Raw genomic sequence first — 121896 nt, 5'->3', positions numbered from 1 at the left:
AAATACCCTAATCCCACTACATAAAGGCAACGTTACATTTTGGTGAATTCCTTAGAAGTTTTTTTTCCTATGCATGTATGTGACATATTTAACATAGTTGTGATCAAGTTGACTATAAGTTCCATGCTTTACTTTTTCACTTGGCAGTACTTTATAAGCTCTTACTCATTACAATTTGCTGTAATCCTCATTAATATTCCATTGTATCCATCTATCATTTAGTTAACCATGTCTCTGTAGTGCTGACAGATTTATATCACACTTCAACTGGGATTGTGCAGAAAATCTGTGATTTCTATGTTCTTTAGTTGACCTAGCTTTCTGTATAACTTCTCACCCACTTAATAAGGAAAATTAACCACAGGTCTAACTAAAGAATATTCTAAGATATATATTATATATGTATATATTAGAGAAAGTGGGAGATGGGGAAGAGGGAGAGAGCGAGACAGAGAGGTAGAGACATAAACAGAGGGAGAAGCAGGCTCCTCTCAGGGACCCTGATTTGGGACCCAATCCCCAGACCTGGGATCACATCCTGAGCCCAAGGCAGATGCTCAACTGCTGAGCCACCCAAGTGTCCCGAGAGGAAGAGAGAGAGAGAGAGAGAGAGAACCTTAAGTAGACTTATGACCCTGAGATCATGACCTGAGCTGAAATCAAGAGTTGGATGCTTAACCCACTGGTCCACCCAGGCGCTCCTAAGAAATAATTTAAATAGCCTGCCTTTTAAGGCTCTTATCTTACTACATGATCCTATTCTGCATGGCAGAAACTCCAGTCTTTCTCTTTGCAAGGCTTCTGTAATAACTTCTAATCCCTAGTCTCCCCTCCTCATGGATGCTGAATCCCCCAAGGTTTCAGCAGAAAACAGATGATTTACTTGATGTGTCACTGAAGAGTTTAATGAAGGGACTCTTTACAAAAGTGACAGCAAAGCTAAGGTAACAAATAAGAAATGACAAAGCACTCAGGACTAGAGATGTAGGAGGACATTACCACCCCTAGTTCTGAAGGAGAGACAGTAAAAGCTACACTTGTGGGAGAGAGGAGGCATGCAGCTATTGGCTCCCTGTGATCTGGCTGAAAGGGAGCCAGGGGAGTGATCACTCTGACACCTCTCCACCTGCCCTCAGATCTCTTCCCAGTGCCACCCATTAGCTGAACTGAAGTGGAAGGCAGAGGAATAAGTATTCCACAGAGGTTAATCTCCCAGCACAGAGAACAGGTAGGAAACAGTAGATAGTAGATTTGAAGGGGTAGATGGAGATAACCACTCCATGTGATTTGTGCAGAAGAGGGAAAAGGTGAAAGAAAAAAAGCACATTAATAATTTTCCAAATATATCTGTTATTGGGCTTTCAAGTTGTTTCTCGTTTTTGCTTTTATAAATAATCTTATTTCAAAAGGGGATATCTCCCAAACTCTAAATGTTCTAATGAAATTAATATATCATGAGAGGAGGTGCAATGTTTCTCAGAGTCAGATTACCTTAGTTAAGTCTCTTTGGAGCTGAGATGGAGCATCCAGGGCAGGACTTCCTACTGCCACTCCCAGGGCTGAGATCTGGACCTTTTTGGAAAGGGTGTGGCTGTAGTTCATTGGACAGTAGAGACACCACTATGGGGCTGCACTAGCAGAATGTGTTTGGGAGGTGTTCACTGGAGTCACTCTTCTACAAAAGGGAGTAGAGTGGAGTGCCGGGGGACGTTGCTGGCCTGTGGAGGATGCTGGCCCCCCATGCACGGCAGGAGCTGACGCTAAAGAAACCATCTGTCGTTCAGGAACTTGATACTAGATAAGTCACTTGCATTGCAAGAGCTGGATACTGGAGAAGTTTCCCATGCTGTAGGAGTCAGGTGCCACACGGGGGGGCTTGTTGAACCAAGCACACTTGAATCAGGAAAGAAAATTCCTCGTACAATGTCTCTCCAGTGCCCTCTACTGACAAAATTTTACATTGGTCAGCTAGCAAAAAAATTTGAGATGAACTGCTATATTTTTGTAGAGGAGACAATGAAGGCTGAATTTGGAGCCAAGAGGCAATAAATTAATCATGAGCACAATCCCAAGGCATATGTCCAGAGAAGGGATGATGATTGGTCCAGCTGGTTGCCAGCCTGGATTGGTCAGTCACTTGTGTTGAGAATGGAACTGCATTAATAAAAAGAGAAGCAGTGAGCATGGGAAGGAAGGTGCAAGAAAACAAAGCGGTCATAGGCAGCCTCTGCTCTCTAAGGAAGAGAAACTAGCATTTCAGTCACTAGAGAAATCGTCTGTCCTATAAGTCTTGGACACTTCATCAAGCCTTACCGCGGCTTGAAAAATACTCCTCAAGAGTAGCCATTCCCTTTTATTTATTTTTAAAGATTTTATTTATTTATTTGAGAGAAAGAGGGAGGGAGCATGAGTAGAGAAGAAAGGAAGAAGCAGGCTCTCCACTGAGCAGAGAGTTCAAGGCAGGGCTCGATCCCAGGACCCTGGGGGCACATGACCTGAGCTTAAAGGAAGACACTTAACCAACTGAGCCACTCAGGTGCCCCCCATTTCTTTTTATTCAGACATGCAGCTCACCAAGAAATCTTCTGATTTTTCTTACCACCTACCCCAATATCAGCTGAGGGACTGATCTTGGGCAGTGAGTACACATATTCTGCTATCTAGGAGGGGATATCATCCACTGTGATCTAATAGATTGGCCTTTGATGGCTGTATAAGCCTTGAGTGGTATTTTTTAAAGATTTTATTTATTTAAAAAAAAGATTTTATTTATTTATTCGAGAGAGAGAGAGAGGCAGAGACACAGGCAGAGGGAGAAGCAGGCTCCATGCAGGGAGCCCAACGTAGGACTTCATCCTGGGTCTCCAGGGTCATGCCCTGGGCTGAAGGCAGCACTAAACCGCTGAGCCACCTGGGCTACCCAAAATTTTGCTTTCTTTACATCTCTTTTTTTTTTTTTTAAGGATTTTTTAAAAATTTTAATTTATTTATTCATGAGAGAGAGAGAGAAAGAGAGGCAGAGACACACACAGGCCCCATGCAGGGAGCCTAACGTGGAACTTACTCCCGGGTCTCCAGGATCAGGTCCTGTGCTGAAGGCAGCACTAAACCACTGAGCCACCCGGGCTGCCCTCTTTACATCTCTTTAGTTAGTATTAATGTTAGATATTCATGCTCACAAGAGGCATTCAATCCTCTTGCCCTCTTCTGAGAGTCATCTCTTCAAGTCCTTCACAATTGAGATGAATTTTATTTCAATCTCTGGAGAATTTCATGTCCCAGATTCTTCATTCTGTCCTCTTTTAGATGGAAGGGAGCTCTTCTCCCACTTCTAACTCCTTTGGAAATTCCCTTCTGAATTCAAGTGTCTTTGGTGTAGGAGGACTGGGCTTGGGTGGCTGTGAGCTTTGAGCTTCGATGAGAATGGAAACAAGTGTATGAAGCCTGCAACGCAGGTTGAGTTTCATCCCTGGGTGAAGAGTCTTTAGAGGGAAGGAATTGGTCTGTATATAGTTTTCTTTTCACTCTCCATTTTTAAATACCCCAGAGAGACCCTGGGTGTTTTTCTTTTCCTTATTTGACTCAAATTGAGTCTTTAAATAAACTATGCTCCTCTTAGGAGCCTAAGACACATATTTAGAGGAAATGTGTCATTGAAAGTGCTATTTTGAAGTCATGCAGTAAATTATCAGAGCAGGAATCTCCTCACCCCCCTCTGAGCTCTGTGCCTTCTTTGCCTCTGGGGTAAGAGAAAAACTTTCTTTTCTTTCCTCTCCTCCTCCTTTTGCCTTCTAAAACTGACACAGAGAATATGGCTTGCCCCGAGAAACTTGCAGGTGGTGAGCAGATGGCAAGTATGAGGCAGTTGTGTGTGTTGAAGTAAGTGTGGGATGTGTGGGGATGCAAGAGGTAATAGTAACTCATTCATGTGGGGAGTGGGGCTCAGCAATGGTAATCAAGGGAGCTTTAGGGAAGAGGGGCCATTGGTGGTCACCTTAAATGATAGACAGGGTTTGGAAATATAGCAAAGGAGTCAGCTAGGTTTCTATTGGTTTCCACTCCTGTCTCACTGATATCACCAGGAATCCTAGTTCCCCGTGTTGCTGCCAGAGACAGTCATCCATCCATCCACCCATCCATTCCTCCATCCATGCATATATACATTCATACAACTGACATTCGATCCTCCTTCCAATGATCCTTCCATCTTTCCATCCATTTTTACACTATCTACAAAAGCCCTACTCTCTGTAGCATGCTAAAGGCACAAATATTAATAAAACAAGATTCTAGCTTTCAAGGTGCACATAGTCTAATGGTTAGCTGAACAACCTAAAAATAGATAACAATACAGTGCAGTAAGTGTATCCTATAGGAGTTTGTTTAAAGCATGCCTGTATAATTGTCTCTTGCCCAAAAGGCCTTATCTGATCACCCAGTCTGAAAAAGGTTCTAATTACTCTTGCTTTTCATAATATTTTTTAAATTTTCCTTTAGGGCATTTATCACAATTTGTTACTATATATGTACTTAATAGTATGTTTATTTGCTTAATATCTGTCTTCCCCTGTTGACTGGAAGCTCCACGGGGGTAAGTTCTATGCTTGCTTTGCTCATTATTGAGTATTTAACATGTGGTCTATGCATGGCATACTGCAAGCCTGTAGGAGATATGAGCAAATGAATTAATAAATAAGCACTGATCATACCCAGGAATGATCGTTTCTTGCACAAACCAACCAAAGTGTGATCCTGGGACACACAGCAGCATTACTTACTAGAAACGAAAATTCCTTTATTTTATTTTATTTTATTTTATTTTATTTTATTTTATTTTATTTTATTTTATTTTATTTATTTATCCATCAGGGACAGAGAGAGAGAGAGAGAGAGAGAGAGAGAGAGAGGCATAGACACAGGCAGAGGGAGAAGCAGGCTCCATGTAGGGAGCCTGACATGGGACTGGATCCCTGGTCTCCAGGATCACACCCTGGGCTGAAGGCAGCGCTAAACCGCTGGAGCCACCCAGGCTGCCCTAAAAATGAAAATTCTTAACTCCACCTGTTGGTTCACAGACTAGCCTCGTACACAGAAGGCAGAGACCTAAAAAAGAGGCCGATCACTCCAGATTGGCAGGTGGCCGGTTTAATAAGCAAGGGAACTTACTCACAAGGCTTGGCTTTTTTGGCCACAGAAGAGGTACATTTTTGTACCTACCTGCCTAATCTTAAAAGTTTATATAGTAGTCTTAACTGGGTTCAGCCATGTCTTCAGTCCAGTTGGTCTCAACAGCATCATATTCTCTCAAAGCTATGTCCATGGAACGGCTCCCATGGTGGGAAAGTAGGCAGAGTGTACATTCCAAAGACAGGGAAGGGGGTGAGGAGCCTCCCATTGCCCAGGGCCTGCTTGAGGGTCAACCAGTAGTCATGTCTTCTCAGTTACCTCTTCCTACAGCACCCAAGACCAGAATTAGAACCAGAAACTTTGGAATGAGCAATCTACTTAAAAGCCTTGTGGGTGATTTTGATGCCCGCTAAAGTTTGTGAACACTATACTAAATTAATAAATGGTAATTCTAGGGGCACCTGGGTGGCTTAGTGGTTGAGCCTCTGCCTTCAGCTCAGATCATGATCCCAGGGTCCTGGGATCGAGTCCTGCATCAGGCTCCCCACAGGGAACCTGCTTCTCCCTCTGCCTATGTCTCTGCCTCTCTCTGTGCGTCTCTCATGAGTAAATAAAATCTTAAAAAAAATAAATGGTAATTCTAGTGTACTTTTGACATCTATAGATTTCAGCGCAAAGACAAGCAATTGTGTCTGGATTGGGGAATACTTCATGGAGAAAGTGATATTTTCAAGGAAGCCTTGGGCTAGAAAAGCCAGAGAAAGGCAATTCAGGCAGAGAACTGTATAACCAAAGGCATGGATTAGCCTGGCCTTTGAAGGGATCTATAAGTAGTTCTGCATGGCAGGGAAGGGCATGAGATAAGGATGGAGATGTAAGCAGGGGTCCTGAATGCTAAGTTTCAAATGAGGAGTTAACGTGTACTCCGTTTCCCCTCCCTACAGCTGTCCTGACAGGTCTGAGTCAGACTTCCCTGGACTCACTTCCCACCCCTTCCTCTCCTCCCTTCCCCTGGGAGTGAGACAGCTTGGCTCCCAGACCAATCCCACCCCACCCTCCCCGACCAGCCCACTGATGTCAGCTTGGTGGAGTGTGTCTGGTTTGAGCTTTGGAACCAGGCCTAGTCACCTCCCTCACAGCTCCTGGCTTTATGGGAAAGCCCAGGATGCTGGTATGCTCAAGTAGCTCTTTGAGGGCTTCCAGAGCTCAAGAGAAAGAATCTCTTCCTCTGGAGACATTTTGCTCGGGGAGGGGAAGAATAGTATCAGAGCCAGGGTTTCTCAGGACCCAGGATTACATCATACCACCTTCTGGGGACTGGCTCCCGGCCCTCTCCTTGCCTGGTGATTCACAGCAGGCCTGGTCTCTAGGGTTCTCAATCCAATTGTGCTTAGAGGTGATGGAGCGGATAACAGCCTTAATGACAATAGGTACTGTGTATCCAGCACTTAGTGTGTTGGTGCTATGAGTCACCTACACCTTGTAGCAATTTTATGCAACCCGATAATATTTTTCAAAGCCATTTTTAGAATTCATAGGTAATATAACCAATCTGCATCATGGTTTCATAATATTAAACCAAAAAAATGCCGTAACCAATTTAAAGGAGGAAATAAAAGGTATCTAAAATACAAGAATATATATTCTGTGCTTGCTTGGGCAGCACAGAAACTAAAACTGGAGCGATACAGAGATGATTAGCATGCCCCCTGTGCAAGGACAACATGTAAATCTGTGAAGCATTCAATATGGAAATGCTATTTCCCCAACTGACCCCAACTGACAGGTATGATGAAGCAGCCCTTCCCTGTGAATGGGTAACAACTCTGAATGCATACTGATGCAGATATGTTACACCATTGGCTCCAGTACCACCAGCACCGTTGCCACTCACTTATGCCTTCTGCAGTGGTTAACTCTCCTGCTAAAGTTCTAAAGAAAACAGTCCAGTCTTCCCTTGACTGACATGGTACCCTGCTGTCTTTCGCTTCCCCCTCCAGATCCATTCTCCCCCACTTCTCTACCCTGCTCTTGGCCCTGGGAGCCTGACATACCAACCACACTCATGCCCTCTGATTTCCTGTTGGGTCTGGCCACTGAAAGCCCTGACAGGAGATGGAGTGAGGGAGGAAAGGGAGCTTGGGGTTTTTATCCTTCTGCCTACCTTCCTGTCTATATCCCTCATCCTAAGATCACTGCTGTTGTCAAGGTGGCTATAGTGGGTTGAATGAGGGCCCCCAAAAGCTATGTCTGTGGGACAACTTGATACGGTAGAGGCTGGTGGTCCTGGCAGTGAAAGAATTCACTCAAGGCAGAACAAAGGAGATAGAAGTTCATTGAATACACTGCAAGGGAACAGTGGGCAGGACAGCAGAGGAGACTGTCTGCCAGGGGGCAGTGTTTGGGGGGCTGTAGTTAAGAGGCGATTAAGGGAGGAAGGTGAGGGGGGTATGGGAATGTATGGGATTTTCCTTTTCTGGAACCTGTGCTCGGGTGTAAGTAGAGCATCAGCTAGGGCTATGGATATTTTGATGTATGTCACCTGATTGGCCTGTTTGCATTCAGCCCAGTGGTCACTATGGGCCCTTTTACCTTACTCAGGTTTCCATTGCTCAAGTGTGTTGCCTAGAAGTGACCTCTACAATGCTGATATCCTAACTTCTGGAACCTGTGGATGTAACCTTATTTGGAGAGAGGATCTTTGTGGATGTAATTAAGGCTCTCCAGATGTGATCACCCTAGATGATTAGGGTCGACTCTAAATCCAAAGACAAGGGCAGCCCGGGTGGCTCAGCGGTTTGGCGCCGCCTTCAGCCCAGGGCCTGATCTTGGAGACCTGGGATCGAGTCCCACGTCGGGCTTCCTGCGTGGAGCCTGCTTCTCCCTCTGCCTGTGTCTCTGCCTCTCTCTCTCTCTCTCTCATGAATAAATAAATAAAATCTTTAAAAAAATAAATCCAATGACGAGTGTCTTTGTACAAGACAGAAGGGAAGACACAGAGAAGAGGAAATGGCCACGTATAGACGGAAGCAGAGACTGGAGTGATACAGCCAACCAAGGAACACCGAGAGCCACCCAAAGCTGGAAGAGGTCATGAAGGATTCTCCCCCAGGGCCTTTGAAGATACTGTGACCCTGCCATGGCCTTGATTTCAGACTTTGGGCCTTGAGAATTGTGAGAATAGTTTTCTGTTTTTTTAAACCACCAAGGTTGTGGTAATCTGTTGTGGCAGCCCAGGGGATCTAATCATCTCAGCAACACTTCTTCCCTCTCAGGTTCTGGGCATCTCGCCTCCCCTCACGCCTTGGTTATAGTGGTGGTGACAGCTGCACCGCTGCTGGACCTGGGTATCTGCCCTATCTTGTCTGGCTCCCCCACACCTGTCCACACCTTTGTAACTAGTCATTTTGCAAATTAACCCCTCCCTGAATTATCTTAACTTGAGTGTGCTGATTTCCTGTCAGGGCCCTGACAGCTACACTGGCAAATACATTCCTGGAACATTCCATAGATACTAAAACCATGCGAAAATACTTTGTGATTCTTTGTAAAACAGAGTTTAGTTTCTAGGCTCACATAATTGTAATGTTGGATAGATAAATGTCCAGTGGACCATGTAAAAGCTGAGGGGGGGGGGGACGCAAGTGACAGCTTGTCATTGTGTAGGAGTGTCCTAAGCATCACAAGGCACATAGTATCTCTAGTTAGAAGAGTTCTACAATCACTGTTACAACCAAACCTGACCTTATAATTTCTGTGACATCATTCTGTTGAGAACCACTGATTATGTAATATCTTATTTAAACCCTATAACCACATTTTGACTGGGTGCCATCTCTATTTTACATATGTGGAAATAGGCTCAAAGAGACAAAGAAACGCTTTTTGGTCTGTCTTGGTGTGTGTGTGTGGGGGAGTCTGTGTTCAGACTCAGATATGACTCGATTTAAGGCATGTGTTCCTAATTGCAAAGCTCTATTGCCCCTTTGTAGTTTGGGTGTTTGTCAGGGTCAAAGGGCAGAGACAGTGCTGGAGGAGATCAAGTCTAACTCTTCATAGGGGCACCTGGGTGGCACAGTCAGTTAAGTGTTCAGCTCTTGGTTTCAGCTCAGGCCCTGATCTCAGGATCATGAGATCAAGCCTCAAGTGGAGTCTGCTTAAGACTCTCTCTCCCTCTCCCTTGCCCCTCCCACCCCATTCTTTCTCTCTTTCTCAAATAAATAAATAAATCTTAAAAAAAAAAAAAAGTCTTGGGACGTCTGGGTGGCTCAGTGGTTGGGCGTCTGTCTTTGGCTCAGGGCGTGATCCTGGTCCCAGGATCAAGTCCCTCGTCAGGCTCCCTGCAAGGAGAATGCTTCTCCCTCTTCTGTGTCTCTGCCCCTCTCTGTGTGTCTCTCATGAATAAATAAATAAAATATTTTAAAAAGAGTCTAACTCATCATAGAGAAGAGGGGCTCAGTCAATGGTGTGCCAGTCTGTGAATGCTATGCTATATGTAGTAATATATAACCTCAAAATCTCAGTGGCTTCACACAGTAAAGAGTTATTTCTTGCATTAGTAAAGTCCAATGAAGATCTTGATGACTCCTGGGCAGCTCTCCTCCAAGCAGTGAAATCAGAGATTTGGCTTTCCTCTATTAGGAGGTTTTGCCATCTTAGAACCTTTTGTTTCCGGCCTCACAGGTGCAGGACAGAAGGTGTGGAAGATAACCTGGAATATTTTATGGGCAAATGTGAAAATGGCATGCTTTTCTTCTACTTTTCCCCTATTGCCTGAACTCAGTCATATAGTCCATGTCTAGATGCAAGGGGCCTAGGAAATGTAGTTTACATCTAGCGAACACAGCATTGTCTCTGCAAAAGAGTTGTCAAGCTCTTCCAGTCCCTATATCAAGCATAAGGAAGAGAAACTTAAGTTCAAGTGTTGTCTTTGCTATTGATGTGCTAAATGACTACCATCATATCCTGTCCCTTTTTAGGGCATCAATTTCCTTATTTGTCAGATGATTTTGGAAGATCATCCCTCATTGCTACATGATGGACAGATAGATGTAAAAGGAGAAGTAGAGCACTGGTTGGAAGAAATCCTGGAGAGAGCTTCTCCCACCTGAGGTCTGACTTTGCGCAACAGCCCTTCCAACTCCACCTACCACCTTCTGCAGCCTGGAAAGCCCAGCAGATTCACCTGGTTGTTGAGAAGGCCCTCCCTGCGAAGCTTAAGTGCCTGTGCTATCTCTGAATGCTGGTATTGTTGGGGAAGAAGGGTTTTGGGGAATGAATAAAGAGTTGGAAGCTATATAGTAGAATCTACCAGAGAACTCTGGCAATGGCCTTGAAGGCATCTGCAGTGGCCTCAGAGATCCAGGCATTAATCCAACGAGATGCTGGAGTTGTGGCTGAGGAGCAGGGGCTATGTGTGTTGGGGAACTGATGCTCACTCCAATGGACATCACTGTTTGGTCTGCCCCAAACCTCTCTTCCAGGAATCAACTTTCCCATACTCAAACTACAAGGTTGCAATGGGAACTGCTATGTTTTATAATATGACCCTGGTCCCTGGTCACTTGCCTGGTCCAGGTCAGGCAATTGACCCATACTGGAACAATATTTTTTCTGCTTGGATTTTTTTTCCCTTGGGATTTTGAAGAGCTAGAGATAAGAGGGGAAGAGCTATCTTAATTTCTCCCCTGCTGATTGGTCCAATAACATATAACTCTGAGGTTCTCTTGACAACCATATTTTCCTCACTGTGTAAAAGTAGCAAGCAGGAAAAACTTTTCTGATGAGAGAACAAAAGTTGAGGAGACTTCCAGGGGCATCTGAGTTTCTGGTTCTGCTCCATTCCTGAGGCCAGGCTGTAATCTAGTCCCTTGTCTCTAGTTCCATATCATTATAATTCACTTTCTTCTTGATAGTGCAGGTGGATTTTTGTTATTTACAATTCAAAAGGCTAAAGAATCATGTGAACTTTCTTACCAGATACATTTATTCATTCAAATACATCCTTCTGGCTCAACTACTATGTTCAGGTACCATGCAAGGTGCTGAAAATCCAATGATGAATAGGATAGACATAGTATTTACCCTAAGGGACCTTTTACTTGGAGGTGGGATAAAAGGCTGGGGGGGGGGTGGGTAGCCCTGGAACAAGTACTATACAGGTAAAATCCAGGTTTATAAGAACATGTAACAAGATTGTGAGGACATATAAGCTGAAAACTGAAGGAATGAGCAGGAGTGGAGTGGAATGGGTTGGGAATTAGGACATAAAGGAGGGAGAGCATCCCAGTCCTGAAGAAGAGCATGAATGAATGATTACTCTATCATGAAGTCAGCATCTTCTGGAGAGAAAGAAACACTGGATTAAGGGTCCTGATTTCTCACCTGCCCCTACTTTGGGCCCTCAGCTAATATGCAGGTAAGAAGACTCTTTCCTTTTGCCAGGAAAGCAGCCCAGCAGGGATCACGCCTTCTTGTCCAGACTCTTCTGTTCCTTGTTGAGATATTGCAAGGGGAGAAACACAAAATGCTCCCTTTCATTCATTCCCCTTTTTAGTAGAGAATTGCTAGATTTCATCCTAATAGCCATCATCCTCACCTTCCTTACTCCTATGTTGGGGGCAGCAGTGTGACTGGCTAATAACACCACATTTCCCAATGTGGAGGGATGGCTAATGAGAAGTCAGTGGAAGTGATTGAGTAGGTTTTTGTGTTTTTTAAAAGATTTTATTCATTTATTCATGAGAGACACAAAGAGAGAGGCAGAGACACAGGCAGAGAGAGAAGCAGATTCCCCACAGGGAGCCTGATGCGGAATTTGATGGGATCACAACCTGAGCTGAAGGTAGATGCTCAACCACTGAGCCACCTAGGCATTTAGGTAGGGTTTTCAGAAAGTTGTTTAAAGGGTTCACTTAGCTAGCAAGCACTCCTTTGTCCTTTCCCCCCTGTTTTTGCTTCTTTGTCCCTGGGACATGAACTCGATGGGTGGAGCTCCAGCCATCATTTTCTTTTTTAAAGATTTTAATCCATTTTTGAGAGAGAGAGAGAGAGAGAGAGCATGAGTGCATGAACAGGGGGAGAGGCAAAGGGAGAAGCCAACTCCCTGTTGAGCAGGGAGCCCAATGCAAGACTTGATCCCAGGACCCTGGGATCATGACCTGAGTTGAAGGCATATGCTAGGCTGACTGGGCCACGCTGGCGCCCCTTGTATTACTATTATTTTATTGATATTATGATTTCTTGTTATTTAAGTGGCTTATTAAGAAATTTCAGTATGTAGTATGTAATTTGTTGGGGGGAAACTCCTGTTAAGTGGTGTGAATTACTGAAATCCAGGGCTATTTGGTGTTATAAAGAAAAGATGTGGGGTGCCTGGATGGCTTAGTTGGTTAGGGATCTGACTTCAATTCAGGTCACAATATTGGGGTCCTGGGATGAAGCCCCACATCAGGCTCCCTGCTCAGCAGGCAGTCTGTTTGTCCCTCTCCCTATGCCCCTACCCCCATTTGTGTTCTCGCTCTCTCAAATGAATAAATAAAATCTTAAAAAAAAAAAAAAAAAAAAGCTGCAAGGGATGACCCAGTGCAAGTACTTTTAAACTGTAATATTCACAGAGAAAAATTTAGGTATCTTATTCAAATGTAAATTCAGACTCCGAGGGTCTGGTGCAGGCGTGAGATTCTGCATTTCTAACAAGCTCTTAGGTGAGGCTGCTTGCTCCAGACCTTTGAATAATAAAGACCTAGGAGATCTTTCCAGGTGCTGGGGAGAGAAATGATGAGAGAAGGGTAAACTGAGAGCAGAGAGAAAAGAATTTCTGAAAATGGGAAACAAGTTATGTAGAGGCTCTATCTCCAAGCAGATTATTAACAATTAAAAAAAAGGCCAGGAACTATGCATACATTGTTTCATTTAATTCTTACAACCAAAGGGGAATTCTTTTTACAATTTTTTTTAATTCAATTTGCCAGCATATAGTATAACACCCAGTGCTCATCTCATCACGTGCCTTCCTTAATGCCCATCACCCAGTTACCCCATCCCCGCCCACCCACCCCCCACTGCCACCACCTCCCCTTCTACAACACTTTGTTTCCCAGAGTTAGGAGTCTCATCGTTTATCTTCCTTTCTAATTTTTTGCCACTCAGTTCCCCCCCTCCCCTTATGGTCCCTTTCACTATTTCTGTAAGGGGAATTCTAAGCCTTATTTTACAGTTCAGAAAAGTGGAAGCTCAGAAAAGTTCAGGGAAAGTCACACAGTAAGTAAGTGGCAGGGATTGGATTGGGACTGAGGCTTTTCAGAGGCCAGAAGCCCTTATTTCTAAGCTCCTTGCTAAAATTCTGGGGAAGCTTATTCCTTTTGTGAGTTCTTTCTTCTCACCCAGGAAATGCTGGTCAGGGGAGGAGGAAGAGGCTGCCCCAAGGAACCAGCCCCACCTGTTTGGCTCAGCTCTTATTTATGGTAAAGGCTTTTGGTGGCCGCTAAGATTTGTTTTCAAACACTGGGGCCCCAGGGGGTGGGAAGTGGGAGTGGTACAGATGGGATGTGTATAAGTTTTGTTGGACAATTTCCACTTTGTAAACCTAGTCTCCTCTCTGGAGGTAGCCACGTTACGGAGCAGCAAGAACATGTCTTGGGAAGTGGGAGCCACAGAGGTGAGAGCAAACCCTGCTCTGGCTCTGAGCTGGGACCCTTGCTTTCTCCCTGGATGCCTGAGGCCTTTGAGGGATGACTAAACACAACAGTTTGGCTCAGCAGTTGGCTCACTGGCAAGTGCAAGTCCCCAGTGAGGACCCTCATTTCCTCCCAAGATGGGAGATAAATGAGCACTTTGTATCTCCACAAAAGGTAGGCTGCTCAGAGCAGAGCCTCTTTGAAAGGCTCCCTCTGCCAGTGCTGTTTCCTAGGGCTCTAATGTAAATCAGAGCCACTTCTGTCTCCAGTTTCCCACGTGTGATTAGACTTTGTCTAATTTCACCACCGTGGGAAGCTGGGGAGGGTGTTTGCACAGTAAATCTCTGGTTGGGAAGGTGGTTATAACATTCAAAAGGATGATGTAAAGAAGAGACAGGACTAAGTGACTAATGTGTTCAGGGGGTGATGCAGAGGAACAGCTCAGGGTGCAGGAACAGGATCAGCCTGGGATCCCAGAGCAGGGTTGATGTACTGGGGAAGAAAATCATGGAGGCACATCAGGAATGCCAATCTGAGACCTGATTGCAGAAAAACAAGATAGAGCTTCCCAGTAAGAAGAGAAACCAGGACCCATGATGTGGTTGCCTTTCCTCTCCAGAGGACAAGCTGTGTTCTGCTTTGATGTTAGCTCCATGGGTATGTCAAGGCTATTAGACACACTGGTTTCACGTCTGGGATCAGCTACAGCAGCAACACCAGAGGTGGGAAGAGAGGAGGCATCCTAGTGCAGAGTATTTGAAGAGGAAGGATTTAATAGCATCTACTCTGGCTGAGCCAAAATCATCTTCTAGGCTTCATTCCCTCAGGAACATTTTCTGTTCCTACGATTCCACTTTCCCTTCTTTCCTGCCACAGGACCATCATTTCCAAGGCATTGAAGGACAAATGGGCTACCAGATGGCCTGAAACATGGAATGGTGTTGGATATTCCAAATCACCCTTACTGGCTGGTCCGGTCCTAGAAGCAGAGCAAGGCCAGGAAAACCCTCTCTGGAACCCATGGCCTCCACCATCTCCCAGCCAGCACCATCTTTGAGGCCAGGCTATGCCAAATAGTTGGCAATACTTGCTGCCTCCACTTTCTGGATTATAATCCTAGAACTCTATAGTCTAATTTCTGCCCCACTCTATCCTACCGCACTGAAACTGCTCCGACCAATGGCATCAACAGTCTGGACCGGAGACTAGGGACCAGGACCACTTCTCAGTTCTTACTTTTACCTCTGAGCCATATGCCTATTGATTATAATCCTTTCTTCTTGAAAATCTCAACTCTAGGGACACCTGGGTGGCTCAGCAGTTGAGCATCTGCCTTTGGCTCAGCGCCTGATCCCGGATTCCTGGGATCGAGTCCCATATAGGGCTCCATTCATGGAGCCTGCTTCTCTTCCCTCTGCCTGTGTCTCTGCCTCTCCTGTGTCTCTCATGAATAAATAAATAAAATCTTTATAAAAAAAGAGAAAGAAAATCTCAACTCTGGGGGTTGTTAACAAGGGTTCCATGAGTTTTTAGACTGTCAGGAAAAAAACAACATGCAATCCTTGAAATCATTAAACAAAGAATTGTACAAGCATGCATTTTTTTAAAGGAGGATGGTCCAGGACATTCATTGCTTTCTCAAAGGAATCAATGAATTACCACTGTTAAGAACCAGTGCCTTTGACATCTGTATTGGCTTCTTCCAGGGAAAATCCAAAATAACAATGATTGATGAGTCTTTCGTTGTATACAGAGGTAAGTCATCAGAGCAGGAATGGTGCCTCTGACATAGGAGGTACTCAGGGGCTCAGCTTCTTTCTAGCTCTGCTCTGCCAACCCCAGGATATAGCCTTCAACCTCATAGTTCAAGATGATGTCATCTCATGCTCCAAGCAGCATGTTAGAGGGAGGGACAAAAAAGAAAGAGTATAAAGGATATGCTGCTCCTGTCTCTCAAAGATTCCTGGGGGCTGGTTTGTGACACTGCCATTACATTATTGGCTCAAACTTAGTCATGTGGTCATATCTACCTACAAAGAGGCTGGGAGATGTGCTTATTCTGAGCAATCATGTGCCAAGCTGAAGGGTAGAATAGATTTTGGGGGATAGCTATCAGCAACTGTCATACCCTCCTGGATACCTCCAAGGATGGATACTGTTGACTGGTTCACACAACATTCCTTTCCATTTTCTTCTAGTACATTATAGCTGGGAATCTACATTTCCCAGAGTTCTTTGCAGATGGAGTTGGCCTTCCACATGTGATTTAGGAACTACTAATTAAATGAAATTATGTGAGATTTGATCCTGGAACTAAGAGGAGAGAAGCAGCAGGCAAGGCATCAATTTTGCTGGTGTGGACAGAGGCCGGCTAGTTTCATGATCACCAGCTTCCTAGTTCAGCAGCTTCTTGTAGCACAAGTGTTTTTGTGGCTTCTTTCCTGATTATAATAGCAGAGGCATGGTGATTTTGAGGGTCTACAGGTATCTCTGGAAGCTTCATTTTAGTCTGCTTCCCCACCCCTTGCAGCAATGCTGTAAACCAGAGCTTCTCAAACTTTAAAGTTCATGTGAATTACCTAAGGATACAGGTAAAGGGTAGATATGGAGTGAGATCTCAGATTTTGCATTTCTAACAAGCTCCTGGGTAGTATCTGATGGTTAGGATAGATTTTTGAGTTGCTCCGTCCTAGGGTGTCCTAGGTGCTTACCTATACCTGTTCATAAATTCCTTTATGCTTTAACTACCTAATGATGGTTTCTGATTATCCAAATTCTCTGGTTGTTTCTTCCTTCCCTCTTAAGGGATCTTTTTCCTGTTCTTGTCCCTTAATATTGGTGTACGCCATGACTCTGGCTTAGGATCATTCTACAGACTCTTCCTGGATAATATCCTCCATCCTCTGGTCTTCAAACACTGCCTATACGCTTCTCAAATCCCATTCTCCAATCTATACTTTCTTCTTTGCTCCAGATTCCAGGATCCACAGCTGACTAGAACTGAGTTCTACAGTTGAGCAGGGCAGGAAAGAAAGCTTCCATGGTCAGATAAGTTTGGGAAATACTGTGTTAAATAAAGTGAAATTTATTTCCTTGCTGAGTTACTTCTAAAACTGTTAATGTGCTAAAATGCATTGCAGATTTCCAAGAGGGTGCCTGTAATACCCAATACTTAAACTTATTTGACATCTGGGCAGCCCGGGTGGCTCAGCGGTTTAGCGCCACCTTCAGCCCGGGGCATGATCCTGGAGACCCGGGACGAGTCCCACGTCGGGCTCCCTGCATGGAGCCTGCTTCTCCCTCTGCCTGTGTCCTGCCTCTCTCTCTCTCTCTCTGTGGGTCTCTCATGAATAAATAAATAAAAATCTTTAAAACAAAAAGCACTTATTTGACATCTGTATTGGATACAATCTGTTTTCTCAGTTTCTGTTACCACTGCCTGAGTCCTGACCTTTCAGCCTTTTGCTTTTCTTGAACCGTAGCCAACAGTGTAGATCTGTTGCCCATCAGCTGTCCTTCCTGAATCTTGCACTGTTCCAGCCCCTCCCTGCCTCACTTCTTTTATATCATTCTTGAGGCTTTGGGTTTGCATCTTCATATAAGGCATCGGCGTATAATTCTTGCCTTTGGCTCTGTTTTCCAGGGAATCTGGGCTAATACAACTTTCCACAGACTCCCCCATCCCCTTTTTCCTAGAATATTACTATCTCCTGGAAGTCAGTTTCCTAGAACATACTCTGGAAGTGCTGTGTTGGTCATCTTTCCCTGAATATCTACAAGAACCTGAGACTGAGCATGTCCAAGATCTAATCAATCCCTTTTCTTTTATATCTGTCCCTTTTCTGGTCTTATCTGTCTTAGCAACTGGCCCCATATTTGCCCATCATTCAAGCTACTTGGGTGTCATTCTTTGTTTAGTTTTGAAGATCTAATTGGCTTTATTAAGCAATCTCTTTCATCCATCCTTCTCCTTCCTCTTTTCTTCTCATCTGACTAACAATTATTCATTCTTTTTTTAAAAGATTTTATTTATTTATTCATGATAGACATAGAGAGAGAGAGGCAGAGACACAGGCAGAGGGAGAAGCAGGCTCCATGCCGGGAGCCCGATGTGGGACTCGATCCCGGGACTCCAGGATTGCGCCCTGGGCCAAAGGCAGGCGCCAAACCACTGAGCCAACCAGGGATCCCCTTATTCATTCTTTTTAAAAAAAATTTTAAAGATGTATGTATTTATTTATCTAGGGGGAGGGGCAGAGGGAGAGGAAGAGAGTCTTCTTCTTTTTTTTTTTTTTTAAGATTTTATTTGTTTGAGAGAGAGAAAGAGAGAGCATGTGCATGAGCAGGGGGAGTGGTAGAGGGACAGGAAGAGGGAGAAGTATACTCTCCACTAAACGGAGCCTGTCTCAAGGCTTGATCCCAGGACCTCAAGATCAGACCTTGAGATCATGACCTGAGCCGTGAGTCAGATACCTAACCAACTGCGCCACTCAGGCACCCCAACAATTATTCATTCTTAAAGAGGCAGTATGGATACCATCTTTTTATGACGTCTCCTTGGTAATCTGAGTGACGAACCACTCTGCTGAGTTCTCATAGGCCCCTAAATCTGTCTCTCTTAATACGATTTGTCATACTTTATGGTAATTCCTTCTTTCCATCCTCCCTTCCTTTCTTCCTTTCTTTCTTTCTTTCTTTAAAAACATTTTTAGTGTATCTGTCTATCCCTGGCCCCACATTCGGTGTCTCATTCTATTTTTAATCCCTAGCACCCAGGATTGAGAACTAACTGATTAATTGATAGATAGGAGTAAATGAGGTAGGTGAGAGAAAGAGAATTAAAATTTGTAAACTTTCCAGGGAGGAAAAACAATTTCCCCTCTACCTTTCTGCATTCTTAGCTGAGACTCCTATAATAAAAGATAGGTTAGGTCTGCCTGGCTGGCTCAGTCAGTAGAGCATGTGACTCTTGGTCTCAGAGTCATGAGTTTGAGCCCCATGTTGGGTGTAGAACCTACTTAAGAAAAAAAAAAAGATTAACAAAAGAAAAACAAATAGAACTATATTAACATGTATACATGGGAGATATCGTGGGAAAATGAATAAGCTCCTGAGGTAGAATCAGGTTTAAATGCCATCTTTTTTTAAAAAAGATTTTATTTATTTATTCATTAGAGACACAGAGAGAGAGACAGAGACAGAGACAGAGACAGAAGCAGGCTCCATGTAGGGAGCCCAACGTGGGACTCGATCCCAGGTCTCCAGGATCAGGCCCTGGGCTGATGGCAGGTGCTAAACTGCTGAGCCACCTGGGCTGCCCTTAAATGCCATCTTAACTGGGACAAGGGGGTGATGTAGGCCTTGTAGTGTAGAGGACATGATTTTTTTAGGAAAAGTGAATGGATCTTTAGAAGAATAGATGGGAGATGTGATGTTTTGTGACAAAGTCTGCCTGAGTGTGGTATTAACTTCTAGTCTTTTTCCTAAGACAAGAGTCAGTCTTCCCTGGTTTATGAAATTCCTGGGGTGGGGATTCATGACAGTTAAGTTCTTTTTTGGGGAGACCTGTATTTAGAGAAGGAAATTAAGAGAACAGTCTCCCTGCATTTCTATCTTTCAAGTGTCTACAGCTCAAAACAATCATTACACCAAACCAGCATATTTTGGGGTAGCATCTCCTGAACTCCTGTAATCATATTTTGGCATGGCACATTCTGCTACCCTTCATTTCCCACCTTTGAAAATTCTTCAAGAAGTTCCACAATCTAGAAGCTGAGTCGATAGATCTCACTGAATCAATCTCTTAGTCTGAGAATAGGTCAGTTCAGTTAAACAACTGTGTTTCATTTCAGGAAGTAGTATTTTTTTTAAATTTTTATTTATTTATGATAGTCACAGAGAGAGAGAGAGGCAGAGACACAGGCAGAGGGAGAAGCAGGCTCCATGCACCGGGAGCCCGACGTGGGATTCGATCCCGGGTCTCCAGGATCGCGCCCCGGGCCAAAGGCAGGCGCCAAACCGCTGCGCCACCCAGGGATCCCCAGGAAGTAGTAATGTAGGTGGGTCCCACCCAAAGTTACAAGTAAGCAGATATTTGAGAGGTGGCAATTCTTTGGAAACAAAACAAATACAAAAGTTAATGATTGGAACAGACTATAAATCTATTTCTGAGTCCAGAGGACAGCCAATGGAGATTTCTAGGTATCAGGCTAGAAGCATCTTTCACAGTTTGAACGTCTCTGATTATGTTTTTGGGTGTTCCATTGTGCTGAGTGGCCCACACAGCAACAGACACGAAGGCTGCCCATGTTAAGCTGTGGTAATTTCTGTGAAGTTGATATCAAGTGGTCCAGCTTCAACTTCCAGGGCTTTGGGAAAACAGAAGTTTTTGTTCTTACTGATTCCAAGTCAGAAGGATGAAAGAATCAGAAGTATTAGTTTGGAGAGTTTAGCCAGATATTTGAGGAAATTAGAAGAATTCAAGATCCAATCCAGCTTGCAAGTAGGTAACAAAACCTCAAAGACAATGAATAGGACTAAAATCTGATATCGACAAGTGTGTGTTTTAGTTTTCAATAGTTTCTAGTAAAATAATTTTCTTCTCTACAATCATGCCTATTTCTAGCAAGATAATCACAGTAAGACTAATTTGTTAGCAAAATAAATCTAGTCTCATTAAATTTGGCCAGACTATTTATGTAAGTGCAGCAAAACAGCAATTGACCATATAGGCTTGTTTAAAATTTGCTTTGATGGAACTTTCATAAGGAATCTCAGAATGGACTTTTAAAAAAGTCTCTCAAGGCTATGAAGCCACACCAATGACTCTTTGTCAGACTTCAAATAAATATCTACATATTTGGATGAATTCTTCTCTGTTTGAGGTCCCAAAAATATCCTGAGGAGACTGAGTCTGCCAGGACTCACCTGGTAAGATAGGAAACCCTGAAAGCAAGGTATCAGGTGTTTTCTCAAAAGGGGGCTTGATAACCATTGGCCCCTTAAAATCAACCTTATTTCCTTGAAGCTGTCTAGTTATATCTTATTCTGTGCCCATCGCTCAAATATGACATTCCAGTCAAAGTCTTGGTAAAATAACCAGTATTTCCAATTGTGTCTTGTTACAAAATTCTTATTGAACTTATGCAAATAGGTATATTGTCATGAAAATAAGAATACTCAAGAGTTTCTGAATTCTGGCAGGATCAGGTAGGGAAAAAAGATGCCTGCTTCAATTCTTTTTATATAGGTATATTTTGCCAACTTGCAGCCAGTCACAATCACTTAAGAAAAAGGAGGAAAGGTCTCCTTAAATCTGGAAAACAAAACATTAAAGAACCAGTGATGTTTCAAACAAAAAGTCATAAAAATTATAATCATCTTCATCAGTTTATTCACCCCCATGTAGTTAATTCTTGTTTTGCTTGATTCTAAGTTAGCAGTTTTATGAATTGTTTTGTTTTTTAATTAGAGTTCTGGAAATTCTTACCCAGGTCAATGGTATGACCTTAAAATTATGAGAAGCCTGCAATCTAGAGAACCTGTCAGAGTCCTTTGCATGAATTGGTCTGAAGATAAAGCACTTTTGGATTATAACTGCTTGCAAAAGCTTTTGGAAAAATATCAGAGTAAAAGAATAACCGACTGACAAAGAGCTTAAAAATGGTCATGATTAAAGATCTCATGATAGTTCATTTAAACACAGTTGACAAGGAAATATGATGATCTCTATAGCATACAATGTTTTAAGATGATAACTGGAGTTGTGACTGATGACAATAAACTAGGATGTATCAGATTCTAGGAATTTCATACAATTTCTAGAACACACATATTAATAACATATGCCCATACGCATATAACCTAAGAAGGTTACACATGACTTATTTGACAATGTTCCCATGTAATTTAACATGTCAGATAAACTTAGTCTCTCTTTTTTTTTTTTTTTAATTTTTATTTATTTATGATAGTCACAGAGAGAGAGAGAGAGGCAGAGACACAGGCAGAGGGAGAAGCAGGCTCCATGCACCGGGAGCCCGACCTGGGACTCGATCCCGGGTCTCCAGGATCGCGCCCTGGGCCAAAGGCAGGCGCCAAACCGCTGCGCCACCCAGGGATCCCTCTCTTTTTAAAAGGAGAGAGAACAAATCTTTCGAGATGTTCCAGAAATCTTGCAGAATAATTAAATGATAATTAAAGTGATAATTAGAGATTTAGACAAAATGACTATTAAGGATTTCAAAGGCAAATATAGAAAATAATATAGTTTTAAGAATCTTAGCTTTTTTAATAGAGAACTATTAAAAACTTTTTTTTATTATTAAAAACTTTTAATAGAGTTTTCTTAAGTAATCAAAGACCTCATAAAGATAACATGAAGCATGGGAAATTATTTTGATTAAACACAGAATCTTTGTTTTCTAGACAGATTATTTAAGAGGTAAAGAAAACCTTTCACAATCTCTTATCAAGAGCAGACCAATAAAACACGACCACTCTCTTACATCATGTACAAAATGTAATTAAGGGGCGCCTAGGTGGCTCAGTCGGTTAAGTGTCTGCCTTTAGCTCAGGTCATGATCCCAGAGTCCTGGGAGTATCAGGCTCCCTGTTCAGCAGGGAGTCGCTTTTCCCCTCTCCCTCTGCCCCTTTCTCTGTCTTGCGTGCTCTCTCTCTAATAAATAAATAAAATCTTTAAAAATTAAAAAAATTCTTAAAATGAGATAAAAATGGATTAAAGACTTGAATGCAAGATCTGAAGACCTGAAGCCATAAAACTCCTAGAAGAAAACATAAGCAGGTAAAAAAAAATTAAAAAAAGGAAAATATAAGCAGTAAGTTCCCTGACATTGGTCTTTGTGATGATTTTTTTTTTTAATTTGACCCCAGAAGCAGAGGAAACAAAAGCATGAATAAACAAATGGGACTAGAGTAAACTAAAAAGCCTCTGCACAGCAAAGGGAACCACCAACAAATTGAAAATGCAACCTACTGAATGGGAGAAATATTTGCAAATCATATATCTGATAAGGGGTAAATATCCAAAATATACAAAGAACTCCTACAACTCAACACTAAAAATACCCAAACGATCCAATAAAAAATAGGCAGAGATTCTGAATAGACATTTTTCCAAAGAAGAAATACAGATGGCCAACAGGTACATGAAAAGGTGTTCAATATCACTAATTAGGGAAATTTAAATCAAAACCACAAGATAATATATAATATATATATTATATATTATGTATAATATAATAGCTCTTAACCAAAAACCAAAGAAACAGCAAGTGTCGGCAAGGATGTGAGGAAAGCTAGCCCTCGTGCACATTGGTGGGAATATACACTAGTACAGCCACTATGGAAGAGAGTATGGAGGTTCTTCAAAAAATTAAAAATAGAACTACTATATGATCTAGCAATTCCACTTCTGGGTATTTATCCAAAGGAAACAGAAACACCAATTCAAAAAGTTATACACACCTCCACATTCACTGAAATATTTACAATAGCCAAGACATAAAAGCAACCTAAGTGTCCCCTGATGGATGAATGCATAAAGAATATGTGGTATATATATATTCAATGGAATATAATTTGCCCATAAAAAGAAAGAGATCTTGCTATTTGCAACATCATGGATGGACCTTGAGGGCATTATTGAATGAAACAAGTCAGACAGAGAAAGACAAATGCCATATGATCTCACTTACATGTGGAATCTAAAAAATGAAAAACAACCCCCCCGCCAAGCTCATTCATACAGAGAACATAGTTTAGTGGTTGCCAGAGGAGGTGGAAGGTGAGTGAAATAAATCTTACAAATTCTCATTACAAAAGGAAAAAAAAATGTAACTGTGGTTATGGATGTTAGCCAGACTTACTGTGGTAATAATTTCTCAATACAGACATATATCAAATCACTATGTTGCATATCTGAAACTAACATCATGTTATATGTCAATTACACCTCAATTTTTAAAAAAGAGTACACCAATAAGCTGAGAACTTTTTCCTTTTAACAGATGAAAGAAAATTAAATTTTAGTTTTGCATAGGCACACTCTTGATACTAAAGCTTATTTCTAAAACTGTTTAAACAAATTTATTCCATTTTGGCCAGTTTGACCACATGAAATGAGACTCTGTCTCACTCTCACTCTTTCTCTCTCCAACTTTCTTTCTTTTTTTTTTTTTTTTTAAAGATTATTTATTTATTTATTCATGAAAGACACAAAAAGAAGCAGAGACATAAGCAGAGGGAGGAGAATAGAAGCAGACTTCATGCAGGAGCCCAATGTGGGACTCGATCCGGGAACTCAGGGAACACATCCTGAGCGGAAGGAAAATGCTCATCTCCTGAACCACCCAGGTGTCCCTCTTTCCAACTTTCTATATCCATCTAGTTTTTGTCCTTTCTTCTCTCGCTCTCTTTTTTTTTTTAATTCTCTCTTTCGTTCTGGAATAACCAGTTAGTCTATGTTAGGACAAAATTACTATTTTTCCCTTAACAAAAATATATCTCTATAACTCACACTTTTTTTTTAAACCAAAAACACACTCTACTTTCCTTATATATTTTGCAGGTAGAGCTTTTTTCTACTAGTTTTAATTAAACATTAATTAGAATTCTGAACTCTTAGAAACCTTAGTTTCTAGTGTACACAGAAGTAAGCCATGTGAACTGTCACACCTATATTCTGTAGATGTCAAAATAGCTTTTGTTCCTCTGTAATGAGAGGGTAAAATTAGGTAAACTTAGATTTATATTTAGCAATTAATGTTTCAGTACATTATCTTATTTGGAAATGATCTAGGTATTCAGTGACTATCTGCCATTTAATTTAACTTAATATAACTTTAAGGTTTCAAGTTACCGAAATGATTTTGGAAATGTTTTTAAGCAGACATATTTTATAGAACATAATCACTGTGGAAAAAATCATTTACAAACTTCTTTCCCACCTATGTTTAGTTGATTCATGTTTTTTTAACAATTATGTTTAGATCAGTCATGAAAATTTCATAAGACATTAGACAAAGTTAGGCATCATTTTTTTAAAAAGATTTTATCTATTTACTTGACAGAGAGAGAGCACAAGCATGGGGAGCAGCAGGCAGAGGGAGGGAGAAGCAGGCTCCCCACTGAACAGGGAGCTCAAGGCAGGGCTCCATCCCAGGCCCCTGGGATCATGATGGAGCCCAAGAGAGACACTTAACCGACTAAGTCACCTAGGTGTCCCAAAATTAGGCATCATTTTAAGTTACTATTCTTCTTGGCAGATGTTTGACTAGTAGATCCAGCTAGAATAAATGTTGTGTGTCTGCATTATTTATAATGCTGACAGTATTTTTTTTTTTTTAGAGTTTATTTACTTATTCATGAGAGACACACAGAGAGAGGCAAAGACATAGGCAGAGGGAGAAGCAGGCTCCCTGGGGGAGCCCAATGTGAGACTCCATCCCTGGACTCAGGATTATGCCCTGGGCTGAAGGCAGATGCTCAACTGCTGAGCTACCCAGGTGCCCAATGCTGACATGCTGATTATTTTTCTTTTAATTTTTTTTTTTTTTTTTTTTTTTTTACTAAACCAATGATATTCTTTCTTACCAAAGACTACTCAAGGGGTGCCTGGGTGGCTCTGTCGGTTAAGCGTCTGACTTAGGTTCAGGTCATGATCTCAGGGTCCTGGAATGGAACCTCACCTTGGGCTCCCTGCTCAGTGGAGAGCCTGCTTCTCCCTCTCCCTCTGCCCCTCCCCCCTCACTTGTGCTCTATCTCCCTTCTCCCCCCATCTCAAATAAATAAATAAATAAATAAATAAAATCTTTAAAAAAAGGAAGACTACTCAAGTCACATGAACTTGAAAAATATTTGCGTTAGTTTCTATATTGCTCTGAAAGAATATTTAATTTATATAAGCACTTACCTTTAAGCCAATTAAACAGAGCTCTTTCACAATTTTGACAATATCACCCAGAGGTAGAAAAATACTATGTGTGTGTGTGTGTGTGTGTGTGTGTGTATATATATATGTATATATATATATATATATATATATATATATATATATATATATATATAGGAATCATATATATATATATATATATATGATTGGCCGAAGAAGCCCATCAAGTTCCAAATTATCCTAGTAAAATTGTGCCAACATGAAAGAAGTAGATAGAGTTGGTGGAGCATGTACTTGGCAGGGGTTTGAGAAGAGGGTTTCAGTGGACTGAGAAGTCCCTATAGGAGGAACAGGATCAAGGAAAAACAGAACACAGAGACTTTAAAAACAAAACAAAACCAAATAAAACCCTCTCAGGCTCTGAATATCAGCTTCTAATTAGGCCAATTTTCCTACCGAACAGCTCTTTTAAAAATCCTTTTTGATATCTTATTATCAGCTGGAACAAACAGTAACTATTTCTGGCAGTATTAAACTTCTTTTTTAAATTACTTTTTTCCTGAGGTGCCTGACTGGCTCAGTTGGTTGAGCATCTGACTTTTGGTTTTAGCTCGGCTCTGTGGTCTCAGGGTTGTGGAATCAAGCCCAGTGTTAGGCTCCCCACTCAGCGGGGGAGTCTGCTTGGGATTCTCTCTCTCCCTCTCCCTCAGCCCCTTCCCCTCTTCTCTCTAAAATAAATGAATAAATCTTTTAAAAAGAAACAAGTAAATTATTTCCCCCTTTTTCTTTTAAACTCAAGGTATACTTGTAAGTGGCTCAAACCCAAAACTAATAAACCTTTTGTGACTTAACGTGAGTGCAAGTTGGGTATCTCTAAAGAGGGTGCAAAAGATGCAATCCTGCCAAGAGCTGGAACTACTTACTTGCACACACAAGCACCAAAAACCTGTGTGCCAAGCCAAGTTCTCAGGACGTAAAACAAGACAAACAGGAAAGAAATAGCTAGCTGTTCCTGGGAGGGAAAGGATAAATAACCCAGGGGTATTCCCAAAAACCAAATTCCTAAAAGTTACAGTTCAAATAATTCATTCTTATAGATATTTCTCTCCTGCTAATCTGAATTTGAAGATGAAAGGACAACATGAAATTTTAGCCTCCTCTTAATTAGTCGCTACAAACAGAGATCCAGGAGAGCTGATTTTAATAACTCTTACCCGTCTGCCAGGTTTCACAGGATTCCATATGGGTAGGGTTTCAGTGATCCTGTCCTCATAATTTTCTCTCTGTCCTTCTGAGTCGGCTGAGACTCCTGCAATAAAGCACAGGTTAATAAGAGAAAAGCAAACAGAAGTTTACTAACATATATATCCCATACATACAGGGGAGATACCCTGGAAAAATTAATGATCCCCCCAAAGTGAGAATTAAATATGATCTTAATAGGAAAATGGGAGGGGAAGATGTAGGGCTTGGAGAATAAATGATTTGGGGGAAAGTTGAATTGGCCCCTGGAAAGATAGGAGATATAATAGTTTGTAATAAAGTTTGTCTGGGTGTGGTGTGGATTTCCAGGCTGCTGCCTTGTGAGGACAGTCAATCCTCCCTGGTTGATGAAACTCCCTGGGAGGGGATTTATGACAGCTGAGATCCTCTTGGAGGATGTAGGCAGATAAGAGTAATTCAGGGACACCTGGGTGGCTCAGCAGTTGGGCGCCTGCCTTCAGTTCCGGTTGTGATCCTGGGATCCGGTATCGAGTCCAGCATCTGGCTCCCTGCATGGAGCCTGCTTCTCCCTCTGCCTGTGTCTCTGCCTCTCTCTCTCTCAGTCTGTGTCTCTTATGAATAAGTAAATAAATCTTTAAAAAAAGGAGTAATTCAGAAAAAGCTATTCCCTGCATTTGCTGCTTTTCAAGTGCTTACAGCTTAAAATAATCAATATACCAAAGCAGCCTAATTTGGGGTGTCATGTCTTGAACTCCTACAGTCATATTTTGAGGTGGCATATTCTGCTACCCTTCAGTCTCCACTTTTTAAAAAAATATTATGTATTTATTTATTCATGAGAGACACAGATTGAGAAGCAGAGAGAGACCCAGGCAGAGGGAGAAGCAGGCTCCCCGAGGGGGAGCCCGACGTGGGACTCGACCCCAGGACCCCAGGATCATGCATCTGCCCAACCACTGAGCCACACAGGCGTCCCTCCACTTTTTTTTTTTAATATTTTATTTATTTATTTTACAGGGAGAGAGCAAGCGAGTACAAGCAGGGGGAACAGCAAATGGAGAGTGAAAATCAGGCTCCCCACTGAGCAGGGAGCCCAATGTGGAGCTTAGTCCCAGGACCCTGGGACCATGACCTGAGCCAAAGGCAGACGCTTAACCAACTGAGCCACGCAGGTGCCCCAGCTTCTACCTTAAGTGAAGAGGAAGGATTCTGAGATTGTGAGAAATACATATTGCTCTGCCCTAGGTTAAAGTGGCTGGAAAGTACATTTTATAATCGGCTCCAAAGCACCATCAAAAGATTCTAGATAACGGGTTCAGGCAGGACTACTGCCACACGCTCCAGCATGGCCACAGACAGGTTCCTGGCTCCCAAGGAGGTGCTCTCTCTGAAGATCAGCACTTGCAGAAGCCAAAGAGGAACTGAACTGCCTCCTGAAATTTTGGACTCTAGGTGCCTCATCCTAGTCCTGGCCCCCCCGAGACTTAAGCTGGGGGTCCCACTGACTCATGTGGAGAAGCAGAAATTCATACCTGATATAAAATAAAGTTTCCTTTAGGGGAGTGTGTTTGTTTCCCTCAGGGTTGCCATAACAGTGTATCACAAAGTGGGTGGCTTAAAACAACAGAAATTTATTCTCTCATAGTTCTGGAGGCTAGAAGTTTGAAATCAAGATGACAGCAGGGTTGTTTCCCTCTGAGGACTCTGAGAGAAAATCTGTTCCATGGCCCTCTCCTAGTTTCCCATGAGAGCTAGCAATCCTGCCATTCCTTGGCTTATAGATGCATCACTGGTCTCTGTCTTCACAGGGCATTCTCTCTGAGTCTTTCTAAATTTTTTTTTTTTTTTTTTTTTTGTGATAGTCACAGAGAGAGAGAGAGAGAGGCAGAGACACAGGCAGAGGGAGAAGCAGGCTCCATGCACCGGGAGTGCGACGTGGGACTCGATCCCGGGTCTCCAGGATCGCGCCCAGGGCCAAAGGCAGGCGCCAAACCGCTGAGCCACCCAGGGATCCCTCTCTGTGTCTTTCTATCTTCACATGGCTGTCTTCTTCTTCTTCTTTTTTTAAAGATTTTATTTATTTACTCATGAGAGACAGAGAGAGAGGGAGAAACACAGGCAGAGGGAGAAGCAGGCTCCATGCAGGGAGCCCAATGTGGGACTTGATCCCGAGACTCTGGGATCACGCCCTGGGCTGAAGGCAGGCATTCAACTGCTGAGCCAGCCATCCAGGCGACCTGGCTGTCTTCTTTATACGGAATCAGATTAGAAGTCAGTCCTACCTCAGTATGACCTTATGTTGGCCAGTGACATCTGCGGTGACCCTATTTCCTAATAAGCTCACATTCTGAGATACTTGGGGTTAGGACTAACTTTCAGGGGAAGGGGAGACATAATTCAACCCATAACAGGGTAGAGAAAAATTGTATTTTCTATCAATTTTGAGAGCTGCTTTGCTGTAATTACCCTCATTTTTGTTTAAAGCGGGGTAACAAGTTGGTGACACAGGGCTAAATTTGGCTCCTAAACTTGTTTGTTAGGTCAGGATCCACATCATTCCCTAATGTCGTGCCCTGGCCACTTCACAAGTAGCCCTTATAGACATTTGCATAAGTGACTCTTAGTTTAGAACTTGCTTTCTGGGGATCCCTGGGTGGCTCAGCAGTTTGGCGCCTGCCTTTGGCCCAGGGCGAGATCCTGGAGTCCCGAAATCCAGTCCTGCATGGCGCTCCCTGCAGGGAGCCTCCTTCCCTTCTGCCTGTCTCTCTCTCTCTCTCTGTGTGTGTGTACTCATGAATAAATAAATAAAATCTTAAAAAAAAAACCAAACAAACAAAACTTGCTTTCTCAGAGAGTCTCACTGGTAAAAAAAATCTTAGCCACAAGAATTACCCTAAGAAGCAATGTGTTCCCATTTCACTGACCAGGAAACAGAGGCTCAGAAAGTAAAGGTGCTCTGTCTGGATCACACAGAAAAGAGTGGATGCATGTCTCCATCCGCTAACCTGGGCTTGCATACCCTCAGGCCCACATCTCCATGACCCGACTGCTGCACAGCTTCAGTGAGCTCACAGCACTCTCCTTCCTCCCATTTCCCCAGCGAGATTTTCACAGTAGTAAATGGCTACTAGCATGTTGAGTCTCAGCGACTTTTTAAAACCAGACACATTCCCAAGGGAAAACCTTTGTGGCTGTTTCTCCCAGAGAGAAGAAAGTATAATGTGCTGGGTTAAGGGCAGTCTGGTTTTGAGCTTGGGAATCTTTCCTTCTGCGAGTGTGTAAGAAAAGAGAATGAAAAGCACAAGATGTAGAACCACCTTGATTAAGGGTTGAGCCCCTTCTCACCTGGCCTCCTTGTTTGGAGAAGTTCCCTTCCTAGAGGACAAGCAATTCTTAGACTTCCTTTCTGGTCTTTTAAGAACTGGATACAAAAAAAAAAAAAAAAGAAGAAGAAGAAGAAGAACTGGATACATGTTTCAGATCCTGTTCCTGGAAAAGTGCACTTACAAATTTTAGAGAATGGAACAGAATTGCTTGACATTTCCTTTATACCTGGTATCCTGATATTTCATCATAATTAATCCAGTGTTCTCTTTGACAGCCATGTAATTAATCCAGGCATAGGCTTTTTTTTTGGTGGGGGGCAGGGGGCAGTTATTCTTCTTGGTACTCAGCGGGCCATTTCTGTGTGAAAGTTAATGACTTTCTTCTTTACTCCTAAGAAATAGGCCATAATTTATTTTTTTTCCCCTCCATTCCCTCTGTTCTTTTATTCTGGAATGCCTATTAAATAGGATGACAGAACTTTTGGATCCTTTGTTTATGCTTCCTAACTTCTTTTTCCCCTATGCCAACATGAAGTATTTTTTATTAAGTGACAAATAAAAATAATAAAATGAAGTCCTTTAAGTCCCTTTAAGACTTGGGTCTGCTGTGTGCACAGCAGGTGCTAAATAAATGTGCCTCCTTTTCTTCACTCTCAGCACCCAAACAACTAGATCAACAATGATAACTAGCATTTATTGGCTGCTTATTATGTACAAGACAATGGGCAAAGTACTTGCCACATGGCTCCATTGAATTCCCACAACAGCCCTATGAAGTTGGTACAATTACTGCCTTCATGAGGCAGGGAAGTGAGAGCCATAGGGCAGAGGTTGGCAAACTCTAGTCAATGGGCCAAACCTGTCACTGCCTCAAATTTCTCTGTTACATCTCCTATCTGTCTTTCTCTGAACTGCGTTTCAGGAGAATTTCTCCACTTGACCTTTCAACTCTGTTTTGACTCTTCATTGATATTTATTTTGTGATTTGGCCCGTTGAATTTTTATTTGGAAAAACATATTCCCTTTTTTTAAAAAAATATTTTATTTATTTATTTATGAGAGACACAGAGTGAGGCAGAGACACAGGCAGAGGGTGAAGCAGACTCCATGCAGGGAGCCTGATGTGGAACTCGATCCCAGGACTCCAGGATCATGCTTGGGTCAAAGGCAGGCACTAAACCGCTGAGCCATCCAGGCATCCCTGGAAAAACATATTCCTAAAGTTCCAAAATCACCAGTTAATTCTTTTTTTTTTTTTTTTTTATTTATTATTTATGATAGTCACAGAGAGAGAGAGGCAGAGACACAGGCAGAGGGAGAAGCAGGCTCCACGCACCGGGAGCCCGACGTGGGACTCGATCCCGGATCTCCAGGATCGTGCCCTGGGCCAAAGGCAGGCGCCAAACCACTGCGCCACCCAGGGATCCCTAGTTAATTCTTTTTAATCGATGAAATATCCTTTCACATTTCTTGTGAAGACATTATTTACACTTAATCTGAAGCCTTTGTTCTTCACTAGTTATTAATTCTGCTTCTTGGATGTTAGTTTTTCTGATGATAGATTTTGATGGCCCTGTTTCACTGTTCTGACTTTTCTCAAATGCTTAGTAATTCTAGATACATGTTCATTTTTAAAGTGTGCATTCTTGTGCTTGTCTGTCCTGTTTACAGAGCCTGCACGTAGTAACTTCATGGAGGAGTGGAATGTGCTGGTTGGTTGGAGATGTGGGGGTGTATGAAAGGAAGAAGAGGACCAGTTTTCTCTTTTGAGTGCAGCAATTTTCTTCCCCTTTTGGGCATTAGTTGTTGTCTGGGGCAAAGCTTTGCCTCTGGCCCAAGAGCCCACAATTACTAGTTTGGTCTGGGGAGAAACCGTCTTGCAGCTGCCTGAGTAGTACAAATGTGAGGAGAAGGGATTAACCGCATCAGATACTTCAAATGCATTTTCCCAATTAACCACTCCAAGGAATTTCCCGGGGCCTCTTTCCTTGTACCTATTAAGTCTGAAATTGCAGTTCTTTGTTAACATTTCTACTTTCATGCCAGTCTTCTTGTGCATGAATATATATTTTATATATATATATATATATATATAATATATATGTAATTTTTTAAACCAATCTTTTATTATCTGCCCTTGGTGTTAAACTTAGAATGGTCTTCCGTATTTCCTCTCCCTTCCAAAATTATAAATATTCATCTATTTTCTTCTTTTACTATTTTTGTGATTTCATGTTTTACATTCAAATCTTTCAGCCATCTGGAATTTATTCTAATGTCAGCCATGACTTGGAACTCTAAACTTAAATTTTTTCCTAATGGTGAGCCAGTTGTACCCACCATGCTTTCCATGTGTGGGCTTTTAAAAGGCAGCTCAGCCCCCAGAGCTCCATAAAAGCCTAGGAGTTAAGAATAGAAAAGCTAGGACTATAACTCACTCAGATCCTAATCTCTGTTCCATTACTGCTCACGATGGGACTCTGGCAGAGCTGGGTTCTCCCTAGGGGAAAGCTCTGACCAATGATGTAAGGCTGGGAGGGTTGAGGCAGTAAGGGGACTTATGGAGAGTCCTCTGGTGTTTAATACTTGCTGTGCTCCTGCCACTGGGCATGGCTTCATGGGAAACAGCTGCTCAGCCTTGCAAGAAACTCCAAGGGTTCCAAGTTCTACTCTTTAACTGCCTATTCTTTCTTTAACACCCATGTCCTCTTCCTATAGATCACTCCAAGTCCAGCTCATGCTACTCCTCTGTGAAGCCTGCCCTGCTATGCCCACTAAGGCTTAGCTGCTCTCCTAGTTCCCACTGCATTTCACGTGGCTTTCTAGTGTAATTTTTGTTGTTGACATATCTGTTGTGGATGAATAAATTAGTTAACAAACGAACTGAATCACTAAGCATGAAGGATGATATCTGCCAGGTGTAGGGAGAAAAGGAAAACCCCCAAAGGATATGGACTTGCTGCTGACCGTGTAGACATGTTCATCTGCAACGTCTCTTGAGGCCCAGGTGTTCAGTGTTCATGGCACAGTGGTTGGCGCCCCAGAGCAGCTGTGACTTTGATGTGGTGCCTGAAGCTAGAGTCTTTTTCTTTTCTTTTCTTTTCTTTTCTTTTCTTTTCTTTTCTTTTCTTTTCTTTTCTTTTCTTTTCTTTTCTTTTCTTTTCTTTCTTTTTCTTTTCTTTTCTTTCTTTTCTTTTGTTTTCTTTCTTTTGTTTTCTTTCTTTTCTTTTCTTTTTTTCTTTTTTCTCTTCCCTTTCCTTTCCTTTCCTTTCCTTTTCTTTCTTTCTTTCTTTTTTTTTTTTTCCAAGTGTTAGGACCTAAAGATACCAGGGAGAGTCAACTTTGTCTCTTTCCTCAGGGAGCTGATAACTTGATGAAGTATAAGTGCATAGTCAGAATCTTGGGAGAAACTTTAGGAAGGGAAGAATCAGACATATCAAAACCCTCAAAGAGAACAAGTAATGTAGATGAGTTGGAGAACACTTGCTTGTCTATAAAATATGCGCACCAGCTTGAACCAGCATTTCCTGTGTGCTGAATATGTGTCAGGCTCTAAACTCTTTTTTTCCCTAAACTCTTAATACACATATCTCATTTGTTCCTCATGAAAACCAGGTGGCACTATCAGTTCCATTTTGTAGATGAGCAAAGTGCTCTCAGAGAGGTAAAATGATTTACCAACTGTCACAATGAGGAAGCCACAATCTGAAGCCCAGGTGAGGGAGGGCTCAGCTTCAGAGAAGAGAACTTAGTCTTTGGTCATCTGAACTACTTCTCCCTCTCCTTTTACTTGGAACTACCCTGTGGGGTTGAATAGAATTTTCTTTTGTTTTTCTGGGCCTTTGCTTCTGTGGTAGAGATAAGTAAGTAGAGATAAACTCCACCCTTTCTGGTTTCTTTAGGCCTGGCACACAAGGCCTGGCTAAATAATGCAGGAAGAAGACCAACATTTTCAAACACGATATGTCCATCTCAGAGCTTGCACTGTTCAAAATTTATCCCTCTGACTTCTCACCTGAAGATTATGTGAGACATAGCCAAGAACCATGAAAACACTCATTCCTTTGACTTATCTTTTGCACTGTCGCCTTGGGAATTATCTTTTTTTTTTTTTTTTTCAAAAGATAGTTTACAGTCTGAGAATTGTTTAAGAGAATTTCTTAAAATACATGTAACGTGGGCAGCCCGGGTGGCTCAGCGGGTGAGCCAAGGTGAGGGTGGGTCACCTTCAGCCCAGGGCCTGATCCTGGAGACCTGGGAATCAAGTCCCATGTTGGGCTCCCTGCCTGCATCTCCCTCTGCCTGTGTCTCTGCCCCCCGCCCCCCCGTGTCTCTCATGAATAAATAAATAAATAACCTTAAAAAAAATACATGTAACATGAAATTTATCATCTCAACTACTTTTTTTTTTTTTTTTTTTTAAATTTTTTTTTTTATTTATTATTTATGATAGTCACAGAGAGAGAGAGAGAGGCAGAGACACAGGCAGAGGGAGAAGCAGGCTCCATGCACCGGGAGCCCGACGTGGGACTCGATCCCGGGTCTCCAGGATCACACCCTGGGCCAAAGGCAGGCGCCAAACCGCTGCGCCACCCAGGGATCCCCATCTCAACTACTTTCAAGTGTTTAGGTCAGTATTGTTTAGTACATTCACGGTGTTGTGCAATATACAAAATAAACTTTTTCATCTTGCAAAACTGAAACTCTATTCCCATTAGACAACTCCCCATTCCCCACTCATCCTCTTTCCCCTGGAAGTGACAATTCCACTTTTTGTTTCTATTAATTTGACTACTCTGGACACCTCATGCAAGCGAATCATACAGTATTTGTCTTTTTAAGACTGGCTTATTTCACTTAGTGTAATATTCTCAATGTTAATTGGTTTGTAGCATGTGTCAGAATTTCCTTCCTTTTTAACATGGAAAAATATTCCATCCAGATATTGTTTTTTGGCTTTTTTGTTTAATTTTCAACTTTTCTATTGCTTTACAGTTTCTGTTTTTGCTATTACTTCCTAGTTTTAGTGCATTGTGAACAGACTGTTATCTGTATTCATTCTACTTTTTGGAATGTATTGAGGTTTTTTTATTTTTTTATTTTTTTATTTTTTTTTATGGCCTTACATGTGGTTATTTGTTAATGACCCATGGATACTTAACAAAGTACAAATTCTAGGTTTTCAAGGTATGGAGTTTGATAGTCTTTAATTCAATGTATTACTAATTTAACAAATCAAGTCCTCTATACCCTTACTTTTTGTATAGCTTATTGATCAGTCATGGGCTAAGAGAGGTGAATTAAATTTTCTACTGTTACTGTATTTATGCCCACTTCTCCATGCATTTCCAGTTGTTTTTGTTTTATGAACTCTGATGTTATTTTGTGCATAAATATTTATGACATATCTTCATTGTTGCTCTCTGCCTTTATCATTTTAATATTTTTGCCTCTATTTTTTGATTTTCTGTGAATTCAACTGTGTCTAATATTAATACCAAAACCCTTGTTTTTTGTTCTTGTATTTGCATGTATGGTATTTGTTCTTGTGTTCTATTTTTTCCCACTCTTTTACTTTCAGTATTTCTGAGGAACACTATTTTAGATGTATCTCTTGCACGTAGCACTGGTTGGGTTTTATTTTGTGACTCCATGAGCCAAAGAGTGAGGTAATCAGGTCAAAGTTAAAGAAAGCTTCTATAGCTCTTGACCCCCATGGCGAAATAAATTGTTTTTCACTGGATAGACCACTTTATGCTGTCACCAGTCATTTAGAAGCAAACCATCTCCCCACCATTGCCAGCATGGCTATTATACTGCTGCTTAAATTTTTAATAGGTGAAAATGGGACCTCATTGTTCTCTCTTTTGTTTTTCTTGGCTTTATCTAATTCTACTTTAAGTAAATAAAGATGGAAGGAAAAAGAAGTCAAAATGAGAGGTGCCTAGTTGGCTCAGTCAGTGGAATGTGTGGCTCTCGATCTTGGGGTTGTGAGTTCAAGCCCCAAATTGGGTGTAGTGATTGCTTAAAAAAAATTTTTTTTAAGTGAAAATGAAACATTCCTTTTTCAGATATCTCCAGTGAGATTAAAATGGGTGATGGTGTTTGTTATTCTAGATTCCCATGTCATTGGACCAATCACTCCTCACAGGCTCCTCAGCTCAGGCCTTAATTTTTCCCAGGAGAAATTGTCAAGGTTCCTTCCTCACAGCCCAGTACCTTGCTTTCTTTCCTTCTGTAGTAATAGGCAGCATAATATGATAGGAAGATACAGGGTCTGGAGCTAGGTGAAATGGATTTAAATCCCAGCTCCATCCCTATTTACTAACTGTGTGATCTATGACAGTTACTTACCCTCTCCGTGCCTTGGTTCCCTGAGGTAATAATTCTCAAGGGTAATAATGTCTACCACAGTGACACCTATTGGGGTTGTTGTGCAGAAGAGTTAACTTATGCAGACTCAGACAGGATTTTTTTTTTTTTAAGTAATCTCTACACCTAATGTGAGGCTCGAAATCACAACCCTGAGATGGAGTCACATGTTCTACCAACTGATCCAGCCAGGTGCCCAGGGTTGTTGTTGTTATTATTATTATTATTATTATTATTATTATTAGTTCCACCTCTGTGAAATATTTCTTTTCCATTTCAACGATGAGGTTTTGGTGGAAGATTTTTCCTTTTAGGATGACCCTGCTTCCTTAGTTGCTGCATTAGGTCTTAGGCCAGGAGCAGGTTCCTGACATAAACCTATCAGAGTCCTTTCCTGGGATCTCGGAAATTGGGACACAAGAAAGAAAGCTTTTAGCGATTCTCTGGTGGGGAGCTCTCAGATGTGAGACCCAGGTTGCTGGCAGGCTGATAGCCATGGTTCCAGCCTGTGGAGGAAGCCAGGTTAAAAATAAGGCTGACTGACATGTGGAGAGAAGTAGACATTAGAGATGGAAAGAGTCTGGCATCGTTGGAATCCTTCACTCTAGTGCTCCCCAGATGCACCTTACAAGCTTCCTGTTCTCCCCAGGCTTGCTTGCATTAAACTTCTGCCACTTGCAACAAAAAAAAGCTAATTTAATACACTTCCTACGGCACCTTAGGACAGTATAGATTGTGTGGTCTTCCATTTGTCTGTCCACCTCTCTTTAAAAAGCCAAAACCTCTTGTAAGCCTGAGACACACACACACACACACACACACACACACACACACACACACACACAGCAATTCCCAGCTTCTTGGAGTCAGCTGTGACTCCTTCCTTGCCCGTGCTGCCTGCACATGCTTCTCCTCCACACATCAAAAGACAGCTGTACTGATGTCTAGGCCGAAGGAACTGTTGCTAAACAGGATGTGATCCTGGAAATTCGTGCCCTTCTCTGTATGCCCCTTGTCCTGTTTTTTTTTTTTTTTCACTGCCCTAGTAATTCACAAATATATAATGAACACCTGCCAAGAACCATGTCAGGCCTGGGGTCCCAGAGAGGCAGCAAATGGTTCCTGATGTCAAGGATCCTGCATCTTGTAGGGCTGTCAGGCTGTCAAAAGACGGCTCTGAGAGAGACAGTAGGGTGAGTGTTAAACAGATGCTTTTGCCAAGTGCTGCAAGAGCTCACAGGAGGCTCCAGTACTGGTTGCCTAGGACAGTTGTCTGGCTGGTCTACACCCGCCCCTAGCTCCTCCCCATCCCAGTCCACCCTGTCCTCTGCTGCCAGACTGTCTTTCTGAACACAGCTCAGTTGTGTAAGCCTCTGCCTCTGCCCCCTGCAGGCCTAAACCCACGTTCCTAAACTTGGCAAGATCCTAAACCAGATATTCTGCAACCTACTTTCTCAGGCACATTGTCCACTGTTCCCTATTCACAAACCTTACCCATAAGCCTTGCAGCCCATTCAGCTTCATTGTACACATTCAGTGTCTCTCCACCACCATGTGTCTCCTCACTCTGTTCCTTCTGTTTCTATCCCTGGAGGTCTCAATTGTATATACCTTCCAAGGGGTGATGGCAAATGCCTTTCTTCTCTCATGTGCCTCTTCTGATCATCTCGCTGTGTTGCTGCGTTGAGAAGGATTCTGTGGATATGCCTGGGCTTAGTGAAAGAATAAAGGAATTAGTAAGCAAAATCTTCGACAGTCACCACATTGAGTGAATGTTGCCAGGAGGGACAGGGAATGGGGATAAACAGCACACTAGGGGTGCGTTTGCAGACTTCATTCCAGGTCAAGGTCTAATGCATCTCCCCCATCCCCATGAAGACTTCCTTGCTCCTCCTTTAATTTTCCAAGTAAAATTTACCTCTTTTTTTCCCTGAATATTTATAACCTTCTCTCTACACTTCTGTGATAGTATAGATTGCTCCCTACCTTTTATGGGTACATCTGTTCTGTTGTCCTATTTTGTTTATTTTCTATTTGAAGAGACAGATGGTGTCCTACAGATTATGATACAGGTAGGGATTCAAAACACATTAACAGAATGAATGAAATCACGTGGAACACCAAGATGAGTGTACACCTACAGAACAGTCTCAAGGGGCCTTTTCTGATAAGCTGACTTAGCAGACTCTTAGGATGGGTGTTATTGTGGCCAAGTTCCCTGCGGGAACTTATTTCCCGCATTGTTACTTCTGTCTGACCTGTCATTTGCTATCATTTTGTGAGTCTGTGACCACTGAAGTCAGACCTCCCAGCCTCGCTTTTTCAGTAAACCATTTTGTAGACAGAGGGGAAGGGCAGAGGGAGGGTGGAGAGAGAATCTTAAGCAGGCTCCATGCCCAAGGCAGAGCCTCAGGTGGGGCTCCGTCTCACCACCCTGAGATCATGAGCTGAAATCAAGAGTTGGATGCTTAACTGATTGAGCCACCCAGATGCCCCCTCAATAAACCATTTTGATACCTCCTTGGTGGCCAGTTTGGTGCTCACTGTTAGAGGCCCATGGATAGTGTCTTGCCTCCTGTCTGATCACTGCCTTGGGGAGAGGGAGGTGGAGGCAAAGACTGAGAGCCAAGTCATAGGATAGGACAGAGCAGTGAGAGCAGTGGTGTGCACCCTGAGAGAAGAGCAGGAGACTGTTGAGGGAGAACAGCAGAAGGTTGCTGGAGGAGTGGAGAGGGTGGTGGTAGAGGTTGTTGACACACCCACTCACACCTTCCAAATTCCCTTTGTCTACACTCCTCAGCAGCTTATAACTATGTCACCTGATTGCTGCAAGCTGTCCTCCCAGTTCCAGGACCCAAAAGGATGACGTTAGTAAATATTTAAACAGCCTTAGTATATCCTAACAACCCCTCTATATGGCCCCATCGCCCACAAACCTCAAGAGCACAGCACTAATTACCCTTCTAGACCTGGGATCCTCATGCTACCCACCGGACTTCCTTCAGTCTCTTCTGCAGTTCACTTCAGTGCACTGCACTTCAGTGCAGTCTCAGCTGCAGTTCACTTCTGGGACTCTGGGCCAGGCTCCTGAGCTGCACAGGGGGCCCTGGTTTTCTTGTCCCCAGTCACACAGGTGACTACCATGGGCATCTGTGATGACCCCAAATTATTACAGGGGCTCCAGAACAATTGGCAGATTTGCTGAAGTTGCTCTACTCTTCTGTCCCTCTGGGTGTCTGGTCCCACCAGGGGCACCTCCCTCCCCCTCCTACCAATTCCTCCTCTCCCCACCGGCAAACATGTTTAGGCTGCAGACGAGCTGCAGAGCTGTCGAACCCTCTTGGCAGGAGAACGGCTGGCTCCAGAATGCTGGCTGGAGGGGACTGCAGAGGCTCACATTTCTTCAGCTCGTGCCAAACATTATTCAGACGTAGCTTTTCAGACAGACACAAATTGCTCATCCAATAAACACAGAAGGGCTAATCCCAGGACATTTATCACAGTGAGGAAAGATGAGAGAAAGGACAGTCACAAGAGGCCTTTGAGAGCTGGCCTGGCGTGGCTGGCCTGAGGGGAGGTAGTGAGACCTCCATGCACTCCTGGGGTTTTCTCCTTTTTTTTTTTTTAAGACTTTATTTATTTATTCATGAGACACACACACACAGAGGGGGAGAGAGAGAGAGAGAGAGAGAGAGAGAGAGAGGCAGAGACACGGGCAGAGGGAGAAGCAGGCTCCATGCAGGGAGCCCAACGTGGGACTTGATTCTGGGTCTCCTGGATCACACCCTGGGCTGAAGGCGGCGCTAAACCACTGAGCCACGTGGGCTGCCCCGGGGGTTTTCTCCTTAAAGGGCCTGAAACCCAGCACCAGGGCTTTGGGATTTGCTTTCATTATGACATACAAAGCCTGTATTGGGGCGTACACTTCCCGTGGTGAACAGGGGGAGGAAATCAACATGGGTCAGGTGCCTTTGTGGGCAGACAGACCTTACCTCCAGTTGTCAATGATCATGTGGGATAGCTAGCTGTGGGAACTTCCTATACTTTCCCCAACTTGCGTACACAAAATGTCCTCAAGGCATGTCTAGCTGTTTGCAGAGTTCTTGCTCCTGGCCTGGAATCTCTCATTTCTGACAGGTGTGAGAGCATGGCTTCTGAGAAAGCAGGTTGAGGGATTAGGCTGATCACAATGGCAGGAGACTCGAGATGTGGGGATCCTCTGTCCACACCAGAGGGCTGGCCAGGCCACTGAAGTCCTTTGCTGGTCCCTTCCTACTAGGTCCTTCTAAAGAGCCCCATGAGTGTTCCCCTTCAGGGACTCTGCCCAGAAATGGGAGAAACTAGACCCTCCTCTGAGGACTAACATCTGAGCCCAGGGAAAGGAGGACCAGGTGAAGCCTCTGTAGACAGCCTGGGTCCCCCACTGCCCTCTGCCTGGGTCTGGGCCATGCCACTAAGACTACAGAGTGTGCCCAGAGGTGAAGGTCTCCTTAGTGAGAGGAGACAATGATTAGACTGGGGAAAGAGCATGACAATAATTGCCAACTTTTATACAGTCAGGCACTATTCTCACTTTTCTTATAACACGATGAAGTAGGTATAGTATTCTCAGTGAGGCAATGAGATTTTAGATACCTAAGGTCACCAAATTAGTGAATAGGAGGCTTCAGAGTCTGGGCTCTTAATTTGCCACACAGTCTACAGGTGTAAGTAGAGATGCAGTGGTTTCAGAAAGCAGTTCAGAAACCCCAGTTGTGTGGGAATCCTCAGGATGGTGGGGTATGGAGGTTTGGAGTCACCAAAACCTGGGATGATGCCTTCAAGGCACTATGCTAAGGCAGGTTTCCATTTAGGACCTGGAGGCTTTAAAATTAGAGTGACTAATACTCCCGGTTTTTCCAGAACTAGGTCCTGGGACGTGGGATAGTCCTGGGCAAACAGAAGTAAGTTTACCATCCTATCTGTAACAAACTCCCTGGGGTTTGGGCTGAGCTTGAATCATTGCCATAGACTTCAGGACCTGCCTGTGGGCTAAACTCCTTCTTATATCTCCAGGCTAGAGATTCACAGAGTGGCATGCTGATTAGGAAGGTGGTCAGGGTAACAACCAGACTCTTGGGAAGAGCCGATTATACCATCAGGTGGCTCTACATTAGGGACATCACAGCCCTCAGAGGTTCGGGGAAACAAGGTGCCCTGTGGTATGGCCAGTCCTAACACAATCAGGAAGGCTGGAGCAAATTCTCAGGTGAGGAGTGGCAGCGAGGTTGGCAGCCACCAACTTGGTAGTCTCAAAGGAAGCCACAGCCCAGCCTGCTGCTTGCAGGGAGGAAGTTTCTTTTCTGATTCCTGAGACTTCATTTCTGCTATGGATGACCTCTTGTCTACATACCTGCCTGGTAAACCCACAGTGACCTGCATTCTAGGCCCAGCAGCTCTTACCCTTCTTCCTCTCTGGCTTAGTTCCCACTTGCCATATATGAACGTGTCTATCTGTCAGTCTCTTTGGTTGTGAAGATCTGAAACTCACTAATGCAACATCTAGAAGATTTCAACATAAGGAGATTGGGTTCTGAGGCACAGAAATGGTATCAGGCCTCAGGAGGGATGCGAATGGGGCAAGAAGCCTAAGGAATGTAAGTGGTGCTTTTTTCATTTCTAGGTCCTCTCTATGGTCTGTTTCTTTCAATCAGCTTTCTTTGCTTCTCTGTGTATTGACAGAAGGTAGAATAGTTATATAACTTCAATTCCAGCCATTCTTAGGGTGGGACTGACTGTTCTGAATCTCAAAACCAAATTCTCAGGAGAGACCCTCTGACTGGCCCAGCTTGGGTCAGATTCTCACATTTGGTCCAATCAGCTGTGGCTGGAGGGTGGGTGGAAGCAGTACAAGAGTGGATATGGAGAACTAGGTCCAGCAGGGTCAAGTTTTTTGGAAAAATTCACCATGAGCTGGCTAGACACTTTTACTCTCTATCATACAGATTTTCTAGAACTGACAAGTAACTGTGTCTTCCCTTTGCAGAGTTTATAAAATTTCTTTTGTGGGTTCCTCAGTGCTTGCTTGGTTCAGGGTTATTCTCACTTTAGAATATTGTCAAAATAAATTTGGGTAACTGTGGTAAACTATCAAAGTCTAGTTCTCAAGCCTGGTGACCCATCACCTCTACCTTATATGGCACCCTGCTTTTTTCTCCTTTCCTTTCTGGTTTAGGATCTGGCTACTCAAAGTGAGATCGACAGACCAGCAGCATTTACAGTTTTTATTAGAACTGCAGAATTCCCCCACCCCTGCCCACATATTCTGCATTTTAACATCTCCCCAGGTGATTTACATTAAAGCTTAGTAAGCACTGGAGGGGCTTCCTTGTCTTCTAATAGACTGGAAATTCTAATGGCAGGTCTCCATTCAGCAGATGTCTGTTGTACCCTTTCTATGTTCAAAGTGCCTTGCATTGCCTTGCAAGGGACAAAACTTCTCAAATGCAGTAATGAGGGGATTAAAACTTAAAATAGTGGTTGAAGAGGATAAATTCATTATATGGCATCAGAATTTTCTTTTGAAATAATCCTGCTGGAGGTGGAGGGAAGTTGGAGGTATAGATGGAGCAAACATGGGATGATGGAAGCTGAGGTTCATTATACTATTCTTCCCACTTGTGTGTAATTTTGTAATTTTCCATAATAAAAATTAAGAGAAAGGAATAATGGTGGACTACATTGTAAGAAATCATCTAGCTGCTCAAAATAAATTTTTGTTTCCTGGCCAAATGAAGTACATGAAGTAAATCCATTCCACTTCCAGTGGGATTGCACAATCCCTGTCAGAGACTTTTGGAGGACACAGGCAGTAGGAAGAAGTTTGGAACATTGGTCATGTGCTAATGATTTTCTAATTTTGTAAAAGTAGGGGTGGTAGGTTCTTTCTGTCATTTCAAGCTGACTTAAGGAAAAGGAGGAAATTTGCCAATTCATGTAACTGATTAGTCCAGGGGCAGTCAAATATGGCCATACTAAGGCACATACCCCTGTTTCTGTGTTGGCTTAACTCTCAGGGAAGCTCTTTCCATATATATGATAGCTTGTAGGGGGTAAATAGTGTACCTCCAAAATTCATGTCTACCCAAAACCTCAGAATAGATTTTGTTTGAAAATAGGGTCTTTGCAAATGTAATTGGTTAAGTCGAGATGAGGTCATACTGGATTAGGTGGGCCCTTTTTCCAGTGATTGGTGTCCTAGCACGAAGGGGAGAGGACCCATTGCCAAAAACACCCATAGACACAGAGAAGGCTATGTGAAGACAGGGACAGATTGGAGTGATGCAGTTAAAAGCCAATGAATGCTGGGTTGTTGGGAGCCACTGGGAGTAAGAAGAGGCAAGGAAAGTGTGGAAAGTATTTATGGTGCCAGTAGCAGCAGCTTGAACAGTCTTGAAGTGGTGGTGTTGAGTATTCACCAGCAGTGGTGATCATGGCAGAGCAGGGGTGAGATTGATTATTTTGCAGCCAAAAACCTTGATTGGCACAATGACTGTATTTAAAGGATCCAAGTCAACTTGTAGAGTGTTTGCATTGTTCCAGGGCTCTATCTTCGGCCCACTCTATCGTTTAACATGAATATCAAAAAGTGAATGTTGTGTCAGAAGGCATTGATGAAAGTATGATCTTTGGAATTATGAAGGCGATTGATGATCCTGCTCTCTACTGTTGCTTGCACTCCAGCTGGAATGCTGCATCCAGTCCTGGGCACTGGTCTTTTATGAAGGAAATAGGCAGACTGGAACCTAGTCAAAGAAGAATGACCAGAACAGGGCAGAAAATCAACCAAAAAGCATGAAGAATAGTAGAAATGGGAGGTATCACATTCCCTGCCTCTGGAGAAGGGGAATTTGGTGATCTGCATGCTTGGGTCTCAGATTTTCTAAGGACCAATGCCTATTTTTACGTCCTTTCTAAGTGGGATTGCCTACTGTGATTTCTGTCCCTGTTTTCTATTGTATATTGGATGTATAGGGGGAAAGATAACTTACAGAAAACTTGCCAGTTCAGTACAAGCACTTTTTTGGATTATTTGAGTAAACTTCTGACATGATATCAATTACCCTCCAATTCTTATATGTATATTTCTAACATAACCACAATACAACCATCAAAATCAGGAAATTGGGCAGTCTGGGTGGCTCAGTGGTTTAGTGCCACCTTCAGCCCAGGGTGTGATCCTGGAGACCCAGGATCGAGTCCCACGTTGGGCTCCCTGAATGGAGCCTGCTTCTCCCTCTGCCTGTGTCTTTGCCTCTCTCTCTCTGTGTCTCGAATGAATGAATGAATGAACGAATGAATGAATGAATGAATAAATAAATAAAATCAGGAAATTAATGTTGATACAATACTATCACTGTATCCTTAGTCCCCATTCAATTTCACTGGTCATCCCCGAAATATTTTACAGCAGAAGGATCCACTTCAGAATCATGGTATTGCATTTAGGTGTCATTTCTCTTTGGTCGCCTCCAATGGGGAACAGATCCCCAGTCTTTCCTTGACTCTCATGAACTTAACATTTTTAAAGATTTCAGGATGGTTATTTTCTAGAATGTTTCAATATTTGGGTTTTTCTAATGTTCCCCATTGAAACTGTAAGTATTTTGTGGAGTTACTTTGAAATTATGTAAATATCTTGTTACTCATCAAATGTTCATTCTTTTATTTATATCAGTATGAATTCATGGTTTCTTATTTTGTTCAATTGGCTGTAAACTGTTCCTATCAATATTTATTTTCATGCTCAAATTGTTCCAGATTTGGCCAATATTTATTTTCATGCTCAAATTGTTCCAGATTTGGCTCCTTCAAACTGATTTCTGTGTTCTTTTGACATATTCTCATTATTCTTTGACCCCTTTTTAAAGACTTTTTGGTACATGATTTTCTTCTTTTTTTAAAAGATTTTATTTACCTATTCATGAGAGACAGAAAGAGAGAGAGGCAGAAACACAACACAGGCAGAGGGAGAAGCAGGCTCCATGCAGGGAGCCCAACGTGGGACTCGATCCCGGTTCCCCAGGATCATGACCTGAGCTGAAGGCAGTGCTAAACCACTGAGCCACCCAGGGTGCCCGGTACATGATTTTCTAGGCTCATCTTGTAATATCCCTGGTCCATCCCTGAAATCAGCCTTTTCTCCAAGAATACCTAGTTCCTTTTATTAGATAATGATAGTGTTAGATATGCTCATTGCTATTGGGAAGTTTCTGCTCCCAGCACTTCTCCCAGGAATTTACTCGTATTTACATGTAAATATATACACACACCCCTATATTTATTTCATTATCTATCTATATTTTTATCTATCTATATATTGAAAATCATGAATTCACACCAATTTCTCATATATATATATCAGTATATATACTGATATATACTGATATACTCAGATATATATGTATATGTATATGTATATGTATATGTATATGTATATGTATATATAGTTACTTTTAACCAGTCTCCCTGGGTTTAACAATCCTTTCATCCCACTTGGGCTCTAACACCCTGTACTAGGCTGCCCTAATTCACAGAAACCCCTAATACCGTAATACTCCATGTAGGTCCTCGTTACTCTGCTTGGGCTTTGACACCCTGCACTGGGCTTTCATCCTCCCCACTCATCACTCCACCCTTTCTCTTTATTGGTTGGGCTTTGACACACTGTATGGTGTTTAAACTCCTACCTTGCTTATCCCTACCTAATGGTTTTTGGACTGATTTGCTCAGGGAGAGGAAGAGGAAGGGGAAGAAGGGAATTTGCTTTTTTTGATTTTGAGGAACATATCTGGACCTGATTGAGATGATGAAATTCTATACCTGGAGCCTGACCTGAAGTCTTAACAGGCTGAGCCTTTGGGGGATCTAGGAGGAGATTAATGTATTCTACATGTGGAAAGAATGTAAATAATGTGTGACCACTGGGCAAACTACAGTGGATTAAAAAAGATGGCTGCAGATTCTTTACTCCTCCACCCAAGAAGAGGAGGACACATCTACTCCCTTAGAATCTAGCCTGCTCAATGAATTGTTTTAACTAAAATACCCAAATAAGTGATGCTTAAGGCTGGGCCTTATGGGATCCACATCTTCTTACCTTGTCTTGAAATGCCCTTTTCAGAATGTACCCTACAGTTTGGGAGGAAACCCAAGTAGCTGTGTGAAAGGCCTTTATAGAGAGGTCCAAACGGAGGAGAACCAAGACCCCTGACCCATGATCATTCTAAGCCAACCTCTAGCCCGCACAAACTGCCCGTCATGTGAGTGAAGCCATTTTGGAATTTCCAACTGTGCCAGTGCCTCAGATGACACCATGTGAAGCAGAACTGCCAGTCACCCCACACAATTGTGAGAAAGAAATTGTTGAAGATATGAATTTCTGGGGTGCTATCTTAGGCAGAAATAGATAACTGAAATAACAGTCTACCATGTGCCAGGCACTATTCTGTGTCCTTCTAATTTACTAAGGTGAAAGAGAAATGTAAACTGACAGGTGCAGATAAGGGTGCTGTGAAAGGGCAGAGCAAATACCACTAACCAGTTGAAGGCAGCCTGCAGGGAGAACCAGAGACCTGGGTGACTCTGCTTTGAACAGGCAAACTACAAAACCCAGATCCCAGTTTTTGGCCAGTCAGCACTTCAACTTCCTCTCCCAGTTATCTTCTCTGATGGGATTAGTTTCTACCTGACAAAGTGGGATGTGGAAAGAGGTAGAGAAGGTTGCCTTGGGTCTGTTTCTCATACCAGTTCATGTTTGGACAGCTGGACAATATTGCTTTGATGGCTTCTGACCTTCTGAATCTTTCTGAAGCAAAAAATTTACACATTGTAGGTACCTCTAGATGGGGGTGGAGGTACTGATAACGTGGGTGAGTGGGTCATTGGCTCTGCATGTTCCCAAGGAATAGACAGCAAGTGCTTCTTTTCCTTGCTTCCTGGCCACAAAGAGGGTCATGGAATAAGTCTGTGACCCCTAACCTCCCTCCCCTCCACCCTGTCTCCTGGTAACTACCTGGACACATACAGGATATATCTTCATCTTCCCCGCCTCTCAGTTTTCAGATGGGGGATTATTTAGACCCATCCTCCCTCACTGGCCAGGTATTTTCCTCTAGGCATAGGCTGTTTGGGGTCAGCTTCACACTTCACCAATTCCCTGGTGAACAACTCTTAACTTATGTGCTTAAAATAACTTAGTGGGATGGGGTGCTGGGTGGCTCATTCCGTTGAGCATCCAACTCTTGATCTTGGCTCAGGTCATGAGATTGAGCCCCATGTCAGGCTCAGTGTTGGGCATGGAGCTTGCTTAAGATTCTCTTTCTCAAAAAAAAAAAAAAAAGATTCTCTTTCTCCCTCTGGTCCACCCGCCGCCCCCCCATGCACCCTCTGAATAAATATAAATAAATAAATAAATAAATAAATAAATAAATAAATAAATAAATAAATAAAATTAAGGATGCATGGGTAGCTCAGTCAGTTAAGCATCTGACTCTTGATTTGGCTCAGGTCATGATCTCAGGGTAGTGAGATTGACCCCTGTGTCAAGCTCTGTGCTGGCTGTGGAGCCTATTTAAGATTTTCTCTCCCTCCCCCTCTACTTCCCACCCACTCCGATCGTGTGTGTGCACACTCACATGTGCTCTCTCTCTCTCAAAATAAAATAACTTAGCAATAGTTCTTCCTTTGTCCCCTTCCCACATAATCAAGATGATCATAAGCATTCATTAAACAGGCAGTTTAACAAATATTTATTTACTCAGTGCCAGCTATGTACTAGTTTAGTTTGAGGAGCTGAGGATACAGTAGTGAAGAACAGAGAAAGTTTCCAGACTCATGGAGCTGATTTTCTTTTTTTTTTTTTTTTATTTATTTTCTAATAAAAGAGACAGACAACAAATAAATATGTTGTGTTGGGTAGTGATGCATGCTCTGAAAAAATCAAACAGGTTAAATAGATTTGGGTGGGAGATTATTCTACATAGGGGTAGTCTGAGAAGACCACTCTCTTAAGGTGACATTTGAGAGATCTGAATTAAATACGAGGGGTGAGCATTTCAAACTAAGTGAATAGCAAGTACAAAGCCTTGTGGCAGGAAGAAATAAGAAAATTCAGAAAATAGCAATCAGGTTAGTGTGGCTAAAGCAGGTAGAGAGCATGGTAGAGAATGATAGATGTGGGTGGGGAAGAAAGACAGGAACCAATTAGATAGGGCTTCTACACATTTGGATTTTTGTTCTGAATAAAATGGCATGCTCTGATTTATGCTTTCGAAGATCTTCCTAGATGCTGTTTGGAGATGAGACGAGGGAGGGGCCATGGAGGAGGTGAAAGCAGGGTGACCAGTTAGAAAGCTACCATTATAACTCAGGACAAGATGATGGTAGCTTGGTCCAAGATAGTTATGAGAGGATTAGTAAGTGGTTAATTCTCATGATTTAAGTGTAGCACTGACAAGACTTGCTGAGGGACTGGAAATGGCATTTGAGCATTAGAGAAGCACATCAAGGACAGACACCTTTTAGGTTTGGGGCTCGAGGAACTGGATGAACAATGGTGCCATTCTCTGAGGTTGGTTAAGAGTGAGAGTGGAGTATAGGGAGCAGGTTGTCAGGGGCAGGATGTATTGACTTTGAGATACTGCTAAGATAGGCACTTGAGAATAAGTCTGGAGATGTAGGCCGGAGATAGAAATTCTACAGTCATCAGTGAACAGATGATTATAAATTACTCTTAGGGAATGTGTAGATAGAAAAGAGCCTCATGTGCTATGTTCCGAGGCCTTCCACAACAGGGGAAGACAGACATTTTGTATCATTAATATACAGACACCATAAGTCACTCCTAGGGAGTCCATACAGACAGAAAAGAGCATCGTGGACTATGGCCTGGGGCCTTCAACAACTGGGGAAGAGGAGAAGACTACAAGGAAGACAGGAGTGACCAGTGAAGCGAGGAAGATCAGGAAAGCCTGGTATCCTAGGAAGCCAAGTGAGGAAAGTATTCTCTATGATCAGGAGTCAACTCCTGAGTCTCAGTTTTCTCACCTGTGAAATGGGGATAGTAAAAGTGCCTACTTCAAAGTGTTGTTAGGATTGAGACAATGCATTATAAAGCAGTTAAGCTTGTGCTTGACTGGCATACAGTTAACTCTCAAGCTATGTGAGCTATCGCTTATTCCCTCCACTTCAGAATTGGCTGCCGAAAGCCTCAGCTTCTCCATCCTCATAAGTAACAACACTTCCACGAGTCCTTCCCAGGGGTGAGGTGTCCCCTGCTCACACATCAAGTGTGCCTGAGGAGCGGCCTCTGGGTCAAATTCGAACCAAGCAACTTCAGTGCCTAAGTCTCTCACCCCGGCAGCCTCCAGCTCTCACGCGCAAATCAACAAGGGGCAAATATGTGGTAAATGACGGTTTTGGAGTTAGAATTCTGCCTTTCAGCAGCTGTGGGATCTTAGGATCTTAACCTTCCCGAGCCGTGAACTCTATCTGTAAAATAGGGGCCATTCCTGCTTCCTGGGATTGCGTCGGAGCTCACGCAAATTGTAAACAAAGCCGGCTGCTCTCCTGCAGGCCCGCCTGGGAGTTACTGAGGCGGGCCACCCTCGGCCACCCTCGGCCGCCCTCGGCCGCCCTCCCACTCGAAGCACGGGTCCTCGAGGGGCGGGCGGGACGCACCTCAGACCGAGCTGGGTGGGCCCCCGCGATGCCCTGGGCCGGGCCGTCCCACGCTGAGCCGGACGCGCGGAGACTCGCGCCCTCGGCGCCCCGCGGGGTGCGGGGGAGCCGCGCCTCCTGCTGGGCCCCCACCGTGGTGGAGGGGCCTGGCGCCGCCGGGGCCGGGGCACAGAACGCCCCAGAGAATCCCTCCGCGGCGGCCCCACCTCCTGGGCGTCGGAGCCCGTTTCCTGGACAACCTTGTCCCCCATCCCGCTTCCGGACCCAACCGGGCCTGCCCAGGCGGCCGGGCCGCAACGCCGCCGCGGCCCCCAACCCGTCCAGTCAACGACCGGCCGGCTTCCTGCGCCGCCGCGCCGCGGGCCCAGGCCCACTGCCCAAGCCCGTCAGCACAGCAGGAAGTGGCGGCGCCTCTCGAGGGCAGCCAGGAGGCGGAGGAGGGCGTGGCGGCGGAGGCGCGGCTCGGCGGCGGCCGAGGGCACACGCCGGGGGCTGGGGAGCCGGAGCGCGCAGCGCCGAGCCGGGCCGGGGGGCGCCCGCCGGCCCGGGAGCCGACTCCGCCCCCCGCAGCCCCCCCGCGGCCCCGCGCGCGCCTCGCGGCTCCGCCCCCGGAGGCCCCGCCCCCCGCCCGGGCCCCGAGAGCCCGGCTCCGACCGGCGGCCCCGCCCCCGCCCCGCCCCGCCCGCGCCCCCGCCCCCGCCCCCGCCCGCGCCTCGGGCGCACTTCTAGTCGCTGGGCGGCCGCGCGGGCCGGAGTCTCGGCGTTCCGCCGCCTGCCAGCGGGCGCTGCGCTCCCCCGCGCCCCGCGGCCCCTCCCCCCAGAGCCGCGGTCGGGCAGCCTGGCCGGCGGCCCGCGGGCGGGCCGCCCCTCCCCGCCGTAGCCCACCCGCCTCTTAAAGCGGCGGCGGGAAGATGAGGTTTCGGGAGCCGCTCCTGGGCGGCAGCGCCGCGATGCCGGGCGCGTCCCTGCAGCGGGCCTGCCGCCTGCTCGTGGCCGTCTGCGCGCTGCATCTTGGCGCCACCCTCGTCTACTACTTGGCCGGCCGCGACTTGAGCCGCCTGCCTCAGCTGGTCGGGGTCCCCACGCCGCTGCAGGGCGGCTCCAACGGCGCCGCCGCCATCGAGCAGCCCTCCGGGGAGCTCCGGCCCCGAGGGGCCCCGCCGCTGCCGCCTCTGGACGCTTCCTCCGAGCTGCGCTCGGGTCGCGACTCCAGCCCAGGCGAGGACTCCGGCCCCCGCCCCGGCTCGGCGAGCAACTTGACGTCGGCCCCGGTGCCGGCCACCACGGCGCCGCCGCTGCCCGCGTGCCCTGAGGAGTCCCCACTGCTCGGTGAGTCCTCGGGGACTTTCCCGAATTTCCTCGGCAGGGTCCCCTGGACGTCCGCCCGTGCGCTTTCCCGGGCTCTCCAGCCTCCCAGCTCCGGATCGCGGCGCCTCATCCCAGCCGAGGTTCCGGGCTGGATGAGGTGAGAGGGTGGGAGCCGAGTCCTTTTGGATTCACGTTGAAGCCTGGGGTGGGGGTGGTACGAGGAAGCCGCAGGCCCCTCTGGCCCCAGAACCGGGGAAGGCCTTGGAGACTTCCGTGCCCCGGCCCACGCCTCAAGGAGTTTTGCAATTTGGGTTTGCTTAGGGCTGGGGGCTGCCCTCGCCCCGCCGCTCTGGGAGGGACCGGGAGGCAGCGCAGGGTGACCCACTCCAGTTTGGGAAACTGATGATGAGGCCTCCAGCGCGGAAGGAAGTTGCCTTCCAGTTCGCATCTAGTTCACGTATCTGGTCTTCCCGTACAGCCACTCTCTCCTGAGCGTGGGTGAACTTTTCCTGAGCTTTTGGGCAAATGTGGTGTTTGTTAACGTCTGGTGTCTCCTCAGTTAAATGCGGGTGTGGGGCGGGGGGGGGGGGGTTGGTGGGAATAAATGGTACCTCTGTCAGGATTGTTTTGGAAGATTAGATGCAGCAATATAAACGGGCATTTACATTAATGAAGGTAAGCCCTTGGTAAACTCTGTGCAGATCCCTGCCCCTAAGTGAGCCTAAGCGAGCTGAACCCTCCCAAGGACTGAGGGAGTTTAGTTTGTAGGAGCAGAGCGTGTGTAGTAGGGGCTTGGAGGGCTAAACTGTAACCAGTTCACACCGACTTGTCCCTTCCAGGGAGAAGCGTGGAGTCTCAGGTATCTTGCCCAGATAATCGGAAGGGTGGCCACCAGCCTCTGTGTCAGCATATGCTGGGAGCTTGAGGTGGTGGGTTTTGCATTCCTCCTGTTTGGAGGAGGCTGAGCCCATCCCCTCCGGCAGGATGTTTCCTTGACCTGTGTAATCCACAGGCAGTCAGGCTCAAGGCAGCCACAGGTTGTTCTCCAGATTATCATACAGGTGGCTGCTCATTTTAAATGCCAGTTTGTAGAGGTTCTGGTACTGAGTAAGGGGCCCTGGCAGGAGGGCAGGCATCCTGCCAATAGGAACTCAGTCACCTTCCCGTAAAGCCCTGGCAGAGCAGGCCTTCTACGTGTCTTGCTCAATTTGTCCAATAATTGCTTCAATATTTTCATATCAAGTTTGGGAAGAAGAACATGGAATTGGTCAGACATGAATTGTGGAAATAAGGGGACTTTTTTTTTTTTTATAAAGCAGAAAATTGAATCCCTTTGGACTTGATCTAGGAAGCAGACTAGTCCTATAAAATAAAGTTTAAACTATTTGCTAAGTGTCTGGTCTCAGGCATCTTACAGAGTGTGTCAGAGTCTTTTTCTCGTATGTAAAATGGGGTTGTTGGTGCTTAACTCCCAGGGTTATTTTTAGGACTAAATGAGATTATGTACTTTAAGAACATGGCAAATGGGACTTGGGACTCAAAGTTCCATTTTCTCAGACTCCCAAAGAGATGGCTCTGAACACCAGAGAGAGAAAGAGGGAAGAGAGAGGTAAGTCCCCAGAACCTGGAGAGGCCAGTTTTTTTTCTCTTTAATTGTTCCCTTTATGTTTATGCAGAAAAAAATAAATAACCAAATTAAAGTGCCCCGAAGTTCATTAGATAGATATTTGAGGTATATATATATATAAGGTCTTCTCAACGAAGCGTGAGAACCCGTGGTGCTTTGTTTTTGTTTTGTAATGGCGTTCCTCATGATTGGTGACCGGTTACTGGTATTTCTGAGTTGAATTTTGAATTGGCAGCAAGAAGGGACTTCCTGAGAGATAATATTTGGAGGGCGAGGAGAGAGACCCTGGGCCTGCTCTAGCTTGGCCACTAGGTGTGACATGCATGGGATTGTGATGTTTGGGCTGCTGCTGCTGTGGAGGTACCATAAAGTGAAAGCTTTTTTTTTTTTTTTTTTTTTTTCATTTTAATCAAGCCCTTCAGTTTTGAGTGCTTGTGCAGCCCACTGAATGGGGGCTCCTGGCTGAGAGGGGTCCTCGAAGCTGAAAGTCTCTTTAGGAGTGTGTGGGTTGAGGGGAGTTGAACTCATCTGTTCATCTGGGCAGGTGTCAACCAAAGCCCTTGCGGGGTGGTTTTGAGGTTGATGGGAGAAAGCATTGGTGGGGTTTAGAACTGTGGCCTTTTCACTACTTGCGGTTCCTTTCCACGACTTGGCTCTACTTTCTGGTGTCCAGGGGTCTGGGCCAGATACTGTGATAAGCTCCTATGTGGTACGTGGAGGGTAATGAGCATGCCCTTCCCTTAAGGAGCCAGGCACCAGACTAGGCTGTTGATGGGCCACTGTTGGATCCCTCGTGGGTTGTCAGAGCCTTGGGATAGACTTCAGATATACTTGGGTTTGAATCCTGCCTCTGTTTACTCTGTCTGTGTGATGTAAGGCAGGTTGCAGTGTTTAGAGTCATTGTAGGCCTTGCCTCAGGATCCCCCATGGGGTAGTGTGAGGCCTTCAGGACTAGGGACTGCAGGGGGGAGGGACATAGGCCTTTCCTGAGAATTCCTACAAGTTCTCAGGGGAGTTCTCTCAGAAAGCTCAGGCCTGCAGGCACTGTCCTCTTGGCCCTCAGGCTGTGGCATCTAGTTCACCGAACATGATCATGAGGCTCCCTTTCCCGGCTATCTGGGTATGTCTGAGGCGTAGTCAGCCTGGGAGGAGCAGTGGTCTTACATTTTCTTTTCTTTTCCTGGAATGTTCGCCTCTGCTCAGATTTGGTGGCAGCTTAATGTGACTTAACTGGTACTGGTAGTAGAACTGCCAGCCCAGAGAGGGTCTAGGTGGGGGGCGGGCAGTATCTCAGGTTGGACTGGTTAAGGTGGACAAGACTGACCTAGGGGCTCAAATGGGGCCTGGTACAGCTGACACAGTCCCCTCAAGGGTGCATAGGATGTGTGTGTGGGGGTGGGGTGAGTAGTCCTATACTGCTTAAACCCAGAGTCTTCCCTTGCCCACCTCTGCTTTAAAGAGATCCTCTTCATTTGTTCAAACGAGGACTATGATCTATAGATGGGCACCAGAGAGTCATGGGCTCCTGGGCCAGCAGACAGCCACCATAGGTAGCCAGGGTCCTGGGAAAGCATTTGTCCATGAGTCAACTTGCCCAGCTTTCGTGGGAGCTGTCAACCAAGCCTCTGTTGTGGTTTGTGCCCTTGGGAAAACAAAGCACTTTCTGCGTCTCTCCTGGGCTCTCAGCTCTCAGGTGTTTTTCCACCAGCATGCTGTCTGTCCCCTTTTACTCCCTTCTCCCATATGCACACATGTGGATGTGAGCAGGCTGCCCAGGACAGAATGTACTTTGAGGACATCTGTCCTAGCCTCAGCTCGGGGAAGAGCTCTCTCTCTCCCTTTTGGGGATGAGTTTTGGAGCCTCATCACTTCCTGGCTTGGAGTAGAGCCTCATCCTCAGGGTGGTGTGAGGCATGGGGAGCCTCCCCTTGTCCAGATCTTTAAGCTTTGGGAAATTAGATAGCTAGTATTTTAAACCAGTTTGTCCTGTTGTTTTACCCTGGGAAAATAGTTTGTTGGCAAATAGAAAGATATGCCTTCTTGTCTAACAGTCTTGAGATTGAGAAATACCCTCTAAGACTGTTGGATTTGCTTTCTTCCACTCAGCCTGATGGTGGCAGGAGTGATTCCTGCCTGTTGCCATCTATCCCAGACTCTAAGCAAGCATGGAAGCATCCACCTCCTTGGAGCATGGGGAGCAGGAGTCAAATGTGGGATTGTATTCAAACTGCAGCCTCTTGGACCCATAGCATCCCAGGATGGGACTTTCTAGTTCCCTGTCCCCATCTCTCATTGTGCTGGGGCTGGAATTTGGATCCTGATTCCAGCCCAGTGCTCTTCCTTGAGGCTATTGCCCAGTAGACACCTAGGGTAGAGGCTCAGAGCAGGCTACTATGACCTAGAATTTGGGAGGATCCTTGCTAGGTATGTCTGTGTGTCCACCTGAAAGGTCTTATGTGGCACCTGGCCTGGCTGGACATCCTTGCTGGCTAAGGCATCTGGTAGCTTCATTCATTTATTTCCAACAGTGTGCCTGTGTTGTGCTTGGTACTAGACCTGCAAAGAGGAAGATGACAAAATGCCTCCTTTCGGAACTCACAGCCCAGGCAGTGGAGGCATATTGAACTGTACTGATGTCATTTAGGAAACTAAAATATGTATGTTTAGTCTCTCCTGTCCATCCTACCTTTTCTTTCTTTTTTCGGAAACCCAGAGTTGGTATCAAAGTTCTTCAGTCCTGGTTTTGGTTGTTCCTCTAATTTCTGAAGCCTTAAATTAGCTCTGCTGAGTAATCCGTACCTTGCTGCTTTATAATGACTGTAATAAGACATCAGCAGTCATATGATATGGTCTTTGTGTAGCAACAGGGTCCAGGCTGAGACTAGACTAATTTATGGGTTGGGAACGATGGGACAGTTAATGTTCAGGCAGTCCCTGCCTTTCTGTGGGTTTCACCCTGGGGACCTTCTGGGCTTTGGGGGCAGGTCTGGGAGCTCATCCTCTTTGGGCTGAGCTGGGCTCTGGGTGTGTAAGAAAGGGGCCCAGTTGTCCTGTGGTCAAGTTGAACCTAGTGATTTCTCCCCTGCTTGCATACCAAGTGCCCCTCCTATGCCATCTTCACTATTCAGTGTTCCCTGCCGGCTCCTGACGACAAGAAGCAGAGATTGGAATTCTGCTTGTAATTGTATCCACCTGGAAATTCCAGTTGTTCTTATCCAGTTTAGTAGCAATCCATTTGTTTTAGGACAAGTGGTCTGCCCTTGTGGCTTAAATCCCCTGAGTACTGGCACTGTGGCCATTTTCCACTTGGCCCTGGCACTGCCCAGGGTAGTCTAGGCAATGAGATCATTGTAAAGGCCAGCCAGCCAGACCCTAACTCCTGAGGAAGTTAATAAAGCCTGGGATTGTAAGGGTTCCTGGGCACCGGACTGTGGCTGTGATTGTAAAGGCCCCAGTTATGGAGGTCTATGTTTACCTGGGCCCACGCAGGTCACATGCTTGGGGAGAGATTGCAGATCCTCTCGTAAAGGTCAGAACTTCCAGGTTCAAAGGTCATGGTGGCTTAAAGTTGGATAGAGTCTGTTTGGGAGCTGGTTCTGAGTGGACGTGGCCTAAAGGGATTCGTCCTTAGAAGGCAGAAGGGCTGAGTCACACGCTCAGTGTTTCAGGTTCCACTTTCCAGCCTGGCCCCAGCCCGCCCCTTCCCTACACAAATGAAGGCCAGGAGATATATAATTGGCTGTTGCTGAATTCTTTGGCAGTGATTTTAATGTCTGGTCTGGGTGTGTTATGTAGCTGCTTCCCTTTCCCCTCTGCCACCTCTCCAAAGCCCCTCACAAAGCCCAGAGAGAGAACGATTTGCTTCCCTGGAATGCTACAGGCTAGGGCTCTGGGTCTTTGCTTTTCCCTGTATTTTTTTTTTTTTTTTTTTTTTTGAGAAGTGGGTAATCTCCCTCCTTTTTTTTTTTTTTTGTAAAAGGTAATGCAGGCTTATTGAAAATAAGTTAAAAGAGGTAGGAAAGCACACCTATATTCCTTTCACCTAGAGGAAACATGTTGGTGAATCTCCTGCTAGATCTCCTGCTAGTCTTTTTCATGTATGTACTTAAGAATATAGATGAACAGATAGATTGGTATAAATATAGATAGCCTGGTATCCAGCATTTGTCACTTAAGATTCTTTCTCATGAGCTTGGTCCTACACCTTTAAAAACCACAAAAGCTGTGTCGTGTCATTCTGTCAACTGAATATGCTGTAACTTTGTTTTATCATTCAGTTGTTGAGCACATACATGTAGTTTTTGTTTTTTCTTAGTGGCTCTCTGAGGCTTCTGCATAGAACATTGCACTTTCTGGATTGTTTGGCTAGTAGAGCTTTCTAAAAAGGGGGAATAAAGGGTGAACGCTTTTTTGGGAAGAGCTAGGTTTTAAAACCAGCCTTACTAAAAGATAGACCCATTCAAAATTACAGGTTTACTTAGTGCTGGCAGAGGAGTAACATTTATTGCTGAATGAAGTATATGTCTAGAATTCTGATTAAAAAGGAAACTAGGTACAGGAAGTGCCTAGGGCAGGGGCAGTGGGCCAAAGCTGTAGGACAGACACTTGAGCAGAAATCTGTTGTCAACAGAAGCAATGGGGATGATGCCCCAGGAGTCAGCTTTTTCAGTAACTTCTCCATTTGTCTCCTTAGCAGCCAAGTCCCTAGGCCTGGCTTATGTGGACTGTGGTGCTAGGGAAACACCAGCCTGCTAGCTCAGTGCAGTTGACATGAAGAACTATTTCCACAAGCTGGCAACTCAGACTGTGAAACAGACAGCATAGCATTCCCACCTCCAGGGAGTTCTGAGATCTGGGGAGGGGCTGTGAAGTGAGAACCTATATGCTTCTAGGACTTGCTTTTGAGAGAGCCTCAGAGACCATTAGAGCCCAGCGTGCTCAGTCGGGGACTCTTTCAGGTGGTTTGAGCAATCTGGACTCAGGCCAGTAGGCCAGGCTCTTCCCAAGGTGTCATTCTGCTTTGAAGTTATCCCACTTTGATTGGCCTCACCGGATCTCCATTCTCCTCTTTTGAGGGACACTTTGGCTTTGAGAATCTGCCAGGGGTCATTTGGCACAGAGCCTGGGGTTCTGGGGGGAGGCTATGCTGAGGAAAGGGGCAGGGTCATGTCAGACTGGCATGACCAGTAAGGTAGGAGGTCAGGTTCCTTCCTGCCCCACCACATGGGTCAGGAGGTCATGGGGAGGGGCCCTGATAAGGGGGTTCAATAATTGGCTGGCCCCGGTGACAGGGTACATTTTCAAAATGCCTTTCAAAGTTTCTTCCTGTTTTGCATAATGTCCTTTAGCCTTTTGAAATCCTGAAAGTGCAGAGCTGTCATTAGTGTTTCAGGACACCACCACCGCCAGCTTGAAAAAAACAGGATAGGACTCTACGTTAAGGGTGGGCTTCAGGGAAACTGGGATTTGCATTATAGGAGCTTGGTGACTTGGCATTGAGGTGTTAGGTAGCTCCTGGCATTCAGATGAATATGAAGGCAGCCTGGGCAGGGTCCCTGCCTGACTGAAAACGGGTGGACCTGAGTCTTCACACGCCAAGTCAGGAAGAGCCTTAAGGAAGAAGGTGAATGAAGACTGATTTGCTCACTCAGCAAGCTTTTGTTAGTAACCACACTCCCTGAGCATGGGAGATAGACATGGACAAGGGCTGGTTCCCACTCAGCAGTGGACAGACCCTGACAATAGCGTGTAGTCAGAGAGAGGAAATATGGGTGCCCCCAAGGCACTGCTGAGGAGGTGCAGAGAGCCAGATGGGTGATCTGGGCCAGGTCCAGAACCAAAATGAAGGGCCTCTCTTCCAACACTGATTTTAGCATCCTTGTCTCCCTCAGTGTGTTTGCAGTCTCCCTGGTTGGGAAGAGCAGGGGTCTACTGCTAAGTGTAGCCCGTCATTTCCTCTGGTTGCTGTGACATGGGAAGAAGGCCGTGGCTGAAGTCCCAGCTCCTGCACACAGTCACCAGCAGGGCAGGAGAGGACAGGAAGTGGGAGGCAGAGTGAAAGGAAGATAATGAGAGAGAGAGAAGCTGGTGTAGTGGGGACCATGCTGCATAGAGGAGAGCTGAAGATAGCTAAACCGAGGGCCCGAAAGAAAGAAGGTGAAGGGAGAGAAAGCTACAGAACGAGGGGGTTCTTGGTCTCAGGCGGTTAGGGGCAAGCCTCAAAGGCCACCAGTGTGAGAATTCTGAGATCTGGTCCTCCTAATTCATTACATCATTTTGGGCAAGTCCCAACTCTGGGGGCCCCTCTTTCCCTCTGTGAAGTTTGAGTGGGCTGAACCTGTTGGCTTTGAGCGTCTTCCTTCTCTTCCTCCTAAAGTCTAGGTTGGTATGGGGGGAAATCCTGGTCACATCTGCAACACAAAAGACCTCTGAAATTCCCTGTGAAGCTCACTACCCACTGCCCATTTCAGGGATCTCCTGGTGAAACTTCTGTTGAGAATTTTGTCTTCTCTAAGGAGGCACAAATGTTTTAGCGGATGAATGGCCTTTGAAATGGCATAGGGGATGTTTCTTTTCATCACTGTAGCTGTTTCGTATGGGAGAGATATTTTTCTTTCTGTGCCTCAGTGCTCTCCCCTGTGAAATAGGGTAACAATAGTGTCTGCCTCATTGTGAGGTGGGTTGGTAGGCATAAAAGGGCCTAAATTAATGCCTAATACTGAATAAGCTCTGAATTTATGTTATCTATTATTGGTAGCACTAATAGTTATTATTTGTGATGATTTTGGTTTTTGCTTTGTAGGATTTCTTCATGTTTTTAATTGAAAATACATCACCACGTTAAATGTTTAAAAAAATATGATTCTGTTTACTATGTAAACAAACATGTGCCTACCACTATAACAAAACTTGACTATACTTTCGAAGTGCATACATACTCTGCTCTGTTGTAATCGTAGTTTGAAACTATTTTAGCATTCTGCTAGTTTCATTCAACTCTTACCTTAAACTGTTATGTTATTCACAATTATCCTAATTATCTTTTCCGAGCTGCTATCTAAAATTCTTATGGAGGGGCGCCTGGGTGACTCAGTGGGTTAAGCATCCGACTCTTGATTTCAGTTCAGGTCATGATCTCAGGGTCATAAGATGGAGCCCTGTTGGGGCTCCCTGCATACTGGCGAGTCTGCTTGAGATTCTTTCTTTCCTTCTACCCCTCTCCTCTCAAGTAAATAAATAAATAAATCTTTAAAAAATATCAAATCCCTGTGGCTGTTCCCTTAGCATTCAACATTCCAGGTTTCTCTGTCATAGTCTTTTTTAAAAAAATATATATCATAGATCATGTTGAACATTTTTGCTTATGTTTAGCTCTTTGCTTCAGTTGAATTATTTCCTTGGAATAAATTTGGAATAAATTTCTAGAGAGGAATTCTTAGGCCAGAGGAGATTGTCACCTTTATGACATTGGTTCACATTGCTACTTTGCTTTCCAGAAAGGTTGGAATAATCCACAGGCCCTAAACTTTAAATTTCTGGACTAGGGGTATTAGCTTTTAAAGAATATAGATACCTAGGGAAGGTCAGATCTATCTGGAGTCTCATATTTACACTCCCGGCTTTTGTGTGTGTGTGTGTGTGTGTGTGTGTGTGTGTGTGTGAAGCTCCTTGTGTAGGGCACTACTGCCATGTTTGATATGGGCTCTTCCTGTAGGCAGGCTATGGCATCTGGGCTGTTCCTGCTGAGGTGTATCCACAAAGGAGCCTTACCTGGTGGCTCTTTGAACACCTACCTCATGTGCCTTTGCCAAAGAATTAGCTTACACAGGATAAGAAATTGTCCTTCTTCCTTTATTTGTGAAGCCAAACCCGTAGAATAGAGGCAGACCCTCGCTTTAAAAGGCTGCCTTAAAAATGGTGTTGATCTAAAACTTTGCCTGGAAGTACCACATGCACCTATCCAGAAAAGCCATGTTGAGGTTCTGACGGGTTAACCCATGTGGATCTCCTCCAGTCTGATTGAGGGGATTCAGAAATGAGGCCCAAAGGAAGAAAGACTTACATTATATCGGGCAAAAATAAGTTGATCAGTAGCTATGAATTGCCAGTTCTGCCTTTATGGCCACCCCCTTCACATACCTTTTTTGTAGATGAACAGGTGCCTGCTGACGTCCATAAGTAGTAGAATGACTTTAGAACCAGTGATTTCAGTGACCAGAGGTTTACAAATTAAGCAGATGGGGTGCATTCAACTTGTGACAGCTGCTCCTTTCATCTTGTAGCCACTCTTGTCCTCTTCTGCTGCATTCCACAGCAGTCAGCTGCGATTTAACACTTTAACACCATACTCCCTGGAGCCATGTGTAGTCAGGCTAGAGCTCTTATCTAGCATATTGTTCCTGGGGTGTCCAGGGCAATACTTTCTTCCTTTGTAAAATGGGGAGATAGTTCTTACTTCAAGGGGCTGGTAAGAAAATTGAATGAGATGAGGTATGTGTTGATATCAGTGCTCTGTCTTTTGTTCAATGTCTAACCCTATTCCCTTGGGTGCAGAAGACCTATAATCAATATAGTAGGGTGCAGAGTAAAATTTCATCCAAATGCAGGTTTGTTTGTTTTTTCATCTGCCCTGAGGCAATTAAGTGGCTCAGGGAGAGAGGTGTGAGTATGTAACCACAACTGGAGGACAAGGTTTAGCCTGCTTAGAGACCAGAGTCACTAAAGAGACCTACCCCAGGCCACAAGGAGGCCTCCATCTTTTTGCATCTACAACACTGGGAGCTTGGAGTGTGTGTTGCCATGTGTCAGATGTGCCAGGATTCAGTGGTGTTCCACAGCCTGCCCTTCTCCAGGTGGACATTTTTCATCAGTGTCCTGGGGAGAGGCCATCATAGGATATAAATAGGTGAATGGAGGGAGCATTGGATGATTCGTGGAGTCTCAAGGGGTGAGAAGAGATGTGTTAAGAAGAGTGGGAGTTGGGGGAGGGGGCAGCCTGGGGTGCCGAGTGACTTGGGGTTGGTGTGTTATTAGAAAGACTTAGGCAGAAGTCTGTAGATAGCCTGTCTTGTAAAAGAAAGTAAGAAATATTGATCTGTAGTTCTTTTTTTTTTTTTTTTCAGTTTTTAAAAGTATATTAAAGATTTATTGAAAAGAGAGAGAGTGCACACACGTGCACCAGCTAGGGGCTAGGGGAGGGGTAAAGGGAGGGAGGGAGGAAGGGGGGGGAGAGAGAGAGAGAGAGAGAGAGAGAAAGTGAGTGTTGAGAGAGAGAGAAAGAGAAAATCCCAAAGCAGACTCCCCACTGAGCTTGGAGTCTGACCCTGGGCTTGATCCCTATGATCTTGACCTGAGCCGAAATCAAGAGTCAGGATGCTTAACTCACTGAGCCACCCAGGTACCTCACAGCTTTATTTTATATAATTGATAAATATCAATGATTTGTAGTTTTCTTATTGTGATATCTTTGTCCAGTGTTGGTATCGAGGTGGTACTGCCTCAAGAATGAGCAGGGGAGTGTGCCCTCCTCTTCCAGTTTTAGGGAGAGCTTATCAAGGATTCGTATTCTTCAGATGTCTATAGAATTCACCATGAGCCATCTGAGCCTGGGCATTTCTTTGTGGGATGTTATTTGATTACTAATTCAATTTCTTGTTGCATGTCTATTTAGATTTTCTGTTTATTCTTGAGTCAGTTTTGGTAATTTGTGTCTTTCTAGAGATTTGTCTCCTTTATCTAAGCCACCTAATTCATTGGCATACAGTTGTTCACAGTATTCCCTTGGGATCCCTTTTATTTCTCTGAGGTTGGTAGGGGTGTTTCCTCTTTTATTCTGATTTTGGTAATCTGAGTCTTCGCTCCTTTTTTCTAGCCAGAAGTATGTTGTTTTTGTTGATCTTTTCAAGGAACCAACTTTTGGTTCACTGATCTTCTCTATTGTTTTTCTGTTCTCTATTTCATTAATTTCTGCTCTAATCTTTATTATTTTGTTCCTTCTGCTTGCTTTTGTTTGCTCCTCTTTTTCCAGTGTCTTTTTTTTTTTTTTTTTTTTTTTAAAGATTTTATTTATTCATTTATGGTAGACACACAGAGGGAGAGAGGCAGAGACACAGGCAGAGGGAGAAGCAGGCTCCATGCACCGGGAGCCCGACGTGGGATTCGATCCGGGGTCTCCAGGATCACGCCCTGGGCCAAAGGCAGGCGCCAAACCGCTGCGCCACCCAGGGATCCCTTTTTCCAGTGTCTTAAGGTGGAAAGTTAGGTTGTTGATTTGAGATGTAAAGGTCATGTAATTTTAATATTTTATTAGATGCTATCAAATTGCCCTCCAATTCATGCTCATAACAGTGTTTGAGAAGTGCCTGTTTCCCACATCTGTGCCAGTTATCAATCTTTTCTATTTGCCATCGATGATCAAACATATCTTGTTTTAATTAGTTTCTTTGATTACGGATGATGTTGAACAAACTTTCATGTGTTTGTTCATTAGCCATTTATCTTCTCTAAATTACTTGTTAATACTTTTACCTGTTTTTTTTTTTTTTTTTAAGATTTATTTGTGAGAGAGAGAGCACGTACATGTGTGTGAGTGAGCAGGGGAAGGGGCAGAGGGAGAGGGAGAGAGTCTCCAACTGACTCTGTGCTGAGTGTGGAGCCCAACGTGGGGCTTGATCTCATGACCCTGAGATCATGACCTGAGCTGAAACCAAGAGTCGGACAGGACACTTAACCTACTGAGCCACCCATTTTTCTATTAGTTTTTAATTATTATTTGTAAATATGGTCTGTTACCTATATTTTAACTTTTTTTCTGGTATCTGGTATCTTTGACCATACAGAAATTTCAAATTTTTTTGTATTTAAATCTGTCTTTTTCTTTTTGGCTTCAAGGTGTTTTTACACTCAGGAAGGTCTTCATCCCAAGATTATAAATTTTTTCTATTAGTTGGTTCTTTAATATTTTAGTTCTTGTCTGTGGTTCTAAGCTGGTTCTTTAACATTTTAGTTCTTGTCTGTGACCATAAAAGATGAACAGAATCACTGTTTAACCTTCATGTGTTGCAAGAAACCTTATATTGTACCTAAAAGGCCCTTTGAGGTCTCAGCCTCTTCCAAATCTGGTAGATTCAGGGGAAAAGGCAAAGTAATATTTAATATCTGTTTTATTGCTAAGCATTGTGATGAGTATATACAGGTGACTCTTGAACAACATGGAGGTTAGTAGGGGTGCTGACCCCCCACCCCCTGTGCTATTGAAAATCCACGAATAACTTCTAATTCTCCAAAATTTAACTACTTTTAGCCTCTTGTTCACTGGAAGCCTTACCGATAACATATATGATGAACATGTATTTCATATGTTATATGTATTATATACTATATTCTTACCATAAAATAAGCTAGAGAAAAAAGATCATTTGTTAAGAAAATCATAAGGAAAATACATTTATGGTATGGTACTGCAAAAAACCTCTGTATAAGTGGACCCATGCTGTTCAAACCCGTGTTTAAGGGTCAACTGTATATGTGTTATCTCATTTACTGCCTGAAAAGAACACATTATTATTCTTGTTCCTTAGAGGGGGAAATTGGAACTGATTGCATCCAAAGTCATCCTGGTACCAGAAAGGTATTATCAGCAATGTGTGGCTAGGTGACTGCCCAGATGGCCTATAGGGCAGCAGCCTCTCCATAGTTGAAGGTCTGGTTTTATTTATTTATTTATTTACCTACTTACGAGAGACACAGAGAGAGAGGCAGAGAGAGAAGCAGGCTCCATGCAGGATGCCCGATGTGGGACTCGATCCTGGGACCCCAGGATCATGCCCTGGGCCAAAGGGAGGTGCTCAACTGTTGAGCCACCCAGGCGACCCAAGGTCTGGTTTTAGATGGAGAGAGGATGTATTTGTAACCAGCACTGAAGTTCCAGAAATTGAGTTAGGGCTCCAGAAGTGATCAGAGGGGCAGCTGACACATGAATAAAGCTCCCATGAGACTTATTTACATGCTGGAATACTACATTGCTGCTTTATTGGGAAGATTAGAATTGTTGTCAGGTGGTTTAGAGTTCTCTGGCTGCTGGCAGTAGTACAAGACAAGCCATAGTATAATCAAATCAGGCAGCTGGTAAGTCAGAAGTCAGAGCAGAAAAATGAGTTATACTCTAATGTTGGATGGTGTCTGGCTCTTATGGCTCATGAATCCATCCCCACAGCATAGCAGACCTTTTTTCAGGAACCAGAGTTTAGTCTATTGTCAGGGCTTTTTCTCCCTTGTACAGCCCTGGAAGGACACATCCAGTTCCATTTTCACACTCCCTTTTTTGTTTCCTTCTTTCCTGTCTTTCCATCTAGCCATCAGACTTTATTTCATGGCCTGTTATCATCACCGACTCTTCTGCCTTATTTTCTTTGTTCTATTTTATTCTCATTCCTATCTCCATTTCCTAGCCCCACCATGAGCAACCATTGTAATATGTTTAATGTATATCTGGTTTTCTCTTGCCAAATTGGATCTGCTGCTTTATATATCTATATATTCACACTTTTAATTAAAAATAATTTTTTAGATTAATGTACAGTAAAATTGGCCTTTTTTGGCATGTAGTTCTATGAACTGTAACACCGTGTATATTGTATAACCACCACCATGATAAGGATTCAGAATAGTTTCATCACCCAAAAAATCCCCCTTGAAATCACATTTTCCTCCCACCCTTAGCCCCTGGTAACCACTGATCTATTCTCCATTACCAGTGTTGTATCTCTTTGAGAGTGTTATAAATATGTATCATACAATATATGTTCATGGATTTTTATTTTATTTTTTTAAGTTTATTTAAATTCCAGTTGGTTAACATACAGTGTTATGTTAGTTCTAGGTGTGCAATATTGTGATTAAACACTTTCATACATTGCCCCGTGCTCATCATGACAAGTTCACTCTTTAATCCCCATCCCCTATTTATTTAACCCATCCTCCACCCTCTTTCCCTCTGGTAACCATCACTTCTCTATAGTTAAGAGTCTGTTTCTTGGTTTGCCACCCCCACCCGCCTCTTTTTTCCCCCTTTGCTCATTTGTTTCTTAAATTCCATATATGAGTAAAATCATATGGTATTTGTCTTTCTCTGACTTATTTCACTTAGCATAGTACTCTCTAGTTCCACCCACATTGTTGCAAATGGCAAGATTTCATGCTTTTTGATGGCTAGTATTCCATTATATATATATGGAATAATTTATTCATCAATCGATGGATACTTTGGCAGTTTCCATAATTTGGCTATTGTATCTAATGCAGCTATAAACATTGAGGTGCATGTATCTCTTTGAATTAGTATTTTTCTACTCTTTAGGTAAATACCTAGTAGTACAATTGCTGGATTGATGGGTAGTCTATTTTTAACTTTTCGAGGAACCTCCTTACTGTTTTCCAGAGTGGCTGTACCAGTTTGCATTCCCACCAACAGGGCAAGAGGGTTCTCCTTTCTCTACATCCTTGACAACACCTGTTGTTTCTTGTGTTGTTGATTTTAGCCATTCTGATAGGTCTGAGGTGATATCTCATTGTCATTTTGATTTGTATTTCCCTGATGATGAGTGATTTTGAGGATCTTTTCATGTGTCTGTTGGCTGTACCTGTATTTTTAACTTATGTAAGGTGTATTATTTTATTGTTTATTCTGATTCTAATTTTTTTTTTTAATTTATGATAGTCACACACAGAGAGAGAGAGAGAGAGAGAGAGGCAGAGACATAGGCAGAGGAAGAAGCAGGCTCCATGCACCAGGAGCCCGACGTGGGATTCAATCCTGGGTCTCCAGGATCGCGCCCTGGGCCAAAGGCAGGCGCCAAACCGCTGCGCCACCCAGGGATCCCTGATTCTAATTTTTTTTACCCAGTTCCGTTTTTAATTTTTTAAAAGCTTGACATAATTTCAAACTTAAAGAAAAGTTGCTAGAATTATACAGAAAATTTCTGGATATTCTCTTGGTTCCCCTAAGTTCATTCCCCAAATATCCTTTCACTATAGTTGCAGTTGCTTTTATTTCTCCTCTTTCTCTCTCTTCATGTATATATGTGTGTCATAGGTTGTGAACTGTGCCCCTTTACCACTAAATATTCAGCATGTATTTTCTAAAAAACAATAATTTTTTGTATAACCATAGTATAATAATCAAAATCAGGAAATCAACATAGAAAAATTCCTGTTATCTCATTGCAGACTTTATGAAGATTTTTGTCAGTTGTCCCAAGAATGTCCTTATTGAAGCCCATGCATTGTATTCAGTTGTCATGTCTCTTTAGGCTCTTAATCTGGAACAATGCCCAGGTTTTCTATTATATGATACTGACATTGTTGAAGAGTATAGGCCAGTTATTTTGTAGAAGGACCCTCAATTTGGATCTGATTTTTCTTTGTGATGAGGTTCAGGTTATGTGTTTCTTTTTTTTTTTTATGATAGTCACACAGAGAGAGAGAGAGAGGCAGAGACATAGGCAGAGGGAGAAGCAGGCTCCATGCACCGGGAGCCTGACGTGGGATTCGATCCCGGGTCTCCAGGATCGCGCCCTGGGCCAAAGGCAGGCGCCAAACTGCTGCGCCACCCAGGGATCCCAGGTTATGTGTTTCTGACGAGAATAACATTCAAGTGATTCTAAGTTCTAATTTTTAGTGTGTCATGCCTGGATGGAAACCTGTTATCAGTTTCCTTCTTACTAGCAGTGTGAACTTTGGTCATTTCATTATGGTGGTGTTTGCTGTTTCTCCATTATTAAGTTTACTATTTTGCCGCCTTTAATTAAGAAGTATCTTAAAGGCATTTGCTTGAAATTATATAAATATCTGGTTATTCTTCAAGCATGCATCCACTAGTTTTTAGCATCTATTGATGATTCTTATCTGAATCCGTTCTTATTATGGTGGTTGGTGATCCCATTCTATCATTCCTTCTGTATTTATTACTTGGTATTTTCCTGAAAGGAAGAGCTTTCCCTTCTACCCTATTCATATATGAGTTCAGACTTAGGGATTCTTACTTTATTCAATAGCTCATAATCCTTTACTAACATTATTTATTTAAAAAAATTTTTTTAAAGATTCTATTTATTCATGAGACACAGAGAGAGAGAGAGAGAAAGAAAGGCAGAGACAGGCAGAGGGAGAAGCAGGCTCCATGCAGGGAGCCTGACATGGGAATCAATCCCGGATCTCCAGGATCAGGCCCTGGGCTGAAGATGGCACTAAACCGTTGAGCCACCGGGGCTGCCCCTCATTATTTATATTGATGCTCAGATTATCCCAGATTGGCCAGTGAGATCCTCTTCAGGCTGGCTCCTGTCTTTTTGACATATCCCGTCATTCTTTGAGCACTTTCTTTTAGGCACAGCAAGATGATCCAAGCTACTTTTGTTCATTCCCTGACTCAGCCCTGGAATCAGCAATTTCTCCAACAAGCCCTAGTTCTTTTTAGTAAAGAATGGTATTTAGAAACCAAGAACTAGGCCCCAGGCATTCGCCCTTTTATTTATTTATTTACTTACTTATTTATTTATTTATTTATTTAAAGATTTATTTATTTGAGAGAGAGAATGCGTGCATGAGAGAGAGTAGGGGGAGGGGCAGAGGGAAAGAGAGAATCCCAAGCAGACTCCCCACTTAGCATGGAGCCCTATGTGGTGCCTCAGTCTTATGACCCATGATGACATGACCTGAGCTGAAACCAAGAGTTGGTATGCTTAACTGACTGAACCACCCAGGTGCCCCTCACCCTTGTTTTTAAGGTCCATCCATGTTGCTATGTGTATATATGTCTAGTGTCCATGGTGTTCATCTCAATTTTCTTTCTCCTGTAAGGATAGTTTCCCACACTGCCTCCAACACTATCTTCACAAATACTTTTGTAAGGAACAGCCTTTTCTACATGTCCTTGATGGACCTGTGGGTATGTATTGATGCAGGAGTGCCAGATACTACTCCAGAATGGCCACTCATCATATACATTTCCACTGGTCTCTACTTCCAACAAATACTCGGCATTAACTAGCTTCCTAATTTTTGGCCAAGTGTATTAATATCCTGGGATAGGTCTCATTTTAACTTGCCTTTCTCTGATGACAAATGCTCCTATGCTTGATGGCCTGTTGAGTTTCTTCTTTGGTAAATTGCTTGTTCATGATAATCATTAACCAGTTTTTTCTGTGGGGTTCTTACATTTTTCTTGATGATATGCAGGAGTTCCTTATACATCCTAGGTAATAATCCCTTGCTGGTCCCAGACATTGCAGATTCTGGATTGAATCTGCCCTCTATCTGTTCACTTTGCCTGTGCTATCCTATTTTGAATACAAACCCTTTGTTTCCTGTTTGTGAGGTCTCTCAGCAGCACTTCATTTTCTAGAACTATGTTCATACCCTTTGTTCCTCCACAGTGTAAGTGTGCTAGCATAGCTGATCTCAGCCAATTCTCTTCAACAAAGTCTATCTTTATGATGACTTAGAGTCTTACTGAGTTGTATCAAGAATGACTTTACCTTTAGAGTGTGAGGACTGTATGTAATTATTAGTCCTATATTTATTCAGCAATTATATGCTGTAGGCCTACTCTGTGTTAGGCAGTCTGCTATTACTGAAAAGGTTCAGAGGTTGTGAACCTAGCCTGCCCGTGGCTTTTCAGAGGTAGAGTAGGGATTTGAGCCTCTTCTTACCATACTGCTTCCCTTGGAAACTGAATTTGATTCCTGTCCCACTGTGTGTCAGATTTTTATATCTAACAAATGGCCTAGGAAGGTGGAGAGCAAAGTGTTCTCCCCCAGCATCCTGAGGAGGGTAAACTAATAAGGAGAAGAATGGAGGCAAATGTGTCTCTTGCCATCCTAGGCCCAGAGTCCTCAAGTGGTAGGCTCTGAGCCACCTGTTGGTGACTGGTGAGTGGCTCCAGACTGAGAGTGGAGGTCCCAATGGAAGCAGGAAGATGGCCTCGGTCTGGAGAGGGAGGACATAAAATAAAACCCCAGGCCTAAATCATTCTAATCCTTTTTGAGACACTCATATCTTCTCTTGCAGAAGTGCTGTAGTTCTAAGATGAGAGAGAGATGCTCTAAGATCTTCCTGGAGCTAACAGAATTTCCAGGCAAATTGGCTTCCCAAGCCTTTCCTGGTAGTGGTAACTGTGGGCAGGAACAGTTTCCAGAATTTCCACAAATTCCAGAGGAGGGAGGGAGAGAAGCCAAAGGGAGAAGAGCTGAGTGAGGAGGAAATCTGCCTTTGGGCCAGGACCAAACAAAGCAGAAAATCCTCCTAGGACAGATTTTCCCTGGAGGTCAACACTGGGAAGCCTGTTTACTGACTGGGCTTTAAAAGCCTGTGGTCCCCAGCACAGTTTCTTGACCTCAGTATCTCTGTAGTTTCACCATGGATGGAAACTTTCTCTTGGGTCACCCCAGGACAGAAGTGTACTGTTACACCCCCCAGTTCCAGGGCCTTCCCGAGATGTCCTTGCTTCTCCTCCCCCACTAAGTTCTGGAGCCATGACCATGTATGATATAGAAATGTGCTTTTGAAGGATTTAGATCAGTCAGGTCAAATAAGATTCACTTTTATGCCACCTTGGATCAGTTAGTGGCTCCCTGGAACCCTAGATTAAGAGGGATTCTGAAGCAGTCTCGGTGGGCGTAGCATAGAGAGTGAGTGGAGGGACATGTGTGTTTTGCAATTTGCTGTCTGCTGCCTAGGCACATTCATGAACATCAGAAGCCTAAAGGATTAATGAGGGCAAGATAAGGATGAATTTTTTTTTTAATAAAAAGCACTTTTATTATTATTTGGTAAGGACAAGCCTTCCCTTTATGCAAGATAAAATCCTGGATGGACCCCTGATGTTAAAATTACCCCCTATCAGGTTATACCCTGATACCTAAGTGATGGTGACTTTTTTAAAATAACCAGTTGAGGTATCATTTGCATTATCATACATAAAATCCACCTATTTTAAGTGTGTAATTCAGTTATATTTACTAACTTGACAGAGCTATGAATCCGTCACCATAATTTAGTTTTAGAAATTTCCATCACCCAATAAGACCCCTTAACCCATTTACACTTAATCTCCTTTCTAAACCCTGGCAAATTCAGAAAATAGCAATTAGGTTAGTGTGGCTAAAGCCGGCAGAGAACACGGTAGAGAATGATAGATGTGGGTGGGGAAAAAAGACAGGAACCAATTAGATAGGGCTTCTACGCATTTGGATTTTTGTTCTGAATAAAATGGCATGCTCTGATTTATGCTTACAAAGATCTTCCTAGATGCTGTTTTGTCCTATAGATTGCCTTTTATGGATATTTACCTTCCAAACTAGGGTCTTTCCCTGGAATTTTTGACAGTCTCTTAAGGATGGCTTTTTTTTTTTTTTTTTTTTTTTTGGCCATTCCGGAGTATCCTTGAGAAAGTGCCAATCCCTCTGTCCTTCATTTTACCTCATGCACAGCCTTGGGGTTGAAATGTAATCCTTAAACAAATTTTTTTTCTACCTTTATTATTCATTTTTTCCTCTCGTTTATTTTTTTAAAGCTCTATGTGGGGCATTAACTCATGGCTCTGAAATCAGGACTTGTGTGCTATACCAACTGAGCCAGCCAGGTGCCCTGAAACTTAATTCTTAAGGTCCCTGTAGCTCTGATCTGCCAGGACTCTCTGGGGTTCTGGTGTGAGGTAGATCCTGACCCTTCAGGGTGGTGGAATCTGACTCAGGCTTTGTTTCCTTAGGGTTAGGTCTTGATACTTCTGGTGACAGAATCCTGGACTGAGTGACCACTCAAGGCTTTTCTGGTGATCTCATGACCCACGTCAGACTGAGTTTTGGGGTTATTCTCTCAAGGAACAAATGGTATTTGGAGAAGAGCCTGTTTTCATGTGGCTGTGTGAGGTTTAGATGAGGAAATGCAATGTTTTCATTAGGTTAGGCTGTCCACTGCCACAAAGTCTGAAATTATAGGCCTAGAACCTGGAGGAAACTCATTTTAAAATTGAAGGTGAGGGCTGTGCCTCAAGATCATGAACCAGTTGCTATAGCTGGACACAAAAAGGCATATTTAGAGCCCAGGAAAGCGAGTGTTTGGGGGTGTGGTTGCCTTGGTCATAGATGCACAATTAGGACCACAATCTAGATTCTCGAACATCAAAAGCCAGATGGTTCCCTGCCCTGTTAGTTCTGCTTCTTTGAACTCATAGTTGAACAAGTGCTGTGTGGGTCAACATACATTTGTGACTCCTACTCCACCAGAAACTGTCCCAAGTACAGAAAAGAATGGGACACAACCCTTGCCCTCAAGGAGAGGAGGGTCTAATGAAGGGAGCGGGTAGATAGACTGGCACCCTAACCCCACAGGTCTCCACTGTAGGCTTATAAAGTTTGTAATGTTGGTGTTAAAGGGTGTTGTGGGAGGGTAGAGTGGAGACTGACTGGTCCAAGGGGAAAACTTGGAAGAGGAGATGACATTTGGCTTGAACTTTGAATTGTTCCCTTACCTCTTTCACAAGGGTTTTTGGCGTAGCTTATAAGGGTACATACTGTAAAAAGGACAGATATAAATAAAATCAAAAGAAGAGAAAATGTGACTTACAAAGATAAAGCCTGGGGAAGAGTTAAAATGTAGATATTCACACCTTCTGGCCCAACATAATTATTACATCTGTCCCTTTGCAAAAGCCAAAAGTAAAACATGTTCTGTTATATGATAAGTATTGTCAGAGAGCAGAAATATATGGTAGTTCCTGAGTATAGATTGTTTTTCTTGGTACCCACTCTTTTTTTTAACCTAAAAAAAAAAAGTGTTTTTTTTTTTTTTTTTTTTAAGAGAGTGTGAGAGACAGGGCACATATGTACCCAGGTGGGGATGTGGATGTTGGGCAGAGGCAGAGGGAGAATCCCAAGCAGGCTCTGTGCCCAGCTCTTCAGAGCCCAACTCAGGGTGATCTCACGACCCTGAGATCATGACCTGAGCTGAAATCAGGAGTCAGACATCCAACCAACTGAGCCCCCCAGGCATCCCTCTTGGTACCTACTCTTAAAGAGCTTCGTGGGGTGGGAGGGTGGTGGTGGCTAATGAGTCAGCCTGTAAAACCACCATTTCTCAAAAAGTATAGGTTCAAGGACCTGCATTAAAGTTATCCGAAGTGCTTGTTAAAATGGCAGAGTCCTGGTCCCCAGTCCCAGACTTACCAAATCGTGAGCTCTGAGGAGTAGGATCCAGGAATCTGCAGTTTTACGTGCTTTCCCAAATGATTCCTCTTGCACTCCACAGTTTGAACCTCTGCAATAGAAGGAAACCTCACCAGCATTTTGAAAGCCAGTACAATTGCAAGTAAGAGTACTTGACCTCGGGGTGCCTGGGTGACTCAGCTGGAAGATCACACAATTGTTAATCTCGGGGTTGTCACACTGGGTGTAGAGATTACTAAAAATAATAATAATAAAAATAACTTTAAACATTAAAAAAAAAAGAGTACTTGGTCTTTGTTTGAACATTGGGTAGGAATTTAATGAGGGAAGAGAGCAGAGTGCAAAGAAAGGGCAGTTTCACTGATATGGATGGTTCGTTGATGGCCACGTTACTTTCAGGTGATATTTTGGCAAACCTACAAAGTGTGACAGTTCAGGGACATGGGAGGACCACTTCTAAGCACAAATAGAGGAGTATCAAATGGATGCCACTATTCTCGATTAGTCCAGCTTCCTCTTGGCCCACCTGGGCTCTGCTCTGCAAACCTCCTCTGGCAGGCTCCTTTATTCTTTGAGCAATACTTTTGTTTTTTTCTGTACCCCCAAGTGCAGGGTTCTGAGACCACAAATGTGTTCTGCTTCCTGCTGAGAAAGCGTTTCCTTCTCTGGGGTCTAATGGTGGCTTGGATGGTGAGTTGGCAGAAAGAGCAGTGGGTGTTGAAATTGTATTGAGTGTATGTTATGCTGGAGACACAATCAAGTCAGCATTAGTACTAAATTATTCCTCTTTTCTGGTCACTAAGTTGTATGTTTTAAAATCTTAATTTTTCTATTTTTTATTTCTTTTAAAGATTTTTTTATTTATTCATGAAAGACACACACACAGAGACACACACACACAGAGAGAGAGAGAGAGAGGCAGAGACACAGGCAGAGGGAGAAACAGGCTCCATGCAGGGAGCCTGACGCGGGACTCGATCCCTGGACTCTAGGATCACGCCCTAGGCCAAAGGCAGGTGCTAAACCACTGAGCCACCCAGGGATCCCCTGAAATCTTTATTTTGGAAGATACTTGGTTTTGGGGGAGGGGATGTCACACTTCCTGTCTTTGGGTTATATTTTGAAATATTTATTATTTAATTTTAAAGATAGACCAAAGGTATAAAGAAAAAAAAAACACCATGAAATAAATCATTTCCAGTACTTTTGAAGCCTTTGTGAGCTAGATTTTAAAATTAAATGAGTAATGGTTACCATGGGACTTGAGAAGTCTCTTCTGGTGGCTCTCTGTTGCCACGTTTCCTTGAAGTGTATTGAAAGTCTCTTGGCTGCTTGTATCAGCAGCAGGTAAGCAGGGAGAAGAGCTGTATGCTGTCCACTCAGGTAAGATTTGTCGGCATACTCTGTGTCCATAACAACCAAGTGGGCACAACTTTTGCATGATGAGTCTTCTCTGAGAGGGGAGATGCTTTTGTGCAAAGCTTTCTTAGACTCTCTTCCCTGGTATACCAGATACCCTTTCCTCTGTGCCATTTCAGTTGTTCTTCCCACTGTCATCCTCACCAGTTTGCTGGTCTCCCTCCCGTCTGAGAGCAAAGAGCTCTGTATGCCTGGCGCCAGCCTGGCCTTGTGCAGAGGATGGTGCTTTTAATTTCTAGTCTGAGGAGCCATAGGGAGGCCCAGGAGTTCATGAGACCACTGTAGACAGCTGTTACCCCAAGCCTGGGGATTTGGTAGGACCCAGTTTCCAGTGTGTTATCTGACCTTCAGAAGATCAGTACAGAGGGGATCCCTGGGTGGCGCAGCAGTTTGGCGCCTGCCTTTGGCCCAGGGCGCGATCCTGGAGACCCGGGATCGAATCCCACGTCGGGCTCCCGGTGCATGGAGCTTGCTGTCTCTGCCTCTCTCTCTTTCTCTCTCTCTCTCTCTGTGACTATCATAAATAAATTTAAAAAACAAAAAAAAACAAAAAAAACAAAAAAAAAAAGAAGATCAGTACAGAGAAAAACAGCCTACCCACATGATCCTGTGAACCGCACTGGCGTTGACGGGGAGATGGTTTGAAGAGGCACTATGTCATGCTGTCAGGGCTGAGGCCTCTCCGAGGAAGACATGCCAGTATCCCAACTTGAGAGCTGCAGAACTTTGGGCACTGCCTGGTCTCACAGTTTCTAAATATTTGAATTTCATTACCCAGGAAAGTTTCAAAAGAAACTTAGGAACCTTGATCTTGGGCTGTTGAGCATGGATTTTTTAAAAATTAAAATAAGTCGACTTAGTTTAATAATCCACCATGATTTCATAAAAGGACATTTTAACATTTAAAGAGCCAGAAGCACCTGACGGGAACCAAGGGCATTCCCACTGATTACATTTAGCTTTATGAAGAACACATTGTCTTTACTTTTACCATTTTGTGGCAGGCTGGTGAACATTGTCATGACCTAGCACCACGTCAAAGATTGTATCCTGAGCCACTGGCCAGTCAGCTGGGAAGTGGTGACTAGATGTTCAAGGCTGTTTTGCTGAGGATAGAGGAATGAACTAGTGGCTCAGCCAGCGTGAAAGTGAGACAGGGAATCCGTGCTGGGTTGGCTCTAGATTAGCAGGGCTTTGATGGAGGGGCACGCGTGTGTTTGGGTTTGCCGTGCCGGGCAAGGGAGCAGTGGAATTTGTCTGAGTTGAGCTCACACATTGAAGTTATTGAGCGCCTTACACGCAAGGCCGTGACCTGGACTCCCAGCCGAGAGGCCCACGTGGCGGGGCTTTAGCCGGGGGAGCCGAGGACAGGCTCACATCTGCTCAGCTGCTTACGTAACCCTGCTTCCAGCTCCCAGAGCCAAGAAAACACACAAGCCAGCCCAGCAGGGCCTAGGGCCTGTGGTAGCACACACCATGCGCTGCACAGCAAGGGAGCCTTGGCTCAGCATGAGGACTGTCATGAAGCCCTCAGCCCTCTGCTTCCTCCCCTCGCCCCTCTCTGAGGCCCCTGGCAGTGGCTCTGAGCTCTGATAGCGGCTCGTTGTGGTTCTGGGCATAGCTGGTCACTGCCCTCCTGGAGTCTGAACTCTGGATTTTCTCACTGGGACAGAGCCAGGCATGCCGTGGAGGACTGCCCCTGCAGCATGGCAGGGGGTGTGCAGGGCACTCAGGGAGGTCTCCTGACTGGCACTGGACCCAGGAGGCATTTGGCTCCAGGTCTGCAGCCGCTGTTGACCAATCTCAGGAATGAGACACGGGGCCCTTAGGGCTGTGGAGGCTTCAGAGAAAGCAGGTGGGAAAGAATTGCTACAGAGAGCAGGATTGGGGATCAGGGTGCTCTGGATGTGTTGCAGACACGATGGGTGTTGTGAGAAGTGCCCAGAGAGGAGCCGGAGAGTGAGAAGAGGCTGTTCAGTAATAAAGCTCTGCATGAAGCCATTGGAAGTCCCTTAGACAGCTTTGAACCAGGGTAGTTTTCATTTAGGTCAGCAGGGAGCTTCTTGAAGTGAGGATGGGTCTTGACTCTCCCATCACCCGCCTCCCCCACTGGGCACACAATCTGGCACACAATAGGTGTCCAGAAAGTGCTGATTAAAACAAATTGGAAGTGACTTTGACATACCATAGGAAAAGTTGGCATTAAACACTTCAAAAAAGAGTCTGGTTTGGCACTTGAGTAGGCTCCCATGGATTGTCACATGCTGTTGACGCCTCCTGTGTATGTAAGTGAGTGAGTGTGCTGGGTTTGGGGAAGGGGAGAGGGGATAGAAGATGGATCATCTAGGTTATCAGCTCCCAGAGTCTGGTGGACAGTGGTGTCAGTTGCCAAGGAAACCCTGGAGCAGTGCCAGGTTTGACTACAGGTGGTGAAGGTGGTGGCGATGCATTAGTCTGTGTGTGTGTGTGTGTGTGTGTGTGTGTGTGTGTGTGTAGGAGTGTTGAATAAAAGTTCTTTTGGTGCTAGTTGGGTTCCAATCCCTGCAATCTACAGATAGGAAACTGGTATCCTGAGAATGGGTAGTACTTGCCTAAAGATTATCCAGCAAGTCACTGGTGGAGCTGAATCAGGGCCCAGGCAGCCTTTCTCCTGTCAAGGAAACTACCTCAGGACTACCTTTTAGGAATCCTCAAGTGGCCAAAACTAAGATGCTTTCCAACCCACAGATGTCTGCTCTAGGGAGGTTGGGGAGACCATATGTGAATTCCTGTCTTCTGAGTTGGTTTCAGAAAGTGTGTGGTAGGGTGACAGTCCAGATGCCTCTTAGGTTCCTGAAAATGGAGTTATGTTTAGCAGCATCTTCAGTAGGTAGGGTGGGGCTGTATGTGTATGTGTGTGTGAGGGGGTGTTGCAGATGTTGTGGGGCCCTCTGAAGTGAGGAGAGCCCAGTAATCTTCTTTTCATGTTTTTCACAAGTGCACTGTGCTGCAGGGCCTCCCAGAAGCTTTGCTGGGGCGAAGCAGCCCAGGCCTAGTGGCCTTCGTGGGGAAGGGCTACCTCTACGAAAGCCACAAAGCTTGTGAAGATGAGAGGTCCAGCTCCCTGTTGCCCTAGCACCCCGGTTCCTTGGGATTTACCTAGGTCCTTCCCCAAATCAGCCAAGTCATCCCCCAGGGGAGTGGCCTGAGATTCCATATTTTTATGAATTACCTCACATGATTCTGATGATGGTTTGAGGAAAACTGGTTCAGGTGACCCCTTACTTAGTCCTGGAGCGTAGTACCTACTCACTCGAGGGCACCCCAGGAAGCTGGAACTGGGTCAGTTGTGTGAAGGACTGATCTGAGAGGCCCCTGTGTCCCTGCGCCAGGGCGTCTGCTGTCTGAGCTCTGGTAATGAAGAGAGCAAAAGGATGAAGCCAGATTGGGGCTTTATTAATTTTAAGATTCCGGCCTGTCCTTTCATGCAGAAGTCTGTTGCTAAAGGAAAGAAGGAAGGGCATTTTTGGCAAAGAGAAAAGTGTGGACACAGGCATGGTTTATTGGAATGGGGAGGGAGGTAGAACTGACTAAAGGGCCTTGTTGCCGCGCTCAGAGGTTTGGCCTTACTTGTCAAAAACTATACAGCCTTTGACCATCACAGGTGTTTGTTTTGTTTTGTTTTGTTTTGTTTTGTTTTTGTAGGAAAATGGTCTGATTAGATCTGTGTCTCAGAAGAAAATAAATGGATGGGAATGGGTTCAATGATTATGGAACTGAGTCAGCATTGGAGGAAGGGAAGGTGTGAGAAGTAGCAGGGGATGCTGAGGAGGAGGAAATGGGGAGTCTGCACCTGCTGAGAAGCAGGAGGAACAAGAGTCATAGCTTACTTCTCTGGGGCTTGTTTCAGGAGGGCGAGTGATCTGTGGCAGACACGGGGTGTTTGGAGCACCACATTCTTGATGAACAAATAGGGCAATGGAGTGATGCATGCCTGGCCTTGGGTGGGTCTCACCAGCATGTTTCAGGTGGATTTGCTTGCAATCTGTGGTCAGCAGTCTCACTTCTATTCTGTAGTTTCCTTTGTTTTTTTTTTTTGTTTGTTTGTTTTTTTTTTAAATTTTTTATTTATTTATGATAGTCACACAGAGAGAGAGAGAGAGGCAGAGACACAGGCAGAGGGAGAAGCAGGCTCCATGCACCGGGAGCCCGACGTGGGATTCGATCCCGGGTCTCCAGGATCGTGCCCTGGGCCAAAGGCAGGCGCCAAACCGCTGCGCCACCCAGGGATCCCTGTAGTTTCCTTTGTCTTTGTGGCCAGTTGGCTTCACCAGGTGAAGCTGGTTACACTAGAGTAACAGTTCTCAAAATATGTTCCATGGTAGAATGATTCAGTGGGCAAATAAGTTTGGGAAATGGTGAGTTATATAAAGTGAAGGGAGTTTCTTGACTGCACAACTTCTCAGAGCCTTCGGTGTGCCTCATACTTTTCAGAAGCAAGATTAAGTATGCTTATTTGACCAGGGGACGTGTTCTTCCATTGAGCGTCTTACTGGAATTATTGTTTCCTGCAACCTACTTTGAAAAAGTCTGGCCCACAGGGAATACTGGAGTTCTGGGTTTGAGTATTGGCTCTGTCCCCAATTCCCTCTGCAACCCCAGGCCATCTTTTCCCTGTCCTCACCTTGCATACCACATGAGGGGCGTTCCCCAGTGGAGTGGTGCAGTCCTCTCCTAGTTCCACCTTAGGAAACAGGGACTTCCATGTCTGTATCTGGATCTTAACATTGGCCTTTCCTTCTACTCCTAACCTGTCACTGCCTCACAATCCACCATCCATGTCTCATTGATTTTTCTTCTAAGCCAAGAGCTGTCTTATTAACATATTTCTCTCATCTGGAGCCATATTTTTCCAGGCCAGAAGCTTGGGGTAGGGGACCTCTTTGATTTTTCCTCCTTTCTTCATCCCCTTTGTTACTCTGCCTCCTATATTTACTCAGCATTCTTTTTCAGTGTTCTTTTTAGCTGTTTCTCCTCTTTTTTTTCCCTCAGTCTGCTCTGGGATCTCAGTTCCTTCAGTCCCTATCCTTGAAGTTTTTTTTGTTTTTTGTTTTTGTTTTTTAAATCAGTGCATCAAGTGCCTTCCTGAGATATAGGTTATTCATGCCACTTCTTGCTACCTTCCAATTTGAGGCTGATTCCCATAACACTGTCCTCCCCAACACACACACATACACTCTTTCTCTCTCTCTCTCTCTCTCTCTCTCTCTCTCTCTCTCTCTCCCCCCTTTCTCCAACTAGGCTAATTTCAGAGAGTCGATGGAAGTCATTTGTGTAAGGCCACACAGCTGAGCTGGGAGGTGGCAAAGTTAGGTCTCAACCTCAGGATTTCTGAGAAAGTGCTTTCTCATCCATTTTCTCTGATCCTTACAACAACCTTTCAGGACGTCTGAGCAGCAATCACTCTATTTCCATTTAGAGCTGAGAAACATAGAATCTGAGGGGGTGGGTCCTGGGCAGATGAGTGCTTCATAGGGTGGCCAGCTGTCCAGCTTTGCCTGGTACTGAGGGGTTTCTTGGGATGGTTGATCATGCTAGTGCTGGACATGAGTGCCTTTTCCACAGCCACACTGCCTCCCAGAGGATATGTCTCCCGAGGCTGTGGCCTGGGTGAACCCTGTAGCCTGCTAACTTCTCCTTCCTTCCACCTCTCTAGTCGGCCCTATGGTGATCGAGTTTAACATGCCTGTGGACCTGAAGCTTGTGGAGAAACAGAATCCAGAGGTGAAGGTGGGCGGCCGCTATACCCCCAAGAACTGCATCTCTCCCCACAAGGTGGCCATCATTATACCATTCCGTAACCGGCAGGAACATCTCAAGTACTGGCTGTATTACTTGCACCCAATCCTACAGCGTCAGCAGTTAGACTACGGCATCTATGTTATCAACCAGGTGAGGTCTGGGAAGATGGAGTGAGGGAGGGAGCATGTGTGTGTGTTTGCACACATGTGAGCACATACATGTACGCAAATATGTGAGTAATGAGGGGTGAGAGAAAGAACATGATACGTGGCATTTTATAACCCCACCGCCATCACCCTCCTTAAATGATGCAGATAAGCTAAATACCATACAACTTGCTTGCTTGTTGCTTTTAGCTCATTAGGCAAGGGTAATTGCCAGGGTATTTTGTTTTCTTTTTGCTGTTAAGTACCCTTCCAGCAAAACTGAGAGAAAAATGACAATCCTAAGTCTCCCAAAGTAAAGCACTGACTATTTCCTGTCTTTGGGTGTCTGTGTATTTTCCTTTAAAAAGGAAAAACAAAACACCCATTTAAATGTCAGAGTTTTAGGCAGCTTCGAAATGATCTGGTCTGATTGTATCTCCTAGGACATGTGCAGGAGATGACACCCTTAGATCAGGCCTGAATACCAGCTCCCAGCAAAATGGCTGGCAAAGTCTGATTCGTAGGCCACTGAGTGTCATGTACACCGGGCTGAGTCTGAGAAAGATACTGCATGTCTGACTCGTGTATGTTGAGCTTAGCTATGCTAAGGAAACTAATTTTGAAGACGTGTCAGCCTTTATCAGCATGTCCTGGAGAATCAGATTGATCTAAAATGCAGTTTTTAAAAAATAACTTTGTGAATTCTAGTTTGTTGAGAAGCATTATTTTTCTAAGATTGTAACTCTGGTGTTTTGAGTTAATTCTGAATATCTAAATTTATATTTTTATAGACTATCACCTGCTAGGTGGAATAACACATTTATGCTGTCTGCTTACTAAGGTTCATTGAAATTCATCCAAAGAGATAATACAGTATGCCCAATTCTAAAAGGCCCACTCACTGTCCATTTCATTTCAAGATAAGCTGTGGATCTGCTTGAGGTAGTAAAGTTGTTGGTAGTTGACAGCTTCTATCAGAGTTAGAAGGACTTTGTATGCCCTTCCTGGGACCAGAGGAAAGATGGAAATAGCAGTGTGTCCATCAGCCATTTCTGAGCACTGTCATGACATAGTGCTGCAAAGAGATTCTAAAGAAGTAAAGTCCCAGTTCTATCTGTCCTGAGGCTTCCTTCCCCACAGTGGCAAATAGGACCCTTCCAGGGAATAATCTGTTAAAAATCCCAAATAGCACATGATTGGATGGTGGCTGCCATATGCTTTGGAAGCTCAAAGGAAGGAGAGAGCAATGAGTAACCTTAAAGAACCGGGATATAAACTATGTTCCTAAGGGCTAGAGGGACACCTGGGCATCCCAACTGGAGCCAGTGAACAGGGACTTTAATGCAGAAAGGAGCTTGGCATGTTCCTGGAGATATAGTTGAGCATAGGGGTAGGAAAGCAGCAGAGGTGGTAGGGCCAGGTGCTAGAGCTGAATCTGTCAGGGAGGGAAGAGCAGAACAGCCCTGTTAAAAGGAAACTGAAGTTCAAGGTGGGGGAGTAGGTGGCAGGCAATCCCCTTGAGGCTGTTGAGTCCCCTGGCCAAGTGAGGCACAGACCAAGGTCCTGAGAAAATCTGCAGGCAAGGCAGCCAGACAATTGTAGATCATCTTGGAAGAATATTTGACAATGTAAGAGAGAATAGGTAAATGCCCTATACAATCCAAGCCACTTCAATTATTTGTTTAAGAAAACCCGTGTCATCAAGGAACATTTGATGCCAATGAACACATGTTGATCATGGCAAGATCCAGGAGCATTACTAAAGCAGTGGCAGTGATTTGCCTAGAAGAGGAAGCCACCATCACTAGGAGCTAGTAAGGATCACTAAAAACAAGCTATACCAGCTATATATCTCCTTCTCTCTTTGACAGTTATACCAGTAGATGAGTGATCACTGTATTGTCAGATCTTATTACGCAGAGCATCTGATGGCTTCCCACAAATCTGTCTGACCACAGGGGAAACAACTATGGGCTAGATAGCATATAAATTAGATTAAAATATACCTTTGAGTAAAGAGGATAAAGGAATTAGCGGTGATGCAGAGTTTTTGAATTTAGGTGACTGAGGTCAAGGAAGACTGGAGGGAAGGATGGTGATGTAGAGATATGTTATATTTTAGGGGAATGAGAGACTTCCCCATTCAAGTATAAAGTCAAAACAAACACTGGAGCGGTGAAATTTAGCCACGATCTTAAATTCCTCACGATTTTAAATTCCTATGGTGTACTATATATAACTGTTTCCCAGGTGTCACACAACAGATTTCTGAATGTTTTATACCAGCTGTATGCCCCTACCTGCCCTAGTCTAAGCGGGGGGGACCAACTAAACAAGCCAGCTTGGACAGTGACACCACTGTGCTGGCTCACGCTGGACCCTGCATAAGACAGGGCTTCTTCCAAAGTGTGCTTTCTGAAAAGGAGCTCTGAAGCCAAATGCATTTGAAAAGTGCTGGATTGAACAACGGGAAGCAGGCTTCATTCCTGCAGAGCATTTAGTGTGCTGGTGTACATTACAGCCTCCAGAGCTGCTCAGCACACGGTGTTTTCTGAACTTGGCTGACTGGAGATCTGTTTTCCAAGAACGTCTCAAGCAATGAATGTTCTATGAATGACACTTTGGGGAAAGCAGGCCTAAACGAATACCTCCCCGCTACAACCTCTCTAACTTCCCTAGGATACTGAGACCCTTCTCGCCCCATCTCATCCCACTTGCAACTTAACACTGGAAATATTTTATTTTTAGCTTTCCAAACATAATGATACATTTTTTGCCTCCAGTCTTGTTAGTATCATCTCACCACCCTCCCTCCATGTCTTTTTGTTTCTCCATCTTTTCTTTCTTTTCTAAGGGTTAACTTTCCACCTTAGGAAAATCTTTTCCTCCTTATCTCTCTCTTCCCCAGCTAATCTTATTTATTATGCTCCACCCCTATCCTGATTATTTGGGAAAATGTGATCTGACTTCCAGATAACTGAATCATGAAGAAACTTGAAGTTTGCTCTAGCTTTCCAGTAAAGAATATCATTTGTATGTATCCATAAAGAGCACATAATAGTAAGGTGGTGATAGGAAACCTAATCCTTGAAAGAGGCAGAAGAAGAAATATTTGGAACATGGCCCACCTACAAATTAGGAATTTCCTTTGTTCTCTTTTGTTATATAAAAAAGAGGAAGAAAGAGAGTTGGTCGCATCTGGCTTTGACCTTTGTGTAAATAGGCAGCAGTCAAGCCTCCCATCATCTCCCTGCCTCAGACACCCTGCAGTGGCCTAGGCCCTTCATTCACTGCCTGCCCCATTAAAGATGAGAGAGAGAAAGAATGCTTACAGTAGGAGGGGCCTTGGAGACATCTATTCCAAGGGTTCTAACAGGTTTTGAGAATGGGAACCTCCTGCCTCATTAAAATGTTATGTAATCCCCCATCAATATCAGGATACAATGGCTCTATTCTACTTAAAGTAGAGTCCCCATCCCTAACCCTCATTTCCCACTTCAGTCTTTGCTGAGATCTGCCTGGACCCCCAAGGCAGAGGAGGAAACAAGGCTCAGAGGAGAAGTGACCGGGAGGAAGTCCCGTAAGTAACAGGAGGGCTGCAGCTCAAAGCCCAGCCCCTGTTACCTAGTGCCCTCTCACTGCATCAGCACTAACTCCACTCTCTAGGCCATTTGGTCCCTTCTTCAAAGTCTTTTTCCAAGCTGGGTATAAGGGCTGGCAGTGAGCTTCAAGCTTTGACTGCCTGGGCTCCAGCTCTGCCATTTCCCAGGCTCTGTGATCCTAGGCTTGAATTCTTCAGACCTCTGTTTCCTTATTGGTGGGAGGGGGAGGTTTTGGTATTTACACATGAGGGCTGTAAAGCACCTGGTGAACCCTCAGTAAACATTTACTGTTCATGGTATGATTTGTGTTCCTTCTCGCCCCTCCTTTCTCCCTGCCTATTTCCTCTGCCCAGTGCTGTCGTGATGAGCTCTTGACTGCTCCCCCTGCCTCCTGCTCCACTCCTTCTCAGTACTGGCCCCAGGACCCTCCCTCCCATTTGTATGGCTTCTGTGGGGTCAGAGGATGGTGGATGATGACAGAAAACGGAATCTCAGGGGACTTAGGGACCATGGCAAGCCTAACAGCTTCTTCTGAGTAGGATTGTGTCTCAAGCTCCGCACACAGGGGTGAGCTTTCATGGGCTTTTGTGGCTCCTGCCCATCTCCATATCTAGCTGTTAACCACTCACTTTTGGTTTAGGTCCCTCCAATTACCATAACAACTTGCAAAAAACAAAAAACAAAATAAAACAAAAAAAACCAACAAACTTGCAGCTCACAGTGAGTGAGGTGGAGGGGAGTGGGGAAGGCTTTACCAGCAGAGATTGCTGTTCGTGCTCAGGTCTCCACCACTCCTCCTCCCACCGGTGCTCCAGCCTCACATCAGAGTTCTGGCATGTCCGCCCTCTTGGAGCTGAGGATGGTGCTCTGTGGCACAGATGTCCCACAGTCTAACGCCAGGACCTCAGTGCAGAGGTGGATATCAAGATATACCATAGCAGATGAGGGAGGGGCATTGTAATTCTTGATACTCAGGAAAGGAAACTGTAAAACCACCTAGGGGGAAAGAAAGGCAGGTTACTACCTGGTAGTAAAAGCCATACAAAAGAAATAGAGGATATTTGTGAGGTTAACGAGCACAAAAATTACCAAACAGATGAGGAATGCAGGCCCAGCCAGTCAGGTGGGTTGGTAATAACTGTGCAGCCCTTTGTCCTGAGTCAGGGCCCAGGAACGGTCTCTCCAATTTTGTTTGTCTATCCTCTGGTGCTTCTGGTCTCACCCAGCTGTCCCAGATTTTCTTATTTCTGACCATGTTACTCCTTAAGCCCTTCAGATGTCCCTACTGCCCACAGCCAAGGTTGTAAAGGGTCCAAAGCCCCGAGCTTGGCATTTAAGACCTGCAGTCCTCCCATGACCTCCCTCTAGTCACTTCTTTGTCAGTCCTTCTTTGGCCACACTTGACACCACAGCCACAACGGACTCTCCATCTACACTGAGACACACTCTGTGTTCCCTTCTTGTGCCTTTGCTTATGCTGCCCCCTCTTCCCCATGTGCCTGTCCTTCCTTCCCCTAGTTGCTTTCTTTCTAGCCACCATTGAACCCCTGCCCCCAGGCCCCCATCCCCTTGCCCCACCTTAGCTCTGTGAAGCCTTGGAGTAGAGCCCACTTCTCCTTCTCTGCTGTTCCCAGGCCAGTCAGTGCTTTCTGGTGAGGGGTGAGGGCTGATTCTGTATGTACATGCCCTCCCTGGCCTGTGGCCTCTAGACCAAAGGCTCTTCAGGTCTGCCACCCTCTGTCTCTCTGACAGCTCCATGCATAGTCCAGTGCTTAGTCAGGGTTTGGAGCTAGAAGCTGCTCCCTATGATCCTTGCCCATTTACTGAACACCCATTCCTAGGACCCCTTTGTCCTCGTTCTCTGGTGAGATCTGTTCCTCTTGGAAATAAAGCCTCCTTTCCCAGGTCAGGTTGTGACCCTTGGGAACCCACCTGCACAGCCCTTCCCTGGGGTCTCTCCCCAAAGCTTCCTCCTCCTCACTCATAGGAGCAGGCTGCCTGGGACATTTGCCTCAGGGTGACCTTGCTCTTCAGGAAAAATGCAGAGAATCTACCTTAGCCCTGTGGTTATTGATGGTCATAAAACTTTATGGTCCTTTGGTCCTTTCATGGCCTCATTTCAAATTTTGACCCTACCAGCCCCCCCCGTAAGTACCCTCTTTGTTCCTGCTTAGAGAAAGCTCATGAAGGTAAGCAGCTTGCTCAGGACCCCCATGATGGCTGGATGGTAGAGCTGGGATTTGGATAGAGATCACCTGAGGACTAAGGAGTGCCTTGGCTTGCTACATTTAGTCCTGAACACACTCATTCCCCTCACTGGGAAACAGCTCCATATCCATTGGCAACACCACTTTGAATCTCAGTGGGTCATGAGAGGTGAGTAGCAGCTTCGGAGTAATAGCCTCAAAACCCCCTGGGAGGCTTGCCCAGTTGTCAGGCTGACAGGTAAATCCTGGTCTGAAAGCCCGGGTGTGCAGTAGAAGGGGACCTGCCTGAGGAGTCTTTGACTTCGGAATTTTTTCCTACATGAAGCTAGGATGAATTAGAGTGAATTAGACACATGGGTCCATCCTGTTATGGAGGAGGACAATTGCTGGGCCTATGGCCCCCACTAGTTTGATTTCTGTCTTGATTTTGTCCACCATCCTTCTCCTCACCCCCCAATCCCTGCCTTTCATTTTCTCCTGAAGCTGTCGGCACCCAGCTTCACCCCTGAAGCTGCAGACTGATGTGTGCAGGAATGGGGCTCGGGAGTGGTAGAGCCAGTCCCGTCCTGCAGCAGCCCCTTCCTTGAGTGCTTGGATTCTTCTGGATCTGGGGGCCCAGGAGCATTGTGGGAAGGCTAGGAGTGTCTGTGTCCCACCAGAGTTTGTGTGCTGTCCCAGTGATTGGTTGTTGCCTTTGCTGTGGGTTTTCTCCACTCCTCCTCGGTGGCTTGGTCCACTCTCCTGGGGAATGTGGCAGAGCACTTACAGGGACCCACAGAGCTTGCCAATCGCCTCCCTGGACATGGTTCTGGGAAGTTGTTGTTTTCTTTGCTCACCTGTGATGTCATAAAGGGGAGTGACAGCTTCTTCGGAATTTGCCTTTGCCCTGGAATAGGAGGGTCAGAATGGGCGCCCCCCTTTTCTTCACAGCCTTGACATTGCCTCTTTTCCTTACCTCACTTCCCTTGCATCCATCCTTGTCTCTTTTTTCTTTTTCTTTTTTTTTTTTCTTCTAGTGGGGGCCTTTTGCTTTTACTTGTTAATCCTGTTTGTAGCAAAGCAAGCTGAAGGAGGAGCTCCTCTCTGTGATCTGCTTCTTACTCTCCACCTACCTCCTCTTCTGTGCCCTCCACCTCCTAGAGAGAGAGAGAGAGAGAGAGAGAGAGAGAGAGGAGTGCCGGCCTAACTCCTGCTGTGACTGCTGCCGCCGCTGCCACCACTGCTGCCACCCTGGTAATGTCCACACGCCCCAAATCAAACCTGAGCCTGGGCCCTGGGGTCTCCAGGCAAGGTCATAGTCTTTGTGGGCTCACTTGGAAATACTGAGGTCTCTGGAAGCCAGCCTGTTGTGCAGAGGTCTGGGATACATTGCCTTAAAATTAAGCCACAATTGAGCTCATACTGTATGTGTATATCCTTTTGTGTCTTGTGTTTTTCTTCAATTCTGTGTCATCAGCATCTTCCCATGTTCTCTCATAGCCTTCATAATCTCCACTGTCCACACTCTCCTACTAGTTAAGCATGTGGCTTTACTGTAATGAACTTAGCCATTCCTCAACTAGAAGGCATTTGGGTAAAAAAAAAGAATACTAATAATAAATTTAAAAAATTTAAAAAGAAGGCATGTAGGTAATTCCCACTTTCTCACTGGTGTTGATAATACCGTAATGAACATCTCTGACTTGGAAGCTTATTCAGTGCTTCTTCCACATTTAGAATTGTTTCCCCAGGCTAGATTTTCCAACCCAGACTTAGAGGTGCAGAAGCAGTTTAAACATGTTTATGGTCCTTCATATAAGTGGTCAAATTCCTATTTGAAAGAGAAGACTTTATTTTCTAAAATGTTTTCCTGAAGAAAGTCAGATCTCAGGGCCTTAGGGCCTTAGGGCCTCAGGTCCAAGGAAAGAGAAGCACATACTACTATGGCTCCTGTGGAGCTAGGGTTGAAAAACTCTATTCTCTGTGCTCACCTCACCTAGAATTCCTGCTGGGCTGTTCTATTTGCTCACTTCTCTCTGAAGGCAACTTAGGGCTTCTGACCTGTGTTCTATCCAGCTGGGGTTAAGGATTTGCTCACTCTTACCAGTTACTTTTGCAAACAGAGCCACCAACCCCTCAGCTCTCTGAGCCCTAAGGGCCCCATTTTCTTTACTCTCTGGGTGAAGAGCTGAAATCTCAGATCCAGGTTTTGTTGAGAGCCCTTTCCAAGCTCGAGGCTACCATATTATTATGGTTAAGAGCCGAGGCCCAACTGCTGTGAAATCATGGGTGAGTGGATATTAGCCTTCCACAAACTCAGCATTTGTATAATCCCAGCAATTCTCCAGGGATCACCTCCCAGCCAGTCTGTCTACTACCCCAGCATCCACACGTAGAGCTGTGGGTCAGTCCTGCCATAGGACCGCCCAGCCAGAGTTTTCTCTGCTTTCCTGCCACCCACTCAGCCTAGGCCTTTTCTCTTGGTGACTGATTGGGCACAGAAAAACATGCAAGGGGAGTTTGGGCAAACATTTCCACTGACTGTAGACCTGTTTCCAGATCTGTGGGCTTGAAAGCCTGTGGGTTACTGTGGGTAGTGAGAAGGGTGTGTGTGTGGCTTTGTGATGGGCCAGGGTATGTCTATGGGAGCAAAATTGTCTCTCCCATCACATAGAAATTCTGATTCATTGAGTCTTGGCTTCGGCTTGCTGTTTCCAACCTTATTGTTGCTGTGACTTTTGGTGGAGGGGAGGAGTCAGATACGGTCAGTCCCTAAGTTGTCATGGTTGGGAGAAGTGTCTACTGGTATATATATACATGGGCCTAACATCCAGGGAAGGCAGGGTGGTTTAACCAATCCTTTAGAGACTGTTAGAACTTGGTCAAGGGAGGCCATGGTCTTCGGCAGCTGGTTATGTGTCTTGCTATTACGAGGAGAAGTCTACTTTCGCCTTAACGACAGTTAGGATTTGCCTAACTGGGGATTTTTTTTTTTTTTAAGATTTTATTTATTTATTCATGAGAGTCAGAGAGAGAGAGAGACAGAGACATAGGTAGAGGGAGAAGCAGGCTCCCCACAAGGAGCCCGATGTGGGACTCCATCCGGGATCCCGGGATTATGCCCTGAACAGAAAGGCAGATGCTCGACTGTTGAGCCACCCAGGCATCCCTTGCCTGGGGATTAGACTAGACTTTGGTACCTTTTCTAAAAGCCCCATGGGGCAGCCCAGGTAGCTCAGTGGTTTAACACTGCCTTCAGCCCAGGGCATGATCCTGGAGACCCGGGATCAAGTTCCACATTGGGCTCCCTGCATGGAGCCTGCTTCTCCCTCTGCCTGTGTCTCTGCGTCTCTCTGTGTCTCTCGTTAATGAATAAATAAAATCTTAAAAAAAAAAAAGCCCCATGAAGGCTGCTTTTGTGTACAGTGCACATGCCCAGGGAGCAGGTGAAGCATGAAATGGAAAAGTGGAGCCCTTGCATTAGCCCTTGGAGGAAAGCATTCTCTACCTGCCTGCCATTACTGCCCATCTCTGATGTATCTCCTATGAATCATGCAACAGCTTCCAACTGGATCTCCCTGCCTTCAGTTGTGAGGTGGGGCACAAGTCCCTCCTTGACACATAGAACAATCTTTGTTTATAATCTTCAAGGGCTCCCTATGGCTTAAATAAAGGACAAAGCCTGGGTACTTTAGTAGAGTTTCCAGGCTCCCTGTCCCTGGCATGATTGGGTCCACATTCACTCTCATGTTTTATTCTGGCTTCCCCATTTGTATTTCTCATAGCTCCTTGAATGGTTCTCCCCCCCCCCTCCCCCACAGCCATTAGAAATGCTGCTTTCTCTTCTAGGAACACTTTTCTCATGCCTCTCTAGTCCCCCAGGATTTGATCAGTGTTTTCACACTCCACATCACCCCATTACAATTCCCCATTTATAACTCAGAACTACTCAAAAGTAGGGCCTATGTGTTTCCTTTTCTGTATCCCTACAGCTAAGCATGAAGTAGACATCCAATAAATGACCAGAATAAGTATATGAGATAGAGGAAGAAATATGACCCTCGGTCCTCTTCTGTGTCTGGAGCTGGCTTTTCTCTTCTTTCTTAACTTTTTTTTTTCTTTCTGATAATCATTTTATTGAGATATAATTATATACCATACAATTCACCTACTTAAAGTACATAATCCAGTGGCTTTTGGTGTATTCAGGAGTTGTGCAGCCATCACCATAATCAATTTTAGAAAGTTTTCATTGCACCAAAAATAAACCCTGTATTTCATAGCTACTAAATCGCTTCATTCCTCCTGGCTTTGGGCAGCCACTAATCTACTTTCTCTCTCTATGGATTTGCCTATTTTGGACGTTTCATATAAATGAAATGATACAATCTGTTGTCCTTTGTGACTGACTTCTTTAACCTAACATGATGTTTTCAAGGTTTATCCATGTGATAGCATGTATTAGTACTTCATTCTTTTTTATTGTTGAATACTATTGCATTTTAGGGATATACCACATTTTATTTATCCATTCATTAGTTGACAGACATTTGGATTGTTTTTACTTTTTATCTATTTTGAATAATGCTGTTATGAATGTTGTAGAAAGGTTTTTGTGGGACATAAGATTTCCTTTCTCTTGGATATAGATCCAGGAGTGGAATCACTGGATCATATGCTAAGTCTTTGATTATCCGTCTAAGGAGCTGCCAGACTGTTTTCTAAGATGGCTGCATCATTTCACATTCCCACTGGCAGTGTATGAGGGTTCTGTTTTCAATGGATATACTACTTGTTTTCTCCTTAGTCTATATGAGGGCTCTAGAGAAAGGTTGTAACAGTCTTACAGAGCTATCTGATGCTTCTTATGACATTTGTTCCTGTCATTCAGATCTGCCAGAAGGGCCCTAGATTTGTTGTGTGAGGTGACTGAGGGCAGCCTCTTCCCCTTTTCTTCTTCCTGAGGAGCTTGGCTTCACACCTGTGCTAATCTCCTTACTACTCCAGGCCAGCATGCCTGGTCATACCTAGGTTTCAGTCCTCTCCGGATTGGCATTGTTGGCTTTGCTTGACTGAGTGATACACCAATTTTTCGGTACAGGCCCAGTCATAAAAGGTTTACAGGTTTTTCTATGAGCTTTGACCGGTGAGACAGTTTCTCTGTCCCCAACTGTGGGAATGCCATATTATATTTGTCCTCCTTCCTTCTTTCTTCCTCTCCTTCCCTTCTGTTAAGAGGAGCCAGTTGTCCTTAAAGGAGTGGATATATGTAACTCTTGCCTACCAACATAAGATGAAACCTGCACTAAAACGCTCAGCCTTTCAGAGGGACTTCTGCTGTTAGTGCCCCAGTTCCTATTCATATGTGACTTCCCAACCACATCATACCTCTAAAGGTCTCTCTGACTTTCTTCTGGTGCTATAGAGATTCTAATTTTGTGAGCCTCTTGGGTCTCCCTCCCTGTTTGGGAGCTTTGTATTGCTCAACAAACTTTGCTTTGCTGCCCACCAAAAAAAAAAAAAAAAAGGTGAGGCACAGGCTAACTCACTTGAACCCTAATCCTTTTTAGAACCCCCCACCACCCACTGTCAGAGAAGCAGGATTTGGAAGGGCTTTTGAAGCTGATTGGGAAAGACACACACAAACACCAGAGAAGGGAAAGTCTCCATGTTGGATTTCTGGGAGACAATTTGAAAGATTTGACTATTCAAGATGGATGGGAAGACCTAATCCTATAATAATGATAGTAGCTGACATTTGTTGCCAGGCAATGTGCAAAGGCCTTTTCATGCATTGTCTGATCTAATAAAACATATCTGTTGTCATCCAAATAACCAGATGAGGAAATGGAGACTTAGAGGTGTGATTTACTCAAAGTCATATAGGTAAGAAGCCAAGAAGCTGTCATTCCTGGGATAAAAATGCATGTGTCTATAATTGGCTTGACTGGACTGTAGTGGTGCTTGATAAATACTTACCTGAGGGAAGGAAGCAGACTCACAGATGCATGTGCCCGTTGAGAAGGGGCAGGAATGAGGGCTGATTGTCTTCCCACCCTCTAGACAGGAATGAACACTTCCAGTTAGTGGTGGGGGTTGGCAGACTTGCCAGGGCCCGCCTTTCTTATCGAGGTTACTCAAGGTGTTATACCATTTCACCCAAAGAAGCTTAGAGTTTTCTAGACTCTTAGGAGAGGAAAGAGAAAATTCGTACTTTCCTTATACCATTCTGCTGGTCTGATGTTTCAAAGGGCCCTAGTAGGGAATTAACAACTGTAAAAATGTACCCTCCTTTCCCCTCTACCAGAGTCATAGAGGTGAGGCCAGGATGAGAGGAGTGACATACAGTGCAGGCTATGCCTACCTAATTCTAACTGTGGATCAGACACTGAAGTGCCTCATTGAGTCGAAGGAGCTGTTATGCCACATGTGGGGGAAGGGTAGAATAGATCAGCTCAAAAAAAAAAAAAAAAAAAAGAATAGATCAGCTCCTTAGATTTCTCCTCTAGGCTGCCATTGTTCTTGGGGCATGGTGCCAGAGGTATCCATTCATGGTTCCAAATTCCCGGTTTCTGGGAGAGGAAAAATGTTTAGTATAGTCTCAGTCAGATATCTACTTAGCTCAAACGGTGATGGCTAGCAGGCCAGGCCCTGTGGTTTGAGCATGGCCATCAAGAGCTCCCTGCCCCTGTTACTCGAGAATGTATTAAATGAAGGGAGCTTGGAGTGGCTATCTTCCAGCATCTACTACACAGGTATGAAAAGGCTATGTTGGGACACCCTTTCACTTGTCAGAAAAGTGTTCGGTGGGGCTGAATTATGTTTGAAACTATTCAGAGGAAGCTAACATTTAGGATCTTCATGGAGTTAGAGGAGCTAGAGGATGAAAAGTACCAGGTGCAGACACCTCTCTCCATTGTCAGGAGGTAAGGGTCTGGGAAGAATGAAGGAAATCTGGGTTGGGATGAAGGTTGTTACAAGATTGTTGAGACGTTTAAAAGCCTGTAAAACACTAGCCCTGCATGTCGTATCTCCCAATGAATTTTAGCAATGTGTTGTAATAATAGCAATTAAAACAACTTTATAGTTTATGTCTGGTTTCTAAACTTTAAACTTCTTTTCACCTCAAGACTTGCAGAGAATTAGGTGAAGGCAGGATTCTGAATGACTCTTCAGTGGTGGGTACAACCAAAGATCACAGTGCATGCTGTTGGGCTCAGCCTTCCCCCTTTCACCATGCTTGATTAGAAAGCTTTGTCATGGGCTGAAGAGAGGAGCTCTCTCTTGTATAAAATGTTTCCTTAATTCATTCACTGTTCTCTTGGCTGCTCTTTCTGACTTCCTGGTACTTGTGTTCATTTCTCTCGGTCACCCACCTGAGGTTGGGCATCTGTGGCACCATCCGTATGCTCTATATTCACACAGGCAGCCTTAGCACTAGTTTTCAAATCCTTTCTTGGGGGCCTGGAGAGAGGATATTGGGGATCCCACCTTTGAGAATGTGTAGCCACTGTAGGCCCTTGTGAGATATATTTTTTCCCAAAGTAGAAGGTCCTAGGCCCTGGTCTTGTTGATTCCCAAGAGATATTGGGAGAGAACACTAAATGAGGATTTCAGAGTATTGGGTCCAGCATCAGTTGTGTCACTTTTGTACCTTTGTTTCTTCATGGCATTTTTGGGAGGATTCTGACTGGGGTGAGTACATGTATGGAAGGGTTTATAGACTGCTAAGGGTAAGGATAGCAGTGTTGATACTGTTACTGTCCTTACATGGGGCTGTGAGAATTGGTAAGAGCAGAGAACCATGGTGGTGACCCTGAGAGAGCCTTATGGTTGAAGCTTCCCAGAAGAATTGTCTTCTGCCATTACTTGTTGAAATCCATCCTTTGGTCTACTCATCCATCTATCCGTGTGTCCATACATCCATCCAGCAGTTATTTATTGAGCTCTTATTGTAAGCCACGCAGTGTTCTAGGCACTGAGTGAACAAAAAGTTAAAAATTTCAGCTTTTATTGAGCTTATTTATATTCTAGTGAAGGAACTGAAAATAAGTAAGTAAATAAAATATGAAGTACCTTTGCACCAACAGACTTGGTGCTTCAGGACTCAGTGGTTGGCCTCCAGAAGCAGGTGTCCTCTTCTCTCTCATATACCCTGTTTCTGTCATAGCCTGTATCACAGTGCTTCCTACCCTAAATTGTGAACACAACGAGAGCTAAGATTGATTTGGGTTCATCATATTTCTCTGGTACTTAGTTTAGTGACAGACACCTGGGAAGGCACACAATGTGGTAATCAAACAATAGTCAACCATACCAAAAGAGAAGAAGCGAAAAGTCCAATAGACACCTGTTTCCTGGCTATCTTTATGGTATTAATCTATATGTAGTACATAAATATATGACACATATGTTTAAATGCCTTCTCATGTAACAATACTATCTTGAAAATTATCTTTTAGAGCTTCCTTATTTTTTTAAAACAACTCTATTCCATTATTTGGATGTTCCATAATTTATATAACCATTTCCTTAGCAATGCTTATGTAATTGTTTGCAGTCTTTTGTTATAATGAAAATCCATGGTGAGCAAGTTGTTCATATTTGCAAGTCCTACATGATAATTCTTAGAAGTGGGATTGTTGACATGGGGCATGCCATTTGGTATTGATTTATAAAGTGAGAGCAGAGAAACGAGTGGACTCGTGATCACATGTAGTCCGATAAGTCACCAGTCTTTGTCAGTGTTCTGCTCAGTGGCCTCATGATATCTGATATCACTTCTTTTGTTTCTGCACCAGGCTGGAGAAACCATGTTCAATCGTGCTAAGCTCCTCAATATTGGCTTTCAAGAGGCCTTGAAGGACTATGACTACAACTGCTTTGTGTTCAGTGACGTGGACCTCATTCCAATGAACGACCATAATGCCTACAGGTGTTTTTCACAGCCACGGCACATTTCTGTAGCAATGGATAAGTTTGGATTTAGGTAAGAGATATTTACCAGAATCTGCAGAAAACATGCTCTGCCCCTACATAAGGACTAGGAGATGCAGCTCCTCCAGCCCAGGAGTTTCTCTGTAGGTTCTAGAGGAGAATCCTTCCCCTGAGAACAGGATGCTTTTTAAGCCCAAAGTCAGTTATTGTTTGAGGAGGAAAGTGAAATCCAGGAACACACATACCTCTGCATATCCAGGCAAGAAGAGTGTTTATGTTTGGGATGGCTCTAGCCTTTAAGCTCCAAACAGCTGCCATATTTCCTTGCTTTTTTCTGTCCCCTTCCCCACACAGTTTGGGAAGCAAGTTGGAATCATTTGCCCCCAATAAATTCTTGGATTTGGGTGCCTTAGCAGATATACCTTGGTGCTTTAAGAAAGAACATGATGCACAGGCTTCTGTTTAAACATTGGGACCCAGACTTTTCCATCAAAATGCCCCTAGTGAGGGTGCCAACTGATGCCTGTCCCCCAAGGGCAGTGGGATAATCCAAAGCATATTGTCATAGGTGGAAAATAGCCTTGTACTTCTTTTTTAATCTTAAAAAATAAATCTGTATTTTGTTCCATAATTATCCATGTTTCTATTAATATAGAATTGTTTTAAATCACCTATCAGTTGAGTAAACTGACCTTTCCTTCCCTGTTCTAAGTCAGCGTGAAGTTCCACGAAGCTGCTGTAGGTACTCTATGTGTTATGCATCCCTGGCTTAGGCGGATACCCCAGTGTGGCAGTCCTGTGCCAACCAGCAATCCCTTGGTTTAGATACAGATGCTATTCTTCAGATTCATTTTACTCCCATAATTTCATTCTATCCTCCTTTCCTGGGGGGCTGGGGCCTGAGAAATGAAAACAGGGATGCTAAGGGGCACCTGGCTAGCTCAGTTGGTAGAGCATGTGATTCTTGATGTCGGGTTCCCAAATTCAAGACTTACATTGGGCATGGAGCCTACTTAATTAAAAAGAAAAGAAAATATGGACGCTGTGAAGTCCTTTCCCCAGACCTGACCCTAAACTCGCTGTCTTAAAGAAGGGAGAATTTGACTATAAATGTCACCCTGCATCTCCCGTCTTTCCTCCCTACCTCTCCTTGTTTGTGTATCTTCTCTTTGAGATACACAGGCTCAAACCCTGTTCCCTCTCTTAGAGCATGGTGGTGATGACATCATTTTTTGCCATAGCACCATGCTTGTTTTACCCAGCACCAGTCAGGCTTGGGGGGACAGGCTGTTGGTTAGAGAAAACAGCGCAGACAGTGAAACCAAATCTCATCATCTCAGCTGTACTTTCCGATGAGGTCACCAAGAGTACTTTTTTGTAAAAACACTGATTGTGAGAACATATTGGCCTGGCCACCTGGTTCAAACCCTTCCTTGCTGTCAGGCACAGACTGTAGTATGAGGTATGCCCAAAGGTGGATAACTAGGCACCTAGGTGATGACATGTAATTACAGATAGATTACCTTTGACTCATTAAATTGGGCCCCCAGGGTTCTTCGTGGATACTTAACAGTATTGAAAATAATAATTGCACCTTTTTTTGTATGTTCTATATGGTTTGGCTGACTTTCCCCCTCAAAGTCTGAGTTAAAGTTTTCTTTAATTTGTATGATGGGTTTCAGTCTCTTTGGATTCCAGTAAGAGCCCTAGTGTGGTTTAGTGCTGTACACAAGGTCATCACAAAACCACAGCCTTTAAAGGACCCATGGGAAAGCCTTTGCATGGCTTCTGGGCATGACTTGAGTCTTTAACATTTCTCATTGTTGTTCCAGCTGCATCCTTCAGGAGCCCATGATTCATTACCATTGAAGTAGTAAAATACAAAAAGGTGGAAAGATGAGAGTCCAGATGCCCTAATGCTTGAAAATGTGTCAAAATAGATTCACCATTATACATTTTGCCAAGTTAGGATGTGGTAGAAATTTCCTAGAAAATTTTACTTTAGCAGATTTTCAGAAATGCTATTTCAACTATTTGGGTCAGTATTCAAAGTGGGAAGGGAGGGCATAACAGAGTGGGCATAGGGAGACTTTACCACAGTCTCAGTTTCCTGGACCTCCTGGATAAGATTTTCCATGCAGGAGCAGGACACATGGAAAGCAGATTCCTGAACGGGGCACAAGAAGTGGGTTTATGCTCTTGTCACTGACTAATTTTCCAGGTAACCACAGAAACAACACAGTATTCTTAGAGCAAGATTATACTCTTTGATATCTGTGTCTTCTCTAAGATAATCTGAGTCTGATATAAAAACAGAACAAAGAAAACCCTCATAAATCCCCAATTAAAAAGTCCCAGAAAATAAAAATAACTTTAGAAGTGTTTATGCTTAAAAAAAAAAAAAAAGTGTTTATGGTTTGAGCAGGCTTTATTTTGAAAAGTCAAAACTTAACTAATCACTGGTCTTCTTTGTGTATGTGTGTGTGTGTTTCCCCCAGCCTACCTTATGTTCAGTACTTTGGAGGTGTCTCTGCTCTCAGTAAAGAACAGTTTCTCACCATCAATGGATTTCCTAATAATTATTGGGGCTGGGGAGGTGAAGATGATGACATTTATAACAGGTAATGGTCACAATTTAGATCTCTCTCTTCCCTGTCTCCCTTCACTTCCAGTTTTTCAATCAGTAGCAGGTTATTCTGCAAGGATTGACCCTTCAGTGGATATAGTCCCCACTTGGCCCATATTCTTAGATGCACCCCGCTGTCAGTGCTCTAGGTGCTGAAGAATGTCTTCAGGAAGATTAGCTTCTGTGATTTTTGCATTAGTCTTGGAACATGCAAAATGAGAACCAAGTGAAGAATTGAGTTTACTTTGATTTATAACACATGCTGTTTTGTCCTGAAGAAGTAAACATGTGTCCTTTGTAAAAATTCGGCATTTCTTTGTGGTCGCGCTTGATTATGAAACAAGTTTCTTTGGGCAGGATCCTAAGTTCCTTTACAGAATCTTTGTGTTCTTTGTTTATTTTGGAACATTTTTAACATACACAAAAGAGGACTGAGTAGCATAATGAACTTCTGTGGACCCACCCAGCCCCAACAACCATCTCTCCACTGCCAGCCCTGCCCCATCCATACCCCGGGGCTCCCTGTAAGCTGGTAAGCCTTTATCATATGGATTGTCATGGCAAATAGTTAAAAAAAAAATTCCAATGGCATTTGAAACTGCACTCTGCCCAGTTCTCCCTGGCCATGAGGACTTTAGCTCTGTCAGCCACAGATATCTTATCTGCACCTTCTCCCTCTGGGAGCTAGCCTGAGCTTATCAGTGAGCTTGATATCAGAATATACCCTAGCATCTTCCTGAATTGGAGTACATTGAATTTTTTTAAAAGATTTTATTTATTCATGAGAGACACAGAGAGAGAGGCAGAGATATAGGCAGAGGGAGGAGCAGGCTCCCCATGGGGAGCCTAATGAGGGACTCGATCCAGGACCCCAGGATGATGCACTGTGCCGAAGGCAGACACTCAACCACTAAGCAACCCAGGTGCCCTCGAGTACACTAATTTGATCAGTTTACAGAAGGTGTCTGTCAGAGCAGCACCCATGTCAGCTTAATGTGAGAACCTATCATACGACCCAAGTCTTTACTATCAGCCTGGAAGAAAACCTGAGTTTGAGTGTGTGCAAATTGATTTACAGGCATCTCCAGCATGCAGAGTGCTGTGTCATACAGGCCCCAGTGGGGAAAATGCTGAAGCCCAGGATAGGGGGTCCAGACAGAAACAAACTTGCTTCCACAGTGCCACCTGGGCAAGCAGCAAGCACTGGGCCTTTGGGATGGTGCTCAGGGCTGATGTGACCTGAGCGGTTAAGAAGGTTAATGGGAGGGAGCACTGAAGGTGGAGAGACTAGAAGGATGAGTGATTTGTGGAGCAGCTTTCTTGAAAGATAACGGACTTCACTCTTACACACTGACTTGCCATGTGCCAGGCACTAGTTCAGCCCTGGGGGAGATGAGGCCAGAAACCTTCAAGTATATCCACAACCAGCCAGTCCTGCCTCTTAACTAACTTGTATTTCTGCTGTCAAGGCTTTGGTTTTGGTCCTCGTTCCTTTCCCGCAGACCTCCACAGAATCTTCCATCCTGTTCTGGCTGCCTCTAGTCTTGTTCTCTGCTCTTCATTCTTATAATGATTATCAGAGAGTCTTCCTTTTGGCCAAAAACCTTTGGGGAACGGTGTATGATATCCCTTTCAGACACTGGCACTGATCATTGGGAGGCTAAAAGCTCTGAGAAGGCCTCCATGATTGAGCCTTCCCCCCTTCTTTCCAGCCTCATCTCTGGCCACTTCTTACTCCAGACCCTTTCCACCAGTCCCCGGAAGTTTGTGTTCCCCGAGGGCCCTGTGTTTGCTCTCTCTTCCTCTGCCTAAGCTGTCCTGGCTGCCTGAAATCCTCTAGCACACACTCCTTCATCTTCACAGCTGGCTCAGCCTAGTCTTGCTCAGGGAGAGTGAGTGGCTTCTCTTTCTGTGCTCAGCAGCCCTACCTCCCCTTTTCACCTCCATCTGGACACTGATGGTCCTATGTTCTAAGTTTGTGCTATACGATCTATGAGGGCAGACACCCCCAGTGCCTGGCACAGAACAGTCACCAACACCAACTGCAGAACCAGTGTGAGTTTTAACCAGTACCACAGTGGGTTGGGATATGGGCTGAGTGAGAATAGTAAACAAGATGGTGGATGGGGTACAAGTCTTATAGCTGGGGCTTTTGGACCCCAGCCTCATGGCAGCTCTACAGTGATGACTTGTCTTTTTACTCCTTGCAGATTAGTTTTTAAAGGTATGTCTGTATCTCGCCCGAATGCTATGGTTGGCAAGTGTCGGATGATCCGCCACTCAAGAGACAAGAAAAATGAACCCAATCCTCAGAGGTATGTTCTGTGTTCATTTACATTCCTTCTTTCCCCTTTCAAATGGGGTAGGCTACAGGATTGAGGCTCTGGAGAGGGCTCCATGCCTTGACGAAAAGGGAGGGTTCTCTCCATGGGAACGGTAGATTGAGTTGGTGGGCATGTGATGAAAGATGTTTAATTAAGATTTCTGTTTTGACACCAACCTTTTACCTATTTTTCTTTGTAGGTTTGACCGAATTGCACATACCAAGGAGACAATGCTCTCTGATGGTTTGAACACTCTCACTTACAAGGTCTTGGACAAAGAGCGAAACCCATTGTATACCAAAATCACAGTGGACATCGGGACACCGAGCTAGCATTTTGGTACACTAGTAAGAGACCTGAAAATGGCCAGGGACCTTTGCTGTGCGTCTCTGCCAATCTGCTGGGCTGGTCCCTTTCATTCTTAACAATCAGAGTGATAGGCCTCCTTCATTCATCATTCTGATGCCTTCCCAGATGACCAGGACAAGTGGGATATTTTGCCCCAAACTTGGCTCAGCATGTGACTTCTTAACTCTACAAGGTGTTTGTAAATGTAGAAACCATCAGCCTTTGGGGGACTCTCGGCATGTTCACAGTGTCACCCCAAAGAATCAGTACACAGCCCCAACTTTGATGACTTTGGGACTCATTCCCAGTGACAAACTGCTAATTAGTTGTGAAATAGGTAAGAATTTCGCTTTAAATTGTGGTATTCTTATTACTTTATGAAAGAATGGAGAGTGCTGCTGAAATTGAATTGGTGTGATGTTTTTTGTTTGCATATTTTAACAGAAAAATACTATCTCAACTATTCTCATTTTACCCCTCCCCCACCTTCTTTTAGTGGTATGCAATTACTGTAATCACTGTGTGTGTGTGTGTGTGTGTGTGTGTGTGTGTGTGTGTGTCTTTTCTTAGCAAAAGGATTTTAAAACTTGAGCCTTGGACCTTTTGCCCTGCTTATGTGTGAATTCCAAGGCAACATTAGTCATCAGAGCAAAAGCCTTGGGTGTTCTCACATTCAGTGGCCTTTCTCCAGATTGTCTGATTTCTGAATGTAAAGACTTTTTTAAAAAGCAGTTTGTAATATTTTAAAGAAAGAACAAATCGGGTTCTAATTATGATTTAGCTTGATTCTGTGTTGATCCAGATTTGCATAGCTATTTAGTGTTAAATCATGGCAATTTATTTTTCTGAGCATGCTATATAAACTTGAATTTCCTATGTATTTTTATTGTGGTGTTTTAAATGTAGGGAGGGACTGAGCATTTTTAGGGGGAAAAATATTGTATGCTGTACTGGCCATGAGCAGACCTCTGATTTAGTTGGCAGGCCAGATTTTGTGAAGAACAAAATCACCTTTGGGCCCTTTGAGGGCAAGGCCTCCCTGGCCAGAGTTATCTTGCTAGACCTCTGGGGGAGGCAGAAGCTTAGGCCTGTGAAGCAGAGCTCCCCACCCCCCTCCCCAGGTGGGAGGGGGCCCTAGGCTGTGGAGTTGTAAATGACAGCCATCAGGTTGTTTGTGTCCATTAGTCTGGGGATGGGGAGGAAAGCTCTGTTACGGCCCCTGTGGAGTCAGGGGGCCACCTCCTTTGCTGTGCTGGCCACACTTCCTGGCCTACCTTGCAGGACCCATTCTCCTTCCTCCCAATTTCTTGTTCCTTTGCCTCTTGCCCGTTCCCTAAACCTTGCCTGTGGGACTCAGGGTCAAACAGACTATTCATTCTCCAGCATGAATGTGCCTTTTAATTAGAGATCTAGAAAGAAGTTCAGCTGAACCTTCCCACGCTCCCCGACAACCATTCATGGTGCCTGAAGCCTCCCATTACCCCTCAGGTTTTTCGCCGGTGCTCCCAGTCCAGGGAGGCTGATCCACTGGGGTGACTTCTCCAAACCCATCTCTGCTGGGAGAAGGTTAGCCTCCCCGGGGTGAGATGCACAAGGCAGTTGCTACCACTGGGTGCTCCTGCATTTCAGCCGTCTGATCCCAGGGCTGACCCTTAAGCTGGTGGCAGCCCAGAGCCCCCGCCCTTAGTGTGGAGGTTGAGCTAGCGCCCAGCCCCAATCTTACCTGTGCCTTTATTGCTTTGAGCATCTTGAGATGCTAACGTGGTTCTTTTCCAGAAGCCTTTGTGTTGGTTAAAAATTCTTTTCCACTGCAGGAGCAGCTGGGCTATGCAAAGAGTATTCCTTCTGTCAGTTCCCCCCATTCCCTAAAAGAGATGTCAGTGGAACCAGGAATGACCGCACTGAGAGGGAGTGTAGGGAAATGCAAAGAATGAAGGCCTCTTTCTGTCCCCAGATCCTGACTTTTCCGAAGTGCCTTAAGAGAAAACAGACAAATACCCTGGGTGGTAATTTCTTTGTTACTTACTTTACTCTTAAAGAAAATTCTGACGTTCTGTTTTACTGGTGCACTTTCCTTTACGTTCCATTGGAATAGTCAAGTATGTGGTTCATTCTCAGAACCAAGGGAAATCCTGCTTTCACCTGTTACCTATTTGCTGACCTTCTGGTGCTCTCGGAGGGGGGCCCACTTGGGTCTAAGGTTAGGCCCTGATGCTTGCCTGGTTCTTAAGTTGCAGGTGTCTTGTTTCCTCCCTGAGAAATTCAGGGCTGAGGGTTCAGGGAGCATTTCCTTTGCCTGGAAGTTGTCACCGTGATGTTGTTGTGTGCTGTGTCTTTCTCTGTTTCTGTCCATCCCATTGCTGGTGACCCTGTAAAAGTGGCCTTTGGGAAAGATTAAAAGGAAATGCTGGTGCTGGCTCTCAGTCCAGGCAGGTCTCTGCCCACCTCAGGGCTGGGTGTGGGGGTGCCCCCACTCAGCCAGGAGGGGGCAGCTTTCCTGTCCTAGGGACCTGTTGTGTATTTTGATCTCCTGTGTATGCAAATGTATGAATTTACCATTGTAAGTGGGGTGAGGGGAAGGTGTCTGACCTTGGTGTTCAAAACAACTGTATTTTTGTCTTTAAAATCCAATAATATAACGTGAATAAATGACCTTATCTTTGTAACCTCAGGTGGTTTGTTTTCTGATTTAAGGGGTTTGGGCTTTCCCAGGGCTGGAGGGAAGTGACTGGGATTGCCTACTGGGAGGATGAGAAGAAACTAGAGGTCTGCCATCTGCGCCTGCCCCATCATTGCGGGCTGGGCGGGGCGGGGGGGGTTGCTCACTCATCCATGCTCCAAACACCTCCCTGGAATCAGCTGTTTCTGAGGCTTAAAAGAGATGATGTGTCTAAAATAATGCCTGGCACCTCACAGGTGCTTACTACGTAGTAGCTAGTGCCACTTCAAGATAAAATTTTCCCTAGTGATTCTCTGGCCACATTCTGCTTTATTCAACAAATGCCAAGATAGTTCTGAGCTCGGGCTCCGAGCCATTTGCACAAGGTGTTCACAGTGTAACTAAATGGTATTCTACAAAATAAGATTTCCTGGCAGCCCTGGGAAGTTTATGGAGGTGTTCTGTGGGGTCTAGTTGTGACTCGAGGTTCTGAGACTGTATCTCCCCCAGTGCCTCCTCCTTCTCACTGCCCCCAGGATCGGGCACCAGCAGCCTCCTAGATGATGGCTTGGTTGACTTGGCATCTGGAGGAAACCAGTGGGCAAGAGAGTTCACCCTCACTGTCTGGGCTGACGGAGCTGTGAACATGGAACCAACTGGGGAAACATGAACAGGAAAGGCAGTGCTTTATAGTGCCCACAGTGCCATTCAGCTGTCCCCACCCATCCTTGTGACTGCTAGAAGGACCCCTAGGGCTTCAGACCTGGACAGAGGTGGCCCAGGGCTCAGGTCTGACCTTTGAACAGGAGACTCTGGTCTTTTGGACAGAGTGCTGCCTTATGAGTCTTTGCAAGCTGTAAGGTGTGGGTTAAGTGGAGCATCTTCTGTCCCCAAAGATGCACATATCTACATAGATACATACCTACGAACATGCAGAACCACCTGACATGTGCCTATGAGAGACCAGAGTGCCTGGGTTCAAGTCCTACCGTTGCCTCTTCCTGGTGCTGTGATGTGACCACTCCTCTTCCGGAGATAGCCAGGGCCTCACCGGGGGATGTTTTCCCACCTGCCTTACCTGAACAAAAGTGTTTAGAATGGGAGGATTGGAGAGGAAGGGGGCTTGAACCCCCGGTAGGCTCCAAGGGTGCCAGGTAGGGAAGGAGGCAGGAGGAAGGTGGGGGGACGCAGAAAGGCTCCTGGGGTTGGCCACTTCCTTGAGATGTGCTCTGTCTCTAGTCTCCCACTTCACATGGACCCAGACCAAGTCTGAGCCAGCAGAGCCCAGTAGTTACTGTGTGGATTTGGTGGGCACCAGACCCCCCTACATGGAAGAATGTGAGCTGGATGCCAAATCACTGACTTAAAAACGTCCTTCAGAGGCAGGACTGTGGTGCCCAGGCTGGTGGGTACTTGTGGAGGTGTATGAGTGGAACCTCTCGAGGCAGGACTGTTTGCTGCTGGTGACAGAGGGAAGCTGTGTGTGGGGAGGATGGGGGAAGAGGTCAAGGAAATGAGAAGATGGCCAAGTTCTAGATGTTGCCAAGTCTCCGCCACACTTGCAGACTCCCCTCCTCTCGTTTGTTCCAGGAGGTGAGAGAGTTTGGACATTCCCAGGGGCCCATTTCTTAGAACTGGAACCTCTTAACCCTGTCAGAAAGGAAATGAGGTTTGTCTGGCTGAGCAGGTCATGCCAGACCAGCCTCATTTCCTTCTCTGGCAGAGTACCCGGGCAGGGAATGTGGCTGTTGCCTTTATCTGGGCTCAGGGAACTGTACCCTGGCTGTGAGGCAGAGGAACCTTCAGGGCATGGTTGTTGTGGGGAGCGATAGGGTCAGTGGACCAGAAACCAGAGGAATGTGACACTCCAAGGACATCTGCCCTTGAGCAAGGTGCTTGCCATGTCACCAGACAGGGAAAGTGGCCAGTAAAAGCCCTATAAACAGCGGTGATTACCTCTGGCTCTTTCTGCCTTCCCACTCACTGTGTAACTTTGGGAAGTGGAGTCCCCTCTCTGAGCCCTCAGTTTTCGGACTTGCCCTCAGAATCCACCTCTGGTCTCCCCATAGTTTTGCCCTTCCCTCCAGTAGGAAGTGCCCTCATCTTGGGTTTCCTCTTATTTCTGAGGTTAACCCTTCATACCACCTTGAAAGAAGTCACTTTATCTCTGAGTTTTTATTTATAAAAATAGTACCCCCACCTGCCCTGTACAGCTTAAAACCACACTAAGATATGACCTCACACCAATTAGGATGGCTGTAATAAAAAAAAAAAAAAAGGTAAGTGTTGGTGAGGATGTAGAAAAATTGGAACCACTGTGCACAGCTGGTGGGAATGTAATATAGTGTAGCACCTTTGGAAAATCACATGGTGATTCCTCAAAAAATTAAACAATTGTCATATGATCCAGTAATTTCACTTGAGTATATACCCAAAAGAAAGCAAGGACTTTAAACATCGATGTATCCATGTTCACAGCAGCCTTATTCACAGCTATCAAAAAGATGGAGATGACCCAAATGTCTATCAACAAATGAATGGATAAACAAAATGTATATACATCCAGTGAAATACCATTCAGCCTTAAAAAAGTAAGGAAATTCTGGGGCACCTGTGTGGCCCAATCAGTTGGACGTCTGACTCTTGGTTTCAGCTCTGGTTGTGATCTCAGGGTTGTGGGACTGGGCTCCGTGTTGGGCTCTCTGCTGGGTGTGGAGTCTACTTGGGAGTCTTTCTCTCTCTGCCTCTCCTCTTCTCTCTCTCTCTCTCTCTCTCTGAAATAGATAAGTAAAATATTTAATAAAAAAAAAAAAAAGAGGGATGTCTGGATGGCTCAGTGGTTTAAAAAAAAAGAGGGATGTCTGGATGGCTCAGTGGTTTAGTGCCTGCCTTTGGCTCAGGTAGTGATCCTGGAATCCTGGGATCGAGTCTCATATTGGGCTCCCTGCATGGAGCCTGCTTCTCCCTCTGCCTGTGTCTCTGCCTCTCTCTCTCTCTGTATCCCTCATGAATAAATACATAAAATCTTTTTTTAAAAATTCTGACATATGCTACAACATGGAGAAACCTTGAAGACATTATGCTAAATGAAATGAACCAGTTACAAAAGGACAAATCCTACATGACTCCACTATGTGAGATACCTAAGTAATCAAATTCATAGAGACAGAAAGTTGAGTGACGGTTGTCCAAGGCCAGAAGGGAGAGTGAGTAGAGGGAAGAATGGGGAGTAAGTGTTCAATGAGTCCAGAGTTTCAGCGGTAGAAGATAAAAAAGTTCTGAAGATAGATGGTGGTGATAGTTTCACAATATGAATGTATCAAATGCCACCGAACTGTGTACTTAAAAGTAGTTAAATTCCATGTTATGTATATTTACTATAGACTGAATGCATCCCCCCAAAATTCATATTGAAACTTTAACCTGGGCACCTGGGTGGCTGAGTTGGTTAAGCGTCCTGGGATCCAGCCCTGCATTGGACTCTGCTCAGCGGGGAGCCTGCTTCTCCCTCTCCCTGTTGCTGCCACTCCCCCTGATTGTGCTCTCTCCCCCTCTTTCTCTGTCAAATAAATAAATAAAATCTTAAAAAAAAAAAAAACCCACAGAACTTTATTCCCAATATGATAGTATTTGGAGCTGGGGACTTTGGGAGGTGGTTAGGTCATGAAGACAGAGCCCTCATGCATGGGATTAATGCCCTTAAAAGGGTAGCCCCGGTGGCGCAGCGGTTTGGCGCCGCCTGCAGCCCGGGGTGTGATCCTGGAGACCCTGGATCGAGTCCCATGTCGGGCTCTGTGCATGGAGCCTGCTTCTCCCTCTGCCTGTGTCTCTGCCTCTCTCTCTCTGTCTCTATGAATAAATAAGTAAAATATTTTTTTAAAAAATGCCCTTATAAAAGAGACCCAGGGAGGGGTACCGGGGTGGCTCAGTTAAGTGTCAGGTCATGATCTCAGGTTCCTGGGATGGAGCCCCCCGCCCCCTTGGGCTCATGGTGGGAGGAGAACCTGCTTTTTCCTCTGCCCTTCTCCTCTGCTTGTTCTCTCTCGCTATCTCTCAAATAAAAATCTTAAAAAACAAAACCCAAAAATACAAGAAGTCCACCAAACCTTCTAAAAAGAGAGAGAGAGGGATCCCTGGGTGGCGCAGCGGTTTGGCGCCTGCCTTTGGCCCAGGGCGTGATCCTGGAGACCCGGGATCGAATCCCAGGTCGGGCTCCCGGTGCATGGAGCCTGCTTCTCCCTCTGCCTGTGTCTCTGCCCCTCTCTCTCTCTCTCTGTGTGTGACTATCATGAATAAATAAAAATTAAAAAAATAAAAATAATAAAATAAAAGGAGAGAGAGAGAGAGAGACCCAGAGAGTTCCCTCATCCCTTCTGTCACGTGAGGTTTTATAGCAAGAAGGTGAGGTGTGCAGTCTGTGCACCGGGAAGCAGCCCCTCACCAGACATTAAATCTGCCAGCACCTTGATCTTAGACTTCCCAGCCTCCAGAACTATGAGAAGTAAATTTCTGTTGTTGATAAGCCATCTAGTCTATATGATTTTTGTTATAGCAGCCTGAAAAGACCAAGCTAGTATATTTTACCACAATTTAAAAAAAATGAAGCAGCTCCCCATAGCCAAACTTGAGTTCATCCTGCTTTGAGAGGTGGCTGAGTATGGTGGTGTGAGTCCAGCATCCACCTGGAGATTTTGAGCGTGAAAAGGGCTGGCCCCCTGAGGATCTGCAAACCGTGGGCATTCAGCGTGCTTGCTGAATCCAGCTTGGCGCTCTGCCCCAGATGACTGGCTTTGCAGTTGCTACCTTTGCCCAAAACCAACACTTTTCCCTAAGGAAGCTAGATGCAGCAGAGCTATGACATAGGTACGACTATCCCTTAGCCAGGGGCGTTTGGGTGGAGAAGGTGAAGTCTGGACTCTTCTGGTAGGATATCAAGACTAAGGGGCAAGGAGGCGCCTGTTCCCAGAGCACCCCCTTGGTTCCCGTTTACTGGTTGGCAGAAACTAGGGTTTGAGGTGGAGACTTTTTAAAGGAAGAAATGACAAGCTGGGCAAGATTACACCTTGGCATGCAAACAGTCACCTAACAGGTTCCGTCTAGATGAAGGGGAAAGACCCCCCCAAGGGTCAGGAGGGAGAGCACAACGGGGTTCTGGAGGATAGGAGAGACACTTCAAAGAGATGGTCCTATGACTTGGTGTGGGTGAGGGCAGGAGAACCTCCACCCTCACGCTGCTATATTGGTACAACCTTTCTGGGAGCAAACAGTAGAAAAGTAAATCCTTTTTTTTCCCCAAGATTTATTTATTTAGAATAAAAATCTTGAAAAAATCTTTATAAAAATCTTCCAAGATTTATTTATTTAGAGCCATCATGCATGCATACATGTTTGAGCCAGCCAGGGGAGGGAGAGAAAGAGTCTCCAGCAGATTCCCTCACTGAGCAGGTAGCCCAGTGTGGGGTTCGATGCCACAACCCTAAGATCACAACCTGAGCCAAAATCAAGAGTCAGACGCTCAACCGACTGAACAACCCAGGCACCCTAGTAGAGAAGTAAATCTTAAAAGTGGACCTATCCCTTGACCTTGCAATTCAGCTTCTAGGAATTTATCTAAAGAAAACAGAGCTGTGCACCAAGATGTATGTGCAGCAGCGTTTGCTAGGCCACTGCTTGTAATAGGAACACTTAGAAGCTACCGTCAATGAAGGACTCTGCTAAGTAAAATGAGGTGCATCCAAGCAATTAAATACAGAGTGACCATTGAGAATGATGAAGTGGATCTATATTTATTGATTAGGAAGAGGTATAAAAAAAAAGCAAACTAGAGAATGGTATTTCCATATATGGTAGGGAAATACACAAATAATTTAGTGCAGAAATTACTCTGTGATTGTGGGAGCAGATGCATGAGCAATAAAATGAAGAGATGATCTTCCCTTCTCAGCACAGACTACAGCCAGTCTCCCATTTGGGGGTAACAATCTTTAGTGTTTTGGGGGTTGCCTGAGGGCATTAACAGTGCTGGCCCCATTGAAAGAATGAGCTGGATTGTCCCCTGGGGGGTTGCATGCCTTCCTTGCAAGTGCCCAGACTTGGAAGGAGGATGGAGGCTTCCTCCCACAGAGGAATGGTGGAGGCCTGTGCCCTGTTCCCATGTGGTAGGACATGGCGCTGTGAGGATGTTCAGGGAGGCCAGACAGGAGCTCAGCTTGAGCTGATGAGCTTCTGGCTATTCTCTCAGATTTTGAAAAAGGTGGGGCATTCCTTGGCACTCTTTCCTGAGTACAATTGAACGTTCATGCCTTTTATACTTGGGGTTATAAAAAAATTTTTTTAAGGGATCCCTGGTGGCGCAGCAGTTTGGCGCCTGCCTTTGGCCCGGGGCACGATCCTGGAGACCCAGGATCGAATCCCACGTCGGGCTCCCGGTGCATGGAGCCTGCTTCTCCCTCTGCCTGTGTCTCTGCCTCTCACTCTCTCTCTGTGACTATCATAAATAAATAAAAAATTAAAAAAAAATTTTTTTTAAGATTTTATTTATTTATTCATTAGAATACACAGAGAGGAGAGAGAGGCAGAGACACAGGCAGAGGGAGAAGCAGGTTCCATGCAGGGAGCCTGACGTGGGACTTGATCCCAGGTCTCCAGGATCACGCCCTGAGCTGTAGGCGATGCTAAACTGCTGAGCCACGGGGGGGCGGCCCCATAAAAATGTTAAAGAACAAAAAGAATGGGAGAGGGCATTGTGCCCCAGCTTTAAAGGAGCAAGATTGGCCTCAGGCACCTGATCATGACCCAGTGAGGAGTGTGAGCCTAATGAGGAAGTGAGGGGGTCTCCACTGCCCAGGGATCTTTGGCCCCAGAGTCCAGGAGCTCTGTTGTTGAGGGAGCCCCTGACATCTGGATTTTGACACAGATTTGAGCACAGAGCTATGGAGACTCATGTCCGGTCCAGATGGGCGTGCTGGACAATTGGCCTGTACTCTTGGACCTGGTCCCTGCCTGGAAGACATGAGCCAGAGGAGGGTGGATACCAGGCCTTGGTATGCCTCTGACTTTGAATCCTCATCTGGTAGGGTGCCTAGAGTTGTGGGCTCAGCCTTGCCCCACCCTGCCCAGCTCCATGGGGCTCAGCCAGATGGAGCTGTCTGCATTGCGAAATTTGGACATGGTGGGCTAGGGGATGTTATCCAGCCAGGGACTTGGGCCTTGTAAGTCACTCCGTTTGTGGGAAAGCGTCCTATTATCTCAGTGACTCTGGCCTCCTCTAATAACAGTAACGCAGGAGACAGGCTGGCTTCAAGGTCCCAGCTCTGTAGTTTACAACCTCACCAGAGCCATGTGAGCAGTGAGAGCAGGCAAGGGAGGCTGCAGGTACAAGGCCCTGCCCTTGCCAGCGCACCTAGCACTTTCCTACCTGCTCTGCGGTGCTCACACAATAATCCCCATGACAAGGAACTGAACCTTAGGGAGGTCATGTGACTTGTACAAGGTCACACCGGGTTAGTGTCCACCCCAGCTCTCCTGAGTCCCACTGGCCACCGGACCATGATCCAGCTGTTCGTCCAGACTCAGCAGCACTCCCTCCACAGAATAAGTAGAAGGAAGCTAGAGGCTGCAGGCTGAGCGGTGCCCCACCCCAGCAGGAAGGCTGTGGTCCTTACTTCAAGCCTGGCATCAGCAGCACTGCCAAAGGAAGTGTGTAGATCGAGGACTGAGCTCAAGAGCATGGTTTTTATTTTGTGCACTTTTCATTTTGTTTTGTTTTCCTTTTACAGTTTAGAGGACTTGGGAATCAAGCATAGCTCCTGGCAGCGGCTCCCAGAGCAGAGACATCACTGTGACCACAGTCTGGGAGACACATGAGGTGGTTAACATTGAAGTCATCCATGGGTAACTGGGTGATAGGCAAAGGAGAGCACGTAATGTGATGAGCACTGGGTGTTATACACAACTGATGAATTATTGAACACTACATCTGAAACTGATGATGTACTATGTGTTGGTTAATTGAATTTAAATTAAAAAAAAAAAAAAAGAAATCATCCATGGGGATGCAGAAGGCCTGAGTCATGGGGTATGAGGAGGAAAGAAGACCCCTGAGGGCTGAAGACCCCAGTGGCCCCAAAGAAGTGAGGCTGCTTTCTGCTTCTGGAAGCATCACTTGGGTAAGCAACAACCTGGCTCACTGCCAGCACAGCTCCTTCATGCCCTGCTCAGCAGTGTCCCTGCCCTGGGCTGACACCTGGTGTCAGGAGGATTCACTAAGGTATTGTCCCGAGGCACCTATCCTCCCTCACCATGCAGCCTCTGCCTAAAGGAGGCAGCTGCCCCACCAATCTCAAGTTCTTAGCCGATGGTACCTTTTCTTTCTTTCTTTTTTTTTTTTTAAGATTCTATTTATTTATTCATGAGAGACACAGAGAGGCAGAGACAGACAGAGGCAGAGAGAGAAGCAGGCTCCCTGCGGGGAGCCTGATCCAGGACTCGATCCCAGGGCCCTGGGATCACGACCTGAGAGACAAAGGCAGTCGTTCAACCCCTGAGCCACCCAGGTGCCCCTAATGGTACCTTCCTAAGTGAAGCCAGGGCAGTGTTTTCATTGGTCTGATGACTCATGATTTTTAGACAGACTGAACCAAGAGTGTTAAGAAACAAGTCTTTGGGTTTGACTTTATCAGACTCCAGACCTCACTGATTCATGTTTCATGTGGTTTGCGCTGGATGGAAGCTGACCCAGCCGCAATGAGACCATGGGCAAGACTTGCTGCTGAGATCCGAAGAAACCTCCCCCATGACTGGTCTCAGCCCAGAGGCAGCCGGCTGCTCTGCCTCTGCCTCTGGGGCTGGGGTGCACCTTTGCCTCTCACAGGCCTGGGCCTGGTGACTGGTGGGTTTGACTGATGAGTCTGTCCTGCCAGCTGCCCAGGGCCTGTGGGCGCTCTCCCCATCTTGGGCCTGCCCTATCTTGCAGGCTCACTGCCCATACCCTCCAGAAGACTGTTCCAGGGCTTTTCTTCATGGGAAATAAAGCCTGCCAAGCCTTTCCCTGGCCCGCCACCAGCTCTGGGGTGAGGACACTGCTGGAGGGGCTTTGCTTGGGGCGGATGCAGGCAGTAGAGGGAGCTAAGGAAACCTTGGACTAGGAGCCCAGTGTTGACTCCATGGGTGACCAAGGCCAGAAACTGGGGAGGCTGTGAGGACCCTTTAGGGCCGCCAGCTGCGGTTCTAGGAGAACTCTCCAAGTTGTTTCATTTCTCCAGCTCCTTCTGCTGTTTGAGGTTCCTGCTGGGGTGCTTAAGATAGGACTCAAGGCCAGAAACAAAGGTCTCCTTTGTCAATCCAGGAAACCGGGCAGGGAGGGGCAACTCCGGGCAATCCTGAGGCACTCCCAGGGGCATGGCTCACAGGAAGGGAGCTAGGCTTTTGCTGCAAGCCTTCCGGGAGGGCCCTGTTGCTCTTCCTTCTTTAGACTCCCTTATCACCTGGACCAAAGCTGCAAAAACACCAAGTTCAGCTTGCAAAGTGAAACACAAACTTGTCCCAATGGTCTCTCGTGGCCTAGCTCTTGTTTTCTCCCAAACGCTGCTGGAGACAGACCCCAAGGGAATATCAGAGCGTCAGACTCTCACCGTGCCCTGGAAGCGCTCCAGCCCTGAGCATCTGTGCCCAAATGTCAGCCTCCTGCTCCAGTGCCTTAGCTGGTAGCTAACCCAAGGGCTGCTCTTTGAAAGGGGACTTGGTACTCAGGCCCAGCTACGATTCACTGGAAAGGAGAGAGGCCAACCAGGGGCTTTAGGGCCATCAGACAAAGCCACACTACCTTCCTGGAAGGCAGCAATCATCTCAATGGACGTAGCCTCTCCTACAGGTGCTCACAGAACTCACAGTTCACAAAGCCCTTCCATAACTTCCAGTCCCGTTGTTCATGACAGCTTTGAGAGGTGACTGGGCCATTGGCAGAATGTAAAGGATATGGACTTAAAATAGGGCCAGATGTATTTGGGTTCAAAAACCTGCCTCTGGGTGCCTGGCTGGCTGAGTTGGAAGACTATGTGACTCTTGATCTCAGGTCATGAGTTTGAGCCTCACGTTGGGTATAGAGATTACTTAAATAAATAAATAAACTTAAGAAAGAAAAGAAAAAAAGACCTGACTTCACCACATAGCCATTGTAGGACATTGGGCAAATTATGTTATTTCTGTACAGATATTCAATTATCCCAGCATCATTTACTGGAAAGGCTGTTCTTTCCCCATTGCTCTGCAGTGCCACCTTTGTCATGAAGCTGATATCCATACCTGTGAGGGTCTATTTCTGGACTCTATTCTGGTGTGTTGCTTTATTTATCTATCCTGTGCAGACCATACTTTTTTTTTTTAAGATTTATTTATTATAGAGAGAGAGAGCGAGAGAGCACAAACAAGAGTGGGGGGAGAAGCAAAAGGAGAGAATCTTTAAGCAGACTCCCCGTTGAGCATGGAACCTGACTCGGGGCTTGATCCCAGGACCTATGAGATCAAGACCCCAGCCAGAATCAAGAGTTAGATGCTTAACCTAACTGACCCAGCCACCCAGGCACCCCCATACTGTCTTAATTAGTTTACCTTTCAATTAGTCTTATTCCTTTTCTTCATAAGTGTCTTGGCTATTCTTGGTTGTTGCATTTCCATATGAATTTTATAATCAGCTTGTCAAGTTCCACCAAAAATCACCACCATCACCCTACTTGTTGAGATTCTGACTGAAATGGATCACTATAAGGAGACTTGATACCTTTGAAACACTGAGCCTTCAATCTATAAACACAATATAATCCTCTTTTGGCTTAGGTCTTCTTTATATTTAGGGTCTCACATAGTCTTATTATTTTTTCCTAGGTATTTGATATGTTTACACTGTTATAAATAATAGCCTTTAAAACTTATTTTTCTAGGATGCTTGGGTGGCTCAGTTGGTTAAGCGGCTGCCTTGGGCTCTTGTCATAACCCCACAGTCCTGCGATTGAGCTCCACATCATCTGCTCCCTGCTCAACAGGGAGTGTGCTTCTCCCTCTCCTCTTCCCCTGTTTGTGATCTCTCTCTCTCATTCTCTCCCTCAAATAAATAAATAAAATCTTTTAAAAAAATAAACTAAAATTTCTTTTTCTGCTGTTGCTGATATAAAGAAATGCAATGGATTTTTGTGTATTGACCCTGTTTTCTGTAACCTTCCTAATTAATTCTAATAGTTTTTCTATATTCTTTTGTATTTTCTATGTATACTATCCTATCATCTGCAAATGATGTTTCTTCCTTTCCAATCCTTATAACTTTTATTTCTTCCCTCCATTACAATGTTGAATGTAAGTAGTAGAGGTAGGGTTTTTGTCCCCCTTATTTTTGCTTTATTCTTTGCTTATTTGAAATTCACATATATAAAGGAAAATCTTTACTATTTCACCATTGAGAATGATATTTGCTGGGGATGCCTAGCTGGCTCAGTCAGTAGAGCATGCAACTCTTGATCTTGGGGTGGTGAGTTCAAGCTCAACATTGGGCAAAGAGCTTACTTAAAAAAAAATTGATGTTAATGTAGGTTTATGTAGTTATTTCTTGCCACATTAAGAAAATACCTTTCTGGGGACGCATGGGTGGCTTAGTGGCTGAGTGTCTGCCTTTGGCTCAGGGTGTGATCCCAGAGTCTGGGGACTGAATCCCACATTGAGCTCCCTGCATGGAGTCTGCTTCTCCCTCTGCCTAGTGTCTCTGCTTCTCTCTGTGTGTCTCTCATGAATAAACAAAAAAAGAGAAAAAGAAAATACCTTTCTGTCTCTTGCTCACTAAGATGTTTTTTCCCTACTTGTAAATTTTGAATTTTATTAAGCTTTTTGGCATCTATTAAATTATATGACTTTCTCTTTATTCTTTCAATGGAGGTGAATTGCTTGGATTGGGTTTCTTTTCTTTTTCTTTTTTGAAATTTTATTTATTTGAGAGAGAGAGAGCATAAGGAGGGAGGTGGGGAGAAGCAGAGAGGGAGGGACAAACAGACTCTAAGTGCAGAGTTCGTCTTAAGGCTCAATCCTACGATCCTGAGATCATGACCTGAGCCCAAATCAAGAGTTGGATGCTTAGCCAACTCAGCCACCCAGGTGCCCCAGATTGGTTTTTAAATATCAAACCAACTTCACATTCCTAGAACAGAACCAAATTAGTCACTATCTACTAACTGTTTTACATACTGCAAAGTTTTCTTGATTAATCTGTTCAAGATTTTTGTATTTATGTTCATAAATGAGATCGGCAGATAATTTTCCTTCTCATAATATCCCCATCAGGTTTTTATATTTCTGAAGGAATTATTTTTCCTTTTCATTTCAATCTTACAGAGAGAAATGTTCAGAGAGAAACATTTTAGGGGCACCTGGGTGGCTCAGTGGTTGAACGTCTGCCTTTGGCTCAGGGCATGATCCAGTCCTGGGATCAAGTCCTGCATTGGGCCCCCCGCAGGGAGCCAGCTTCTCCTTCTGCCTATGTCTTTGCCTCTCTCTGTGTGCCTCTCATGAATAAATAAATAAAATCTTAAAAAAAAATTTGGTTGATTCCCTCTATTGCATTATTTCCATTTTATTAATTTCTGATCTAATTTTTAAGATTTCCTTCTATTCTATTTGGGTATAATTTGCTTTTCTTCTCATGCTTTGAGATTAAGGCTTAGCTCTTGATATATATGTAAGTATATTTATTGAAAGCTAGAAACTTCCCTCTAAGCACACATTTAACTATATTCTACAATTTTATGTGTCCTATTTCTTACTAACTAGTTTCTACTTTGGAATTTTTTCTCACTCCAATAAACTTGTTTTTCTTTCATCTACTAGTAACATAGAAATGTACTTTCTAAAATGTCCTGTCATGTGTAGAGATAAATTCATGGAAAGAATGTGACTGCCGGTTGACCCACGAGCTGGACCTGAGCAATCAGAGACTCCTCACCACCTCCCCTGTCCTTAGAATGTACACTAAGCTTACCGTTTCCATAGTGGGAACTGTTGCCTCGAGAACATGGCCTTGAGAGATAAGGTGTTCAGACAATGTGGATAGTATACATGACTGAACCCAGTTAAGGCCTCTATATAAACTTTTGAGATTTATTGGGTGGGTGCAGTAGCCTAAGACAAGTCTCATAAATAAGTCTTCTTGCTTATTAAACCTGCTGCTTATCATTCTAGAGTGGAACGCCTCTTTCTTCCATCTCTCCCTGCCCTCTGTGTATAGAAGCCAGTTTCAGATTACACCCAGGAAGCTCCCAAATTTTTAAATCAATATTCAAGTTTTCAAATTGTTGAGAAGTTTCTGTTTGCTTCTTATGACTTTCTAGCTCAATTTCATTGTAAGCAGAAAGCATCTTCAGTATGATATTGATCCTTTGAAATTTGTCGAGACTTGCTTTGTGGTCCAGCATATGGTCAACTTTTGTAAATGTTCTTGGGCACATAAAAAGACAATGTAGTCAGAATTTTGAAGGACAGCATTCTGTGTATGCCCATCAGGTCAAATTTGCTAACTGTATAGTTCAAATCTTTTATAGCCTTAATGAAATTTTAAATCAGATCTTCTATATCTTTTACTTGTTAAAAATCTTCCACTATGTGCATTTTTCTGGTTATTCTGTAGTTCTATTGATTCCTGCCTTTCCTGTTTGAGGCTATATTGTTAGAGACTTTCATATTTAGAATTATTATGTCTTCTAGGTTTGCAGCTTTTGCCTTGAAGTCAACTTTATCTAGGCATTAGTGGAGACGGTTGCATAATCTTGTGAATGTACTGGAAGTAATCATTAACTTGTACACTTTAAAAGGTATGAGAAAATCTACCTCCTCTGATAGTAATATAATTACATCCGCTTTCTTTTGGTTAGTCTTCATATTCTATATTTTTCTATATCCTTTTTTTTTTAATTTTTTTTATTTATGACAGTCACAGAGAGAGAGAGAGAGAGGCAGAGACACGGGCAGAGGGAGAAGCAGGCTCCATGCACCGGGAGCCTGATGTGGGATTCGATCCCGGGTCTCCAGGATCACGCCCTGGGCCAAAGGCAGGCGCCAAACCGCTGCGCCACCCAGGGATCCCTATTTTTCTATATCCTTATGTTTTTTTTAACCTGTATCTCTTATAAACAGCATACAGTTGTTTTTTAAATTCAGTCTAACAATTTTTGTATTTTAACTGGAGAATTTTTTCCATTTATAGTCAAAGAAATTATTGATATATTTCAGTCTAAATCTATCACTTCATTAAGTGTTTTCTGTGTGTCTCATATGTACTATATTTCTTTCCTCTCCTTCCTTGACCTATTTTTGAATTGATTATGTATTTTTTAACTTTTCTATGTTTCCACTCTATTGGCTTAGAAATTATGCATTCTTTTACTATTTTTTTAGTAGTTATTTACAGGGGTTACCAGATCAATCATTGATTGATAGTAAAGTCTACTAGGAATTTGCCTTCTTCCAGAACAATCCAAGAACCTTGGAACACTTTTGCTCCTTTTATGCCTTCTTGACTTCTATGTTATTGTTGTCATGCATTTTAATTTCACTTTATTTGAAACCTCACAAGAGATAATTATTGTTGTTTTATAGTATCAATTTGAATTTATCCACATATTTACTATTTTCATTGCTTTTCATTATTTTCTGCATTTTCAAAGATTCAACATCCGGGATAATCTTCCTTTTGCCTGAACAACATTTTCAGTGTGGCTCAACTGGTAACAAATTTTCTCTTTCTCCTCTCTCTCTCTCTCTCTCTTTTTTTTTTTTTTTTTTTTTTTTTTGTCAAAGTGTCTATTTCACCTTCATTATTTCTGGATCACATTTTTAGAATGCAAAATTTCAAACAAGTGCAAAAACAAAGAGGCTGGTATAATGAACCTCTGTACCCATAATTAACTTCAACAATTATTAGTACCTACTCAATTTGTTTCAATATACCCATCCCCACCCAGTTTCAGATTATTTAAAAGCAAGTATCTGACATCATGTTTCATCCCTAAATATTTCATCTGTAAATATTTACTATCATTAAAAAGATACTCTTTTTAAAATCCCAAATAGGAAAAAATAAATAAATAAATAAATAAAATCCCAAATAGGGCAGCCCCGGTGGCTCAGCGGTTTAGTGCCACCTTCAGCCTGGGGTGTGATCCTGGAGACCTGGGATCGAGTCCCAGGTTGGGTTCCCTGCATGGAGCCTACTTCTCTCTCTCTCTCTCTCTCTCTCTCTCTGTCTCTCTCTGCCATGAATAAATAAATAAAATCTTAAAAAAAATTAAAAAATAAATAAAAAATAAAATCCCAAATAATTAAAAAATAACAATTCCTTATTAACAAATACCAGTGTTCAAATTCTTCTGATTTTTTATATGGTTTTATTTATGATTTTTTGAATCAGAATCCCATTTTTCTTCTTGAAGGATATTTTCACTGGATACAGAATTGAATTTGTAAGTTATTTTCTTTCAGTGCCTTTAAGGTAGAATTCTATTGTCTACTTGTTTCATTGATCCTTATGGGAAAATATATATTAGTTTATTTTTTGCCTTTTTTCTTTTTTAAGGTTTCTTTCCCCCCTCTGGATGTTTTTAAGATTTTCTTTTTGTCACTGGTTTTATCAGCTTTTCTATGATGTGGTTAGGCATGGGTTTCTTTTTATTTAATCTATTTGGGTTTCCAAGACTTCTTGAATCTCTGGCTTGATACCTTCTTCCTTTTTGGAAAGTTTTCAGCCATTAGCCCTTCAAGTTTTACTGTCTGTCTCTTCTGTTTTTCTGGAATTTGAATTGCTCATTGTTAGGGCTTTCATCACACTTTTTGTGAATTATTCCTCTCTTTTGTGTTTTCGAAACCTTTGTTTTCCTGCACTTATTTCTGATTATTTTTTAGGACTTATTTTTCAGTTCATGAATTCTCTCTTTAGCTTGTCAAATGAATTGGTAAACCTATCCATGATTTCTTCGTCTTATTTTTTTAAGATACTATTTATTTATTCATGAAGGACACAGAGTGAGAGGCAGAGACGCAGGCAGAGGGAGAAGTCGGCTCCTTGCAGGGAGCCCGAATCAGGACTCGATCCCCAGACCTGTGATCAGGTCCTGAGCCAAAGGCAGATTCAACAGCTGAGCCATCCAGGCATCGCTGTTTCTTCTTCTTCTTCTTCTTCTTCTTCTTCTTCTTCTTCTTCTTCTTCTTCTTCTTCTTCTTCTTTTTTTTTTTTTTGTTTCTTCTTCTTATTATATCTTTAGCTCTGAAATTTCCATTTATGTTGATATTGTCTATTGTTTTCGCTGATTTTCATTTATGCCCTATTGTCTATACATGGGCCATTGTATTTGCAAAACACAATGCAAAAAAATGTTTATGGCAATAATTTGAGGCTTAAGTTGTCTTCCTCCAGAAAGGATCACCTTTACTTTCTTCTGTCAGGCTCTTGAAAGTCTAGAATTACTTTATTCCACTTTCAAGGACTGAGATTATCTGAAACTGATCCCTGTGAGGAGGGCCTACCTACTTCGAATTCAGCCTTATTTGTAAGGTTTAGCCTTTCAGTATATTAATCCAAGGGAAGTTCATTGCAGCTCCTCACGTTGGTTACTCCTAAACTCCAATCCCCATGCTCTGTTCAAAACAGTCACCTGTCTCTTGATCATCCATTCTGGAATTGACAAATACCACTCAGGAAAAAACAAACAAACAAACAAACAAACACTAATTTATTATCTTTTCTATGCCTTCTGGAAGATTTGTCTTATATTTCCAGTTGTCTTCAGTAGAGGGATGGGCCAAATTACAAGAAGTAAAACTCTCCTTAACCTTCTGAACTTTAATTTTCTCAAGATGAAGACCTAGATGTGCTTGTTAGATTTGGCACCATGGAAGTCACCAGTGACATTGACATGAGCATGCTTTGTGGAATGGTAGACATGAAAATCAGATTGGAATAACAGGAGTGAATGGGGTGAGGAGGTAGAAACCACATTTGAAGGCAACTCTTTTTAGAAATTTGGCTATAGGGATCCCTGGGTGGCGCAGTGGTTTGGCGCCTGCCTTTGGCCCAGGGCACGATCCTGGAGACCCGGGATCGAATCCCACGTCGGGCTCCCGGTGCATGGAGCCTGCTTCTCCCTCTGCCTGTGTCTCTGCCTCTCTCTCTCTCTGTGACTATCATAAATAAATAAATAATACCTTTAAAAAAAAAAAGATTTAAAAAAAAAAAAAGAAATTTGGCTATAAAGGAAAGAAGAAATATGAGGTAGGAGATGATGAGGAATGATGTTGCTCAAAGAAGAATTTTATTTTATTTTTTTATTTTTTAAATTTTTTAAATTTATTTTTTATTTTTATTTATTTATGATAGTCACAGAGAGAGAAAGGGAGAGAGGCAGAGACACAGGCAGAGGGAGAGGCAGGCTCCATGCACCGGGAGCCTGATGTGGGACTCGATCCCGGGTCTCCAGAAAGGCAGGCGCCAAACCGCTGCGCCACCCAGGGATCCCAAAAGAAGAATTTTAAGACTAAGAGTAGTAGAACGTGTTTGTATGCTGCTGGGAATACTTACGATGGTATATATATATATAATCCTCATGATAGGTATATTTCATACCCATATGATAGTTAGATTACAAGTTTGCTTCCTATGTCTGCTGCATAGTGGTATTTTAATAAGCATGAGCCAAATTCCAGTTCTAGTTAGCTTTACTTATCACATCTTTAGTCATTTTCATTTCTTCTTTTACTCATTTCAATACCATGCTTGGCTCTGGATTAAGCCCTCATTCCCTTTTACATGATCTGATTCTCCTGACTGAGGTTCCTACATCAAGGTCACCAGTTCCCATCCTTCCTATAGGAAGTCACCAGAGTCATTCATATACATTATGTGCCAAGTACTATTCTAGGTGTTAGGAGCCCTAAGGTGCAAATGTAAACATATCAGTCTCCCACTTAGTAATACCTCTTCACTACCCAGTTTCCCCTGGCTGAACCCTTAAATCCTACCTGTCTCTCCAGCCTTGCCCCTCTTCACCCTTGTTCCTTCCCTCCACAGGCCACTGTGTGGGGTAAAGCTGGCCTGGCTCAGAAAAAGATGCTTGGGTTGAGGAAGGCAGGGGTTCTGGGTGTCACAGCTTGTCTGCCTAGCCTGGGCTAACTGTCCCAGAGCTATGTGCCTGGGGAGGCTTTGTTTCCCTTGGCTCAGAGTCTCTGGGGACAGTATTTGAACCAGAACTCCAGTTCCAGGGAGACAAAGGTAGGAGCAGACATCCTGGACTGGCAAGCCAGGGCTGAGCTGTGCCAGGGCCTTTGTTCCTA

The 121896-nt window shown here is 44.4% G+C and overlaps 1 protein-coding gene, 2 long non-coding RNA genes and 1 other non-coding gene across 4 annotated transcripts; 2 read left to right on the top strand and 2 right to left on the bottom strand.

Annotated features, from left to right (window-relative positions):
* The first annotated feature begins 6774 nt into the window (after positions 1-6774).
* LOC112650656 (U6 spliceosomal RNA) lies at positions 6775-6881 on the top strand. The gene has a single exon (XR_003130348.1). It is a non-coding gene; the product is annotated as a U6 spliceosomal RNA (small nuclear RNA).
* A 12712-nt stretch (positions 6882-19593) lies between these two features.
* LOC118350310 (uncharacterized) lies at positions 19594-40122 on the bottom strand. Its single transcript, XR_007400997.1, has 4 exons — positions 39630-40122; positions 38250-38350; positions 26931-27025; positions 19594-21120 (listed from the first exon to the last, which is right to left on the bottom strand). It is a non-coding gene; the product is annotated as an uncharacterized LOC118350310 (long non-coding RNA).
* An 11001-nt stretch (positions 40123-51123) lies between these two features.
* On the top strand, positions 51124-103549 carry B4GALT1 (beta-1,4-galactosyltransferase 1). Its single transcript, XM_025432263.3, has 6 exons — positions 51124-51686; positions 80629-80864; positions 95450-95637; positions 98084-98206; positions 100422-100526; positions 100735-103549. Exons 1-6 carry the CDS (start codon positions 51269-51271, stop codon positions 100865-100867), a joined length of 1203 nt encoding a protein of 400 aa, XP_025288048.1. The 5' UTR covers positions 51124-51268; the 3' UTR covers positions 100868-103549.
* On the bottom strand, positions 66241-87502 carry LOC125752159 (uncharacterized). Its single transcript, XR_007400991.1, has 3 exons — positions 87326-87502; positions 85218-85458; positions 66241-75447 (listed from the first exon to the last, which is right to left on the bottom strand). It is a non-coding gene; the product is annotated as an uncharacterized LOC125752159 (long non-coding RNA).
* Positions 103550-121896: the final 18347 nt, after the last annotated feature.

Source organism: Canis lupus, chromosome 11 (assembly GCF_003254725.2).
Source record: "Canis lupus dingo isolate Sandy chromosome 11, ASM325472v2, whole genome shotgun sequence".
Classification (NCBI taxonomy): domain Eukaryota; kingdom Metazoa; phylum Chordata; class Mammalia; order Carnivora; family Canidae; genus Canis; species Canis lupus.
This window is presented reverse-complemented; position numbering and strand designations above follow the sequence as displayed.

Bases quoted from the DNA above. Each gene is read 5' to 3' on its own strand.
- B4GALT1 (XM_025432263.3), top strand. From the start codon at position 51,269: ATGAGGTTTCGGGAGCCGCTCCTGGGCGGCAGCGCCGCGATGCCGGGC. The intron at 51,687-80,628 runs GTGAGTCCTCGG...CCACCTCTCTAG, and splicing joins TGAGGAGTCCCCACTGCTCG to TCGGCCCTATGGTGATCGAG. The intron at 80,865-95,449 runs GTGAGGTCTGGG...TTTCTGCACCAG, and splicing joins GCATCTATGTTATCAACCAG to GCTGGAGAAACCATGTTCAA.